This window comes from Ornithorhynchus anatinus, chromosome 7 (genome assembly GCF_004115215.2).
Source record: "Ornithorhynchus anatinus isolate Pmale09 chromosome 7, mOrnAna1.pri.v4, whole genome shotgun sequence".
NCBI classification, from domain to species: Eukaryota; Metazoa; Chordata; class Mammalia; order Monotremata; family Ornithorhynchidae; genus Ornithorhynchus; species Ornithorhynchus anatinus.
Genome location: NC_041734.1, coordinates 41,207,835 through 41,352,013, shown reverse-complemented (window position 1 = coordinate 41,352,013; position 144,179 = coordinate 41,207,835). Strand labels below are relative to the sequence as shown.

At 45.6% G+C, this 144,179-nt stretch overlaps 2 protein-coding genes across 5 annotated transcripts; both read right to left on the bottom strand.

Annotated features, from left to right (window-relative positions):
- Positions 1-21,270: 21,270 nt before the first annotated feature.
- LOC100075874 (PTTG1 interacting protein) lies at positions 21,271-52,086 on the bottom strand. 3 transcript variants are annotated; one of them, XM_029069202.2, is made up of 7 exons: positions 51,876-52,084; positions 40,704-40,756; positions 35,915-36,023; positions 30,955-31,060; positions 30,773-30,838; positions 27,991-28,037; positions 21,271-23,817 (listed from the first exon to the last, which is right to left on the bottom strand). In XM_029069202.2, exons 1-7 carry the CDS (start codon positions 52,006-52,008, stop codon positions 23,771-23,773), a joined length of 561 nt encoding a protein of 186 aa, XP_028925035.1. In that variant the 5' UTR covers positions 52,009-52,084; the 3' UTR covers positions 21,271-23,770. The 3 variants fall into 3 exon arrangements, with proteins under 3 accessions (XP_028925035.1, XP_028925036.1, XP_039768469.1); XM_029069203.2 differs by lacking the exon at positions 21,271-23,817 and adding an exon at positions 25,865-26,153 and having other exon boundaries at positions 51,876-52,086; XM_039912535.1 differs by lacking the exon at positions 21,271-23,817 and adding an exon at positions 25,865-26,094 and having other exon boundaries at positions 51,876-52,086.
- Positions 52,087-68,914: 16,828 nt separating this feature from the next.
- ITGB2 (integrin subunit beta 2) lies at positions 68,915-138,198 on the bottom strand. 2 transcript variants are annotated; one of them, XM_029069108.2, is made up of 16 exons: positions 138,001-138,198; positions 110,741-110,801; positions 103,545-103,633; positions 101,941-102,124; positions 99,038-99,208; positions 94,448-94,689; positions 92,505-92,660; positions 90,202-90,297; positions 84,937-85,026; positions 84,000-84,140; positions 82,768-82,955; positions 81,715-81,959; positions 79,497-79,716; positions 76,871-77,073; positions 72,642-72,808; positions 68,915-69,094 (listed from the first exon to the last, which is right to left on the bottom strand). In XM_029069108.2, exons 2-16 carry the CDS (start codon positions 110,796-110,798, stop codon positions 69,032-69,034), a joined length of 2,313 nt encoding a protein of 770 aa, XP_028924941.1. In that variant the 5' UTR covers positions 110,799-110,801; positions 138,001-138,198; the 3' UTR covers positions 68,915-69,031. The 2 variants fall into 2 exon arrangements, with proteins under 2 accessions (XP_028924941.1, XP_028924942.1); XM_029069109.2 differs by lacking the exon at positions 138,001-138,198 and adding an exon at positions 124,744-125,093.
- Between the last annotated feature and the right edge of the window lie 5,981 nt (positions 138,199-144,179).

The window sequence follows — 144,179 nt, the reverse complement described above, 5'->3', positions numbered from 1 at the left end:
ACACGTACACTCCCAGGAAAGCCAAATAAAACAGGGCCAGGAGGAAGAGACTGCCTGATTTTTGTTAGGCCAACCGCCTGCTTTCTTTTTTATCCCTTCTTTCTGCATCATTACGGACTTACGTCCATGTGCTCTAAGCACTTTGATACTCATCCCACCCTCTAAGCACTTTTGTACACGTCCTTGTCTTCTGTGGCTTCCCCCTACCTGTAATTTACTCTAGCATCTGCCTCCCTCTCTAGATTGTACAATCCGTGCGGGCAGGGCTCTGCCTACTCCTTTGCACTCTCCCAAATACTTCGTCCTGTGCTCTGCGCACAGCAAGGTTCAATAAATACCACTGGTCGATCGGCGTGCTGTGTTCAATTTTTTTTTTAAATGATATTTGTTAAGCGTTTACCGTGCGCCAGGCAGCGTACGAAGCACCGGGGTAGATACAAACTGAGCAGATGGAACAAAGCCTGTGTCCCCCATGGGGCTCAGTCTCAATCTCCATTTTACAGATGAGGTAACTGAGGCACAGAAAAGCCACGTGCCCTGCCCAAGGTCACCCAGCAGACAAGTGGCAGAGCCAGGATTAGACCCCCAGGCCCTTCTGCCTCGCAGGCCTGTGCTCTATCCACTAGGCCATGGTGCCATCTGAAACGTCCCCTCTGCTGCTCTGAGACCTCTGGAGCCTCCCAGCTTGGAAAGATTGTTTTATTTCTCCAAATGTTACCCCGGGATCATCCGCTGCAGCACCGTGCTAAGCGCTGGGGTAACTATACGCTAGGAAGGTTGGACGTTATCCCTGTCCCACACGGGGCTCCCAGTCTACGAGGGAGTATGAGTTAATCCGCATTAATCGGGAAACTGAGGCCCAGAGAAGTTAAAGGATCGGCCCGAGGTCACACAGCAGACAAAGCGGCAGAGCTGGGAATAGAAACTAGATCCCCTGACTCCCAGGTTCTTGCTCTTTGCCCAGGAAAATACAGGTAGGTCAATAGGTAGGGTTCCCTCCAGCCCAAACAGCACTGACCGGCAGTCGTTATGTTGTTTATTGTTATATTCTCCCGGGCGCTTAGTACAATGCTCTGCACACAGTTCAGTGCTCAACAAATATGATCGCCTGACTCTTGATGATGATGATGGTATTTGTTAAGTACTTACCATGTGCCAGGCACTCTATTAAGCGGAGATAAATTGGGTGGGACACGGTCCCTGTCGCACAAGGGACTCACAGTCTCAATCCCCATTTTACAGAGGAGTTAACTGAGGCACAGAGAAGTGAAGTGACTTGCCCAAGGTCACACAGCAGACGAGTGGGGAATCCAGGGTTAGAACCCAGGACCTTCTGACTCCCGGGCCCGTGCTCTATTCACTATGCCATACTGCTCCATTCATTCATTCATTCATTCATTCAATCGTTTGTAGTGAGCGCTTACTGTGTGCAGAGCACTGTACTAAGCGCTTGGAAAGTACAATTCGGCAACCGATAGAGACAGTCCCTACCCAACAACGGGTTCACGGACTCTTTTCCACCTGGTGGGTCCTGAATCTTAAAACAAGGTGACGGGTTGGCGGTGAAAAGCTACCAAAAATCCCATCTCCTCTAAGACTTCCCTTCCCTGACCGAGCCCTCATTTCCCCTCTACGTCCCCTAAGCGCTTGGCTGAGTACCCCTTAAGCACTTTAATACTCACCCCAGCCCACAGCACTTAGGTGCCGGTTCTAGAGAAGCAGCGTGGCTCATTGGAAAGAGCCCGGGCTTGGGAGCCAGAGGTCATGGGTTCAAATCCCGGCTCTGCCACCTGTCAGCTGTGTGACTGTGGGCAAGTCACTTTACTTCTGTGTGCCTCAGTTCCCTCAACTCACACAATGGGGATGAAGACTGTGACCCTCATGGGGGACCACTTGATGACCCTGTATCTACCCCAGCGCTTAGAACAGTGCTCTGCACATAGTAAGCGCTTAACAAATACCAACATTATTATTTCCCCCTATTTGTAATTGATTCGAATGTCTGTTTCCCCCTCTAGACCGTAAGCTCCTTTGGACAGGGATCACGCTTATCAACTCTACGGTACTGTCCTTCCCCAAGCCCCTTAGTTCAGTGCTCTGCACATAGTAAGCGCTCAATAAATACCATTGATTGACTGATTTATTTGCATTCACGCTCTTAGAGTTCTTTGACGACAGGCCTGCAAACGTCTCGCTTGCCCTTCTTCTGCATTATCTCATAAAAATGTCAGTAAGCACCGAAAGCTTGAAGAAATATTGCAGTAGGCCTGCAAATTTCAGTTTTAATCTTTATTTAACGTTTTATTCCTTTCAGACCCTGAGCTTTTGAACCGATACTAATTTACATAGTTTTGTCACTAAATGACAGCTTTCTCAGTGAATGTCATCAGGCAATTACCACGATCGAATCTATCGCTCCCTAACCTGATCATGTCGCCAGGGGAAGGGGAAGTTAGAATAGTCTGCCCCGAGGGAGCCAGCGCGCCTGTCTTTCAGCTTTCACTTCAAGGTGAAATTGCCACTGCGGAAAAGGTTTCCACGCTAAATCGGAGTGTTCCAAAAATGTGCAGCAGAAGGTAGGGTGGGCAGAGATTTCGGGATTTCCAGGTGACCCAGCAGACAAGGGGTGGAGTGAGGATTAGAACCCAGGTCCTTCGGACTGCCAGGCCCGTGCTTCAGCCTGGCGTACAGAAAGAGAATAGAGCCCGGGCCCGGGAGTCGGAAGGTCACGGGTTCTATTTCTGGCCTCGCCACCTGTTCGCTGTGTGGCCTCGGGCAAGTCGCTTCACTGCTCTGTGGCTCGGTTCCCTCATCTGTAAAATAGGGATGAAGACTGTGAGCCCCACGTGGGACGGGGACCGCGTCCAACCCGATTTGCTCCTACCTCATACAGAGTCTGGCACTTAGCGCTTAACAAATACCACAATTCTTATGATTATCCACCAGGCCCCACTGCTTCTCACCGCGTGGAGGCCCGCCAGCTGTTTGCGGCCCTCCTCCGCGGCTCCCCAGCGGGCAGGGCAGAGTTGGCTCTTCTCAGAAGCCCCTGGGGGGCAGTTAATCATTCATTCATTCATCTATTCATTCATTCAATAGTATGCATTTACCTCAGACTCATTCATTCATTCCATCGCATTTATTGAGCACTTACTATGTGCAGAGCGCTGTATTAAGCGCTTGGAATGTACAAATCGGTAACAGAGAGAGACAATCCCTGCCCTCTGATGGGCTTACGGTCTAATCGGGGGAGACGGACAGACGAGAACAATAGCAATAAGTAGAATCAAGGGGATGAACATCTCATTAACAAAATAAATAGGGTAATGAAAATATATACAGTCGAGCGGACGAGTACGGTGCTGAGAGGAGGGGAAGGGAGAGGGGGAGGAGCAGAGGGAAAGGGGGGAAAAGAGGGCTTAGCTGAGGAAAGTGGGGGGGGGGTAGAGGGGGAGCAGAGGGAAAAGGGGAAGCTGAGTCTGGGAAGGCCTCTCGGAGGAGGTGAGCTCTCAGTAGGGTTTTGAAGAGGGGAAGAGAATGAGTTTGGCGGAGGTGAGGAGGGAGGGCGGTCCGGGACCGCGGGAGGACGTGGGCCGGGGGTCGACGGCGGGATAGGTGAGAACGGGGGACGGTGAGGAGGTGGGCGGCGGAAGAGCGGAGCGTGCGGGGTGGCCGGTGGAAAGAGAGAAGGGAGGAGAGGTAGGAGGAGGCGAGGTGATGGACAGCCTTGAAGCCGAGAGTGAGATTGGCTACACGCCTCTAAGGGCCGGGGTTTGGCGCAAGGAGACGGGGAAGAAAGCTGCTAGAGGGCTGAGGGGGCCTGGAAACGCTTACGCCTCCCACACTCAGATTTGCCCTTTTTATTCACCCCACCCTCAGCACTCACGGGACTGTGTTCAATTTGAGAAGCAGCAACGCACAGTGGATAGAGCCCGGGCTTGGGAGTCAGAGGTCATCGGTTCGAATCCCACCTCTGCCCCTTGTCAGCAGTGTGACTGTGGGCAGGTCACTTCAGTTCTCTGGGCCTCAGTTCGGTCATCTGTAAAATGGGGATGAAGACTGGGAGCCCCACGTGGGACAACCTGATCACTTCGTATCCCCCCCAGCGCTTAGAACACATAGTAAGTGCTTAACAAATGCCATTTTTATTATTATTAGATCTGTAATTTTTTCTACTCTCTGTGTCCCCAGGCAGACTGTAAACTTTGTGCCAAACAATCTCAGTTGACAGCTTAAACTCCTCTCCTCCATGTCGGCCAACCCAGACCCCAGCTGAACCTGGGATCTTCATGGGTCCTAGCAGAGGCTTTCCGGAAACTAAAGCAGCGTGACCTAGTGGAAAGAGTGAAGGCCTGGAAGTCAGAGGACCCGGGTTTGAATCCTGCCTCTGCCACTGGTCTACTGGGTGACCTCGGGCAAGTCACTTCAATTTTCTGGGCCTCAGTTCCCTCATAAGCAGCGTGGCTCAGTGGAAAGAGCACGGGCTTGGGAGTCAGAGGTCGTGAGTTCGAATCCCAGCTCCGCCAGCTGTCAGCTGTGTGACTGTGAGCAAGTCACTTAACTTCTCTGTGCCTCAGTTACCTCATCTGTAAAATGGGGATTAACTGTGAGCCTCACGTGGGACAACCTGATTATCCTGTATCTCCCCCAGCGCTTAGAACAGTGCTCGGCACATAGTAAGCGCTTAACAAATACCAACGTTATCATTATTACTATTATTAAAATTGGGATTAGGACAGTCAGCCCCATGTGGGACAGGGACTGTGTCCAACCCAATTTGCTTGTATTCCCCCCAGCGCTCAGTACAGTGCCTGGAACACAGAAAGCGCTTAACAAATACCACAGTTGTTACTGTTGTTATTGACAGGGAACGTGTCCAAACGAATTAACTTGTATTCATTCATTCAATCGTATTTTTTGAGTGCTTACTGGGTGCAAAGCATTGTACTAAGCTCTTGGGGGAGTACAATATAACAATAAACAGACACATTCCCTGACCACGGCTAGTTTTCAGTCTAGAGGGGGAGACAGACATTATTATAAAGTATTATTCTATTATAAAGTAATAAAGTATCGAAAGACCTATTTCTCCCTCACGTGGCTTCTCCCTCACAAAATAAACCACTTCAGCGGACGGAATACGATCCTGCTGCCTTCTCTGTGTTCGTGTAGTCAACCTCAGCCAGGAGGCAGGGAAAAGAAAAGTCATATCACCCATCCACTCACGTGCACAGAGACGCCCTGGGTTCAGCAGTTTGAGCTTATAACAGCGATCGACTGTCTTGGCAATTGCGCGTTGACAGCCTTTGGAGGAAGGGACAAAAACAGCCTTGATATAAATGAAATCTAGAAACCTCTACTTCCTTAGCGCTTAGTACAGTGTCTGGCACACGGTAAGTGCTTAACAAGTACCATTAAAAAAAAGATCGGTCAACCGGCTCTTGGCCCCTTCGAGACTCAGCTTCAGTTAGGAAGGGGGAGAGAGACTACTGCTGCTTATCCCATATCGGGAATTTGGAGATTCCCCCAGGGAGCCAAGGAGCCTGGGAAGTCTTGTTAACACTGTATCATGGCAGCCTCTGTTGGGAATTGCTTCCCACCATGGTGATTCCTCCAATGCTCCTACCACTGTTCTGCTTTTGTTTCCAATACCCCTTTCTGTCCTGTACTGTCTCACTTTTTTTTTAAATGGTATTTGTTAATCACCAGACACTCAACCCCACTTTTCCTCAGATCCCCCTCCCTTCCGTGTCAACTTGACTCGCTCCCTTTGCTCTTCCCCCGGCCACCTCACAGCACTTACGTATATGTACATATCTACAATTCTATTCATTTATATTGATGCCTGTTTACTTAGTTTGATATGTATATATATACATCTCTGTCAATATTGATGCCTGTTCACTTACTTTGATGTCTGTCTCCCCACCTCTAGACCGTAAGCCTGGTTTGGGCAGGGATTCTTCGTTCCTGAATTGTACTTTCCAAGTGCTTAGTACAGTGCTCTGCACACAGTCAGTGCTCAATAAATAGGATTGAATGAATGAATGCACTAAGCGCTGGGGTAGATACGCGCTAATAAGGTTGGACACAGTCTATGTCCCTCATGGGGCTCAGTGCCTTAATCCCCGTTTTACAGTTGAGGTAACAGAAGTATATGGAAGTGACTTGCCCAAGGTCACAAAGCAGGCAAGTGGTGGAGCTGTCTGCTGTGTGATCTTGGGCAAATCATTTAACTTCCCCAGGCCTCAATTACCTCACCTGTAAAATGGAGACTGAGACTGTGACCCCCACGTGAGACATGGACTGGGTTCAACCTGATTAAGCTGTAACTATCCCAGGGCTTAGTACAGTGTCTGACACGTAGTAAACGCTTGACAAATACCATTAAAAAAAAGGGGGGGGGCGTGTTACAAAAAAGGATAAGGAGGACATGGTGCCCAGCTCTCAAAAGACTCACGATTTAAAAGGGTGGTTGGCAACGGACACCCGAGGAGAGCTTGGAAAGATAAAAGCCTCAAAAACGTGGCAAAGTAAAAGGTTTAGACGTTGAGGCCGAAGAAGCCGTTTTCAGATTTTTGGATCGCTCAGGCAAGACCGGCCAGAGTCCCGTCATCCCGATGGCCACGACCCCGGCCTTTCCGGTGTTCTAACATATTTTAGGGCAACCCTCTGCTGCTTTAGAAAGACAAGGCCAGGCCCCGCCGGGGGCTGAGCGGGACACTACAGGTGGCCTGGGGGTCGAGGCTTGACTGCTGGCCCACGACCATGAAGAGACCTGGCAGGGGGCCGCTTCGGTCTCTTCTCATCTCCATCTGGCCCCACCAGATGGGTCCCTCCGAGTGGGGAGGATGGGCCAGGACAGGGTGGTTTTGCCCTGTGCAGGAGACTCCTGCTCCGCGGGCCACGCTCCATTAATTCAATCCAAGGCCCGGAGGGCGGCTGGAGCAATGGAGGGCCAGTGGGCCTCCCCAGGCCGGAGCCCGCCCCTCTCCCCTCCCCAAGCTATGCCTCCCGGCCTGCGTTCCTCTCCTTGGCACAAGCTGGGGCAAACGTTTTTAGCCCGCCACTAGTCACGGCAGAGGTAGGGGTAGAGAAGCAGCGTGGCCTGGTGGATAGAGTCCAGGCTCGGGAGTCAACTGGGGCTCCGCCACTTGTCTGCGGTGTGACCTCGGGTGAGTCACTTCATTTCTCTGTGCCTCGGTTACCTCATCTACAAGATGGGGATTAGGACTGTGACTTCCCACTATGGGACCTGGACTGGGTCCAACCGGATTGGGTTGTATCTACTCCAGTGCTTAGAACGGTACCCGGCACACAGGAAGCATTTAACAGATATCATTTTTTTTAAAAAAAAAAAAGGTAAAGGGAGACAGTGGTGCTCCTGGGGTGGCCATGATAGTCTCTCCTGACAGGTATGGGGGATCCCTGAGGGAAAAGGACTCCCTTGAGAACCAAAGGAGATTTTATCCCCACTTGGTTAAAGCGACGCTCTTTTTCACCACTTCTTCCAGCTCGGCATTTCCTGGATTCACCCCTTTCTCGCCGCACAAGTCGCTACCATCCTGGCCTCCTCTCTGATCTCCCCGTCTTCCCCCATCTAGTCTCTACTACATCCTGCTACATCGATCATCTTCCTGAAGCATGGCCTAGCCCATATCTCTCCCCTCCCCAAATCCCTCCTCTGGCTTCCTCTGTCTCTTAGGATAAAGGCCAACACTCACTCACAATCCGTTTTAAGGCTCTCAACCATCTCCCGCTCTCTTCGCCCGCTAGCCTCCCTGTCTTTGTTCTTCCCAAGCCAACCTACTCCCTCGCTCCCGACTCTCCTGCCTCCGGCCCCTCGCTCGTATCGCTCCCCCAGTTTGGAGCTCCTTTCTGCAATGCACGGACCGACCGCAGCTCTCCCCAGATCCCTCCTAAAATCTCAACTCCTCCACAAAGCTTTCCCCCATTATTTCCCCAGCACCCTGAGCTTTTCCCAACATCTGAGCCATGTCATCAGCATGGCCCAGTGGATAGAGCACGGGCCTGGGAGTCAGAAGGACCTGGGTTCTCATCCCGGCTCCTGACTTGTCTGCTGGTGACATTGGGCAAGTTACTTAACTTCCATGAGTCTCAGGTACCTCATCTGTAAAATGGGAATTGAAACTCTGAACCCCATGTGGGATATGGAATATGTGTAACTTGATTAGTCTGTACCTACCCCAGCGGTTAATTCATAATAATGTTGGTATTTGTTAGGTGCTTCCTATGTGCAGAGCACTGTTCTAAGCGCTGGGGGAGATACAAGGTAATCAGGTTGTCCCACGTGAGGTTCAGTTAATTCCCATTTTACAGATGAGGTAACTGAGGCACAGAGAAGTGAAGTGACTTGCCCACAGTCACACAGCTGACAAGTGGCAGAGCCAGGATTCGAACCCAGGACCTCTGACTCCCAAGCCCGGGCTCTTTCCACTGAGCCACGCTGCTTCTCACGCTGCTTCACGCCGCCAGTTCAGTGCCTGGCACCTAGTAAATACCTAACATATAACATTTAAAACCCCCTTAAAGAGCCCCCTGAAAACTTGTGGTCAAACAGCTTTAGAAAGTAATCTTTTTTCTTTGAAACAGCAGAAGTTTGTGGTTCTTCGTACATCTTTTCGGTTTCCCAGGGCAACAGCAAATGGACTGTTAGAGTTCATTTTTACATCAATGTGCAGCTGTGAGGCTGGTTGCCATGGCGGTAGGGATTCGCGGAGAAGAGAGGTGCCGATCCCGGCTCACTCGGAGATTCGACGGGGCATCGACCTTACAGCGCGGTGTAAGTACACGGAGGCAACGCCCAGGAAAGAGTTAAGAAAGATTCTAGAGAAGGAAGGTAATAGGGAATCAAGGTTACAGATATTCCCTCAGTCCTCCTTACACCTTTTCTAAAATCCCATTCTCTTTCCTCACATATTCACTCTTTTACTATATGCCCACTCCTCCTGGTGCTGCTTCGTGACCCCTGTTCATTCATGCCCTCATATCCCTGTTCAGGAGAAGCAGCGTGGCTTAGTGGAAAGAGCCGGGGCTTGGGAATCAGAGGTCATGGGTTCTAATTCCGGCTCCACCACTTGTCAGCTGTGTGACTCTGGGCAAGTCACTTCACTTCTCTGCGCCTCAGTTCCCTCATCTGTAAAATGGGGATTAAGACCGTGGGCCCCACCTGGGACAACCTGACTACCTTGTTTCTACCCCAGCGCTTAGAACACTGCCTGGCACAGAGTAAGCGCTTAAATACCATCATCGTTATTATTATCAGCGCTTATCTTCTAGTCAGGTGACAAGAATATCACGATCCTAATTTACGACAACCCACCAATCTGATGGGTTGATTATTGGGTCTGTGATCTTTCATAATCGCTCCACCCCCCAACCCCGCAACGCTTATGTTCGTATCTTTCAATTATATACTAAAAATTCTTTCTTTATATTAATGTCTGTCTCCCCTCTTTCTCCCCAAGACTGTAAGTTTATTACGGACCGGGAACACGTCCACTTATTCTGTTGTAGAGTACTCTCACAACTGCTTAGTATAGTGTCCTGCTCATAGTAAGCACTCAATACCACTGATTGATCGGTTGATTATTCTAACTGAACAAGGTGGGCTCAGGATCGACCAACTTCACCACCTCCACCAACTCACCTGCTTCAAGTCGTTGTACAAACCCAACGACCCCCTCTGATACTATTAGTCTGATTAGACTGTGAGCCCGTCATGGGACAGGGATTGTGTCTATTGCCGAGTTGTCCATTCCAAGTGCTTAGTACAGTGCTCTGCACATAGTAAGCGCTCAATAAATACTATTGAATGAATGAATAGAACTCATGTTCTTCCTTATGATGATGAGATGGTATTTGTTAAGCGCTTACTATGTGTCAAACACTGTTCTAAGTGCTGGGCCGGATCCAAGCTAATGAGGTTGGGCCATATGGGGCTCACGGCCCTTATCCCCGTTTTCCAGATGAGGTAACTGAGGCACAGAGAAGTGGAGTGACTTGCCCAAGGTCACACAGCAGACGAGTGGCGGAGCCGGAATTAGAACCCACGACCACTGACTCCCAAGCCCGTGCTCTTGCCACTGGGCCATGCTGCTTCTCTGCCACACAAATGCACACAGCCTCACAGTTGTACCACCGGGCACACAGCGTGGCATAATGATGTCCCCGAACATTTCGTGGTAGTCCGTTCGAGTCTATCCAAACCTAGACCAATTATCTGTTGGGGGAGTCGGGGGGGGAGCCCTGCAAGCTTGCTCCACGGCTTTCGCTTTCCCTTCCCCGGCCCCTGTGAACAGAGGTGCCGCCTCTGAGCCATTCAATAGTATTCACTGAGCGCTTACTATGTGCAGAGCACTGTACTGAGCACTTGGAATGTACAATTCGGCAACAGATAGAGACAATCCCTGCCCAGGGACGGGCTCACGGTCTCATCGGGGGAGGCGGACAGACAAAAACAATAGCAATAAATAGAATCGAGGGGACGTACATCTCATTAACAAAATAAATTGGGTAATAAAAATATATACAAATGAGCGGACGAGGACAGTGCTGAGGGGAAGGGAAGGGAGAGGGGAAGGAGCAGAGGGAAAGGTAGGGGGAAGCCATAGTACTAGGTGGCAGAAGCTGGGCTGGATTAAAGCCCCCCATGTTGTCTTCAGGCTAGGCATTTTGCTGGACTCTAATAATAATAATAATACTATTTAAGTGCTTACTATGTGCCAGGCACTGTTCTAAGCACTGGGGTAGCTACAAGATAATTGGGTTGGACACATAGGACTCACGGTCTAAATCCCCATTTCACAGATGACATGCCCAAGGTCACAAAGCAAAGTGGCAGAGCCGGGATTAGAACCCAAGTCCTTCTGACTCCCAGGCCCAGTTTCTATCCACTTAGAGAAGCAGCGTGGCTCAGTGGAAAGAGCCCGGGCTTGGGAGTCAGAGGTAATGGGTTTGAATCCCGGCTCCGCCACTTATCAGCTGTGTGACTGTGGGCAAGTCACTTCACTTTTCTGTGCCTCAGTTACCTCATCTTGTCAAATGGGGATTAAGACTGTGAGCCTCACGTGGGACAACCTGATTACCCTGTAACTCCCCCAGTGTTTAGAACAGTGCTCTGCACATAGTAAAAGCTTAACAAATACCAACATTATTATTATTAGGCCACGCTATCGTTCTGCAAATGACGTCTTTGCACTCTCTCTCTCCCCCTCCTGCTCCATCCCCAAGTTCATTCATTCATTTGATCGTATTTACTGAACGCTTACTGTGCGCAGAGCACTGTACTAAGCTCTTGGGAGGGTACAATATAAGAAAGACACACATTCCTTGCCCTCAACCAGCCTACAGTCTCGAGGGGGAGACACACGAATAATGTTGGTATTTGTCAAGCGCTTACTCTGTGCAGAGCACTGTTCTAAACGCTGGGGTAGATGCAGGGTAACCAGGTTGTCCCACGTGAGGCTCACAGTCTTCATCCCCATTTTACAGATGAGGGAACTGAGGGACAGAGAAGTGAAGTGACTTGCCCACAGTCACACAGCTGATAAGGGGCAGAGTCGGGATACGAACCCATGACCTCTGACTCCCAAGCCCGGGCTCTTTCCACTACTATAAATTACAGAGATGTAAATAAGCGTTGTAGGGCTGGGACGGGGAATGTCCAAGGAGCATTTCTGAGCGGGGGGCTCAGAAAGGGACCCCTTACCACTTCCCCAGCTTTGCTGCCCTTTGCTCTTCCCTTTCCACTGAGATAAGCCTCTTTCTCCATGGTAGAAGAAGGGGAAGTGGAAGGGGACTAGGTATCTTTGCGAGGGTGGAGCTGTAAGTCGTCGTTCTCCCCTCTTCCTCCCCTCCCCACTGTGCCCGCCCGTTCACTGCCCGCATCGGCCTGGGGACGTGGCGGGGCCACTTAAGAAGTAAGGAAGACACTCGATCGACTGCCCACGGGGTGCCGTGCATCGCACTAAGCGCTTAGGAAAATACAACCGAAGAATGAGGCCCGCTCCGTGTCAAGAAGGAGCTTCCGGGGAGGCGAGAGCAAGAAGGAGGTGGACGGCAAGCTGCAGCTGGGGAGGAGAGGAGGGAAAGAGGTTGTCTCTGTCTCTGCACTTCCCCATCTGGCTCCGAGGAGCCAGGGAAGCCAAACAGTGGCCAGCGCACCAATTCTCCATCTCCCTCCTCTTCCATCTTCGAGTTCACTGGATTCCCTCATTGGGAACAGAATTGAGAGCAGCGGGGAGGGACGGGAGGAGAGAAAAACAGTCGGGCCGCAGCCCAGGAGGGAAAAATCCCAGAGTGCCGTGAAGGAGGAACGAAGAGAAAGCAGAGGCGGCGGTCCACGGGCCTACTAGTCTGTCTTGCCTAAGCACTAAGGAAGACGGAGTTGGTGCTGGAGCCAAGGGGTGAAAGTGAGCAGGCGCTGCCCCTTCCCCCTCGAGAAGCAGCGTGGTATTTATCGAGCGCTTACTATGAGCAGAGATCTTGGACTAAACACACATAGTGGAGACCAGGATGGATAGACTAGACTGAAATGAAATCTTTCCTTTAGTGCCCAAAGTGCTGGGGAGCCCCAGTGAGGGCTTGGAAATGAATGGAGATTTTAAAGACCGTCTAAGAGGTCCCTTCAGCCTCTTCGAGACACGGCAGTTCCATGCAGAGAGACCCGGGGTGGAACGTGGGAATTAGTGAGTCACGGCGGTTGAGAAAAGCCGTGCTTAAGATTTATGAAACTCTGGGGAAGGGAGTGCCTTTTAGAATGGACGGCGAGCCTTTTCAGAGAAAAGAAACAGACTGAGAGCCACGACATGGTCAAACCGAAGGAACCGAAAGGGTGAGGAGGGGAAGGGAAAAACGAGGATGTGCAGAGTCGTATTCCAAACCCGATTTCGAGTGAAGATTCGGAGCAATTCAGGAAGGATCCGGCTCCTATGGCGATAAACGGGGTTATTCTGACACCTTCATGACATCAGCAACGCGATGTGGCAACGAGCAGAAGGTAGAGATGACCAACTTCAGGGCACACTTCCCTAGCTAGCTCGTTTGCTTCACCCCTCTCAGGCCGACAACATATACTCTGGGCTTCGTTCTCACCTCTCTCCCCGCCAACCCCCTCGGCGGCAGCACGGTGCAGGTGGAAGTTGGCAGAGGCAAGGACACATCAGGCCACGGTGGAGCGTGGGAGGGTAGAGACGGAAACACGCACCGTAGTTGCCCTACGCACGACAGTGCTTTGGCGGTAAAATAACGTCGGTGGGGAGGAGCTTCTGAGTCTTCGCAGGCTCTCGAGTCCAAGGCTCGGGATTTAAGCCCTTTGAGCCCCTGCACTAATCTGGCCCTGCCGCTTACACCCACCCATGGCCCTAACGGACACTCATTTACCCACCCGTGGCCCTAACGGACACTCATTTATTTTAGTGCCTGCCCCTCTCCACTAGACTGTAAGCTCCTTGAGAGGGGGATCCAGGTCTCTGTCTACTGTATCTTTCTCAGTGCTTGGTATTCATTCTATCATTCACTTGTATTTATTAAGCGCTTACTATGTGCAGAGCACTGGACTAGGCACTTGGGAAAGTACAACAATACATAGTGACACTCCCTGCCCGCAGTGAGCTCACCGCCTGCCACTTGTCAGCTGTGTGACTGTGGACAAGTCACTTGACTTCTCTGTGCCTCAGTTACCTCATCTGTAAAATGGGGATTCAGACCGTGAGCCTCACGTGGGACTACGTATCTACCCCAGTGCTTAAAACAGTGCTCTGCACATAGTAAACGCTTAACAAATACCAATATTATTATTATTAGAGGTGGAGTGAGGCAGACACCAATACAAATAAACAAAATTACATAGTACAGTGCTCTGTACAAAGTGCTCAATAAATATTACGGATTAATCGATCGAATCAAAACAAAAATATGGAAATCGAATCCCTGTAACCAGTGTCCGTAAAGTCCCAGAGAGGCAAAGCTGAAGTTTATGCTGAACGACTTAGAACCTAGGAGGTTGACTCTATCCCCTAGTACAAAAGGAAACTCGACTTCAAAAAAACAAATGTGGAGCGCACTATTCGGACCTGCCATCAAAAGCAACAGTTTGGCTTTCTTTGGTGCCTCTCCAGATGAATCCACCCTTCTGTAGGGCCCTCAGAGCCCCGGAGTTCTTCACAGCTCTGTTCCTCTCTGATGTGTCGATTTGGAAAATAATTTGTTTTTAAACAGACTGTCATATTTTCCAAATATGTGGCACTTCACAGTTTCTAGTATGGCACTTACCACATTCCTGTGAAGTAGACTGTGTACAAAACGCAGTCCCCATTTTGAAGAAACAGAAAAGTAACTCGCAGAAAGGCCCCCAGCGAGTCCACGGATAGTCTGCACCAGAACTCACATCTCCCGGCACCGTCAACATCATAAATCCCACTGGTGAGGAAATGACTGAAAAGTGTGGAGTTGAGAATGACACTTCAGTTTGCCGGCATCTTGGGCAGGGATGGTGCGGTTATCCACTGAGATGGGAAAGTTAGGAGGAATGAGCTTAGGAGGGAAATGAGAAGTCAACTTTAGTTGCCGAATTGTACATTCCAAGCGCTTAGTACAGTGCTCTGCACATAGTAAGCGCTCAATAAATACTATTGAATGAATGAACATATGTTGAGCTCGAGGTGACAGTGCGTCGACCACACGGAGATATCCTAGAGGCAAGAAGAAATCCACAGTTGGAGAATTAGGAGAGAGGTCAGGGCTATGGAGGTGGATTCGGGCATCGAGTGTATAAAGGTGCACATCTGCCTAGAGGCCACGCGAGCAGGTAAGCTCTCCAGGAGAGTGAGTTTAAGTGATAAGAGTAGGGGATCCAGGACAGAGCTTACAGTTCAGGGGTGAGAAGAGGGAAAAGTTAATGAAACCGAAAAGGTGGAAACTGAGAAATTGAGAAGCAGCGTGCCTATCGGTTAAAGAACAGGCCTGGGAGTCGGAAGGACCTGGTTTCTAATCCCAGTTCTGCTATTTGCCTGCTGTGTGACCTTGAGCGAGTCACTTAACTTCTCTCTGTTTCAGCTGCCTCATCTGTACTTCATCTGGATTAAGACTGTGAGTACCATGTGGACCTGATAAGCTCGTATCTATCTGAGCACATGCTACAGTGCCTGAATACCATAAAAAAAAAACAAAAGGCATGGCTGGGGACATAGGAAGAGAAACAGGCAAGTACCATGTCAAGGAATCCGAGAACTGACTTTGAATAAGTCAGTTCACTTCTCTGTGCCACAGTTACCTCATCTGTAAAATGGGGATTAAGACTGTGAGTCCAGTCCAATGTGGGACAGGAACTGTGTCCAACCCAATCCGACTGTATTCACCCCAGCATTTAGTACAGTGCCTGGCACACAGTAAGCGTTTAACAAATACCACTATTATCATTATTACCTACCAGTCACCCAAAGAGGAGAGACAAAGGGTGTAGTATCTCTTAGACTGGAAGCTTGAGGGCAGAGGACGTGCATCATGCTACTATTGTGCTTTCCCAAGAGCTTAGTACAGTGCTGAACTCAGGATGGGCTCAATCAGTGCCATGATCTGACTGGAACACAGAGTTAGAGGAAAAGAAATCACCTGAGAGAACACCAAGAAAAAAACAGAGGGAAAAAGAAAGCGAGCAAAACCAAGAAATTCAGTCTATTTCTTGGGCAGAGACCGAGTATTGAATTTTTGCTAGTACATCAGAGAAATCCTTGACAACATAGGAGGTGGAAGTGATTGAGAGGGTGTGGGAAACAGAACGTTCCGAAGGCTTTTGTAAGCTTTCTTTCCCCAGAAACCAGATCAAACAGCAAAGCTTTTCCCTCGAATCAAGGAAGCCCACCCAGCTGTATCTTTGTTCCTTCCATTTATTTATTTCCTGAGTTGGGGTTAGCAGAGCAAGGAAGTTTTTGTGAAATATTTTACCAAATGTAAACAGCCTTCAACTTGCAATAGCGTGGTCTGAAAGAGTGAGCGGTCCACACAGGGACCCTCTAGGGTCTGGCTGAGCAGAACGGTTTGCCTGCAATAATCTTCGCTCTGGCTCGATTTCAGCTATCTTCCGGTGGTTCCTTATCAAAGCAGTTTCCCTCTGGGTCTTAAGCTGTACCAGAGGCTGCCTTCCGCCTCAGAGGACTTGATCTCTTTATTGCTTAGTTTGAGAGCACCGGTTTGAGCCCACAGAACATTTCAATTTCTCCTTCTCCAAGTGATGAGGAACAAATATTGACTACATACATGGATAAACAAAGATTAAATGTTTACTACAAGGAGATGAGAGAAATGACATATTTAAACAGTGTGGGATAAGGGAATTCACTACCCTCTTCCAAAGAGTCAGAAAAGGCATTCTAGAGGTGGCGGGCCCACAGCAACTGCTTAAACATTTTTTTTTTTAGAAAAGGGCTTACCAGATGCATAGGGTGAAGTAGGCATCCCAAGACCATTTAGAATTTCAGAACTCACGCCTTTGTGACCTGTTCATCTATTTCAAACGCACGTTTTCTCCCCTCTGCTTATTATTTGACTTTTAGTGTCTTTCCTCACACAATCCATCATCTTCATTGAGTCCTTACTGTGCGCAGAACACTGTACTAAGTGCTTGGGAGAATACAACATATCCGAGTTGGCAGGTACGTCCCCTGCCCACAATGGGCTTACAGTCTAGAGATGGACCCTGGTCCAATCTGCGTATATTAACGCCCAAAGGATCCCAAGCTCCACGTTGGCCTAATCAATAGTATCTATTAAGCAGTTACTATGTGCAGAACACTATACCACACATTTGGGAGAGTACAGTAGAATCTGTAGACATGATCTCTGCCCTCAAGGATCTTACAACCTAGCAGGGGAGATGAGACACTAAAATAAATTTAATAATAATAATAATAATGTTGGTATTTGTTAAGCGCTTACTATGTGCCGAGCACTGTTCTAAGCGCTGGGGTAGACATAGGGGAATCAGGTTGTCCCACGTGGGGCTCACAATCTTAATCCCCATTTTACAGATGAGGGAACTGAGGCCCAGAGAAGTTAAGTGACTTGCCCACAGTCACACAGCCGACAAGTGGCAGAGCTGGGATTCGAACTCATGAGCCCTGACTCCAAAGCCCGTGCTCTTTCCACTGAGCCACGCTGCTTCTCCTATTTCAGGTAGGTGGAACAAAGAGAGCGTAACGATAAGTGCAAAAGTGCAATGGGTCGGGGGAGGCCGGAGGAAACAAGGGGTACCCCCGTGCTTAAATGATGTGGAAGTGTGGAGGTGGCACTGGCTTGGAAATGGGGGCTGAGATAAGAGATTAATCAGAGAAAGCCTCCTGAAGCTGAGGGATTTCAGCAGGGCCGTTCAAGATAAGGAAAGCAGTGGCCCGCCAGATGTGAAAGAGGGAGTTCCAGGGAAAGGGGGGTGAGGAAGATGTTAGTTTGTGAGCAACAAAGATTACAAGTTGGGGTGTGTGGAGAAGAGCGAGGATAAGTAGGTGAGAGACAACCCATTTGACTGCCTTAAAGCCAGTTACCAAGAGTTGCCCTCTATGCGGAGGAATGAAGAATCATTGGAAGCTTTTGAGGGGCGATGTGCCAGAACTGTGTTTTAGGCAGCAGAGTGAACTGTGGACTGGAGAAGAGAAAGGCTGAAGGCAGGAAGGTCTGTGAGGAAGGTCTGATGCAGTAGTTGAGTTGGGATATGCTGGGTGCTTGGACCAGCATGGTAGAAGTTTGGATGAAGCAGAAGGAGCAGATTCTGGAGATAGTATGGAGGAAGAACGGACAGGATTTGGTAACATGACATATGTGGGGGGAAGGGGGAGGAAGAGAAATAGAGAAAGAAGGAGAGAGGTTGGGGGGAGGTCAAGGATAATGTCAAAGCAATGAGAAAGTGGGAGGATGGTGATGTTACCGGTGATGGGAAAATTAGGGGGATGAGAGGATCTGGGAAAGATGATGAAGAAATTCACTTTTGGACATGTTGAGCTTGACCTACCAGATGGGGGAAAGTCTCGTGGTACATAACCTGGAGAAAGGAGCTGCAAAATTGCAGAGGGGAGTGGTCAGGGATAGTGAGATAGATATGAAAGTCGTCTGCAACGGGGTGGCACTTGAAGCCACAGGAGCTTAAATTAAGAAGAGGAACCAGAACTGAGCTTCTGAGGGACACCGGCAGTTAGGGAGTGGGAGGCAGAACAGGAGCCAGCAAAGAGACTGAGAAGGATTGGCCAGAGAATCCTTACAGGAGGAGAGAACCTTTTTCCTCTCCAGTCCATAGAGAGAACTAGGGGAGGACAGTGTCAGAAAAACCAAGGTTAGATGGTATTTATAGGAGAGGCTTTACCTGCATTCAAACCGGCTGCCTAACACGTTTTAACTAAAGTTAATAAATTAGAAATCCACTTCGATACCAATTCCTCCCTGTTGATTCAAAGACAAAGTAATAATAATAATAACTGTGGTATTCGTTAAGCATTTACTTTGTGCCCAGCACTGTACTAAGCTCTGGGATGGGTACAAGCAAATCAGGTTGGACACAGTCCCTGTCCCTCCTGGTGCTCACAGTCTTAATCTCCATTTTGCAGATGAGGTAACTGAGGCACAGAATACCTCGCCTTTGTTCATAGGTTTTAGAATTGACTTGTACTGAATCTCCCTAGGCTGACCTTTATCCTTCAGAGGGATAAAGGATTCATTCATTCATGTTGATTGAGTGCTTACTGAGCACAAAGCACTGTACTACGCGCAGAATTGGCCAGCATTTAAAATCCTCATATATCAAACCAATTACCAGCCCTGATTAACCTGTCCCACTTAGGGAACCAATTACCATCCCTGATTAACCTGTCCCACTTAGGGACAACCTGATTGGACTGTAAGTCCGTCACTGGGCAGGGATTGTCCCTATCTGTTGCCGAATTGTATATTCCAAGTGCTTAGTACAGTGCTCTGCACATAGTAAGCGCCCAATAAATACTATTGAATGAATGAATTAGCAAATACCGTTTTTTTAAAAAAAGCCTTCCGGGATTTGAAGATGTTTTGAAGATGGAGTGCTGTGGCTTGGCGTTTTTGAAGGGGAAGGGGTGTTTCCAGGCAAGCAACAAGGACTTAGAGACAAGAGTCAAGAGTGAGGTACAGTGAGAAGGTTGGCAGAAGCAAAGTATCAGTGTTAGTACTAATAGTATTGATTAAGCCCCTCCCGTATAAGCACTGGGAAAAAATACCCAGTGAGAATTAAACAAGGTCACCGGCCTCCCGGCATTCACCAGCTAAGAATAAGAATGTGGAAAAGGGGATCGAGGATAGGAAAGATAAAATAAGAACGGCATAAAAGAGCGGAAAAGTGAGTCATAAGTACAACAGCTATAAAGAGAGCCACAGGGAAATGTGGCTCGAAGGGCAGGGCTTTGGGGTCCTCAGGACGCAGGTACAAGCCACAGCTGCAGTCACAAAACCACAGCCTTCCCAACAGTCTAAAGGTCACAGGAAGCCCCACGACACTGTGGGTAAACCTCCCGGCCATCGAGTTGGATAATAATGATAATAATAATAATGTTGATATTTGTTAAGCGCTTACTATGTGTCAAGCACCGTTCTAAGCGCTGGGGTAGATAGAAGGTAATCAGGTTGTCCCACATAGGGCTCACAGTTTTCATCCCCATTTTCCAGATGAGGTAACTGAGGCACAGAGAAGGTAAGTGACTTGCCCAAGGTCATACTGCTGACAAGTGGTGGATCTGGGATTAATAATAATAATAATAATAATAATGATTATGGTATTTGTTAAGCACTTAACTATGTGCCAAGCACAGTACTAAGTGCTGGGGTGGATACAAGCACCGGGTTGGACAGAGTCCCTGTTCCACGTGGGGCTCACAGTCTTAATCCCCATTTTACAGATAAGGGAACTGAGGCTCAGAGAAGTTAAGTGACTTGCCCAAAGTCACACAGCTGACAAGCGGCGGATCTGGGATTAAAACCCATGACCTCTGACTCCCGAGCCCAGGTTCTTTCCACTGCTTCTAGTAGATAGAACACGGACCTGGGAGTCAGAAGGACCTGGATTCTACTACTGACTCTGCCATGGGTCTGGTGTGTGACTTTGGGCATGTCACTTCACTTCTCTGAGTGTCAGTTACCTCACTGTAAAATGGGGATTAAGACTGTGAGTCCCATGCGAGATGGGAACTGTGTCTGACAACCTGATTAGCGTGTATCTATCCCAGTGCTTAGAACAGTGCTAAACATATAGTAAGCATTTAATACCATTATTATTATTATAATATATATTATTATAATATTATTGTAATAATAATAGTATTCTTGGATGGGCTCAGATTGGGGACAGACTGGTGATACTCACATCCAAATGCATTCATCTTGTCTGCTTTGATCCGGAATCACTGCCTTTATTTCAGGACTTCTCTTTCGCTGAATCTTGGATAGACGAAGATTCCAGATGGATCTCTTAATGGAAAATTATTTTCAAAAATACACCTAGCCTAGAAGAGTCAAGGCCAGAGATTTCTTGCTTTGGAACTTCAGTGTGAATTACAGAAGCTTGAATAAATAGGGGTACAATGCCTTTCGGGTCTGATATCAGTCCTACGAATTGGAGAATTCAGGAGGGAGCGGACATGGATTTGCAGATCCACAAGAGGCTACATCTCAGATGTTTGACCCAGCACAATACACTGCCAACCAGAAGTCTTAATGTTGGTATTTAAGCGCTTATTATGTGCCGAGCACTGTTCTAGGCGCTGGGGTAGATACAGGGTAATCAGGTTGTCCCACGTGAGGCTCACAGTGAATCCCCATGTTACAGATGAGGGAACTGAGGCTCAGAGAAGTGAAGTGACTTGCCCACAGTCACACAGCTGACAAGTGGCAGAGCTGGGATTCGAACCCGTGACCTCTTACTCTCAAGCCCGGGCTCTTTCCACTGAGCCACGCTGCTTCAAAGCCATCACAACCTCGGGTCTAAATCTGGCACTGTGAGCAGAAGCAGCCAGGCTAATTATGATAAAATCTAACTATTCCGATGGCATACAGGGAGACAAATGGTCTCAGAGGATGAATTATAAATTGCTTCTAACACCTCTTGCATTCTGGTGTACTTTCTAAATATCTGAATTTGGAGAAATCTTAAGTTCAGAAGGCCACAAAGATACTTGTATTTTAAGTACACTGCTCTCAAAATTAACATTTCATGAATATTAAAAGAAAAAAAAAACTAAGCAATAATTATGTGCAATACATTTATTGACCCTGTTTATTTGGAGTTAGGAACATCTAAAGATTCACGTATTTGGCTAATTTTGCTTGTGACTGCAATGAAGAGGTGCTGTTAGTACAGCAGCAAAAATAACATATCACCAAAAAAGGAACAAAGTATTAAAGTTGATTCCACACACAAAAAGTATAATAAAAACATGATGTTAACCACTATGTTATTTTGTAGATTTAAATTCATTCTAATATTAGCATATTTATTAAATTCATAACTGAGCTTCTGCCTATAAAATTGATGAGTTCATTAGAATATTGGATATTTCTTATAAAACAGAAAACAAAGTTTGTATATTGCACTAAACTACTTTTAGACTGCATCCCATAATACTACTTCAAACTATAGTTTGAAGTAATTAGAACTTAGAACTGAGTGAGGGAAAGAGGATTCAAGACCGACAACATGACATTTTCATATCAGCGATATTTCAGTGTCCAAAGGGTAATTCACAGTAAAGGCATAATATATATTTAAAAAGGTTTTCCTTGGAGTGAAAAAACTGTATTTCAACATTATCAAAAAGTCTTTGAGTCACGCTGGGAATAGCAACTGACTTCATCTGGTGCTTAAGCAAGGTTTCCCAAAATGGGATTTGGAGTATAACCTGGAATACTATCTTTTCTTCATGCATCTTTCCCCAAACCTAAAGAGAGTTTCAACAATTCAGAAAAAAATGTCTCCTTCACAGTACCTATTTCCCAAATCCTTTCAAGAACCATAGGAGATTCTGTGGTGGGGACAGTAGTGAGAAAGAGAAGGTCAGTGAGTGAGCCAGAGAGACCAAGAGAAAAGAGAAACCCAAAGTCCTCTAACACTGCTGATATTTTTGCTTATTGTAGTTTCTAAAATATTTTAGCACACCAGAAGTACGCAAACTGTGACAGTAGGCAGGATGAATCAAAACTTCAATATATAAGGCACGTTACCTGAAGACCCAGCGATTATAGCGGATACATTTCTGCATAGACACTTCGCCGTTAATGCATCAATGTGCTGCAGTTAAAAAAAAAACCCCAAAGATTTTCGTTTTACTTTGTTGAGCAGGATGATTTTCACTGCTTCAGCTAAATTGGTAAAAAAGAGAACCGGAGACGGCCATTCGCTTCAACCAAGCCTGAAAAGGCTCTTCGGTGGCTATCTACTGGACAGCCATCTAGCCGGTGGGAGCTGGAGATAGAAGGAAAAACTTAGGCCACAGAGTCTTGCACAGACAGCCAGCTCACCTCCAGTCTGAGGCTCCGGGAGTTTGGATCTATCAGCTCTCAGGGTTGGCAGAAAGGAGTACATCTGCCTGAAATGCCTCAGGGTGCCTCCTTCACGCTCAGAGGAATCCTAAGAAGCTGTGTTTTCACAAGGAAGGGGATTATCACCTGAGGCATACATAAAAGCCAGCGCTCCTAGTCGGTTGCCTCCAGCTGAGACAACGCAGTTGCCTTCTTGAGTCTATCACTGGACTACTTCAGGAAGAGCAAAATGCATTCGTGTTGGTTTTGCTTTTTTTTTACAGAAAGTACAGGCTTTCTAATTGCTGGTGTCATCCAAACAGGCTTAAAAAATGAGGCACTCTTTACAGTCTACTTATCCTGGTGAATGGTAGGATTAAAAAGAGCCAAGCACTTGCAAGAAATATACGTTTAGCTATACTCAACCTTAGAAATGGATTTATCATTACATTTAAGTACTTAATTCTGTCATATTATACAATCAAGTTCTGAAAAATGGAAATTTATGTTCCTTATTCAGTGAAAAAATGAAACCAGAAGTGGTCGCAACTCCAACCAAGAACAGGACAAACCAATTCTAACGAAATAAATGTCGCCTTTACCAGGCCTAAGAGCATATGTCCGTTGATTTCGATGCTCAGGGTCTTCAACTCTTACTAGGAAAATACTGAAAAGTGACTTTTATCAGAGCTTTAAGAAGCCTGTCAATGCAAGGGGCAGGAGACAGGAGGAAAGACAAACAGCGTGGAGTATAAGAGTAGTAAAAGAAAGGAGTGAGAGAAGACCTAAATAGGGCTACTAAATTAGGGGGAAGAATAGTGAAAAGAGACCTTTGCCTATTCACATTTGGGAGAGATAAGGAGTAAAGGTAGAAAAAATGAGGACAGAAACCTAATTTAAAGAAAGGTTTTTAAGAAGTAGGCAGCCTAGCCCTACCTTGGATCCTTGAGAAGTTTTACTAAAAATTTCAAGGCAAGGGAGGGTTTATATTGTTTAGAATCAGTTTCACTGGTTGGAGCAGCTCATTGGGATTTAGCTGGACTCAGCTTTGGGAGGGTGGAAAAAGCTTTTCATTGAAGGTGCCTGACTGATGCTGTAGCAGTGGAAGGCTATTGTGGCACCTGAGTAATGTTCTGTACTTTGATTACAGAATTGTTAATCCATTGATTAGGACAGCTCCATTTCTCAAGAGGAGATTGGGACTTCTTGAAGTTCCAGAGGGTTTTTTTTTTTAGTTGTTTTCAAATTTGGCATAAGGGTTTTCTTCTTTAAACAAGCCTGAAAGTAGAATAAGTTCTAATTAGAATTCAATCAAAGGAGACAATTAAAGAAGACACACGCAGCAGGTTTTTTTTTACAAGGAAACCAAAAAGTTCTGATTTCATATTTAAGAGTGTATGACCCTTCATTTTTATACATGATGCTGAGAGATAATTGGCTGTTTTAAGGTCTTAAATGTTGGTAAATATAGCTGTTTCTTTGTCAAGAAAAACATCATGTAAGCTTTACTTTGATTAAAATTAAGGTGACTATCAGAAAAGCAAAATCAAGACTTACCTGGAAACCTAAATTTATATCAATAAACTCTAGGGCTAAAGTACAAAACCATATCCGTCTTTTTAATTTTCACATAATTGCTGATTTGTATCACAACTTCAATATTCAAATTTAAAAAATATTATATTTCTAGTTATTCAAGCCACAAAGGAAAATTTCCTATAGGTGACAAAATGAAGTCTACAGAACTCAACCAATAAGCTCAGTATTCTTCTCCTTGAAGAGTAAGGATATGTATTTTGAAAAAATATATTGTACATCAATTATGCATTATAGCATTTCAATGGAAATTAAGATTCATCCATTAAATGAAAGAGACTCAGAAGGATGACCAATAATAAGCAAATACAACGGATTCCTAATATACTTAACCTTTACAGCTCCATTCGTTGTTCAGCCAAAGAGGGAGAAACCACAAGCAAAAGGCTTCGTGGGATTTAAACCAAAGGTCAGTTTCCTGGTATCCTATCAACGCACTTTCTGAAGGCATGAGCTACCATATTTGTAAAGTTTATGCATAAACTAAGATTTTCCAGTTCACAGCTAAAAATGAAGGTTAGTGAGACTACGTGGGAAATAGCTTAAAGACAAAAAAAATATTAACAGGCTTCAAAAATCAAAGGATTGGAGTAGCTAATTCAAGTTCTGTTGTTCTTTTGTTGGTCTAAAAGATGGATCCAATCTTTAGACCTCTGGTTTCTAACATTTCCTTTGACTTTCTCCCCAATTAGTGTTCACAGTCCTTTACTGGTGTAGCAAATTTAGAACAGGATGGGACTTAAAATAGGGCCTGTTTATAGGCAACAACACGTTCTAATTCTCTAATGCAATGAGTTGACTATAAAAAGACTCCCCTTTCCAATGCAACCAAAATTCTATTCTTCAATTCAAGTTTCTCAGAGTCCGAAGGCTTTATTTTCCTTGACAATTATAAAAACCACTTAATTTACTGATCCATCAACATTTCCGACATAAAACACTCTGGTTAAAACTGCCAAAGGAAAAAAAATGCAAGAAATACACACATGGTTATATTTTTGCTCTTTGTGTTGCTGATCAAAACCTCTGTGTCCATTGGGGTTTACCTTTCACCTGTATTTATAAATCTAGTCTTAATTTTCCACCTAGAAACTACACTGAACTGGTTGGGTTTGAGAGGGTAGAATGGGATCATTAGGGTTTCAATCTATTCTTCATCGATTCTACAAGCAGGAGTATCTGGAGGGTCCCTGGAAGTCGCAGGCTGAATCTGAATCCCTCCCCAGGCTCACAGAAAGTAAACCATCCCCCGAGAGGGCAGTGAAACCAACTAGATGCCCCCGGTACTATGGATAAACCTGACAGCTGAATCTGGATTCTCCAGCATCACTGCCCCAACTGTAGGTGCCTGATTCCACCTTGGCTTCAGACCTGTAGCAAGGCAACAGGTCGTTAGCCTCTGCTCCATCCAAACACTAGAGAAAATGGGAAATTTCAGGTTTTTCTCCTTTCAGCTCCATTCGCCATTTTCTCCCCAGCTTTCCCGTGGCCAAGTATAAATTTGAGTTAATGGACGTACTTAAAATCAGAAGACTTTTAGCATGGCAGGTTTGGGAATTATTAGTGAATCCTGTGAATCACACACCTGAGGTGTACATTCACACACACACACACACATTGGACAGGTTAAGAAAGTAGGGAAAAAAGCTATAAAGTTTCAGCTGGTAGAAAGAAATACTGAAGCCTAGAGGAGCAGAAAGGAAGAAAGGAACGCAAGGACAACAAAAGGTCTTGTTTCATAGAAAGTTTTAATGCCAAGATGTTTACAACACAAGAATATACAACACCCGGAGGAAATCGAGGCAGTAGTGAGCAAACGAATCAAGGGTTGTAAGAACAGATTGGTCATCTCAACCTTAAGAGCAAGAGAGGACAGCTTAGCAGCCTGAGCAGCATCTGTGGAATATCTACACTCCCTGGACCACAGGTTCCAGTCCTGGCAGGGTCAACTTCATCCATCTGAGGCAGATAAATGGAGTAGTGAGCAAACAACTGTGGGAGGGACTTTCAGAAGAGACCTTTAAAAAAGGGGGAAGAGAAGTAACGATATAGGGCTGCTACGCAGAGCTCACCAAAGCCGCACAGTTGTAGGGCTTCTACAGCTCTAGGCGGCTCAAATGTTGGAAGAATACTACTCTGAAAAAACACACTAAAGTAGCCTGTCACCAGCTTCTGAGGTGTGCCAACTTGTATTTCCAACATTTCCCCAAATCCTCAGAACGGGCTCTAGACTGTGAGCCCCTTGGGGGAAGGGATGGTCTCTATTTATTGCTGAACTGTACTTTCCAAGCACTTACTACAGTGCTCTGCACACAGTAAGCACTCAATATACACGATTGAATGAATGGAAAGAGAATGTGGAACCATCTGAGATCATCTGGTCGCATGCCATTCAACTGATTTCAGTTACCGTCGGCAGTGCTCAACAGAGTCTTTCCTCCAGCAAAATACCCACAGGAAACTTTACGAGAAGTACGCTATGTAAGCATATCGTCCAAAAAGGGAGCTGGAAATCAATTTTTGCATTTTCTATCGGCTGACCAACTGGAGTTTACTGGAATTAGAATTATAAATTGTACTGCGTACTCCATGATACTCATAAGTGAAATCGTATAAGGGGAAGAATATATACTGTGACACTGTCACCGAACTGTACTTTCCAAGCGCTTACTACAGTGCTCTGCAAAACAGTAAGCGCTCAATGAAAAAGATTGAATGAATAAATTTTAGGAATACTAAAATGCTAATGAACTTAATATTCCTTATTTGCCATAATAAAAATGAAGAGTGCCCCTCCTCCCACAGGGAATGACAATGCTTTTTAATTTGAAATACTGAAAAGTCTTTGGAGCAAAAATACTCAGTTTTGTAACGGAAGAATCTATATGTATCAGCAAGACTAATTATTACATAAAAATTCCTCAAATAATTTCCATCTTCCTTACCTCATCTGTAAAATGGGAATTAAGACTGTGAGCTTCATGTGGGACAACCTGATTACTCTGTATCTACCCCAGCGCATAGAACAGTGCTCGGCACATAGCGCTTTACAAATACCAATATTATTATTTAAAATGTCCTTGTTTTTGGAATGAAATAAAATACAATTTTCTTCATCATATCATACTCAATTTGGCATTTTCAAGAATGTTCTATTTTATGGTTGCAAAAACTGCGCAATGGATATATGCGCTGAAGGCAAGAAATGAAGAAACAGGACAGCCCAGCCTCTAGTTTATGTGACTTCTCAGAAAGACAGCACAGCTTGAAATATTTACAAGGCAGCAGCGACAACTGATAGAAGCAGAGAAAGACACACGCACACAGGGACAATCAAGCTGAACATGTTGGGGTTGCAAGGAAGAAGGCAGCTATGTTTTAAAAAAAAAGTTATGTTACAATAGAAAAGCCAACACCATTTTACGATGACAGTGAAAATGCTGAAAGAAGCATGGCTAGGAAGCTGAATGGATCATTTATGATTTTGAACTTCCACAGGCAACAATTGTCTGAGAAAACAATTCTTATGCCTCAGACTGCAAGACTTCCTAAAGGGTGGAAAGATTTGAAATATATTCCTCTTGTCTTGTGCTGTCGAGTCGTTTCCTACCCACAGCGACTCCATGGACACATCTTAGTCCTCTATAAATGGTTAGAATGTACTGATGGGGAATGGGTACAGAATTTGCCACAATGTCTGTCAAAGTCTCTACTATTCCCACTGAACAGTCCACGGAGAGGGAACTACCATTACCCAAATAGTGCATTCAAGACTAGATTTAAAACAACACAACTGACTGAAATAGTGAGCCTCAAAAATCAATTGAAAAGATAAGAGTGTATAATTTATTTTACCATATTTTTTTCTGATTTCCTCATGTCTAGTCTTCATTTCTGCCCTCCTGAAAAACAAATACAGTAAGTTTAACAAAACTGTTATTTCCTAGATTTTAAACAGATACAGTTTCATGATATTATTTAGGCCTGGCTTTTCCCTTCTAAATAAGCAAAAGGAAAACTACACTGGCAGGTTTCAAAGTCAAAAGTTAATTTTCATATTCTCCATCAAAGACTTCTGTTAAAATCTGAGGCCATCACTCTTGCATTTCTACAAATCAGAAACAATGTGCTCTGAAAGGGGTATTCCAGTCAAGCTTCCAATGAGTTGCTAACAGTATAGCATCTTCGGTGAAAGGACCAGTGTAGCTGAAAATCTCCTTGTGAAGACCTTTGTGCGTTTTAAAGAAAAACAGCTGGTCTCTTCGGGGAGTGAAATTCGATCTTGCCAAGATGTACTAAAATATAGTGACTTCCTTACCTACGCGGTATCACTCGAACATAAAACCTACATAACTCCGATTGTCTGATACCAGTTTCGGTGGCACCTATCTTCACTATCCGGTGGAATATCAGTTGCTCTTTCGACTGATGCTGAAATGTTATACTCGACTCTCCCAAGCGATTAGTACAGTGCTCTGAACACAGCACTCAATGAAAATGATTGGCTGACTGATTGAAATGATTTCTCCAAGAACCTTTCTTTTCCGAGGTTCCTAAAAACAGACACTATCCAGATGGATTTGCCTAAACTGTCAACTCAGGCCTCGGCAACCCCAGGACATGTGCCAGAAAGTTGCTCCCTGGCTAACGCTAAGCCGCCCCAGCTGACACTGCCAGTCTCCGGTCAAAACTGGGCACCAATATCTTGCGAACAAACTACCATTGTTACAGACCACCCTGCGGCCTAGTGGCACGAGCACGGGCGTGGGAGTCAGAGGACGTGGGTTCTAATTCCGGCTCCGCCACTGGTCTGCTGTGTGGCCTTGGGTAAGTCACTTCAGTTCTCTGTGCCTCAGTTACTTCATCTGTCAAAGGATAAAGCCTGTGAGCCCCATGTGGGACACGGACTATGTCCAACCTGATTACCTTGTATTTACCCCAGCAGTTAGAACAGTGTTTGGGACATAATTAACAAATACTATAATTCTTCTTCTTCTGGGTAGGGGTTCTGGGGATCTCCCCGTCGCTCTCTGATCATCCCAACACTACTTGGGCAGCAATGCTACCTCAAGGGGCCTAAGACCACACCATGGAACTCAGGAACGGTGACACAAATTGTGAAATGGTGACGATGAAATTGTGGTGTTACTCTGCTCTCCACCCTGCTGTTCTTTCCCAGGTCCCCGCGTAAGGATTAGTGTCCCTAACGCTTTTCAGTGCCGAAGCCTAATCTACCCCCTAGTTTTGAATGGAGACGCAAAATATGAATTTACTACGACCCTCTCTGAGATCTGAAGTAGTTGATACTTTAAATGAATATCCATCTCAGCTCCTAGTGCACAGAGGGTCTTATGAAATACTCAGTAAACATTTTAAATAGTAATCTTTGGCAGAGAAGCAAAGGACAGTCTGAACAACTATAATCCCAGAACACACCGAGCACAAAGCCAGAGCAGAACAGAGTGTCTGCATGGTCCCATCCTAGTACAGTGCTCTGTACACAGGAAGCACTCAATAAATATGATTGATTGATCCAGTGCTGCCAATGGACAAGATTAGAAAATATAAAACCGGCAAACACAAATTTCGTGGTAACGTCCTGATTTTTTTTTCAAATCTGATTTTTCACTTTCTCTTCTGTGAGGAAATGCTATATATCATTCATACTGCATTTTACATTCCCCAAGTTGGATCTTTTTACACTTAGAAACTTGAGAAAAAAAGAGGAAAGTACACGTCTTTCAATAACTTATGGTACAACCTTAATGCACTAGGGTAATTTGTTAACTTACCAAGATACAGAAACTCAGCATGCCTCTTTCTATAACTAGGTAGAAGTGATTCCAGATCTACAAAAAACACCTGGCCAACTCTCCTCCACTCACCAAAGGCCACAGAAGGGCCAATATCCAGTGCATGTGAGATGGAAAAGGAGAGAGAAAACCAAAGGTGCCACTGAGGACAAAAGGGGATACATCTCTCCCGACAACCAGAAGGTCAGTGGTGTGTAAAGCACGGAATGTCAGTACACCTTGGACGAAATCAGTGAGCTCTGGATGATGCTGATGAATCTTCAGATTATTGAGCATTTACTATGCGCAGAGCACTGTACTAAGTGCTTAGGAGAGTACACTATAACAGAGTTGGTAGACCCATTCCCTGCCCACAGTGTTGACATGGTATTTTTCCCTTCGCTGTGCGCATGTCGTTCACCACTTCTCAAAATCAGCGTGGCTCAGTGGAGAGAGCCTGGGCTTTGGAGTCAGAGGTCATGGGTTCGAATCCCAGCTCTGCCACTTGTCAGCTGTGTGACTGTGGGCAAGTCACTTAACTTCTCTGTGCCTCAGTTACCTCATCTGTAAAATGGGGATTAAGACTGTGAGCCCCACATGGGACAACCTGATCCCCCTGTGTCTACCCCAGCGCTTAGAACAGTGCTCTGCACGTAGTAAGCGCTTAACAAATACCAATATTATTATTATTATTAAAACCAGTCAGCATCTACAGTGTTCGGCAAAATATTCCCATATTCTATTGGACTCATTTGCATTACCTTTTCATCACCTTACAAGGCCTTGCACATTTTCACCTAAAGGAGGAGTAATGAATTCTTGAAAAAGTGAATGTATTTTCTCACCTTTCCTCTTGCCGTACTTTTCTCTGATCTCTCTCTCTAGCAGCTTTCTCTTCATCTTTATCTGGCCTAAAAGATAGCATAAGATGTGTTACACCAACATTTTAATTCAACAGGCAGTTAGCAAAATCCAGTCCGATCCTTCCCAGATTAAATCGACCCAACTATCAACCTAAGATACTTGCTTTTTGCTCTTCTTTTTCCTGCAGCAGCAACAGCAGCAGACAAACACGCCGATGAGAAGAGACCCGCCTACCACAGACATCGTAATAATCAAAGCTTCAAAGTTTACTGGAAAATGAAGAGGGGGGAAAAGGTTAAGTTTTTTGGTTTTATCCTATTTTATTTCATTTATTTTTATCTTATTTTATCTTACTGCCTTTTTTTTTACTTAGGCAATAATACTACCGGTAATAATATCTTTCTAGAATGAATATAAATGTCACTGATAATATGAAAGTGAATTAATTTTAAAATGTCTAGAGTCTCTGATAAACTCGGTTCTTCCATAGTGCATGTCTTCACTACATTTTGGAATAGAATGCTATTAGGTAATTAAGAACTGTTCTTCTGGCAATGCTCCTTAAGTACGATAGATTGAGATACAGTGTGAAATGTCTGTGTGCATGCCTGGGGAGCCAGTGAAGGTGTGTAAATTTTAACACACATTTTTCTAAACGTGACGTGGTAAACTGACAACCGAATGGACTTTTAAAATCCATGGAACACTTGTTTGGTGAAAATTCCAGACTACTGGAATCAGAGTTATCCCCAAACCAACTCCCTAGGGGCTCAAACTGTGAGAAGCATACCAATACACAGAATACAGATTGGCACGATGAAAAGTAGAAATGATTAAAAATGTTACAATCGAATGACGCCAGCCTTCTAATAACTAATTCAAAATTTTGGACAAGCCCTCACCTTCTCTCTCTAGGAAACTGTTTTTTTTTTTCCCCTCGTAGTCCAATGGAAAGAGTATAGGCCTGGGAGTCAGAGGACCTGAGTTCCAATCCTGGCTCCGCCACTTGCTTGCTGTGAGCTTGAGCGAGACACTTCAATAATCTGGGCCTGTTTTCTCACTTGTAAAATGAGGGTGCAAAACCTGTTCACCCTCTTCCTCAGACGGTGAGCCCCAGGCAGGACAGGGGCCATGTTCCAGCTGATTATCTTATATTTACCTTAGTGCTTAGTACCATACTTTGCACAGAGTAAGTGCTTAACAAATGCCATAATTATTATTATTTTAGGGAAGAAAGATCAAAGTTTCTAAGACCAACCAAAGAAATCTCCATCTGATTCCTACTCATGGGTCAGAGAGAGTTAATATAAAAATCAGCTTTGAGAAATGAAAATAAAATTACTGTTATTACATTAAACCTATTTCTGGAAAGCAGAAATTAAAAAAAGGCTATGCCCATAACATGTTTCAAGCTTTCAAAACCAGAAACAAAAGCATTTGCGTTCATGATGACCTGAAGTGCTATGTTACAAAGACTACATTGACATGGAGCAAAGCAGAATTTCCTTTTATTAATCTGAAATTTACCAGCTGTCACGAGCTATCGCTTTCTCATGTTATGAGCCCTGGAAACCAGTCTCTGTAACTACTTCTAACTCACCTGCCTGCGCTCCTTTTGGTCATCTAAAAAATTTGCCTTCAGTCTTTAGTCAGTCAGCCAATCCTATTTATTGAGTGCTCACTGTGTACAGAGCACTGTACTAAGCACTTGGGAGAGTACAAGAAAACAACAGACACATTCCTTGCCCACAACAAATTCACAGTCTAGAGGATATCCTTAATTATCTCTTTAACAAGATGAAGGTGTGGAGTGGCTGAAGCAGAAAGGGATTGTGAGTTTGAAAACATGTGTTGTTGTTTACGGTATTTCTTAAGCACTTACTAATGTGCCAGGCACTGTTCTAAGCGCTTGGGTCGATACAAGTTAATCAGGTTGGTCAGTCCCTGTCCCGCATAATAATAATAATAACTGTGGTATTTGTTAAGCGTCCACCATGTGCCAAATTTGAAAGAGCTGATGAGACAGGAAGTGAGGAAGGAGTCCCTCTAATAATAATAATAATAATGACAGTATTTGTTAAGTGCTTATTTTGTGCCAAGCACTGCTCTAAGCGCTGGGGTAGGTAATAATAATAATGTTGGTATTTGTTAAGCGCTTACTATGTATGGAGCACTGTTCTAATCGCTGGGGTAGATACAGGGTAATCAGGTTGTCCCACATGGGGCTCACAGTCTTAATCCCCATTTTACAGATGAGGGAACTGAGGCCCAGAGAAGTGAAGTGACTCTCCCAAAGTCACACAGCTGCCAAGTGGCGGAGCTAGGATTAGAACCCGCGACCTCTGACTCCCAAGCCCGGGCTTTTTCCACCGAGCCCCGCCGCTTCTCTAAGCTCCATCCATTTCAAACAGAAGCTATCCCCTGAGGAAGGTGGGTAAGGGGTGCTGAAGATGGGGACAAGGAGATCCGGAGTGAAAAAGCCACTTCAGAGCAACTGAAACCCAAGCAAGGATTTGCTCCGTGAGAGCCACCGGGCTCTGCCCCTTCTTTTTCCTCACTGCACTGGGCAAAGGTTTTCCTGGTGCAGTTGGGATTTTGAGTACAGAGACAGGAGAGGGGCCTCTGCTTCTCCTATAGGAAAGAGAAGCAGGAGGGAAGGAGTGAAGGACTGAAACAATTCCCCTCAGTCCCTCACCCACAAGGTTGTGCTTGAGAGGCAGGCCCTGGAGCAATTTTGGCCCATCAAGAGAAAGGGAGCCAGTTGTTACTGTGCGTTTGTCTTTCCTCTTGTTGTACTGTACTCTCCCGGCTCTTGCCATCTGTCTGCTGCGTGACCTTGGGCAAGTCACTTAACTTCTCTGTGCCTCAGCTCCCTCATCTGTGAAATGGGGATTGAGACTGTAAGCCCCACATGGGACAGGTACAGTGCTCTGCACATAGTAAGCGCTCAATAAATACTATTGAATGAATATCAGGGTTTGTGTCCAACCCGATCTGCTTGTATCCCCCCCCAATGCTTAAGACAGTGCTGACACATAGTAAGAGATTAACAAATATCATAATTAAGTGCTCTTTACAGTGCTCTGCAAAAAGGGAGTGCTCAATAAATGCCACTGATTTGCTTCCCTTGATTCATCTGTTACTATTTTTCTCTGAAAGTCAGGTCTTATTCCCCCTGCCCTAGCTTATATTGTCATTGACAGTTCTTCTGATTTTCTGCAGCATTCACTTCACCCATTTGTCCTTCACGTCACTCTCCAACCCATAAATCTATCCACTCTACCACTCTCATCCTAGCACTCCTCCTGAATTTCATCTACTACAAGGGGTCCCCAACTGCAACATTCAAGACTCCCCTCCCCACCCCCCGCACCATTTCCTTTCATTACTTTCTCCTCCCATTTTCTGAAAGGGAAATTAAATGGCATACACTGGAATTTGAAATGAAATTTTCCAATTTTAGAGAGGGAAAATTCATAGATTTAATAACTATTTCCTTAGTCACAGATTAAGGAGATACACAAAAGCATGGAGTAGAAAACTACCTGAAAAAATATGGAGAATGTAAAAAAAGGCATTGGCTTTTCAAATACCTAGAAGTCTAGGTCGCTGAAAATACAGAGGTTATTCACAGAATCGTACCTTTGGAATGGACCCCCACATGCCATTTAAACACATTTCCTATCTATTTCAGTGGATAAATAACTCAAAGAAGAATCAGTTCTTAATAGCATGTTCTGCAAACAGTAAGCACTCAATAATGAAGATTGATAGATTGATTGATGTTCTTAGTTCTGCTAAACAGTATGTCCAGAGAGCTAAGAATTAAAAACTTGTTTCCTCACACATGTAGATCAGTGAGCTCCCAAACAGCTTAATATAAGGCACTAAATGGCTTGTGATGATGGACTTTCAACTGATGGTTTAAGAGATTAGTTTAACCAACAAATACTGTCAAAAAGCAGATTTTCATCCAGTTTCGGCCAACTGGAACACACCCAAATCATAAGTACCCCAAATGAAATTTCAAAGTACACCAGATGAGAATATTGGGGGAATAGGGACAAGTAGTGGTATTCTACGTCTTTTCACATATATAAAATAAACTAAACAGAGAAGGAAATTTTACCACCAAAATACTTATTTAGGCCTATACTACCAGATAACAAGATGTTCGCTGGCATTCTACCAATATATGCTGGGAACCAGCATGGTGAAGTGGATAGAGCATGGGCCTGGGACGCAGAAGATCTTGAGTTCTAATCCTGGCCCTGCCACATGTCTGCTGTGTGACTTTGGGAAGTCACTTAACTTCTTTGTGCCTCAGTTCCCTCATCTGATTGAGACTGTGAACCCCACATGGCACAGGGACTGTGTCCAACCTGATTTGCTTGTATCCACCCCAGTGCTTAGTACAGTGCCTGGCACACACTAAGCACTTAAATACCAAAATTACTATTATCATTATTATTACACCTCCTACTTAAACTCTGAGTTCTCTATGGGAACTGATTATCTTCTATCTGCCCCAGAACTTAGTACGGTGCCTGATGCATAGTAAGCGCTTAATACCATAATGAATAACCCCTAGGCTTACACAGGAGACGCCAACTGTATAGGTCATAGAGAATTTACTGAATCCTTATTAAGAAATCCAGAAGACTATTAAGAACCATTAAGATCCATCAGGGAGCAGTGTGGCCTATTGGAAAGAGTAAAGGCCTGGGAGTCAGAGGCCCTGGGTTCTTAACCCAACTTTGTTCACTGGCTGTGTGATATTCACATAACATCTCTTTGCCTCAGTTTGCTTATCTGTAAAATGGCGATATTACAGATGAGCCAAGTGGGGATTCTCACTCTTAGTAAGACTGCGAGGGCCAAATGGGATAAGGAGTTATGTCTGACCTGATTATCTGATCCACTGGAGCGATTAGTACAGTGCTTGGCACACAGAAAGTGCTTCATAAACACCACCGTCATTTCTTATGGAAGCACAGTAACTTATGGAAACACAGTAAAAGGCATGGGAAGATAATTCACTCACATATACAATTTGAGAAAGCACTGACATAAGATTTTCCACAAATTACTGGTGTGGCAAGCGGTCTAAATAAATTACTTACCCCAGCAAACACCCCAGCGTGCGGAACTCAGCTTACAAATAGAACCTGGTGGTAATATTTTTTTAAGCGGATACTCCAGGCACGCATTGTTAGAATTGCACCAAAGACACTGAAAGACATAATATATGAGAAATGAAAATAGATACAAACACTGAAAATAAAAGTATCAGAGCATCTATGTATAAATACATGCCACACCGACCACACTGGTAATAAAAACTGATTACCTCCAGTGACCCAGAAAAATACAAAATGCACGGTTTTTTCTTGAGATTTCTATTCATGGTATTTATGTGTTATGGGCTGAGAAACAAGTCTTTGTTAGCTTTAAAGAAAGATATGGCTTCTGTTCATCAGAAAGACCTATCCTAGATCTCATAATAGCAAGAAGCCCTGCATTGGGTTCAGTACAGTACTTTGCACACAGTAAGTGCTCAAAAAATAAATTTTTTTTGCTTTTTAGACAACAGAAACACTCTACATCTGTCTACCCAGGCTACTATAGAAAGTGCATTTTCTCCTCTGAACTTGCAGTGTTGGCAATGAACCACAGAATATGGTGAAACTAAGCAGTCTTAAAAAAGAAACAACTTCCTCTTTTTTAACACTTGGGAAGTTTTTAAGTAAGGGGTTGTTTGTATGAGTAACACCAAAGGAATTTATTGTGATTGAGGGAGTTCCCTTAACACTAAATTATAGGGGGATAAGATTGATTACTACACAACTTGATGATATGGAAAGACATTTTTAAAATTCCATGCAAATACAAATGTTTGTTACAATAATGCACAATTTTGAGGCATATATTGTTTAGCCAAAGCTAAGTTAGAGTTTCTACTATTTACTCGATCTTCTTTTTAATGAATGAAATGATAAAGCACAGTTTTGAAATTGAAAAGAATTTAGATATTTAGGAGGGTTTTCTGTGCCATTAGATATGGTTTTAAAATTTTCATACTACAGCCAGTTTTACATTTAAAAAAATCACTCACCCTTTTTAAAGTCATAGCTGGCCCTAAACTTAGATTGTTCGCTTTTGTATGGGCTGGGGCCATACCTTTTATTTTCACTGCCTGCTCCCAAGTGCTTAGAACAGAGCACTAAATGAATGAAATGAAATACTCATGAAATGCCCTCTGCGAAAAATAACTCTGGCTGATAAGTCAGCTAGCTAAATAATGCACAAGGCTTGGAAACCCAATTGCATTTGGGTAATGATCTGGGGCAATGGTAAGAAAACACAAAAGTCTCCATTTTGAATCGACTAAGGCCAATACCTTTGTAATTGACAAGACCTGACAAAACATGCATATATAGCGTAATCCTGCCACACCTTGTGTTGGCTTTCAGAACCATGTTTAACATTCCCGAGTGGAAATAATATGAAGACACAAACCTACCCTGCCTTGCTGATGTTATAAAAATAACCTAATGACAGTATTAGGAGGAGAGAGATAAAAGTTATGATTGAGTGAATGAAAAATTTTATATTTTTAAAAGCAATTTTATGACATTTTTATGTCTTTTAAAGTGTTTTTCTTGTAGCCAAATTCATTCAGGAGAAGCTACCCTTTTTTTTGACTCGTCACCGCCACAATTTTCTGTTCTCTTTCATTCATTCATTCATATTTATTGAGTGCTTACTGTGTGCTAAGCACTTGGAGAGTACAATATAACAATAAACAGTGACATTCCCAGTCCACAAGGAGCTTGCAGCCTAGAGGGGGAGACAGACATTAATATAAATTACAGTTATGTAAGTGCAGTGGGGCTGGGAGAGGTGATGAATAAAGGGAGCAGGAGGGAGAGGGAGAAGAGGAAACAGGGGCTTAGTCAGGGAAGGCCTCTTAGAGGAGAGGTGTCTTCATTAAGGCTTTGAAGGAAGGGAGAGTAACTCTCTGATGGAAAAGGAGGGAGGGCGTTCCAGGCCAGAAGAAGGACGAGGGTGAGAAGTTGGTGGCAAGATAGACGAGATGGAGGTACATTGAGAAGATAGCATTGGAAAAGCGAGTGTGCGAGCTGTGCTGTAGTAGGACATTAGCAAGGTGAGGTAGGAGGGGGCAAGGTGTTCGACGGCTTTAAAGCCAACGGGACGTGAGTTTTTGTTTGATGCGGAGGTGGGTGGACAACCGCTGGAGTTTCTTAAGGAGGAGGGTGACATGTCCCGAACGTTTCTGTAGAAAAATGATCTGGGCAGCAGAGTGAAGTATGGACTGGAGTGGGGAGAGACTGGAGAGGCTGGGAGGTCAGCAAGGAGACTGACCCAGTAATCAAGGCGGAGAAGCGGTACATTCTCTCTCAAATGTACCTATCTTTAGCTTTTCTGTTTCACTATTTTACAGTGTGTTTGTTCTCAGGGCTGTGACTAGGTAATGAGGCTTAGGAGTCATCAATTACAGTGAATCTTAATCAGATTTGAGGGAGATGTGTCGTTAAAAAAGCATCACCTTTCAAAAGTGAAAAGTAGAACACTACAACAAAAATCTGTCTACTTAGGATAACTCTTTTTTAAAGTAACATTCAAATGCAACTCTAGGCTTCCACACTGCTCTGCTAATTCTCCCTACTGGACTATTCTTCGGGAGGTATTTTGCAATACTTGGATGGCTGACAAATAACAAGGGCTCTGAAGCCAACAAAAAAGGTTTTACTAGATCTTCCTTGGAGGGAAGGAAGCGTAAAGACTAAAAGAAGCAAGGACCATCTATCTCCTGTGTATTCCTGATTGATGTGGCTCTGCATTATTCTGGCCAATCTGCTCTCCGTCATCTTCATTTTCTGCCTAGAAGCCAGAGATTCTAGACAAACCCGTGACAAGATATACTTCCATTACCACACTGTGGTATCCAGATGGACCCTTCGTGGTGGAAGAACATTCCCTAATTATGTCATCGCATTTTATCCAAAATGCCATAGTGAAAGCACATGATTAGGAGAACTGCTGATACCTCAATTTTTTTTATTTTTAAAGGGGAGTTGTGGGGGACAGACCGACATTCTTCCCACTTTGAGAGCCCTCATTCCCCCTTCTCCTCCTTCCTTCCTTCTGTGATGTGTAGGTAGTTGAATCTGACAAGTGAGGAGGCGGGGGGGGGGCGGGGGGGGGGTGGTCCAGAATATATGCGAGATGGCTTGAGAAGCAGCGTGGCTTAGTGGAAAGAGCACGGGCTGGGGAGTCAGGGGTCGTGGGTTCTAATCCCGGCAGGGTCACTGGTCAGCTGCGTGACTTTGGGCAAGTCACAACTTCTCTGTGCCTCAGTTACCTCATCTGAAAAATGGGGATTGAGGCTGTGAGCCCCAAGAAGGACAACCTGATTACCTTGTATCTACCTTAGGGCTTAGAAAAGTGCTCGGCACAGAGTAAGCACTTAATGAATGCCATTATTATTATTCTTATTATTCTTCTTCCTATTATTACACGATAGAATATGTAATCCCCAACATATAAAAGAGAATGATCCTTTTTCAGAAGAGGAGATGCTATTCAGTCAAAGGAAAACTTTATTATCATCAATGAAGAGAAGGAGAAAATACCTAATCAGATTAAAGGCACAAAGATGAATATTTTAGGGAATGGCCTCGTTAATTGTAGCTAGTGCCTTTTGGAAATACTGAGCAACTTTTTTTTTTTTAAACACAATGAATGCCAAATAGCAAGACATCAGACAGACATTTCCTTGCTTCAATTTTTCCAACAATGGGCAGTGAAGTTAAAGGCTCACACATTCATAAGACTGAGTACCTGGCTTGAAAATGCATTGTTTTAAGTAGTAAATCACTCAGGAAGTTTGAACAATTAACCAAGCACTGATTACTAGAAAGGATATTAGCAGGAACTAAAGGTTCACGCTATTTCTTCCTTGGGCAGTTACCATTACAAATTGAAGCCTCTTTCTCCATCATCTGGGACATAAATACAAAATTGAGCCATAGGTTTTCACTTTGGAGTATACTAGTTATTTAGTCATAATAGTTCCCCGCAAAAAAAAACTGAGAAGTGAGTCTCTAACGGGAAAAGATGCTTTACCAAAATACATTATAATAAAACCCTCAGAATATGTCAAACACAAATACACTCCAGTCTCCTACAATATGCGTTCACTACACCTTTTGGCTACAAACTCGGTTAGGGGATTAAAGCCTTTCCTTTTGTAAATGTGCATCGATTTTTGAAGAAATGCTAGTGTGCATGCATGGCGTGTCAGTCAAAGAATAGATTCTAAAAAACAACAACGCAGGGCTTTTTTTTTTTTTTAAAGCATGGCATTTGTCAGGAACATAATCTCCAAGCTGAAAACCTGAGTGCAATGCTATAGCTCATACTGCACCTATGAGTAACTTTCTTCTGAAAACTGTTCTGATTTTCAGCATAACTCATTGTGGATTCACTGTATTCAGACAAGTAGGGTGAATTTAAAGGTTCTTTAATGAGCCATCATTAAAGCTCTGATGGCTACTACCAAGAAAAATGTAAAAAGAAGAGTAGAGTTTAAGTGTACTAGCTCATGGAAATGGGAATTAATTGTTTGAGGGAAAGGCTTACAGTAAAAATATACATATCAACCCCAAACTCAAAAGGAACATCTATGTTGTCTATGAATGCCTGGCCCTAATCCCTCTACATTGTAAGCTTGCTGTGGGTACGGAATGTGTCATTTATTGTTGTAGTGTACTCTCCCAGGCACTCAGTGCAGTGCTCTGCACACGGTAAGCGCTCAATAAATACAACCGAATGAATGAACAATTTTAAGGGCCCCAGGGTCACGTGTGGGATTCAGATGTTACTTACGGAGACATTCTTCAGGCACACCTCACAGCTCTTGTTTGTGTTTTGAGAACACGCTATGAAAAAACAGGAGAAATAAATCAGAATCATTCATATATATATAGCATTTAGTTTGAAATACTAAGGCATGCAAAGGAGTATTATGAATCTTTCATTCTAGCAAATTGGTTCTCAAACAGTATTCTGCTGCAGAGTCATCTCTGCCTCCTCATTTTGATAGGATAGTCACATTTTTAAAAAAGTAGGGCTAAAGGCAAAGAACTGGAAGTAACCCATAAAACATTTGAGTATTTCTTTTTAAATGAATTAATCGGCATTCTGTTCATGCTTCTGTGTCTCTAACCTCGTTGGGGGCAGGGTACGAGTCTACCAATTCCATCATATTGTACTCTCCCAAGCGCTCAGTCAAGGGCTCTGCATGCAATGGGCGCTCAATAAACACCATTGTTTGATTGATTGTGGCCTTATAGAAATACTCCAACTGCTAATATATGCCTACTCAACTTCCAATACAATCCCCATTCCTTTTCTTCAGCACCGTTCCAACTCTTATTTTTATAGAAAATCTTTCCCAATTAGTCAATTACTGTGCTATTCAGTTTCTTCTCTCTACTGATGAAAGGGACCTACAGGCTAATTAGGTAACTAATGGAATAGTCACTTTACAACTAGAGGGTAAACATTCATTTTCAAAGACTCTACCAATAAACAAAAAAGGGTAATTCAAATCACATTAAATACAATCTTTATAATAATAATAATAATAATGTTGGTATTTGTTAAGCACTTACTATGTGCAGAGCACTGTTCTAAGCGCTGGGGGAGATACAGGGTCATCGGGTTGTCCCACGTGAGGCTCACAGTTAATCCCCATTTTACAGATGAGGTAACTGAGGCACAGAGAAGTTAAGTGACTTGCCCACAGTCACACAGCTGACAAGTGGCAGAGCTGGGATTTGAACCCACGACCTCTGACTCCCAAGTCCGGGCTCTTTCCACTGAGCCACGCTGCTTCTCTAAAAATGGTATTTGTTCAGCGCTTAATATGTTCCAAGCATTGTTCTAAGTACTGGGATAGATACAAGGTAATCAGGTTGTCCCATGTGGGGCTCACAGTCTTAATCCCCATTTCACAGATGAGGGAACTGAGGCACAGAGAAGTTAAGTGACTTGCCCAAAGTCACACAGCTGACAAGTAGCGAAGCGGGAATTAGAACCCACAACCTCTGACTCCCAAGCCCATGCTCTTTCCAATAAGCCATGCTGTTTCGTACCTGCTTTAATGCACAAGGTTAATTACATTTATGCAGTCACTAGCCAGATGTATCTTCGGCTATAGATGGAGAAAAGTGAGAAACAGGGGGTAGGTGTCCGAAAGTTACAGATAAGCAAGAGAAACAAGGAACCTCTTTTATCTCTTGAAACTAGGCACTGGTTAAATCAATCTATTAATATTTACCCGTTTACAACATTTAAAGTAGTATTGGAACTCATATTGACCTAAGTTCCTCTTTCAACAATAGGCCACATACAAGCAATTTAGGAGAAGAATACTAACAGTGTGGCATTTTGCCTGTTCACCTTAGACTGCAAGCCCCATGTGGGAAAGGAACTTGTATCTGCCCCAGAACTTGGTAGAGTGTGTGGCACATAGTAAGCCCTTAAAAACACCATTATTATCATTATTATTATTATTAGGAGACATTTTCACTACCTATCTGTCCCTAATAATAATAATTACGGTATTTCTTAAGCGCTTACCATACTGGGGTGGATACACACAAATCGATTTGGACACAGTCCCTGTCCTACGTGGGACTCACAGTCCCAATCCCCATTTTACAGATGAGGTAACTGAAGAATAGAGAAGTGAAATGACTGGCCCAAGGTCACACAGCAGACAAGTGGCAGAGCCCGAATTAGAACCCATGACCTTCTTACTCCCAGGGCCGTGCTCGATCTCGTACGCTTGGTCCCTGACCCTGAATCAGTACATTTTAGATTCTGTGAAACTTTCCCCAATCTACCCTCCACTTAAGGGGCTCCAATTGCTCCATATCTTGTCAACAGCCGCTGGGAATGGGAGTAAATATTTAGAGAGGCAATCATTTCCGATATTCCGACATGGGGGTGGGGGGGGGGGGAGGGCGCAGAAACGTGTCAGTCTGATGATCGTGGTATTTGTTAAGCGCTTACTATGTGCCAGGCACTGTACTAAGCCCTGGGGTAGATACAAGGAAATTGGGTTGGATTCAGTTCCTGTCCCACATGGGGCACACAATCTTAATCCCCATTTTACAGATGAGGTCACTGAGGCCAAGAGAAGCTAAGTGACTTGTCCAAGGTCACGCAGCAGACAAGTGGTGGAGCCGGGATTAGAACTCAGGTCCTTCTGACTCATAGGCCCGTGCTCTATCTAGTCTGATAAATGAACCTGACAGAAAAAAAAGAGCAAAGTCCACGTCTGAGGCATTGGCATGGACGTCTGTCCTACTTTACATACCACTAAATACCTTATATGGTATACCTTATGGATACCTTATACATATCTTACAGATTAGAGACCACCCACCGTTTTCCAACTGAAGCTGATTCAGTCACTTGGTGAGTTATCTTCTAAAAAAGCCCAACCAGGAGGGGTTTTTGACATAGCTTCATATTTAGTATTCATTTTTGTGTTCTTCTGACTCATTCATTCAATCGTATTTACTGAGCGTTTACTTTGTGCAGAGCACTGTACTAAGCGCTTGGAAAGTACAATTCGGCAACAAATGGAGACAATCCCTCCCCAGTGGGCTCACAGTCTAGAAGCTCGTGATCAGAGACTGTGGTTTCTGATGTCCTTCTTTATGAATCCCCATTTTTTCGTTTTAGCTTGAGGCATATAAATCCCAGCTATCTCCGTCTACCAGACAGTCACCTGGCAGATGGCTCCCACATCTAATAACTAGCCAGCACGACTCTTTCCCCTTTTGTTCAGTCCTACGTCAAACACTGGGATCACAACTTTCCTGTGTGGACAATTTGTCATGTCGGGAGGAGGAAGATTGAGACCGACTTTTTCATTCTCCTTTCGACGTCTTTCCCAGATAATGTATTTGTCATTAGAGAGAGAAAGAGCAGGTGATTTTTTTTTTTGTATGACATCCTTAAATGATTACAACCCCAAATGAGTCATTGCACTAGAGCTATTAAATTTCCAATTCTGCACTTACATACCATGTAACAAATGACAAAGTCAGGAGTACTTCCTTAGTAATCTACATCCAGAACAGCAAGAAGCTACATGTTTTTCTCAAAATCAAACATTGACTACTACAACTAAAATGCTCGTGCCATTTTCTAAAATAAAATGTTCCTTTCCGGTTTCCTCTTCCTCCCTTCCACGGATTAGAAAACATAATTCCCTTTTGTCTTTCTTCAAAAATAAGGAACACTGCCACCCTTTATTCACGGCTTTCTCCCCACCCCCTCCTAAAAATGATAAACCCGGAGTAGATTTTTCGATCGTGGGAAGTCATTACATCTAATCTTATCATGAGACTTCGATTTAGCATGGGATCTCTGACATAAAGCACCTCTGTATTTCTTACGAGCGAGTTTTCCCATTGCTGCTCATTCAAATCTTTTGATTTTCAAAATCCCATGACTTTCAGGTGTTCCGATTTTCCTCTTTTAACCACACCAGTGATACAGTTTTGAAAGAACTCACTCAGCGGGAAAGCAAAAGCAAGCAGACGATTAGATTTTCTGATGAAATCAGTTTTCCCTTTAACATAATGTAAGCGTTAAATCTTTTGAAAACTCTCTCTTGTTGATCTAGAAGCTACTTTTGCAGAAAAAGTAAAAATGGCGTGGACAACATGTAAATTCAGAGGACGCTGAATCTTATAACAAAAATGAGAGAAAGGGAGGGAAAAACTAACATGACCAAGAAGAAGTTTGGCTACAATCGATCATATTTACTGAGTGCTGTGTGCAGAGCACTGTACTAAGCACTTGGGAGAGAATGATAATACAGAATTGGTAGAAGTATTCCCTGACCACCATGAGCTTACGGTCTAGCGGACAGGTCACGACACTAAAGTAGTACAGAAGACAGGCTCACACACAAACTCTTTGTAGCCTTGAGGTGTGAAATTACTTCTCTATATACTATAGAGAAGCGGCGTGGCTCAGTGGAAAGAGCCCGGGCTTGGGAGTCAGAGGTCATGGGTTCGAATCCCGGCTCTGCCACTTGTCAGCTGGGTGACTGTGGGCAAGTCACTTCACTTCTCTGGGCCTCAGATACCTCATCTGTAAAATGGGGATAAAGACCGTGAGCCTCACGTGGGACAACCTGATTACCCTGCATCTCCCCCAGCGCTTAGAACAGTGCTCTGCACATAATAAGCACTTAACAAAAAGCAACATTATTATTTGGAGTAGATCTAGGCTTTCTCCTTAGCTCGGGAGCTCCAAAAGCTAAAAAAAACAAAGCTCTGGTCTTAACTCAGTTAACAGAACACTATAATAATTCCATCAGGAATTCATTCATTCATTCAATAGTATTTATTGAGTGCTTACTATGTGCACAGCACTGTACTAAGCGCTTGGAATGTACAATTCGGCAACAGATAGAGACAATCCCTGCCCAATGACGGGCTCACAGTCTAATCGGGGGAGACAGATGGCAGAGCAAAACAGAACGAAACAAAAACAAGACAACATTATCACGATGAATAGAATCAAGGGGATGTACACCTCATTAACAAAAGAAATAGGGTAATAAAAAATATATACAAATGAGCAAACATTTATAACATATATATATTTAAATATAAATCTTATATAGATTCCTTATATACATAAGGAATCTAATCCACGGTTCTAACTTTTTTCATTATTTTTTAAAAACGGCATTGGTAAAGTCCTTATTATGTACCGGGCACTGACCTAAGCGCTGGAGTAGATATAAATTATTCGGGTTGCACACAGTCCCCGTCACACATAGGGTCTACAGTCTGATCCCCATTTTACAGATGAGGGAACTGAGGCCCGGAGAAGTGAAGTGACTTGGCCGACATCACACAGCAGACAAGTGGCGGGGCCAGGATTAGAACCCAGGTCCTTCTGACTCCCAGGCCCGTGCTTTATCCACTAGGCCATGCTGCTCCTCCTGCCTTGCTGCCTCTCCTCTAATTGAAGCAGTCGGCAAACAACAATGGGAAATCTCAATGCGGTTTTGGATATTTTTAGTGATAATCCCAGGCCACGAGAACAATGTTCTCCTGCAGGGATCGGAATTCTAAAAACACTGTCTAGCATCCTCCCATCCCTGAGAGACTCTGGCATTACCAAGTCAATGAACAGAAGAACCTGCCTAGGATATACTTTAAATCCTCGGGGTCAAGTAGCCCAGTCAGGAAAGGCAGGTGGGTTTTGGGGAGGAAATATTCCTTTAAAACGTTTTGGCTACGTTTCTACGTGAGGCATCACGTAGAACTGGCGTGGCCTAGTGGAAAGAGTGTGGCCCTGAGAGCCCGAGAACCTGGATTCTAATCCCCTCCGCCACTTGTCTCCGTTACTTGTCTGCTGTGTGACCTTGGGCAAGTCACTTCACCTCTCTGTGCTTCAGTTTCCTCACCTGCAAAATGGAGAATCAATACCTGTTCTACCTGCTACTTAGACTCTGAGCCCAATGTGGGAGCTGATTATCCTTTGTCTACTCAGAGCTTAGGACAGAGCTTGGCCCACAGTATTAATTATTGCCATTATTATTATTCCTTGCATAGGCCCACACACGGCGATGTTTAATAAATAAGGGCTTATTTGCTTTCCACATCCTTTTTTATTTCTGTCTTGTTCTAATACAACACGTTTAGAACAAGATTGTTTACCTTTCAAATTATCTAGGTCACTGCTTGAAGTCATGGTCCTTAATCATTAAGAGATAAGTTGAAGGTGATTAGGTAACTATGCTTCCCATAAGGGAGAGGCTAGACAAATATTGTTGGCGTTGCTGAGTAAACAACTCTATATATTTTATTGAAAGGCTAAGGGCAGTGTGTCCCAACGATGGGTCCCTTCTGTAGAGACACAGTAGTTATGTGACACATTATCCTTAGCCTTTCCAGTCAAAAATTTGCTACATCCCTCTAATTACCGTTTCAGTTTTCCATTCTGGGTGCATTGCTATTTTCTCTCCTACGGGTTACAGCTTCCAAAGGTAAGGGTGCACTTAGAGTGAATGCCGAAGAAGCAAAAAGATTAAAAAGCACTCTAAGTCTTTAACGAAAACGTGTCTGGAGAATCAGAAAAGACTAGCAAACCCCCACTGTCCCCCACAAAAGAGAGTTCTGCCACTCTCTTATACACAGTTCCTTCACCCAGAAATTTTGCAGTCGCTGCCTTCAGTTAATTTAAGATTTGGGGTTTGGTTAAATTTAGCACATCTAACCTCTTGGGCACAACAATGTCCAAAGATCCACAATCTCTATTTCACAATTCACTTCATTCATCTCCACGGACAAAGGAATAAATCCTACGAATCAATTTTCAACTTCTCTCCGACAACCAACACGAGCAAATGGCAATAAGGGAATTGTGTTTGAATGCTGAATGAGTCACTTCGGAATGTATTTCTTAGGTCTGGAGGATGTAGGAGTTACACCTGCTGATTTCCCGAACAATTAAATGAGAGGTGCGGAATGATTCACTGTTGGTCCTCAAATACCACTGATTGACAACCTTTAAAAAAATAGCATGTGTTAAGCACTTACTACATGCCCGGCACCGTACTCTAATAATAATGATGGCATCTGTTAAGCGCTTATTATGTGTCAAGCACTGTGCTAAGCGCTGGAGGAGATATAAGGTTTTCAGGTTGTCCCAAGTGAGGCTCAGTCTTCATCCCCGTTTTACAGATGAGGTAACTGAGGCACAGAGAAGTTAAGTGACTTGTCCAAAGTCACCCAGCTGACAAATGGCGGGGCCGGGATTGGAACTCACAACCTCTGACTCCCAAGCACGTGCTCTTTCCAAAAAGCCACGCTGCTCTCGCTCTATTGGACAGAAGCTAATCAAGTTGGACACCAGTTCATGGCCCCTGTGGGGCTCCCAGTATTAAATCACATTTTAAAGATGAGGTAACAGGCACAGATAGATAAAGAGATTTGCCCCAGATCACACAGCAGACAAGCGGACAGGCGGGGGAGTCGGCATTAGAACCCAGGTCCTCTGACTCCCAGGCCCGTGCTCTTTCCACTGGGCCACGCTGCTTCCTTTTGAGAAAGACGCTACGTAAAACTAAGGATCTAACTTAAGCTTTCACCCACTGAATTCTCCTTCTGGGTTATAACATAAAATCTCGGGTTGTTTTAATAACAAACCTGAAATTCCTCTGGACTTCTCTGCTAGGATAGCAAGCAACAGTGACAGGGAAGGAAGAAATGGAGTGGTGATGGAACTAAAAGATGAAACGAAGTTGGCAAATCGCCAGAAACAAGGACGGCTTCACCTTTGGCAAGAATAGCGAGCCCGCTAACAACCATCTCACAAGGCATTATTAAAGTAATGCATTTCAAAAGGCCAATAAAATAAAATTTTATTGTGGCTTCAGTACGGTTTTTAATCGATAACGTATATTGAGCACTTTCTCGGCGCAGGACACCGTACTAAATACTCGGGTGAGTACACTAGAATGTCAGTCCTTGCTCTCAAAGATCTCACAAACTAAAGGTTGAAGAAAAGGAAAAAATAACTGCGCTTTCCTGCATCAGTTTTAGCCTGTTTTACAAAGTTTTAACAAAGTGCACCTCCGAAGATGAAACCTTAAACGGAGCTCTAGCTAAATAGGGAACTCTACACCTAGCTTTTGTTTCCTAAACCCTGGCAATTCTTCCTTTTCTATTTATGCTCTGCGAATGATTTCATTTGTGCAAGAGTCATTCTTGTGCAACAAAAACTACTTGGTTCAGCCACCTACCACTTCCATTCAACTTCCTTTTCAATCGCTCATCTCTTCGCTAGGTCTAAATCTTAGTTTTCTGTCCAAAGGGGCAGAAGGGCTGGATGCCTATGTTTTCTCCCAGATTACATGCATAAAAGGAAAAAAAAAAACACCGGCAAAAGAGAAATCTGTTCCCGATCTACTCCCCGCCCATTTGTGAATCTCTTGGTAACTGGAGAGAGGAAATAATGAGTAAGTACGCTATTGCAAAGAGGGCTCACTGGTTTGAGAGGCCAGGCTGGGGTGATAACGATATTAATAATAATAATAATAATGATGGCATTTAAGCGCTTTTGCTACATGTCAAGCACCATTCTAAGGGCTGGGGTGGATACAAGCTAATCAGGTTGGGCACGGTTCACGTTTCACGTCCCACGGGGGTTCATGGTTTTAATGCCCATTTTACAGATGAGGGCACTGAAGCCCAGAGAATAAGAGTAGTAATGATGGCATTTGTTAAGTGCTTAGTATGTGCCAAGCACTGTACTAAGCGCTGGGGTGGATGCGAGCAAATCACGTTGGACAAAGTCCCAGTCCCACATGGGGGTCACAGTCTTAATGCCCATTTTGCAGATGAGGGAACTGGGGTCCAGAGAGGCGAAGTGACCGGCCCAAGGTCACACAGCGGGCGGGTGGAGGAGCCGGAATTAGAACCCAGGGCCTTCTTTCATTCATTCATTCATTCAATAGTATTTATTGAGCGCTTACTATGTGCAGAGCACTGTACTAAGCGCTTGGTATGAACAAGTCGGCAACAGATAGAGACAGTCCCTGCCGTTTGACGGGCTTACGGTCTGATCGGGGGAGATGGACAGACAAGAACGATGGCAGTAAATAGAGTCAAGGGGAAGAACATCTCGTAAAAACAATGGCAACTAAATAGAATCGAGGCGATGTACAATTCATTAGCAAAATAAATAGGGTAATGGAAATATATACAGTCGAGCGGACGAGTACAGTGCTGTGGGGATGGGAAGGGAGAGGTGGAGGAGCAGAGGGAAAAGGGGAAAAAGAGGGTTTAGCTGCGTCTTGAGTCCCAGGCTCAATCCACTACACCGTGCTGCTTCAGAGAAGTGAAGTGACTGGCTCAAGGTCATACAGCAGACAGGTGGCGGAGCCAGGATGCTGGTTCTCCAGGTCTCAGAGAGGGAGGGAGGTGGGTGTGTGCGTATGTGTGTGTTTTCTCAGATGTCTGTGACTGGCGTCCTTTAAAGAGGCAACAGCTGGCCTGCAACAAGTGCTAGGCCACGGGAGGCCGTCAGACAGTTGGCCGCTCTCCCAAGTCTGGAATGGCTCTGTCCCAATCGATGGATCGCTGGATCGATCAATAAGTCAGTCAGTTTTCGATGGATCGCTGGATCGATCAATCAGTCAGTCAGTCAGGGAATGGGCTGTCGGTAGGAAAAAAGGGAGGAAAGGCGGGGGGGAAGGTGGGTGCCCGTGGAGATTGATGGCTGACTCCTTGTTTGGTTTTGTTGTCTGTCTCCCCCTTTTAGACTGCGAGCCCGTTGTTGGGCAGGGATGGTCTCTCTCTATTGCTGAATTGTCCTCTCCCAAGCGCTTAGTACAGGGTTCTGCACCCAGGAAGCGCTCGATACATACGATTGAATGAACGAAGGAAGCGGAGCGGTGGGCACCGGGCCCTGCCGGGCTGGGAAGGGAAGGAAAAGGTCTCGGACCCTGGACCCTGGACCCCGGACTGGGAGTTGGGGGCGGGGGCAGGGGGGTGTCTCTCGGGCTTGGGGGGGTGGTGGGGGATGGGGGGATGGAGGGATAGGGGATTGGCGCATGAGGACAGGGGGATGGGGCAGAGGGGACGGGGGGATGGGGGGCAGGGCCACGGGAGCACGGGTGGACAGAGGGGACAGAGGGACAGGAGGATGGGGGATGGGGCAGAAGGGCTTGGGGGGCAGAGGGGACAGGGGGATGGGGGCAAGAGCACGGGTGGACAGAGGGGACAGAGGGCCAGGGGGCAGGAGGACGAGGGGATGGGGCAGAGGGGCTTGGGGGGACAGAGGGGACAGGGGGTGAGGGGCAGGAGCACGGGAGCACGGGTGGACAGAGGCAAGGGGGGACAGAGGGGACAGGGGCACGGGGGATGGGGAGCAGGGGGATGGGGCAGGGGCACGGGGGGATGGGGGACAGAGGAGACAGGGGCACGGGGGGGGGACGAGGGGATGGGGCACGGGGAGATGGGGGACAGAGGGGACGGGGGCACGGGAGGATGGGGGGATGGGAGGACAAGGGCATGGGATGATGGGGGCAGGGGCGTGGGGGGGCAGAGGGAACAAGGGAACAGAGGGGGCAGAGGATGTGGGGACAGAGGGGATGGGGGGCAAAGGGGACAGGGAGATTGGGGACAGAGGGGATGGGGGACAGAGGGATGGGGTGTAGAGGGAACAGGGGGATGGGGGACAGAGGGGATGGGGGACAGAGGGGATGGGGGACAGAGGGGACATGGGGATGGGGAACAGAGGGGATGGAGGACAGAGGGGATGGGGGACAGAGGGAATGGGGGACAGAGGGAATGGGGGACAGAGGGGACGGGGGATGGGGGACAGAGGGGACGGGGGACAGAGGGGACGGGGGACAGAGGGGACGGGGGACAGAGGGGACGGGGGACAGAGGGGACATGGGGATGGGGGACAGAGGGGATGGGGGACGGGGGCATGGGGGACAGAGGGGACGGGGGACAAAGGGGACGGGGGATGGGGGACAGAGGGGATGGGGGACAGAGGGGGTGGGGGACAGAGGGGACGGGGGATGGGGGACAGAGGAGATGGGGGACAGAGGAGATGGGGGACAGAGGAGATGGGGGACAGAGGGGATGGGGGACAGAGGGGATGGGGGACAGAGGGGATGGGGGGACGGGGGACAGAGAGGACATGGGGATGGGGGACAGAGGGGACGGGGGACAGAGGGGATGGGGGGACGGGGGACAGAGGAGATGGGGGACAGAGGGGACGGGGGACAGAGGGGACGGGGGACAGAGGGGACGGGGGATGGGGGACAGAGGAATGGGGGACAAAGGGGATGGGGGATGGGGGACAGGAGGATGGGGTGCAGAGCGAACAGGGGGATGGGGGCCAGAGGGGGCAGGGGCGGCGGGGGCCAGAGGGAAGAGGGTCCCGGGGTTCCCGGAGGACAGCGTGGAGGAGGCAGGTGGGTGGGGGCTGGGGTCTGACCTGCATGCGGGGACTCCTGGGCGCGGGCGGGGAGCAGCAGCAGCAGCAGCAGCAGGACCGGCGACAGCAGCAGCAGCAGGGCCGGCGGCAGCGGGACCAGCCCCCGCTTCATCCTCCTCCCGCCGCCCTCCATGGCCGCCGCTCCGGCCGGGCCCGACACGCCCCGACAGTCGCGACGGTCGCGATAGAACCCGACGGCCCCGACAGCCCCCGCCGGCCGCCGCCCAGAGCCCGGCCCGGGCCCGCGCATGCGCACCCCCGCCCTCCCACACAGCGACCCCTACGGGCCAGGGAGCGGGAGGACACCCCGGGGACGCGCCCCCCTCCCCGCCGGCGTGCTGGTGCCCGGAACGCTGCGGGCGCGCTCCCCGGCCTCGGGGCCCCGCCGGGCTCGCGGGGGCGCGCCGGCCTGGGCCTGTCCTTGCACCCTATTTATTGAGCGCTGACTGGGTGCAGAGCGCTGGACTGAATGCTCGGAAGGGACAGTGGGGTCACAGAGAGAGACCAGCCCTGCCCCACGAAGGGGGCCGGATAATACTAATACTTTATAGTGTTTATTGAGCGTTTACTATGTGCAGAGCACCGGACTAAGCGCTTGGAAGGGACAGTGGGGCCACAGAGAGACACCAGCCCTGCCCCATGAAGGGGGCCGGTTAATGCTAATAGTCAGTAGTGTTTATTGAACCCTTACTGTGTGCAGAGCGCTGGACTAAGCGCTTGGAAGGGACAGTTGGGCAACAGAGAGAGACCACCCTGCCCAGTGACAGGGGCCGGTTAATACTAATATTCAGTAGTGTTTATTGAACCCTTACTCTGTGAAGAGCCCTGGTCTAAGCGCTTGGAAGGAACATTTGGGCCACAGAGAGACCAGTCCTGCCCCATGACAGAGGCCGCTTAACACTGATATTCAATAGTATTTATTCAGCATTTACTCTGTGCAGAGCCCTGGACTAAGCGCTCGGAAGGGACAATTGGGCAACCGAGAGAGACCAGCCCCGCCCCATGACGGGGGCCAGTTAACACTGATATTCCGTAGTATTTATTGGGAGCTTACTATGTGCAGCGCACTGGACTAAGCGCTTGGAAGGGACAGTTGGACAACAGAGAGTCACCAGCCCTGCCCAGTGACAGGGGCCGGTTAATACTAATAGTCAATAGTGTTTATTGAACCCTTACTCTGTGCAGAGCGCTGGACTAAGCGCTTGGAAGGGACATTTGGGCCACAGAGAGACCAGTCCTGCCCCATGACGGAGGTCGCTTAACACTGATATTTAATAGTATTTATTGAGCATTTACTCTGTGCAGAGCCCTGGACTAAGTCCTTGAAAGGTGAAATTGGGCCACAGAGAGAGCCCAGCCCTGCACCATGACGGGGACTGGTTAACACTGGTATTCAATTGGGCAACAGAGAGAGAGAATCCCTGCTTATTAATGGGGGCCAATTAACACCAATATTCAATAGTATTTATTGAGCCCTTACTATGTGCAGAGCCCTGGACTAAGCGCTTGGAAAGTACACATGGGCAACAGAGAGAGACAACCCCTGCCCAGTGACGGGGGCCGGTTAATACTGATATTCAATAGTGTTTATTGAGCCCTTACTATGTGCAGAGCCCTGGACTAAGCGCTTGGAAGGGGCAATTGGGCAACAGAGAGAGACCAGCCCTGCCCAATGATGGGGACCAATTATTACTAATATTCAATAGTGTTTATTGAGCCCCTACTATGTGCAGAGCCCTGGACTAAGCGCTTGGAAGGGGCAGTTGGGCAACAGAGAGAGACCAGCCCTGCCCCATGACGGGGGCCAGTCAACACTAATATTCAACAATATTTATTGAGCGCTTACTATTTGCAGAGCCCTGTACTAAGCACTTGGAAGGTACAAATGGGCAACAGATAGAGACAGTCCCTGCCCCAGGATGGGGACCAGTTAATACTGATATTCAATAGTGTTTATTGAGCCATTACTATGTGCAGAGCCCTGGACTAAGTGCTTGGAAGGTACAGTTGGACAACAGAGAGAGACCAGCCCTGCCCAGTGATGGGCTCTCAGTCTAAACAAGGGAGACAGACAGCAAAGCAAAAGAGAAGAAGACAAAAACAATACAACATCATCAAGATAAATAGAATCAAGGAGGTGTACACCTCATTAACAAAATAAATAGGGTAATAGATAATATATACAGATGAGCACAGTGCTGAGGGGAGGGGAAGGGGGAAGAGCAGAGGGGGAGGTCGGGGAATGGGGTGGGAGAGCAGAGGGAAAGGGGGGCTCAGTCTGGGAAGGCCTCCTGGAGGCGGTGAGCTAATACTCAGCATCATCATCACTGCAGTATTGGTGAAACACTGACCGATGTGCCAGGCACATTATCGTGCCTGTGAGAGCACGGTATAGCAGAATTAGCAGACATTTCCCCTGCCCTTATCAAGCTAAGAGTCGAGAGGGAAACCTCCCTAAACACTACGAAGGCCCCCACTTCTCCCTAATTCTGTTACATTCTGAGTTCCACTTGCTTATCATCATAGCTACATTTCTCCGCTCAACTCGTCCTCGGTGGCATTTATTAAGCCCCAGAGGAATGCAGGGAACTCACTGCGGCACTTGGGAGTGTACGAAAGAAATAAAAGATGTGCTTCCTGACCTTGAAGTGTGTTTAATCAACTGGGAAGGAAGAGGATGATCACATATTAGGTAAAAGAGTAAGACACTAGATTTACAAAATTGAGGGTACTAAGCTCTTACTAGGATGCCTAGCACCATGGTAGGCCCTGGGATAGATCAATGAATCGCTGGAATTTATGGAGTGCTTTACTATATGCAGAGCACTGTACTAAGCCCTTGGGAAAGTTGAATAATAATTATGGTATTTGTTAAGCGTTCAACTGTGTGCCAGGCACTGTACTAAGCGCTGGGGTGGTTACAAGCAGATTGGCTTGGACACGGTCCCTGTCCCACGTGAGGCTCACAGTCTCAATCCCCATTTTACAGATGAGGTAACTGAGGCCCAGAGAAGTTAAAAGACTTGCCCAAAGCCACACAGCTGACAAGTGGCGGAGCTGGATTAGAACCCGTGACCTCTGACACCCAAGACCGGGCTAGTTCCATTGAGCCACAATGCTTCTCTATGAATGAAGTTGGTGGACCTGATCCCTGCCCAAAATGACCTTAGAGAAGCAGCGTGGCTTAACGGCTAGAGTACGGGTCTGGGAGTCGGAAGGACCTGGGTTCTAATCCCCACTCAGCCGCTGGCCTGCTGTGGGACCTTGGGCAAGTCACTTAACTTCTCTGTGCCTCAGTTCCTTCATCTGCAAAATGGGGATTCACATCTGTTCTTCCTCCTACTTACACTGTGAGCCCCTTGTGGGAGTGGATTATCTTGTATCTAACCCAGCACTTAGTACAGTGCTTGACATATAATAAGCACTTAAATATTATTATTGTTATTATTAAAGGGAGTAAAAACCAAACTGGACTTTCTCTTTTGGCATGAGTTCCCCACTTTTCCTCATCTCCCACTCCTTTCCGCATCACCCTGACTTGCTCTCCCAGGCCCCAAAGCATTTATGTAGATATCTGTAATTTTATTTATTTGTCCATTAAGCGCTTAATAAATACGATTGAAGGAATGAATGAAACACTGAAGTATAAGAAGAGCCCAAGTTAGTAATAAAATGAGGTTTGGATTTTTTTCAAGTTTCACAGAGTGCTGTGATGTCTTGTCATGTGAAGTCGACTACTGCCTATTAGTTGTATCGAAATAGGCTTTCCAACTGCCAAACGACCTAATCGTCCTCGTAGTCTTTGCGGTTGCCAGAGAAGAGTCACATCAGTGACTTTACCAAGTGAAAGCACAATAAACACCGCAGTGAATTTCTAGGTACAGATGTTCCTCACGGCCTTTGGAGAGGCGGAGAGGATTCCACAGTGACTTGGGGGATGAGGTGGGTTAATTATGTCTCCCTGGGGGATGTCTGTTCATTGTTCTCCCCCTTTTGTGTATTTTCCTCCTTCAATTCTTCCTAGCTGGTGACATAGTCAACACATCACAGATCCCAACTGCATATTTAGCACTTCCTTCCTTAGACCTTTCTCTGAATACCATCGACTTTTTCTGTAAACGACCCAGACTGAATGAATATTTCAAGTTTTACTCCATCTACATCAGTCTTGCATAGTATGAGACATTGCTAAAATTTAAATATGTCAGTTTCGCCTCCTACTAGTGCATTTATTTGGTAATTAATCCCCCCCAACCCCCACGAAAAATCTACCAGGTTGTCAGACTTGGAAACATCCTGCTAACTTCTCTAGTGGGCTGATCTAATTTAATCCTTTTGCTGTTGTATAAAGCTCAGAAGCTTTTTGATTTTCAGGATGAGTCTGAAATTTACCCAGCTCCTTACTGGCTTTTCTATTTCTCATTCTTCACAAGCTTACTCATTGGCTAAATTTGGAGGAGAAAATTCATCTTTTCACCTAAGTCCGCATGGGATAAACTAATTCTTCATTCCTTAATTAGCTGTGGTAGCACAGATCGCCTCATTCAGAGGAACAAGTTTTGTCTTGAAGGTGAGGCTGAAAGACTGAATGTTAAACTGCAATATCCTTTCCAAACTGCATATGTGAAGTTGTCTTCTGCGGTGTTTTGTGTTGTAGCGCCCAGTATCATTTTCAGTTTGGGAAAAACTTTCTTCTTGTAGCTTTGGTACTGAGAGTCATCCCGTTCCTGAGGTGGACAGCCCCAGCAGGAACCCTGAAAAACAAGCTGTCAGCATGTACGGTGTGGAAGAAAACTTGACGGACTCTACGTTGTGTTCAAAGTGTGTGGCAGAGACAAGTTTATTACTACTAGCGCTTCTCCTAGAAGAGAAGCAACGTGGCTCAGTGGAATGAGCCCGGGCTTGGGAGTCAGAGGTCATGAGTTCGAATCCGGGCTCTGCCACTTGTCAGCTGTGTGACTGTGGGCAAGTCACTTAACTTCTCTGTGCCTCCGTTCCCTCATCTGGAAAATGGGGATTAACTGTGAGCCTCACGTGGGACAATCTGATGACCCTGTATCTACCCCAGCGCTTGCAACAGTGCTCGGCACATAGTAAGCGCTTAACAAATACCCACATTATTATTATCCTCCTAGTACTAGTAGGGAGTGATGGTTGACAGGCTGTTTCCTCTGCTAATCAAAGCCAGCTCAGCTTCGAGCAATACTGAGTTTCTTCACGTAGAGTTGGTTCAGCATCCAAGTTTCACAGGTGATCCTAGAGCACGAGTCGTTGTGTATACCTTAATACAAACGGCGGTAAACTCTACTTGGGGTAATCATCAGGCCCTGCCTGGTTCTCTCCGTTACTAGGATCTGGTGGGCAAACACTATCGATAAGCTGAATTGTACTTTCCAAGCGTTTAGTACAGTGCTCTGCACACAGTAAACGCTCAATAAATACGATTGAATGACAAGCAGGTTAGAAATTCTGACCTGGCTTCTATCTGTCTCAAGACCTTGACGAACCAAACTTCCCGATACACATATAGACAGATACCTTGATGGGATAGAACAAAGGAGAGAAAAGCCTACGCGATGTTCCCGCTTCGAGTAAATGGCAGCTTGGCCCGACAAGAAGGACCTTTGGCCTAAGGATCCATCACGTTCCATCCCTCGGGAATTCTACCACTCCTAGAGACTCTATTCACCCCAGTTACTCTTGTTCACTTAAACCAGGAGGTTAGGAGAGAATCAAACAGGTCTAGAAACAAAACAGCTCAGAGGGAACGATTGGATGAGAGGAGGCTGAAGCCAGGCCTAGACCACTGTGCTTCCACGGCAACAAAGACCCCAGCAGTTATCAAAGCAACTGCCCACCCGATTATGGCATTACGGAATTGACACTACATACCGGTCACTTGGGCTTCAAATGGACCCTGCATGTAAAAATCTTTTGTACGCATTTTGCAATGTGCGGCACGTCTACCCACCTACTTGCTCGTTGCCCCAGCGAGAACCCGACTGAATTAGTAATAGTATTTATTGAGCAACCCCGTGGCAGATTGCACTGTATTAGGTGTTTGGGAAATATAGAATAAAGAAGTGACACATTCTTCAGCCCACAGGGGGCTTATACTCTAAATGGGTGAGACAAACAGAAAAATATTTCCTACGGGGGCGGGGGGGAAGGGGCGTGTCGCTCTGCGGAAACCACTAACACTAGGTCCAATTTCTTTGGGCAGATTCTTAGTCCTGAAGTCTTAGGACTAAAGTTGTTTGATCACTACTTGATGGTAGACTCCATCCGTTCTAAGATAGCCGATAAGGAATTTTGCCAGACCACTGTTGTCCTCAGACTGAAAACTGGGAGAATTTCTTCCTTTAGGTCACCGAGATTTGCTAGTACCTGCTAGATCCAGCAGGATTTGAACCCGAGATGAGAGCTAGCATAACCGTGAGGGGCTCTAATATTTTCTGTCACATCAACTAGGTAATCTTAGTTCTTATGAATGTTCCCAAGTACAGGTTTTTTTTAATGGAATGTGTTAAATGCTTACTATGTGTCAAACATTATTCTAAGCGCTGGGGTAGTTGCACGTTAATTAGGTCAGACACAGTCCCTGTCCATCATGAGGCTCACAGGCTAAGTATGAGGTAGATTCCCAGCGCTTAGTACAGTGCTCTGCACACAGTAAGCGCTCAATAAATACAATTGAATGAATGAATAAATGAACGAATGAGGGAGAACAGGTATTTAATCCTCATTTTACAGTTAAGGAAACTGAAGCACGGAGAAGTTAAGTGATTTGTCCGAGGTCACGCAATTGGCAGAGCCTGGATTAGAACCCAGGTCCAGTGATTCCCAGGCCTGGGCTCATTCCACTAGGTGATGTTGCTTCCCAGTTCCAGTTACCTACGGGTATTAATTGTAACTTGTCTTCATCTATGTCACGATCCTATGGTGGTATTGCAGTTGAAGATTTTCTAACTGGCTTCTGAGTTCCTTGCAGCACTGTGCAGGTAGAGCAGGAATTTTCCATCAGGCTACTTGCCAGACATTTAGATTCCGTGGGTTTTGTCTTGTCTTACACCGTCTAGTCATTTCCGACCCAGGGCGACACCACAGACACATCTCCCCCAGAATGTCCAGCTCTCCATCTGCAATCGTCCCGTTAGTAGATCCAGAGATTTTTCTTGGTAAAAATACGGAAGTGATTTACCATTGCCTCCTTCTGCACAGTAAAAATGAGTCTCCACCCTTGACTCTCTCCCGTGCCGCTGCTGCCCAGCACGAGTGGGTTTTGACTTGTAATAGATTGCCTTCTAACCTCTAGCCACTGCTCAAGCTAGGAATGGAATGGGAAGGCCTCTGCTTGACACTCCTTCCCCTAGTCGAGAATGGTAGACGACTGGAAATTCTCCAGGTATGACCCTGAAAGGAAGCGGATCTACTTTTTCAGTTGCTCGTTCAATCTGCCTGAGCTCTGCATGGCTAAATTGGCCTGATCAGAAAGCTGTGCAACTCTGCTTTCCCAGCAACTGAGAAAACAATATGGGCTGCCTACATGTGAAGTTTTTTTTTGTTTAAAGTGAAGAGAGGAAAGAAATATCTTACCATGAGCGGGTGGTGCACTTGATTTGGTCTTCCACTGATACCGAGAAGCTGCTCTAAGCCTCGCAAACGCTCACTAACAGCACATCTGACTACCAGAGTGAGGCATGCAGCCTTTTGTCGGCTGAAGAGAAAATCTGAAACACTTCTTTAGATTCAGAAATTAGTGGGCCCTTCCTGATCAAAAACAATCAATTAATCATATGAATTGAGCGCTTCCTGTGTGCCGAGCACTTAAGCTCTTGGGAGAACAAAATGTAATGGAGGTGGTAGATACTTTCCTCGCCTACAGCGAGCTTACAGTCTAGAGGGGGAGACAGACATTAATATAAATAAATGATAGATGTGAATATGTGGGGAGGCGCTGAGGGTGCAGAATCCAAGTGCATGGGAGAAGAGGAAATAAGGGCCTGAATCGGGGAAAGCCTCTTGGAGGAGGTATAAGCCGATCTTGAGTGTGGCATGAGTGTGGGCGGTTCAGAAGGACGGGCACTTGCTTCCTCTTCGAACGAGGGTTAAGTATTTAAACTAGTAAGGCAAATATAGTGTGCCAGAGGGAACCAGTTGTACCTGAAATCAATGTCAACTGGGGAGTTTGGAAGGTGGGTGAAAGGGCAAAGAAAATAAGAAAATGGGGTTTAGCACGTGGGATTCGCCTTCTTGGCATAAATTGGCAGGAGTTTGGGATCCACCCCAAGACTGGCCCCTCCCTTTCACTCCAGCCTTCTTCCGTCACCATATTAAGAAACCCCACTGGTCTTATCATCCCTATCTTTAAATTATATATTCTAAATGATTGATTTCCATTAATGTCTGTCTCCCCTTCTAGAATGTAAGCTCACTGTGGGCAGGAAATATGTCTGTCGACTCTGTTGTACTCTTCCAAGCAGTTATTACACTGCTTATTACAGTGAGCGCTCAATAAAGACCATTGATTAATAAGCAAAATGATTCCTGGGAATCATCACCTCCACCCTAAGCCCCAGAACACCCCAACAAAGACACTAGCAGTGGGCCTGGCCCTTTAGTCATTTAAGCTTTGAAGATTTTCTAGGATAATTAGCAGGATCATGGACATTAAAAACATGGTAGATAATAAGAAAATGTGAAAATGTTGAAGTCCAAGACAGCATGTTTGCAGATTCTCTCTCCAAAGACCGTGCTGTTGTTTATATTTTAACAAAAGAAATGTCTCCAAAAGATATCTTTTTGATGAACTGTTTCCAAGTTTCTTCAACAGCTGGACCTTTTATTTTATTTCCTTTTTTTTTTTTTTTTTGGTCACAGGTCACCTTTGATGATCAGGGGTCCTTATTTTGTGGTTGTTCGAATGAGTAACTCAACAAAGTAATCCATCAGTCACTGGTATCTGTTGAGTGCTTAGTGGGTACAGAGCACTGGATGAAGCACTCGGGAGAGTAAATGCAACAGAGTTGATGGACATGTTCCCTGCCACAAGGAGCTTTCAGTCTAGTAAGGAAGGCAGACATTACAACACATAATAAGTTACGGATATGTATATAAGTGCTGAGGGGCTGAGAGTCCGTGAATATCAAGTGGTTATAGGATACAGGCCCAAATTCATAGGTGACACAGAAGGAAGAGGGAGGCGAGGAAGAGAGTGGTGGTGTGGAGAATATGGAGGGGGAGGGAATTCCAGGCTAGAGGGAGGATGTGGGCAAAAGATCAGCAGTGAGATAAACAAGATCGGGGCACAGTGAGCAAGCCGGTGCTAGAGTAGCGAAATGGGTGAGCCGGACTGTAGCAGATCAGTGAGGAAAGGTAGGAGGGGGTAAGGTGATTGACTGCTCTAAAGCCGATGGTGAGGAGTTTGCTTATGTATATGTGGATAGGCCTGGACGTTCTTGAGGATGGGGGAGAAGTGGACTGAACATTGTTTTTTTTTAGAAAAATCATCTGGGCAGCAGAATGAAGTATGGGCTGGAGTGGGAAGAGACAGGAGGCAGGGAAGTTAGCGAGGAGGCAGATGCAATGATCATCTGTAATAGTAATAAGTGCTTAGATCAGCATAGTAGCAATTTGGCTGGAGAGGAAAGGGTGGATTTTAGTGATTTTTTTAAGGTCCAACCGACAGGATTTGGTGACAGATCGAATTTATGGGTTGAATGAGAGAGATTAGTCGAGGATAATGACACAAGTCCGGCCCAGCTTTTATTGATGTTGTAACTCAAACCTTATAAATGCACATTTTAAAAATTTACACATTCCAGAATAATAGAAACTGTCTTATTAGTAATAATAGTTATGGTATTTATTAAACATTTATTAAGTGCTAAGCTCAGGGTTGATACAATCCAATCAGATCAGAACTAGTCCTTCCTCAAAATGGGACTCACAGTCTTAAGCGGGAGAAAAAACAGGTATCCTCCCGCCGTCCCCCACCTTTTTTTTTTCTTCAGGTGAGGAAACTGAGATACAGAGAAGTTGTCCAGGATCACACAGCAGGAAAGTGGTGGAGCTGGGATTAGAACCCAAGTTTCCTGACTACCAGGCTCATGATTCTCCACTTTTCATACCAGAAATTCTGTTATATTTCAGAACAGTGATCAAACTGTCCCATTCTTGAAGAACAATATTTACTGCAAGTTACAGAAGTACTAATTACTTTTCCCCTTTCCATAGTGTGAAATGTCCCAGTTCCTTGTCCTCAAATTATATACTTAATTTCATCCTTTTAAAAAGTCTGTTTATATTTATCTCTGTGCTCTTTATTTTCTTACAGTCAAAAACGATGAAAAAATCAAACTCTTTCAATTTTAATCCATAACCCCTTTTAGCCATTTTGGCATGGAAGAGACAATTGGTTAACTTGCACAGTGCCATGGACATCCGGGTCTTTCAATAGCATTAGATGATCGTCCTTGAGGAGGATAAGGGTTTAAATTTTATAGAAATATTATCAGTAACTAAGGTGAACATAAGTGAGGTCTGTACCATTTATTTCAATCTTGCTGAAGTTTAAACTTGAAATCTTTTGCCCTGTTTTCCCCTTTCACCCTTTAGACTGTCAGCTCATTCTAGGCAGGGGACATGTCTACCAACTCTGTTATATTGTACTCTCCCAAGCACTGCACACAGTAAGCGCTCAATAAATATGATTGATTTAAAGTTTACTTTTATCATTTTCATTCATTCATCCATTCCAGGAGACCTTTTGTAAGGTCCAATAAGAACAATGTCACTTAGAACTGCTCTCATTTGAATCCTACTTTGAATTGCAACTGGAGAGCAATGAAGAACAATTTTCAGTAGAGTGAACAATACACTCACATCTAAGGGACCGGCATTTAATGACAATTAATTCTAAATCATGATTATTTCTTACTCTAGGAATGTTGAGTTTCCAGTCGCAGTACCTTCGTTTTCTTAAAATTTCAAAGTGCTTATACACTCTGGAGCAAGTCTTATGAAATGAACTTCTAGATCTATCTGAGTTGCCTCTGCATTTTGTGAGTCACCTATTAGGCCAAAGTCTGTCTGTAAATGCATCCAGGTCTCTTTGGACATATAATTGCTTCAGCGAGGCATTGAGAAACCAAATAAAAGTGGTTCTGCCTGCCTAACTTCTCTTGGCAGTCAATTAGCTGGTCATTCATTCATGCAATCATATTTATTGAGTCCTTACTGTGTGTAGAGCACTGTCCTGGGCAGTCTTTCAGCCCAGAAAGGAAATATTGATGATCAAGTTCTCAATGTTCACAGATGACTTCAGGTGAGGAAATCAGCATCTAACGCTGCACCTCCGAGTGCTTAAAAAGTTCAGAGAAGTTTCAATTTCCTCAATATAAGAGCTTTGCAGAGCCCACTGAAATCTCTCCAGGTGATAAAGATGCCAAGCACTGTTCTAAGCGTTAGGGTAGATACCAGTTAATCAAGTTGGACGCAGTCCCTGTTCCACATTGGGCTCACATTTATGTAGGAGGTCTTGAATCCCCATTCTGCAGATGAGAAAACTAAAGCACAGAGAAGTGAAGTGACTTGCCCAAGGACACACAGCAGACAAGTGGTGGAGTCGGGATTTAAACCTGGGTCTTCTGACTCCCAAGTCTGTGCTGTTTCCACTAGGCCACTTCTCCAGTTATTATTCTGTTAGATATCTACTGTGTATGCAAAACACTGGGCTAAACGCAGCAGAAGACTAAAGTCAGGATAAATGTGACTCGGTCCTGGCTTTGAAAGATGGGTGATGGGTTCATGAGGAGAGATTTATTATCTAATGGCAAAATGACACAAGACAATAACCAACGCGATGAGATCCCAAACCACCGTGACTGTAGGAGCCATTTTCAGACCTCGCACTGCTCAAGGCGGCAGCGGAGAATTCACCGGTCCCATTAGGGTTTGGAAATGCCTGCTTCTGTCACCTTTTCAGCTCCAGCCTGCTTGGGGGAGGCAGGTTGGGACCCCGGGGAATAGTGGGATTGGGAGGGCTGAGCCCCTGTGCTGCTCATCAGTCGCTTCCCCTCCTCTCACTTTGGTTCAGGACCTCTCTCGAACACAGCTGGCTGGAGATTTGCAACCATCTTAGATCGAAATTCAAAGATCAGAGGGAACCTTTTTATACATAGAATTTTCCTACATCTCAATCGACCCTTATTCTTTGATCTCCTAAATCCAATTACAGTCCGGCAGAGGAAGGAGGGTTTTCTACATGCTGCTTCGTGCCAAAGAGACTCTTTTCTCTTTTAAATATGCATTTATAGATGTCGCCACTACTTAAAAGGAATGAAAGGTGAGTAGTTTACATAACTCACTTTTTAAACCACTTTATTGAAAAGGCATTTAGAACTTTCAATCAGTGGTAGACTCTGCCTCATTCAGAAGGACTACAGGATTTGAACGAGTGTCTGGTTTATTTGCTAAATTAAATTATCACATGGAATCATTAAGACCTTCCCCCAAATTCACGCTGGAGCAGGAAGTATCTGGTTGGCTCGTTTATAGGAAACAGGTCACATGGCAAATAGTTTAATACTCCATTTCACTTGGGATGGGCTGGTCCATCAACAACCAAAACTGCACAGGCAAAAAGCAGCGGCATTTTGTGACCTCCCAAGATGGGCATCACAGTTTTCTCTGGGCAATGAGCAGCTATGTTTTTATTGCATTTTATAGAGCATATCATTTATTTGTATCTTTTTTGCATTTTGAATATCTTACTTGTGCTGATACATCTCGTTCCTATCGGAAGACACCAAAGACAGTGAAATTCACTCAGCGCAGTTGGTCTTACAAAGATCAACGCGAGACTCACAATCTGGCCACCTTGTGCTGACAAAGCTGTCCCTCGTTGGGTTGGCATGTTAGTATTTGCAGCACTTGGTCGTGTTTATTCTCTTGCCTCCTTGTCTCTCCTTTCTTATGGAGCTTTTGTTAGAAAAGAGCCACCCTTTTTTTGATGGCAGTGTGCCTTGCAATAGGCTCAGTTTTCAGCTTCGGCGTATTGTCCGTGGCTATGTTTTACTGTGTCTTTAAGATGTTTCTTCTGCAGCATTTTAAACAAGATAAGTAAACCCCATGTTTGAAAGGTAACAGCTTCAGAGAGCTCTTTCTGGCTGAGATTGCATTCTTGAGCCAAAAGCTTTGATTAGTCCGAGGGTCTTCTCAAGGGAAAACTCCTTTCTGACCTCTGGTGCAGATAAGTCAACTGAAGGCCATCTTTTCATAAGTGCAAAAGCAGTTCTTCTAAATGCTGTTTTTTCGCAGCATCATTCATTTGTCCAGGATTTTGTTTTTACAAAAGGAAGGGCCTGCATTCTCTCAATGCTGCAGGTGTTCAGCAGTGTGATTTCTTTTTTTTTATGACCAGAGTCTCAGGGTTAGTTTATACCGTGTCCAGAATAAGCACATCTCTTTTGCCTGTCTGGAGACTTCCCCACAATGGATGCTGCTGGAATCTTCCTCCATTCATGCGCAGATCAAAAAAGAATATTTCTGCTGGGGCTTTCAGCTCAGAAAATACTACTTGCCTTCCCTCTAGCCCCCCCCACCCCCACTCCACCAGACCCAGACTTTGCTATTGTCATAAAAAGATATAAGTTGTACAAAGATCGAAGGATTCTCTAATGATTCTATTCATACAAGTTCAAAAAATGTAAACAATTTCCCATTAAAGAAATTGTGCTGAGGCCAAACCCACTCGATGGGTAATATAGATATCTACAGGACAACCGAGAATCCAGAAAAGTGATACAACCTGCATAATGAAAAAAATGTGACATTGCTGCATCATGCATGAATACAAACAATAAATATAAAAGGTATTTACAAGATCATAGGGATATCCTGAAGTTTCAAAACACATAGAAAATTAACGTATTACTTTTAACATCTCAACGTATTACTCTTTACATCTTAAAACATAAATCTCTCCTAGAACTATACATCAGAAAGAACAGAGAAGAACAAATTATTGAACAGGCATCATTAACTCCAGCCACAGTGGGGAATGTCGGGTACAGTAAGGATTGCTGGGTAGGTTAAGAAGGGCTTACAATCTAGGTTGGTAGTTTGATACTCAGAATCCTTCAGGGTCCCTCCTGCCCCCAACACACAAAACAGAGAGGGGACAAAAGGGACTGTGGGGTAGTAGGAACGGTGAGGTGGGGACAACTCAGGAAAGAGCTCAAGTTCCAGGCAAACTGACCTGGAATACTTCCTTTTTTCTTTTTTTTTAACGGTATTTGTTAAGTGCTGACTACACGCCAGACACTGTACTAAGCACGGGGGTGGATACAAGCAAATCAGGATGGGGCTCCCGGTCTTCACCTGCATTTTACAGATGAGGTAACTGAGTCCCAGAGAAGTGAAGCGACTTGCTGAAGGTCCTACAGCAGATAGAAGAGCCGGGATTAGAACCCAGCTCTTTCTGACTCCCGGGCCTGTGCTCTAGCCACCGGGCCACACTGCTCCTCCTCTGGCAAACAGGCCAGAATGACCAACTCCTGACCCAAGACAGTAGAAGACCAGGTAGTGTCCACCCAACAACTGCTCAGCAAGTAGCAAAGGGCACGGAGGGAATGGGGGAAAGGGAAGACGGGGGAGCAGGAGGAGATGGGGGACGGGCGAAGATGGGGGTCAAGAGAAGACGGTGCTGAGGCTGAACAGGAGTAGGGAGGGAATCGAGCAGGAGGTCTACACAAGCTGGGGAGGCGGTGGGAGAAAATGCTCTTGGGAACTTTTTTCTTCACCTGGTTGCTTAGAGGCCCAGGTTTTAAACACATAAAAGGAATGAATCATGGTGGAGAAGTAATTTTTGTTCTCAATTATCACAATTTCTACTGCGACTACTACTATTAACTATTCTGAAGCCTTGCCAGTTCTATATGAGCCAAGTCTTCACTCTGACCTCAAAAGACCTTTGGCTCGTGTAAGACGTCTAGAGCTGAGGGATACTTATGTGCAACTTTGGGTGAAAAGCAGAGACAGTGAGATAGCTAATACTAAATCAAAGCTGGCTAAATCCTCGTAAGGATTGATCATTTGTTCTACTCTATACATCATTTATTACCTAGGAAGTGGGTGTATGGATCGGGTTCTCAAAAATGGAATATGCAATAGCCAACCTACAATAGAGTACAATAGCCAAGCTAAATTGAATGAGATATTTTTCAGAGCAAACGATCTCTAATTAACAAAAGCACTAATGCCTAGGATGGTACCTTACATATAACAATAACGGTGGTAAAGTCAATTCACTTCTCTGGTCTGTAAAATGGGGATTTAATCCCTGTTCTCCCTTTCCTCGAGACTGTGAGCCCCATGTGAGACAGGGACTGTGTCCAACCTGATTAACTGTATCTACCCCAACGCTTAGTACACAGTGTCTAACGAATACTTTTAATATTATTACTATATACCCAACACCGTTAAAAGTTCTGAGGTAGATAAAAGATAATCAGGTCACACAAGTCACACTTAGTCTCTATCCCACTTAGGGCTAAGTGAGAGGGAGAAGAGGGATTGATTTTTCATTTTGTAGATGGGGAACCCGAGCCCCAGAAAAGTGAGGAGACTTGCCCAAGGTCATACCACAGGCAAGTGGCAGAGCAGGGATTAGAATTTAGGTCCTTTGACTCCCATCTCTGCCTACCATTCAGCACTACTGTTAGAATGAACTACTTTAATGTTCATAAATGGAAGTAAATAACAACGTAATATATTCCCTTTTGTATTAACATAGCACCAAATCACATGAAACTTCCAGGAGAATCCCTCAGAATTGCTGAGCAAACTGAGTCAAGCTTGAGTCCTGTAACAAACAAAACACCCAGCTTTCTTCTCCCTTCAGTAATGGAAAGCAAGCAGTTTTTCCATGGGAGACAGAGTTAATTGCTTGAGGGTGTAACAGATTCACATCTAGCTCTCATGGAGCACAATGGTGAAGATCCTGCATTTGTCCTATTTTCTCTCTGACCTTTCCCTCTGCCTAGGCCTGTTTGACCATTTTGGGGGGAGCTGATGGGCTGACCGCCTCCAGGTTTGGCTACTGGATTCACTCAAGTCAAGCGCGATAGTTTGATCGGTTAGTCGATTTACTAAAAGCCAAGCCTAGTGATTTGATTGACTCAAATAACTTGGCTATATGATTGACTCAGTAACTTGGGTTCCTGACTGTCTCAAATTGAGTAGCCAAGCTCGTTCTCAGTCAAGCATATTACAACACGGTAAAACCACAACTTTGAACCAATCAAGCCCCTGGCCCTCCTTATAACCTTATCAATGGAGGCCCAGGATTAAATAGAAAGTGCCCCAGGGACTCACTGTTTTCTATCCTAAAGTATTTCTCCTTTTGTATTGTTCTGATCATTATGAATGCTGTACTAATGGTTTATAAAGAAGCTCTGTATCGCTTGAAGTTGAGCTGACCTCGACTAGCAGGGAAGCTGCTCAACGCCTCTCCCTTCTAGTGCCAGATGAAGCACTAATAGTAATAAAACGTCTCTGACATACCTTTTTCTGAACACAGTGCCGTCTGTAAAGTTTTTCTTCCACACTCCTTTACTCCTTCATGGGCCTAGCTTCCACCAGCTTCCCATGAGCTCTACGCTAACATTCGGGTTGAGCAAACTTGAAGCTGGGGTTTTGGAAAATGGTTTTAGATTTTTTTTTAAGAAAGAAACAATCAGGAGAGGGGTATTCGGGACAGGAAACACACATATTGGTATATACTTAAACAGCCAAGTATCTGATATCTAAAATAGGAAAGGAGAACGGAGGGAAGAGACAACTCCTGAAACATGTGGATTTTTAGCTAGGATAAGACTATGAGACTGATCAAAGATTCAGGTGAAAGAGAAACGGATGTTTGCGGAAACCCAGAGTTTCTATCCAGTACAGATATGTGGCCGCTTTCTCAAATCCTCATTTCCAGAACTAACCAGAATCATTAACGGGGAGAAACAGATGGAGATTCAAGTCAGACGGTAAGAACAGGCCTGGTCTGTTTTTAGGGAGTGTGAAATTAATGGGTCAGGGTCAGAATTTTGGGTGGTGCAGAAGATGATCTTATTTCTCCTCAGTTCTTCATCCCGCCGTTTCATTTAATTCTCGGTAAACCTGGGATTCATAACAGTGGTAGTTGCGCTCTTGAAAAGGGGATTATCCTAGGAAGAAATGGAGTATGTGTATTGTCAGAGAAGAAAACATTTTTCAGAAAGAGAGGTCAGTCAATCAATCAATCATACCAGGGATTGAGATTGCGAGCCCTTTGTGGGACAGGGACTGTGTCCAACCTGATTAATAATAATAATAAATAATGTTGGTATTTGTTAAGCGCTTATTATGTGCAGAGCAGATACAGAGTCATCAGGTTGTCCCACGTGAGGCTCACAGTTAATCCCCATTTTACAGATGAGGTAACTGAGGCACAGATAAGTGAAGTGACTTGCCCACAGTCACACAGCTGACAAGCGGCAGAGCCGGGAGTCAAACCCATGACCTCAGACTCCGAAGCCCAGGCTCTTTCCACTGATTCACGCTGCTTCTCTTGTATCCACCCCAGTGCCTGGCACATATTAAGTGCTTAACAAGTGTCACAATTATTATCTCGCCCCCCCACACCCAAAGCCAAATGGTAAGCCAGTTATGGGCAAGGATTTTCTCTCTATATTGCTGAATTGTACTTTCCAAGCGCTTACTGCAGTGCTCTGCACACAGTAAGCACTCAATAAATACGTTTGGATGAATGAATTGATTAGTGCTTACTGTGTATTAAGCGCTTTCTAGTCTATTGTTTTATTGTAGCTGGGGAATATGTCTACCAACTCTGTTGTACTGTACTCTCCTAAGCGCTTGATACAGTCCTTTGCTGATTCATAATGTTTTTCTGTCAGGGAGAGAACTTAGGTGATGGTACAGGCTCAGATCTGGGGCTTTCACTATTGGCAGAGAATGGCTGATGAACTATTCAAGCCCTGTTGGAGATGGAAGTGAACCTAGGACTAAAAACAAAAGTAGGAAGCTTATTCTACCCCCTTCTGAGAACTCTGTTTCCCAGAATTCATTCAATTGTATTTACTGAGTGCTCACTATGTGCAGAGCACTGAACTAAGCACTTGGATGTCTTGGGAGGGTGGAATGTATTGGAAGTCAATCAACAAACTGAGTTGAGCTTTGAATTTCAGAAGAGGAGGGGCTTCTGTTTATTCAGCCCTCTGGATTGTTCAGCAGCAAATATCAAATGTAGAACCATAAGTACTAATTGTCAGATCCAAGGAAGACTGTATATTTAAAAAACTCTGTATGCTTGTGAACTCTTCTTCCAGAATAAGAATATGAAAGCAAAGACACGTGGTATATGCTGAGAGCAATGATCCGTCCAAACCAGCATGCTTTCTCAAGTAGTAACAAAAAGGAATGCTTTGTTTTTTTATGGTATTTGTTAAGTGCTTACTCTGTGCCAGGCGCTGTACTAATTGCCGGGGAAAATACAAGCTAATCAGCCATGTGGGGCTCACAGTTTTTCTTCCCATTTTACAGATGAAATGACTGAGGCACAGAGAAGTTAAGTGACTTGCCCAAAGTCATACAGCAGACAAGCGACAGAGACAGAATTAGCACTCATGCCCTTCCGAGTCCCAGGCCCATGCCCTATCCACTAGGCACACTGCTCCTCAGCTTGGAGGTCATTATCTAACTGATGGTTTAAAGATATGCCTTGTAGCAGCTCAGATTTTTCATCCCATATCCTAACTGAATAATGGTTAGTCTTTCTAGCTGCTGTTCCCTGGTAATTCAAGAAAAAAACCCCTCACTTTTGCCAGAAATACGGCATTTTCTATGGTGGCATATTGAAATATATACCTATACTAGCCTTCCAGCTCTTTTTGGACCAGGTTGGAAAAGTGGTGTTCCACAAATAGATGTATCACAACTTTGGTCATTGAAATTATTATTTTTGGCCTGGATTTCTCAGATAATTGTCACTTAGTAAAACTGGCCTTAAGAGGCAGAGGAAAGGAATAAATTAGATTAAGGCCTGGGATTATTTGCTCTTCAGAACAAGGCTTTTGCTATCTTCTACTTTCTTCAAATCATAAACAAGGGTAATTTGGACCTTTGTGGTTTAATTACAGGGTCTGGCTGTTCGCTGGAATAGTAGGAAAATCCCGGTGGGCTAGTACTTGTGGGACATGTTGACCACATCTGGCTATGTGCTTTCCTAGAGCAAGTAAAAAGTCATTCAGCGACAGGTACCGCTGCATGTTAGAGGATGGAAATCTAAGATCTTCCACTCCTTGAACCCCCTTAACACCTCAATCATCCAACTGTATTTACTGAGCGCTTACTATGTGCAGAGCTCTGTCCTAAGCCCTTGGGAGAGTGCAGTAAAACAGAGTTAGATGACATATTCCCTGTTCCCTATCAAAAAAGATTCTAGCCAGAGGAGCCAAGGTCTCCAGTTTGGAGTGAATCCTTTTTTGGCCCCTTAATATCTGGATTTGTTCCCAACCTTAATTAAGATACTAAGAGAAGCAGCATGCCTAGAGGATAGAGCCTGGCCCTCGGAGTCAGAAGGACCTGAGTTCTAATCCAGGCTCTGCCACTAGTCTGCTGTGTGATCTTGGAAAGTCACTTAACTTCTCTGTGCCTCAGTTACCTCATCTGTAAAATGGAGATTGAGGCTGTGAGCCCCATGTGGGACAGGGACTGTGTCCAACCTGATTTGCTTGTATCTACCTCAGCGCTTAGTACAGTGCCTGGCACATAGTAAGCACTTAACAAATATCACAATTATTATTATTATTATAAAAAAACAAGGAACCATCAAGACTATGAGTTCCAAAACTTATGAAGTTCTCATTTATGTCACGAGCTAAATTTAGACGGTTCGTCCATTACGTAGGTGGTCAGACCTCATGAACAGAAGAGCCACAGACCCAAAGGATGGTGGAGCCGACCAGAGCAGAGCAGAGCAGTGGTTAGCAAGCCTTCCCTTGAAGGTGAGAAGGAGAGGCAGCAGCGATGATGAATAAGAGAGGCCCAAACCCTATACCCTTCTCTGGACTCAACCCCCCAGAACGTATGTACACATCTGTAATTTATTTATTAATTTATCCATATTAATCTGTCTCCCCCTCTAGACTGCAAGCTTGGTATGGGCAAGGAATGTGCTTGTTTATTGTTTTTCTATACTCTCCCAAGTTCTTAGTACAGTAAGCGCTCAATAAATATGATTGAATGAAAAAACAAACATTCATGTCTGCCTCCCCCTCAAAACTATAAGCTCGTTTTGGGCAAGGAACGTGTCTACCGACTCTGTTGTGTTGTACTCTCCCAGTCGCCTATAGAGTGCTTGGCACAAAGTAAGCACTCAATAAATATGACCGGTTGATTGATTGATTGACCGAAGTGGGTGAGAACAGTCCACTGCGGGGGTGAGAAGCGAGCCAAAGTGTATGTTTCCCACTAGACGCCCAGCAAGGGAAGACGAGCCTCCACAAGTGGCTTGTGAGCCGCACTGTGGTTTCCCTGGACGTAAGGAAACTAACTCCCAGGACAGTTTCGGAAATACGCCCTAACACCAGAGTTCAATTTCTCTGTGAGACCCAGAAATCGGAACAAGCACCCAGCGGAAACTTCTCTCTCGGTCGACGCTCAGCATCCTACCCCACCCTCCCTTCCCAAAGCAAAAAAGGAAGGATCACTTACAGTGTTCCACTGGGACTTCAACTTCTCCTTCTCAAATCTTTTGTACTCCCGGAGGTCATTAAAGTGGGTCACTGCTTTCCAGATGGCAAGCAACAACAAGCCGATCAATACCACTCCGGCCACCGTGCCACCCACAATAGTACCAATGTTTGGCCCCGCGATGCATTCTGAGGATCAGAAACAGAAATATCCCGAATCTTCCCGAACACAGATCCAGCTAGCTAGTTTTTCAGCAGCATGACTTAATGGATTGAGCTTGGGCCCTAGAGTCCGAAGGACCTGGGTTCTAATCCCTGCTCTGCCACATATCTGAAGTGAGGCTCTGAGCAAATCACTTAGCTTCTCTGGGTCTCTTCTGTAAAATGGGGATTAAGAGTGTAAGCCCCATGTAGGACAGGGACCGTGTCCAATCCGATTAATCTATATCTACCCCAGAGCTTAGAATGGGGCTTGGCACATAGTAAGCCCTTACCGAGTATCATGATTACCATAATTATTACTATTAAATGCTCGTGGAAGTTCATTTTTCAGTCATGCTGGCACACACGCGTAAAAGAGCACCATTTCAGACAGAAAGGACAGAGAGAAGAGTGATATTAGTAGCCTACAAGCTAGGGGAGAAGACAGATATTAAAATAAATACAGGTAGGGGAAGAAGAGAGTATAAGGATATGTACATAAGTGCTATGAGAGTCGGGTACCGATCCCAGTGTATAGGTAAGGCAGTAGAGAGGGAAAATAGGGCCAGGAGGTGAGAGGTTAGCACTTACAACAGTGCTCTGCACACAGTAAGCGCTTAATAAGCACGAATGAACGAATGAATAGGTGAGGCATAGAGAGGGAGGTTAGGGTGAGAAGAGAAGTTAGTCACAGGTCACACAAAGGGGCAAAAGAATAAGAAGAGTGAGGCAGGGTGACAAAGACAAACCACTCAAGAAACATCAGCTGCACTGTATTTGGAGATCTGAATTTCCCATATAATTTGCTCGTTCAGCTCCAGTCATTATACCTTTTCTCTTCTATTCCAGAAAATAAAATAATGAGTCCCATTTTTTTTAATTTCAGAGGGATCCTAGTGAAGATTAAACTGAATCTGTAAAATCTTTAAAATTCCTTGGAAATAAACAATACAGGTGCCAACATTTTGAGCTCTGTGGGGAAAACTAGTGACGAGGGCAGCTTCAAGGGGTGGAACAATTAGTCCCACGCTTGGTGACCTTCCCAGAATAACCCAAATAATTACACTCAGGGCCAGAGACTTTTAATTATCATTATTATTTTTATGGTTTTTGTTAAGTGCTTACAGTGTGCCAGGCCCTGTACTAAGCGCTGGGGTAGATACAGGAGAATCCAGCTGGATATAATCCGTGTCCCACATGTGGCTCACAGACTTAATCCCCATTTTACAGTTGAGGTAACTGGCACAGAGAAGATAAGTGACTCACCCACGGTCACACAGCAAACAAGAGCCAGAGCTGGGATTATAGCTCAGGTCCCAGAGTCTCTTGACTCCAACACCAATGAGTGTTCTAATCAATCCATCAGTGGTATTTATTGAGTTCTTATTGGATACAGAACCCTGCAATAAATAACAATAATAACAATAATAATAGTGGTATTTGGCAAGCGTTTAGTTTGTGCCAAGCATTGTAAGGCAGATGCAAGATAATCAGGTCAGACACAGTACTAAGCACCTTGGAAAGTACAAGACAGTAGAGGAGGTAGACATGATCACTGCCCTCAAAGAACTGGTAATAATAACAGTAATAATAATTGTGGTATTTGTTAAGTGCTTACTATGTGCCAGGCACTGTACTAAGCACTGGGGTAGATACAGGTAATCAGGTTAGATACAGTCCCTGTCCTATATGGGGCTCACAGTCTTCATCCCCATTTTACAGGTGAGGGAAGTGAGGCACAGAGAAGTTAAATTACTTGCCCAAGGTCACAGAGCAGACATGTGGCAGAACTGGGATTAGAACCCATGGCCTCTGACTTCCAGGCCTGTGCTCTTTAGGGGAGACAGACATTCAAATTCATTCATTCAATAGCATTTATTGAACGCTTACTATGTGCAGAACACTGTACTAAGCACTTGGAATGTACAATTCGGCAACAGATAGAGACAATCCCTGCCCAGTGATGGGCTTACAGTCTAAACGGGGGAGACAGCAAAGCAAAACAGAACAAAACAAAAACGACAGCATCATCAAGATAAATAAAATCAAGGAGATATACACCTCATTAACAAAATAAATAGGGTGATAAAATAATATATACAAATGAGCACAGTGCTGAGGGGAGGGGAAAGGGGAGAAGCAGAGGGAAAGGGGGATTCAGTCTGGGAAGACCTCTTGGAGGAGGTGAGCTCTCAGTAGGGCTTTGAAGAGGGGAAGAGAGTTAGTTTGGCGGAGGTGAGGAGGGAGGGCATTCCGGCACAGCGGTAGGACGTGGGCCAGGGGTCGACGGGGGACAGTGAGGAGGTGAGTGGCAGAGGAGAGGAGTGTACGGGGTAGACAGTAGAAAGAGAGAAGGGAGGTGAGGTAGGAGGGGACAAGGGGATGGAGAGTTTTGAAGCCCAGAGTGAGGAGTTTTTGTTTCATGTGAGGGTTGATAGGCAACCGCTGGAGGGTTTTGAGGAGGGGAGTGACATGCCCAGAGCGTTTCTGTAGGAAGATGATCCGGGCAGCGGAATGAAGAATAGACTGGAGTGGGGAGAGACAGGAGGAAGGGACATCAAAGAGGAGGCTGACACAATAATTCAGTTGGGATATGATGAGATCTTGTACCAGTACGGTAGCAGTTTGGGAGGAGAAGAAAGGGAAGATCTTGGCGATACTGTGCAGGTGAGACTGGCAGGCGTTGGTGATGGATTGGATGTGTGGGGTGAATGAGAGAGCTGAGTTAAGGACGACACCAAGGTTGCGGGCCCGTGAGACGGGAGGGATGGTCGTGCCGTCCACGGTGACGGGGAAGACGGGGAGAGGACAGAGTTTGTGAGGGAAGATGAGGAGCTCAGTTTTGGACATGTTGAGTTTTAGGTGGCGGGCAGACATCTAGGTGGAGACATCCTGGAGACAGGAGGAGATACGAGCCTGGAGGGAGGGGGAGAGAATGGGGAGGAGATGTAGATTTTGGTGTCATCTGCGTAGAGATGATAGTTGAAGCCGTGGGAGCGAATGAGTTCACCAAGGGAGTGAGTATAGATGGAGAAAAGAAGAGAGCCAAGAACTGACTCTTGAGGAACCCTAACAGTTAGAGGATGGGAGGGGGAGGAGGTGCCCGCGAAGGAGACCGAGAATGACCGGCCGGAGAGATAAGAGGAGAACCGGGAGAGGACGGAGTCCGTGAAGCCAAGGTGAGATAAGGTGTGGAGGAGAAGGGGATGGTAGACAGTGTCAAAGGCAGCTGAGAGGTCGAGGAGGATTAGGATAGAGTAGGAACCATTGGATTTGGCAAGAAGGAGGTCATGGGTGACTTTTGAGAGAGCAGTCTCGGTGGAGTGGAGGGGACAGATTCAAATAAATTACAGAGAGGGGAAACTGCAGAGTATGAGGCTATGTACATTCATTCATTCATTCAGTTGTTTTTATTGAAAATTTACTGTGTGCAGAGCACTGTAGTAAGCCCTTGGGAAAGTCAGTGTAACAATAAATAGACACTTTCCCTCCCCCAACAGGCTTACAGTCTGGGGTGGGGGCAGGGGGGAGACAGACATTAATATACATAAATAAATTACAGATATATATATATAAGTACTGTGGGGCTGGGGCAGGTATCAAAGTCCTTGAAAGGTACAGACCCAAGTGCAGAAAGAATGCAGAAGGGAGGGTGAATAATTTTTTTCTAAAAGAGAAACCCATCTCCTGCCTGACAAAATATGAAAACATAAGGAAACTAATAATATTTTATCTACCCCAGTGCTTAGTACAGTGCCTGGCAGGTAATAAGCTATTAATAAATACTATTAAAAAATAGTGTCTCTCTAATTCCCTCCAGTCAGTGCTTCTTTACCTTAACTGTGTCCTCAGTTCTTTTCCTTGGGCAGTGGCTACCAGCTTCTCCTTCCTCTACATCTAAATCCTTCCCATTCCCACTTTAATTCTGGTGCTCAGCCCACTTGGTGGAAACTCCAGGCAGCAGGATCCTTGCAAGCATCTTGACAGAGTTTGGAAGTCCACAGGAGCGACCAGAGGAATAATGCGTCCAAGGAAATCCAAATATCTTACCTCGTTTTTCGTCTACTTGAATGTGGTATACTTCTCCATCCATTAGCTTCATGGTATAGTTCAACCAGCAGTTTTCTGAGTCTTTTTCTCTGCATGACTTGCCTTTTTGAATATTTTCAGATAAAAGTTGGATATTGGAACACGCCTTGGAGCAGTTCTTTTGAAATGGTCCTTTTTCAAATTTCAGGCATTCTGCACAAGAGCTGGAAGAAAGTATTCTGTGAGTCTGTCTGTGTGTGTTTGTGTGGTAATACAAAGCTCCAAACAGTGTTTCCTGGCACAAAACTGGGAGGCAGTTGCCCCAAGATGTGCACAATTAGGGAGAGAAGGCACTGCTGGAGAAGGGGCTCTGTAAGTAGCTGCGTGGCATAATGGATAGAAAATGGGCCTGGGAGTCCGAAGGTCATGGATTCTAATCCCTGCTCTGCCACTTTTCTGCTGTGTGACCTTGGGGAATTCACTTTTCTGTACCTCAGAGAGTCAAGAAAAGCGAAATGACTTGCCCAAGATCACCCAGGAGACCTGTGGCAGAGCAGGGATTAGAACCCAGATCCTTTGGACTTCCAGGTTCATGCTCTTTCCACTGGACTTCACTGCATATATTATCTCTAAGTGAGAATTTAAAACCATCATCTTTCTTGTTAAGATCACCGTGGGCAGGGAACATGTCTGCTTGTCTCTGTTGTATTGTGTTGGGTATTTTTGGTATCTGTGAAGCATTTACTGGGTGACAGGCACATACATACTAAGCGCTGAGATAGATTCAACATAATCAGGTTGGGAACAATCCATGTCCCACATGGGGCTCACGGTTTTAACCTCCATTTTACAGATGAGGGAACTGAGGCACAGAGAAGTTGCTTGCTCTAGATCACACAACAGACAAATGGTAGAGCTGAGATTAGGACCCAGGTGCATCTAACTCCCAGGCCTGGGCTCCATCCACCAGGCCTTGCTGCTTCTCTACTCTCCCAAGTGCTTAGTACAGTGCTCTGTGCATAATAAGCACTCAATAAATACCACTGAGTGATCAAATCTTGACTGATTTTTGAACGAAGGATGATATAGAAATACTCCAGATGTGGAGTCTATATATATAGATTACAGTCTCTATATATAGTCTATATAGTAGATACATATATATAGTATAAGCAAAGTGTTCAAATTTTCAATGTTTGGTGACTTGAGCTACATAGATTTCCCCAGACATTTCAAGATGACTCCCAGTTTTCACTGAGGTCTTGCATTTTCAGAAGTCCCTTCATCTATTTCCCGTTGTGAAAAATCTATCGAAATGTGTGCATAACATAGCTTACTTCCACATATGGGCTAAAAAAAACACTTAAAAATGCCGAATAATAATAAATAAAACCCTTTCCGGTCTGTTCCATTTTTCCAGAAGAGAACAGGCCCGTATGTTCTCAAGGCATATGTTCTCAGGACCTAACTCCTGGGTGCTGGTTCCGTATTTGGGGTGCAGTAGACTACATGAATCCCAGCTCTGCCACTTGTCAGCTGTGTGACTATGGGCAAGTCACTCAACTTCTCTGTGCCTCAGTTACCTCATCTGTAAAATGGGGATTAACTGTGAGCCTCACATGGGACAACCCGATTACCCTGTATCTACCCCAGCACTTAGAACAGTGCTCTGCACATAGTAAGCGCTTAACAAATACCAACATTATTACTATTAATATTATTACTTAGACTTTGAAGCCCATGCAGGACAGAGACTTTGTCCAACCTAATTAACTTGTATCTACCCAGCACTTAAAACAGTGTTGGACACAGAGTAAGCGCTTAGCAAATACCATAAAAAATGGGCAGGATGTATTCTGGTGCTGTAGAGGCAGTCACTGGTTCCAGCTTAGGTTCCTCATCTGTAGCTTCAGGATTTTGCCTCTTTTTTTGTCACTACTGATGCTCGAGGTGTTTGGCTGTGGGTTGTAATGTATGAAAATGAACTCTAGAAATTAGACATTCCTTTAAGTATCTGCTTTCCAGAGAGGCGCACAAGTACCTAGTGGAATAGTGCTCAATTTCTTTCTTTTCTTTTCTTGTCCTTTTTCCCTTTCTCTCTCTCCGTCCTCTTCCTTATTCCCCCTGTTTCCACCTCTCTCTCTCTCTCTGCATATATGTGCATATATGTATTTTTTATACACATACACTGTAGATACCAATGTACTATAGACACGTCTGTCTACCCAGCAATGTGTTGGTAAAATAATTACTAGAGCTAATGTGTACCTTGAGGAAAGCCCCGATTCAAAATATATATTCCATGGGCTCCTAATCCTTCTGGAAAGTCCAAAATCCCTGAAGAAGAGATCAGAAATAATAGCCGAGGCCACAGCACCAGAAGGAAACCTCTGTGAGGTATTAAGCATCTGTTTGGTTGACCCAGAATAAAGTCTGACTTTCTATGGGTGGATGTAGGCTCTTGAGCGATTTGTTAATCTCTTTCAAATGTGTCCTTCTGTCTCTCAATTTTCTTGCCTCTATATTCGGTCTTTCTAAACTCTCGTTAGAACGATGCGGAAGAAAGGGAAGTTAAGCTGGCTGAGCATTACCTCAGGCAATTCTCAGTGTTTCTGACCTAATGTCAAGGTTTTTCATTCATACTTACATGTATTTGGCACAAGGGGAAGGACATCCGTGGCATTCTTCGCAAAATGGCGCCCTATAACCCGGATTACAATTGCAGATATTACATATGCATTTGCCCCGGCCACTGCACTCGCTTCCTCTACTATTCAGACAGCCTTCTATCGATTTCTTGCAATGGCAAGCACTCCCTTCATAGTCTGGATTGCATTTGCATTGTCCACAGTCACAGCGTCCTCTTTCTGGAAAGAAAAAAGATTCTTTTACAACCAGTCGGCATTAAATGGGTCTGTTGAGTCCTTAAAAAGAGCCTAGAACCGGGGTCTAGTCCAGCGATGTGGAACAGTGGAAGTCGAGGAGGAAGGAGCTGAGGCAAAAGCAGGAATCAGAGTAGGGATGGCACGATTGTGTTAGCAGCAGCAGAAGAGAAAATGTGATCTAGTGGAAAAAGCACAGTCCTGAGAGTCAGAGGACTTGGGTTCTGAGCCCTGTGGAGCCCCATGTGGGACATAGACTGAGACCAACCTGATTTTCTTGTTTCTACCCCCGTGCTTGGCATACAGTATGCCCTTTAACAAATACCATAAAAAAAAGAAGATGGCCAGAGAAAGCTGGTGCAAGAAAACTGGGGAGAGGAGAGGCAGAGTGAGCATGCCTGATATGCTTAAGATCGTGAAAATTAAGCCTGTAGAACCCTCTCCTATGAATCGACACCTTACTGTGGCAGGAGAGTTTGCATACGCTGACAAATCTTAGCGTTATGCCAGTACAGTGCTCTGCACACAGTAAACGCTCCGTAAATACGATTGGATATAGGGCTTCCGGAATGGAAAGGTCTAAGCCGAAACGTCGAAGTTGATTCACCTGTGCTAGGCAGCAGTGGCGTGGGAAAGAGTCAAAGGCGGACGATCGAGTGATCAAAACACTGATCAAAGACAACAGCAGAGACTCAGGTTTTTACTGCACGGAAGAAGGCCATGGTGAAGCGCTTCCGACTCTTTACCGAGAAAACTCTATGGTTACACGTCCCAGAACGGCTTTATGACAGAAGATGGGATGTTCTGAAGAGGATTTGTCCATGAAGCCACCCTGGGTCGGAAACGACTCGACGGCATTTGAAGAACAGAGTCCTAAATGACTCGTTTGCTTCCTTAGCCTTGAGGTCACCAGTGGTAATCTGGTCTGAATGGATTTGTCCCCCAAACCAGAGTCTCCACTGATTATACAGTTGGTCTGGTCACTCTCTTCCGCGTCTCCCTGATTTGCTCCCTTTATTCATCCCAACTCCCAGTCCCACAGCACTTATGAACATATCTGTAATTTATCTATTTCTATTAATGTCTGTCTCCCCCTCTAGACTCTAAGCCCGCTGTGGGCAGGGAATGTGTCTGTTTATTGTACTCTCCCAAGTGCTTAGTCCAGAGAAGAAGCATGGCTTAGTAGAGAAGCAGCGTGGCTTAGTGGAAAGAACCCAGTCTGGGAAGTCAGGGATCTTGGGTTCCAATCCCGGCTCCGCCACTTGTCAGCTGTTTGATTTTGGGCAAGTCACTTCACTTCTCTATGCCTCAGTTAACTCATCTAGAAAACGAGGATTAATGATAATAATAATTATGGTATTTGTTAAGCGCTTACTATGCGCAGATCACTGTTCTAAGCGCTGGGGTAGATACAGGATTATCAGATTGTCCCGCGTGGAGCTCACATTTTTTAATCCCCATTTTTTACAGATGAGGTAACTGAGGCACAGAGGAGTTAAGTGACCTGCCCAAGGTCACATAGCAGACAAGTGGCGGAGCCGGGATTAGAACCCACGCCTCTGACCCCCAAGCCCGTGCTCTTTCCACTAAGCCACGCTGCTTATCCAAGACTGTGAGCCCCATGTGGGACAACTTGATAGCCTTGTATCTCCCCCAGCACTTAGAACAGTGCTTGGCACATAGTAAGCGCTTAACAGATACCATCAATATTATTATTACAGTGCTCTGAATACATTAAGCACTCAATACAATTGAATAAAATGCATTTTAGGTCAGTTAAATTCGGGCCATCTAACGGCCCCGCCAAGGATGATATCCCAAACCCCAAGACACGGGAACACCCGGAGGAGGACCCAAGCAGTTAGTACAGTGCTCTGCACACAGTAAGCGCTCACCAACACCACTGATTGATTGATCGACCCATCGACCTCCACTTTGCCAGCCTCCCACTTCTGCAACCCTTACTGTAAGATGGCTTCCTACCTTCTCCCCCGCAGACCTTCATGTCATAACGTTCGCAGTTGACGTTGTCACACTCGCAAAAAGTTCCATAGATCTGCTTGTTGGGGGTGTCACTGGTGTGGCAGATGCACTGCCCACAGACACAGTCTCCAAGTCCCGAGCAGGTGACCGAGTTGTTGTCCTTCTTGCAGCTCACTTCCAGGTCCTGGCTGCTCTTGCCCTTGGTTTCACACTCGCAGTTTTTTCCAACAAAGCCTGGATCACATCTGGAAGGAGAGGCAGAGTCGAGATTATTGTTATCAAATGCCGTCGGGTCGTTTCCAATTCATACCGACTCTATGGATATAGTTTCTCCAGAACGTCCGGTCCTCTGCCATAATCCGTAAGCTTGCCAACGGTCCTTCCGTTATCGTCGTTACGGTTTCTATCTGGCTAGCTGCCCGTCTGCCTCTTCCGCATTTTCCCTGGATTTCTCCTAGCATTAGTGTCTTCTCCAGGGAATCAGTCCTCCGGATGATGTGTCCAAAATATGCTAATCTAAGTCGAGTCATTTGGCCTTCCAAAGACCACACTGGCTTAATTTGCTCCAAAATCCATTTGTTGGTTTTTCGGGTAGTCCATGTCATTTGAAAAAGCCTTCTCCAACATCACATTTCAAAAAAAATCGAAAGGAGAACAAACAAAATTAATGCGAATGTAGTCACAGTTAGGGCCAGGGGAGGGATTCTTGTATATCCTAGGGCCTTGCCCTTGGAGAAAGAGTAGAGTCACTCTAATGCGGCTCAACTACTATCCACTTCCACAGGATCGTTTCAATCTAAATCGCTCTTAAATCTACTGTTATTTTCTGACATGGTCCAGAAAGAATAATCCCCTCAGACTTCAGTTGGGCTTTGGAGATTTGATTTTTCCATTGGAATTCTGGTCAAAAAGGAATATTTCCCCTGGAAAAATCTTCTCGACAATATCTCGGGCCCTAGAGGTGCAGCTCTAGAGAATGAATTCTGCACAGGAGTGGTCGAATTGTCACCGGCAGTCCTGGGACCTCTCCCCTCTCTCCTAACGCACGGTTACCTGCAGATCCCACACTCTACGTTGCCTTTGTTGTTGCAGTGCTTCCTGTCGCTTTTCGATTCATCACATGGACAGGTGCACTGGGACTCTACTTTCACCGTCAAGGTGTCGGTGAAGCCCAGCGGTCGGATGACGAAAGACTGATTTTTGACGCACTCTGTGGCTACGACCTTCACTTGGAATGTAATCTGTAAAGGAATGTGGTCAGCGGAGATTGAAACAGAGACACATCATGTTACTGACAAAACCTAGAAAGACTAATCCAAATCACAGGTAGAAGTGATCGCAGGTAGAAGTGACTTGAATTTAGGACTGCTTTCACACATATTACCCTCTCCCTACCCACGAAAACTATTTTATAGGGTTTAAGAACCCCATGTGGGACAGGGACTGTGTCCACCCCGATTTGCTTATATCCACCCCAGTGCTTAGTACAGTGCCTGGCACCCATTAAGTGCTTAACAATTACCACAATGATTATTATTATTAGTACTATAATTCATTCATTTAATAGTATTTATTGAGTTCTTACTATGTGCAGAGCACTGTACTAAGCGCTGGGAATGTACAAATCAGTAACAGATACAGTCCCTGCCCTTTGACGGGCTTACAGTCTAATCTACTATAATATATATATATAATTATAATATATACATAATAATAATACTCTATTAGTACTATTATTAGTACTAGTACTAATTATTATTAGTATTAGTATTAGTATTAGTATTATTAGTATTAGTACTAGTACTAATAATAATAATCTGCACTGAGTTTTAAATTTATAAAAGAGCCATACCCATTTGTGCCAGTGTGATTAGGTTTTTAAACTGGCTGATGGATTATTTTTGGTGTTTACTGAGAACTCTAGAAGGGAAAGAGTGTGATCTAGTGGATAGACCACAGGCCTGGGAGTCAGAAGAGCTTAAGTCCTAATCCCAGCTCCACAACTTGTCTGTTGTGTGACCTAGGGCAAGTCACTTTACTTCTCTGTGCCTCAGTTACCTCATCTGTAAAACGGGGATAAGGACTGTGAGCCACATGTGGGACAGGGACTGTGTCAACCTGATTAGCTTGTTATTTACCGAAGTGCTCAGTAAAGTGCCCGGCACATAGAAAAAACACACAAATACTATAAAGAATAAAAGTTTAAGATAATGCCTGGACTCTTGGTCCTTTAGAGAATGGTGCTAAAACATTATTTTAAAAAAAGAAAGCTAGCGTGTCCTTACCTCTTCATTGATTTTGACATTGTCACAATCTCCTTTAGGTTGATCCCTTTTCATATCGCTGTTTTTGCAGAAGGAGTCATAGGTGACTTTCAGTGTGTCTGGAAGGGTGCTGTGATCCAGAAAGACTCGAGAGGATAATCTCTGAAGGCAGATGATTAGGGTCATCATCATTTTCTCACTCTTCTAGATCCTGTTACTCACAAGTCCCAGAGGGATCACCTCCCCTTCTGCTAAAAGCCCTCCTACAAGTCCAGTGGCCACAAGGACAGTCCGACCCCTAAGCCCTCATCCCCCTAGGGAGCACAACTCCACTTCACCTTTCAGCCCTCCGTCAGTCTTCCATATTTGGTCTAACCAGACTCCTGCAGCCAAGATCGAGCTATCATGGTTATCATTTTAATCATCATTATTAGTGCCGATAACTCAAGCAGGCTCCCTGACCCCTCTAGATTATATGCTCGTTGTGGGCCGGGAATATGTCTGTTATATTGTTATATTATACTCTCCCGAACACTTAGTACAGTGCTCTGTGCCCAGTAAGCGCTGAATAAATACGAGTGACTGGCTGACTCAGAGTCTAAAAATGATGGGGATGGAAGGGCAGATTGGCAACAGATGCACAAGAAAGAAATAAGGCCTCTGCCCACTTTACCTCTCAATGTCCTCGCAGGAGCTTGAGTTCAAGAGGGCAGTTTGCACAGGAGCTAAGTAGTTTTTATTTCCAATTCCCGTGCCTGTCTGGGTACTTGTAATTCGATTTTTAAGATGAAATAGAATTGTTTCTCTACAGGAAGGAGAGTTAACCTGACCCAAACATTTTAGCATTCATTCTGGCAATATGTAAGACCTCTCAGGTTTATCTTCTGATTCCTCCGCCTCATGAGGTAGTGTCAGTAAGATGCAGACAGCAGAGTCAGAATTTGGATGTAAGACTTACGTTGTATGCATCTTTAATGAGTTGGACCACATTGCTGGAATCATCTGACAGTTCCCCGACAGCAGATTTTGGAATGATTTCTGTGAGCTTCTGTCAATGAAGAAAAGGGAATAATAGTATTGTTGAATAACCATCTAAGCACAGCTTGTCCCCATTTTTTTGGCCCTCTCTCTTGGCCATATTAATAATAATAATTACGGTATTTGTTAAGCGCTATGTGCCAGGCCCTGTAAGAATAATAATGTTGGTATTTGTTAAGCGCTTATTATGTGCAGAGCACTGTTCTAAACGCTGAGGGAGATACAGGGTCATCAGGTTGTCCCACGTGAAGCTCACAGTTAATCCCCATTTTACAGATGAGGTCACTGAGGCCCAGAGAAGTTAAGTGACTTACCCACAGTCACACAGCTGACAAGTGGCAGAGCTGGGAGTCGAACCCATGACTTCTGACTCCGAAGCCCAAGCTCTTTCCACTGAGCCATGCTGCTGCTGTACTTAGCACTGGGGTGGATACATGTAAATTATGCCAATAGAGTCCCTGTCCTACCTGGGGCTCACAGTCTCAATCTCCATTTTACAGATGAGGTAACTGAGGTACAGAGAAGGAAAGCGATTTGCCCAAGGTCACACAGCAGAGCAGAGCCCGAATTAGAACCCAGATCCTTCTGACTCCCAGGCCCGTGCTCTGTCCACTACCAAGGGGAGGGCCATGAGAAAAAGACTCCTTCTTATCTAGCGTGGTAGTGAGGACTGTAGAATTTGATGACCCGCTTTCAAACCAGATTTGAACTCAGTTTACCCCATATCTATTTAATGCTATTGAAATTCAGATGATTTAGAGTTGCTCTCACGTGACCCCTGAAGTACAGAACCGGGACTCACTCTATAATTAGATTGTCCTCTTCCAAGTGCTTAGTACAGTGCTTTGCACTCAGTAAGTGCTCAAAAAGTGCAAGTGATTGATTACCCAGTGAAAGCAGTCTAGATGACCTATTCTATTGGAAGAACTCTTACCTAAAGTCTGAATTGCTTAGAATAAAAATGACCGAGGGCCAGCATTCAGAGAGCTTGTGTCAAAAGCATCATCTTTTTTTTTAAATGTTATTTGTTAACCGCTTAGGTTGTGTCAAACACTGTTCTAAACCCTGGGGTTGATACAAGTTAATTAGGTTGGATACAGTTCCTGCCTGCATGGGGCTCACAGTCTAAGTAATAATAATAATTATGGTGTTTGTTAAGTGCTTACTATGTGCCAAACACTCTTCCAAGTGCTGGGGTAGATACAAGGTAATCGGGTTGTCCTACGAGGGGCTCACCTCTTCTGTAAAATCCCCATTTTACAGAAGAGGTAACTGAGTCACAGAGAAGTTAAGTGACTTGCCCAAAGTCACACAGCTGATCAGTGGCGGAGTCGGAGTTAGAACCCCTGACTTCTGACTCCCACGCCCGTGTTCTTCTCCACTAAGCCACGCTGCTTCTCAGTAGGAGGGAGAACAGGAGAATTGAGGCACAGAGTAATAATAATGTTGGTATTTGTTAAGCGCTTACTATGTGCCGAGCACTGTTCTAAGCGCTGGGGTAGACATAGGGGAATCAGGTTGTCCCACGTGGGGCTCACAGTCTTAATCCCCATTTTACAGATGAGGTCACTGAGGCACCGAGAAGTTAAGTGACTTGCCCAAAGTCACACAGCTGACAAGTGGCCGAACCGGGATTCGAACCCATGACCTCTGACTCCAAAGCCCGTGCTCTTCCCACTGAGCCACGCTGCTTTTTTAAGTGACTAGTACAGGGTCACACAGCAAGCGATTGGCAGAGCCAGGATTAGAACCGAGGTCTTCTGACTCTTAGGCCCAAGTTCTTTCCACTAGGCCGTCGTCCTTCTCATAGTAGAAATGTTGCTAGGCTCCTTAACTAGATTTCATTGCTTGGGAAATCTACTATGTAAGCTTTCTGTGGGCAGGGATGGTGTCTAACAAGTCTATTGCATTGTATTTTTCCCAAGTACTTCATACAGTGCTCTGCCCACAAGAAGTGCTCAATAAATATCATTGGTGGAAAGTTCATTTGCTCGATAGGTTAGACTACGTAGGCCTCTCTGGGCCTCAGCTTCTTCCTTTTTCACATGAATAAATCCAATACCAGCTTCCCTTGGAGACTTTGGGGAAGAGCGAGTTGTTTATTGAAGAACTTGGCACCCCCGATTTAAGGTTTTTATATCATCGGTGGTATTTCTTGAACATTTGCTTTGTGCAGAACTCTGTACTGAGCACTTGGGAGAGTACACTACCTCAGAATTGGCAGACACATTCCCTTCCCACAGTGAGTTTACCATCTAGAGGGGGGACAGACATTACTAGGAATAATTTATAATTTGAAGATATGTACAAAAGTGCTAAGGGGGTGAGGGTGGGGCAAATATAAGATAAGGCTGCAGATTCAAGTGAACAGACGACGTGAAAGGGAGAGGGAGCCGGGGAAAAGAAGGCTTAATCGGGGATTGCCTTTCGTAAGTAAGGCAGACTAAGTTAGATCGTAGTCTTAAAACTGCTCTCCTAGAAAGCTCCACTAAAAATATGGGGCACATTTACTTGTTTTCATTTTGAAATGCTCGCAATTTTCACGCTTCCCGTCATAGCACGGCTGCTAGGCAGTAGAGGGCACTGTGGGGATGTAATGAATCAAGTCTAAACAATACAGAAAAAAAGGAAATTTTTACTCTAGATTGCCTGTTTTTAATTCTTTTGAGGAAGATTTTGATAATGGTGGTGATATGCCATCCACTAACTTAATAAAACCTTAAAACTTTGCTCTCTTTTGGCTACCAGAGAAAGGTTTTTTTTTATTACTATTGTTTCATTTACTCTGAACAGGGCCTGATCTGATTGTGGAGAAGGAAGTTGTCTGGGGAAAGAGTATTAACTCTCGCAAGCCATTAGAGGCAATTTAACAAATTTTTGTACCTCTTTTAGCACTCTCAGTAGAACCTCAGTAACCAGAAAGACTCAATACCCGTCAAAGCAACAAGTTATTCACTTCTCAATACTGGAATCGGTTCTGCCATTTAGAGCTAGTTACGGTGTTATTTGGACTCCACAGTCTCTGAAGAAAATCCAGTCCCCATGAGCATCAACCATTCTCAGGATAAATATTCAAAAGAATAGCAAAGGGAAACATCAAAATTCATGCCGGATAATTTGCTTTTTCATGTTGGGGTTGATGCCCTTGTCAGAAGGCCAGGAATAAAACGTCCACGGGCAAAATTAAATTTAAGTTCTTACAGATGAGTGGAGCTGTTGTATATTACTATCCATTCACTAGCGATCCAAACTACAGTGATATTCCCAGGACATGATAGTTTAGTAAAAAAAACTATACAATAAAAGTTAAGTTCCCCAAATTATGCACATTTATTATAAAGATGTTGTTCCTGTTGGTGAGAGGTGGGGGAAGGGGAGTATTCGGTCAGTCAGTCGTTTTTATAGAGTGCTTACTCTGTGCAAAGTCCTGCACTAAGATCTTGGGAGAGTAATTTGGGGAAGCGGCATGGCCTAGTGGGAAGAGCCTGGGCCTGAGAGTCATAGAACCTGGGTTCTAATCATGATTCCGCCACTCGTCTGCTGTGTGACCTTGAGCAAGTCACTTCACTTCTCTGGGCCTCAGTTTCCTCCTCTGTAAAATGAGGATTAAGACTGTGAGCCTCACGTGGGACAAGGACTGTGTCCAACTGGACTGTGTCCAACTTGATTATCTTGTATCTACCCCAGCACTTAGTACTGTGCCTGGCACGTTGTAAGCACTTAATAAATACGACATTTCTCATTATTATTACACTACAGTAGAGTTGGTAGACAGGTCCCCTGGCCACAGTGAACTTGCAGTCTGGAGGGGATGACCAGCATCTCTCGCGAAACCATGAGGAGGAGCGTGTTGCCCTGCCCGAGACCACCCGAGGCAGCGGAGGGAAGCAGCATGGCCCAGTGGATAGAGCCCGGGCCTAGGAGTCAGAAGGTCATGGGTTCTAATCCCAGCTCCACCACTTGTCTGCTTCCACCACTTGTCTGCTGTGTGGCCTGGGGCAAGTCACTTCACTTCTCTGTGCCTCAGTTGCCTCAACTGTAAAATGAGTATCGAGATTGTGAACTTCATGTGGGACAGGTACCGTGTCCAACCCTATTTGCTTGTATCCACCCCAGCGCTTAGTACAGTGCCTGACACATAGTAAGTGCTTAACAATACCGCAGGTATTTTTATTACTATCCTTCACTGGAGCAACGGGAAGTCAGTGGGAGTGGGGGCTCCCCCATCCCACCAACATCACAGGTCCGTTCGTTGGCAGGTTGATGGTGGGTTCCAAAGTGAGAGGCGGTGGTAGGCCACCGCCACCTTCAGCACTTATGTACATATCCCTAATTTATTCATATTAATTTCGGCCTCCTCCTTCTAAACTGTGAGGTCCTTGTGGGCAGGAAATCAACTCTGTTGCACTGTACTCTCCCAAGAGCTTAGTACAGTGCTCTGCACACAGTAAGCACTCATTAAATTGACTGAAAATCTTATGGCCATGTGATACACCGGTGCCTATTTTTCTTCTTCTTGATATAATGAGGTTCCACAGTAGGCTGTATTGTTCTATTTAGCTTCCATTCGTGAGAAAACAAACTGTCAGAGAATCAAAATTAACTTGCATTTCTGGTCCCCTGCCTCAAAACCTTACTGAAGACACAGCTTCTCCAAGAGGCCTTCCCTGATTGAGCCTTCATTTCCTCTTCTCCCCCTCCCTTCTTTAACACCCTTATCCCTGGATTTGCGCCCTTTTTCACCCCTTCCTCAGCCCCACAGCACTTATGTACTTATCCATAATTTATTTATTCTTATTAATGTCTGTCCCCCTTCTCTAGACTGTAAATTCCTTGCGGGTGGGTAATGTGACTACCAACTCTGCTATATTGTACTCTCCCAAGAGCTAAGTACAACACACTACACATAGTAAGCGTTCAATAAATATGACTGATTGATTGATTCATAGGTGGGACTGAATTTACATATTCTTTGAAGCTTCACCCATCTAGTTTAGGGTTACAGCCCCGAGGAACGCATATAGGCTGGTTAAGCAGCATATGTTGCTATCTGAACCTAGGGTTTGAAGAAAAGAGCCCCGCAGGCCTTCAATCTTTGTTCAACTGAGTTGTGAAAAGTGGGATGCAATTTATGTCAGTAAGCGCTCAGTAAATACAACTGAATAAGTGTTCAAACTCTACTTACCTCATATATTTTAACCATTTTTTTGGTAACAGCAAAAATAGGCTGGATATTATTTTCCGCCAGCTTCTGTGCCAGTTGGCCAACCGATGGATAGTCCTGTACAAACGGAAAGAGCCATAATCAATCAGCTTTTGGTTTTAGACTCGGCCCCGGCCTGCTCCCGGATGACCGCAATTAAACCCCAAACCCCAAATAGGGTGATGATGCGGATACCTTCAGAAATTTCACCGGGGTAAGCTAGCAGTTCCTGTGATTTTGGCCCGGGGTGCCCAGGAAAGGAAGAGCAGAAACTCAAAAAGAGCCTTGGTTCGGTAGTAATTAGTCTGTTTGAACTGAGGCTTCCCTAGAGATGAACTAAATAGACAATGCAATGAACTATTTACACAAGGGGTGTCTAGTTGGAAGTTGCTCCACTTCTTCCTTTCAAGTTCTGTTTTTACCCAGACTGATGGCTCTGAATAAGAAAACGCTGGAAAAACTCTGCAGCGACCTGCCTGGAAACCAGATAAAAACACCTCTGTCCAAACAAAAAGTCTTGGAGCAGAGCCAGCTGAAGGGGGATATGGTGTCTGTTGGTGATGATGATGATGATGATGATACTTGTAAAGCACTTATTTTATGCCTCGCACAGTTCTTAGTGCTGGAGTAGATACAAGATAATCAGGTTGGACACAGTCCTTGGACTCATAGTCTAAGTGGGAAGAAGTAGAAGTTTGTCCCTATTGTACAGATAGGGTAACTGAGGCCCAGAGAGGTTTAGTGACTTACCCAAAGTCACCCAGCGGCATGGCTTTTAGTGGTTAGAACATGGGCCTTGGAGTCAAAAGGACCTGGGTTCTAATCCCGGCTCTGCCACGTATCTGCCATGTGACCTTGGGCAAGTCATTTTACTTCTCTGGGCCTCAGGTACCTCATCTGTAAAATGGGGATTAAGATTGTGAGCCCCAGGTGGGACAGGGACTGAATTCAACCCAATTAACCTTCTATCTACCCCAGTGCTTAAGACTGTGCCTAGCACATAGTAAGCACTTTACAAATAACACAGTCGTTATTATTATTACAGCTGACATGTGGTGGAGCGGGGATTAGAACCCAGGTCCTCTGACTCCCAGGCTTATGCTCTTTCCACTAGGCCACGCTGTTTGTCTGGAGCTTAACAAATACCACTGTTATGATTATTATTATTATTCTTATTATTATAGTAATTGTCACCCTGTGGTTTAGAATGGTGTTGTGGACATTTGAAAGAAGAGTCCAACACTATGCTTTCTATCTCCCCTTTCACCATATTCTGGCCTCTTGTTCATGCGCCTTAGCCCTACTTATGGGCTAGGAAGTAGAAAGGAGAATTAATGCCAAGAGGAGGAGCACTATGGCCTAGTAGAAAGAGCATGGGCCTGGATTCTAATTTTGTCTCTGCCACTTTTTTTTATGGTATTTGGTAAGTGCTTACTGTGTTCTAGGCACTGTACTAAACTTTGGGGAAGATAAAGATTGTATTTGGTCCATATCTAACATGCGACTCACAGTCTTAATCTCTAAGTGATGATGTAACTGGGACCCAGAGAAGTTAAGTGACTTTCCCAAGGTCACACAGCAGACAAGTGGCAGAGGCAGGATTAGAACCCAGGATCACCTGATTCCCAGGGCCGTGATCTATCCACCAGGCCATGCTGTTTCCCTTTGCCTGCTATGTGTTCTCGGGAGAGTCACTGAACTTCTCTGTGCCTCAATTTCTTCATGGGAAAAATGGGTATTCAATACTTGATTTCCCACCTACTTAGACAGTGAGCCCCAGGAGGGACAGGGACTATGACCAACCCGCGTACCTTGTATCTACCCCAGCACTCAGAACAGTGCTTGACACATTGTAAGCGCTTAACAACTACCATGAAAAAAAGAAAAGAGGAGGACTGCAGAGTCCCAAAATAATGAAAGTGGGTCCCTAGGCAGCGAATTTGCTAGAGTACTAGGTAGTCAGTCACTTGGGGATATGGGAGAACTGGACTCACAGTCAAAATCAACTGGCAGACTCTACCGTCACTCACCAAACGCCTTTCCTTGCCTCTTGGTAGCTAAATGATGAACAGCACTTCTCCCATAGAGGCTCTTTGGTTTAGAATTAAAAAAAAAAAAAGATAGTGGTTCCCCTACATTTTCCTCCTAGAGAGGTTTTTGTTGAGTACCTGAAATATGTTGCAAGGGGGAATCTAAACTTTCTTTCATGGGCCCCAAAGAGGTGTCTGGTTTTTATAGAATGAGAGGTAACCGCTGCCAAGAATCTTGCAGGCTGGGATACTTACAAATTCATTGCTGCTTTTGTAGAGGTTGTTCTCCAGATGGCACTGACCATCGTTGGGGGTCAGGATGGCTCCGAGTTTCCCATCTCCGGCAAAGTGGAAGCCGTCATCTGTGGTGTACACCAGCAAACGGGTGACGTTGCGCCAGCCAATTTCATTCTGAAACGACATTAACCAGCCAGTCAAGACTAAATTTGTGGTTTTACCACTTCCCTCCACCCCCCTAACCCAGAGAACATTTACTAAGCAGGCGGAGACCAGAGTGGTAGCTGTCTAAGAGAACAATCATCTCCTGGTTATTCTGGGAACTAGAGAAGCAGCCATGGCGAAGTGGAGAGAACATGGGACTGGAAGTCAGGAGGTCAGGGGTTCTAATCCTGGATCCCGGCTCCGTCGCTTGTCTGCTGTGTGATGTTGGGCAAGTCACTTCACTTCTCTGTGCCTCGGTTACCTCATCTGTGAAAGGGGGATCGAGACAGCGAGCCCCACATGGGACAGGAACTGGGTCTGGCCCAATTAGCTTCTATCCACCCCAGCACTTAATGCAGTGCCTGGTACACAGTAAGCGCTTACCAAATATAACTACTATTATTATCCGGTTCGCAAAATCATTTAATGATGACTGTGGGATATGCGTAGACCTGTAAAGTTCAGAACCTGTAGGCTTTATTCACCCTCTTGAGCTGGTGCTCTAAATTCACTGCCAGGGGTCAAAGCTTGGGTACACCCTAAATGGGTTAACACCGAGGAAGTTACCAGTTGCCACTACGCAAGTGACTTTATCACCATAATGAAGTGCTGGCTCTGCTAACCTTCCTCTGCCCACATCCCTTCTTCATGGAGATTCAGGCCCAGGGACCCATATATATATATATATATATATATATATATATATATATGTGTGTGTGTGTGTACACACTCAAAAGGGGTGTGATCTTTTTGTGGCCACAGTGTAGATACATATATATATATACACTGTGGCCACAAATAGATTCACACCCCTTGCATGAGTTTGTGGAGGTGGGGGGGTGTGTGTATGAGTGAGACGGAGAGAGAGATTATTTTCTCTTTGCCTCCCAAACATCTGCCATGGATCCCAGAGCCTGTTTCATATGTTTCATCCCAGAGCATGTTCCATATGCCTGTTTCCTCTGCCCTGGAAGGAAGCGATGGAGAGAAAGGGAGACGCTCAAGCTTAGTGTATCTGTCAGTTTTGTCCCCAAAGCCGAAATTTCCCCAATTTTCTTCGCAATTCCTTCCTCTTCCTTCTCACCCTTCACTTATTTCTTCAGCCGGCATCCTGGGGCCTAAGGGCCCGAGGATTCATTTTTCTATTGTTAATGAGCATAGTAGGGATCCTTAAGGAGAAGCCGAGCATCCCAGAGGCAAAGCTACCGTGCCACCGGCTCAGAAGCCCTGTCGGAGTTTGTGTGCTTCCTGCAGAACTGAAATAATAATAAGATTAATAATAATGATGGTATTTGTTAAGTACTTACTATGTGCCAGGCATTGCATTAAGCCCTGAGGTGGATACAAGCAAATTGGGTTGGACACAATCCCTGTCCCACAGGGGCTTAAGGTCTTAATTACTATTTTAGATGAGGTCACTGAGGCACAGAGAAGTGACATTCATTCATTCAGACATATTGATTAAGCGCTCACCGTGTGCACAGTACTAAATGCTTGGGAGAGTACAATATAACACTAAACGAATCCATTCCCTGCCCACCACGAGCTGACAGTCTAGAGTAGGGGAGACAGACATCAATACAAATAAATTACAGATATATACAGAAGTGCTGTGGGGCTGGGAGGGGGGAAGTGACTTGTTCAAGGTCACACAGCAGATCAGTGGCGGAGCGGGACTAGAACCCAGGTCCTTCTGACTCCCGGGCCCGTGTTCTATCCACTAGGCCATGCTGCCTCCCAACAGAAAACTGTCTTACCGCACACACTGCAACCTGCATCATCGCATCGAGTCCACCCTCGGGGGCATCCAGGTTTCCGGATATGAACTCTTTCTCGACCTCATTTTTAAACTGCTCTGAATTACCGGTGAGTTTCAGGACGTGCTTAAAGGCAAAAGGAGGCTGGCACTTGCTTTCCTTGTTTGGACATGGATTCTTCAGTTTCTCCGGGTGGGTATTGACAAAGGGGAGCACGGTCTTATCCACAAAGGCGCCAAACCCTGATGGAGAAGGAACAAAATGTGGGGAAGTCAAATGCGGGCTTTGTAGGTGCCCCTAAGGAGCTAATAGGAGCAGCATGACCTAATGGCAAGAGCACGGACTTGGGAGTCAGAGGTCGTGAGTTCTAATCCCGGTTTTGCCACTTGGCTGCTCTGTGACCTTGGGCAAGTCACTTAACTTCTCTGTGCCTCAGTGACCTCATCTGTAAAATGGGGATTGAGACTGTGAACCCCACGTGGGACAATCTGATTACCTTGTATTTACCCCAACACTTAGAACAGTGCTTGGCACATAGTAAGCGCTTAAATACCATAATTATTATCACTATTATTATCGATAGAGGGTGGCAGAAGCGGGATGGCCCATTTGTTCCATGGTTAACTACCGAACCAATAAAATTCTTTGAATATGGATAATAATAATAATAATCATTGTATTTATTAAGCGCTTACTATGTGCCAAGTACTGTTCTAAGCGTTGGGGTAGATAGAAGCTAAACAGGTTGTCCCACTCGGGGCTCACACACAAGGTGCTGTGGGGCTGAGGGTGGGATAAATCAAGTGCCCGAAGGGGACAGATCTAAATGCAAAGGAATAATAACTGGAGTATTCGCTAAGTGCTTATTGTGTGCCAGGCACAGTACTAAGAGCTGGGATGGATACAACTAAATAGGGTTGGATACAGTTCTTGTCCCCCGTGGGACTCACAGTCTCAATCCCCATTTACAGATGAGGTAACTGAGTCACAGAAAAGTGAAGTGACTCACCCACAGTCATGTAGCAGACAAGTGGTGGAGTCAGGATTAGAACCCATGACTTTGCCACTCCCGGGCCCATGCCCTAACCACTGCACCATCCAATCCAAAATACGTATCATTGCCTGGCAAGATCTGGGGATCACCCAAAAGGTTAGGGTCCTAGCAGATGCCCAGCGATACGGATATTATTTTTCTGGGACCTCTTTAAGAGCGCAGATATTATCCTTTTCTTAGACTGTGACTTTCCTCATTTTCTTGCATATAGAAATATTTCCAAAAGGGCTGAAGTAAACTTCTGAAAGACATCGGAGTTTCGATCTAAGAACTATGCAGTGTGGCAGTTTTCTTTCTACTCTTCCAAGTGCTTGGGAGAGGTTTCTGCTTGCCGTAAACGCTCAATAAGTGTCATTGGTTGACCCCAAGTCAACCAAGTAGGAAATGACCCCAAGAGGTAATAAATATGATTCAGTTCCCTGCCTCAACACAGATAAATGTCTAAATTATCCAAACTTTGAGATCATTTGTGAAAAGCTAGCTTTTCCTGGAGAGGCAGAAATCTTGCATTACCTAACTAGGGTATTTTAAAACTACTGAGAAGAAACAATAGCCTGTGATAGTGAAATATTTCTGAGTTAGAATAAAAGAAATGGAAATTGGTGAGCTACTGACTTTAGGATTCTGATTCATTTTTCGACAGAAGTGTTCAGAACATGTCACCGCTCATCCCCCCCACCCAAAAAAATCTCCAGTGGTTGCCTAACCACCTCCGTATCAAACGAAAACATCTCACCATTGACTTAAAAGCACTACATGACCCGCCCTCTCTTACCTCATCTCGCTTCTCGTGTACAACCCAGCCTGCATCCTTTGCTCCTCTGGTTCTAACCTTCTCACTGCGTCTCGATTTCTCCTGTCTTGCTGCTAACCTCTGGCCCTCATCCTGCTGCTGGTCTGGAACGCCCTCCCTCCTCAAATCCTTCTTCTGTGTCTCTCTGACTTGCTCTTCCCTCTCCTCACGGCCCCAGCAGCACATGTATATATCTGTAATTTTATTTGTGTAGATGTCAATTTATTCATGCTGATGTCTGTCTCCCCTTCTCTAGACTGTGAGCAGGCATTGCCACTTACTGTTGTATTGGACTTTCCCAAGTCCTTAGTACAGTGCTCTGCACACACTAAGCACTTTGTAAATACGAATGAACAAATGAATGAATTTTTGTTGCCACGTTTTTGAAAGGGTACGGAGTCACTGTAAAGGGGCGAGAAAAGAGCAACCAAAATAATCAAAGAACGTAAGAAATGCCATTATCGAGTTAGTCCCTGGGTCCATTAATTCTAGTATGTTGGCAACAAGATGCTTGTGGGGAACTATATGACGGTTGCCCTCCTAGATATCCATTCTGATGTTTCGGAATGGACTACTGAACATCCCTTTATTCATCCGTTCATTCAATCGTATTTATTGAGCACTTATTTCGTGCAGAGCACTGTTCTAAGCCCTTGGAAAGTACAGTACAGCAAATAAAGAGCGACATTTCCCTGCCCCCCGGGCTTACAGAAATCGGTTCGTGAATTTGACCAAAACCTCTTGAACCTGATAGATAATTTCTGCCTACACAATTCCTATGGTTATAAATTCCACACGCTTACCACCCGCTGGTCTAAAATGGAATGGAAAATAATTGTCATGTGGAAAGGTTAAATGAGTTAGAATTATTTACCACAAAGACTCACCAACACAACAAAGAATAATCACTCTGTATGCAGGATGTCAACCCCACGTCGGCCTTTCCGGACACCCTCCGACCCACACACAGACTTCATCGTAAAAAGTGGCATCTTCAAATGCAAAGGGCAACTATATAACCAGTTTTCCAAGAAAGCAAAGGAGAAATTCTCCACTAAACTTCACACTACGGAAGATCTGTTTTATGGAACTGTCCATGCCCAAAACTCTTTTCTGACAACACATTGTGTTCAATCCAGGTAGGAACAGGTTGTTGTAAAAAGTATTTCATAATTCCCTAACATCGTTCTTTCCCAACTGTTTAATGGAAAAAAAAAACACGTTCCAGGGCAACTGACTAGATGTAGTGTAGCCTGGACAAGAGGTAGCTAAGAGGTGACTTCATAATGACCTTTGAATACACCAAGAATGCGATTAAGAAAGGGATCAGTTCTCCATTTTCACAGAGGAATGAAGAGAGGAAGTATTCCTACCTTGGGGGAGAAGAGTTTAGTTAGAAATAGGGAAGAATTGCTTTACACTAAAAGCTATCAAATATTGAAACAGGGTATTGAGGGGAATTCTGGAGTCTCCATCCCTGAAGCTCTTTAAAAACAGGATTGACAATCTTCTGCCTTTGATTAGTTACAAAGTCACCTGGATGTGACGGGGACTTGTATCTCATAATGGTAGGTTTTTTTTTTAAGCCCTTACTATGTGCCAGGCACTAAGCGCTGGGGTAGATTCAAGGTAATGGGGTCGGCCTTGCCCGGATGATCTTTCAAAGTCCCTTCCAGGTCAGTCAGTCTATGAAATGGACAAAAGCAGGGGCTGTTTACTGACAGATAGGCCAGAAAAGAGTGATTTTCAGTCGGAGCCTACGGCTTTTTCGAAAAGCGGCAGTACTTACTGAGCACCTACCATGCAGAGAGCACTATACTGCCGGCTTGCTTTTGTTTTTCACAGTTACTAAAGAGAAGGAACTTTCGATTTCCATAAAGCAACAAGCTGGGCTTTTTACTGGCATTTCCCAGCTTCTCTTTTCATGATGCGTGAGTGATTGACAATGTCAGATGTATTCTTTATGCTTTTTTAAAAAAGGAATTTGTTTACATCTCTATTTCTTTCATATTTGCGATGGTGCTAGACTTTTAAAGGCAACTACAATTTTAGGGCTTACTACCAAATAAAAACTGCATGGCACAGAAATAGCGGATGCTTGATTTTGCATACTCTCTTTGTTTTATATTTGAAAATGACATTTTGGGTTATTTTTAAAGAAGATCAGATTCATCAATGCATATAAGTGAAGAGTTTAACCCAGTGCACCTTTATAGATGGTAAGCATTTTCTGGGCAGAGATTTGGCTTTCTACACCCTCTAAACCCTATAGCACAAAGTGCATGCTGTGCCAAGCATATTGGGCACTGTGTGACCTTGGGCAAGTCACTTCATTTTTCTGTGCCTCAGTTCCCTCTGCTGTAATAAAATGGGGATTAAGGGTGTGAGCCCCATGCGGGACAGAGGCTGCATCCAACCTGATTAGCTTGTCTGCCCCAGTACTTAGAACAGTGCCAAACTACACAATGGGCACGGTCAAAATTCACAAATATAGCCTGAAAGGCAATCCAAGTGACAATACGGTTGCTTCAGGCTGAATCCGGGGTCTAACGCTTAGGTTGGCCTTTATCACCCGTGGGAGAACAATCACTCTTGTGACACTCTTGTGACAATCACTCTTTCACATCCACTGGAAAAGAGGGAGGAGGAGAGAAGGGAGAGAGGACCCACCTACTCATTTAGCAGTAAGCCCGGCACTCGAGAAAAGAAAAAGATTCCATTTCGCCACAGGAACCCCACCTACCGATCTGACCCGACTCGGTGATTTCCTTCAAGGCTTTCAGCAGATCAGCTCCGAGCCGCTTCACGTTTTGCAGATCATCAGACATGGAGTAGGAAAGGTCCATCAGATAGTACAGATCTATTGGATAACCTTTGGCCCTTTTAAATGTGACATTGAATGCAGCTGCCTGACCTGCCGTCAGAAGGGAAAAAAAGAAATGGGGTGATGGAGGTTGGGGGGAGAAATTAGAGTGATGAGCATATAAAGTTTAGTGAGCAACTTAGAAATCGATAACAAGTCAGTGGTCCTTGATAAAACTGTCACCGCCCCTTCTAAGCTAGCAATGTCGGCCCATCCGGCTTCTCCATCTTCTGACGACAACTCGGAAGATTCCAACTCTCTTTCCAGACCTTTGGTTGCCCCTGAGTTATAAACAATTCCACAGGAGCAGGTACTGTGTTATAGCAACGTGGTTATGAATCATTAGACCTGCCATTTGTTTTGTTGTGGCTCCTTGAGAGCAGGAAACCCGTCTACCAACCTTGTTGTGTTGGATCTCCCAAGTGCTTACTATAAGCACTCAATAAATATCATTTATTGATGGATCGATTGTCAGTCTTGTGTTCTACCAGAAAGCAGCATGGCCTAGTGGAAATAGCCGAGGCTTGGGAGTGAGAGAGCCTGCGTTCTGATCCTGGCTCTGCCGTTTGTCCGCTGTGTGATCTTGGGCAAGTCACTTCGCTTCTCAGTGCCTCAGTTCAGCTATCTTCAAAATGGAGATTTAATACCTGTTCTCCCTCCTACTTACTCTGTGAGCCCCGTGTGGGACAAGGACTGTGCCCAACCTGAGTATCTCAATCTCCTCCAGAGCTTAGTACAGTGTCTGGCACACAGTAAGCACTTAACAAATACTATAACTATTGTTAGTATTATTATAATTATTTCTATTCAGTAGAGAACTAGTTATATCTTGAGGTCTCTCCCACCCTAGGAACCCTCCTTTCACCCAGTTAAAAGGATGTTCAGTTCCCAAGGGATCATCCGATGAGCTCTAGAAATTCAGAAAGAATCCAACCACTGCAAGAGGGCCTTAAAAGATCTGATCTCTTTGAGGACCATCCTCTCAGTTGCTTAAAAACCCTTTCTTTTCCCATCCATCTCCAAGGCACCTTCGGGTTTCTGCTATCAGCCTCCCTGTCCCCATCTTGAAATCCCCTCTCCTTCAGGACAACCAATCAATTCATCAGAAGCAGCTAGAGAAGCAGCGTGACTCAGTGGAAACAGCCCGGGCTTGGGAGTCAGGGGTCGTGGGTTCTAATCCTGGCTCTTCCACGTATCAGTTGTGACTCTGGGCAAGTCACTTAACTTTTCTATACCTCAGTTACCTCATCTGTAAAACCTGATTACCTTGTATTTATCCCAGCGCTTAGTACAATGCCTGGCATATAATAAGTGCTTACCAAATTCCATTATTATTATTGATAGTCATTACTTATTATTATTGCCATTATTTATTTAGTGCTTACTGTGCGTACCACTTGGGAGAATACAATATTCTCTGCCCACTGTATTAAGTGCTTGGAGAGTACACTAAAACAGAGTTTGGTAGACATGTTCCCTGTCCACAAGGAGCTCTAAGCACTGACACAGACCGTGAGCCCTCGCTGTGGTACGGGGACTGCTTCCAGCCTGATTCAGCTCGTACTGGGCAGGGACTGTCACCGTTTATTGTTGTATTGTACTTTCCCAAGCACTTAGTACAGTGCTCTGCACAGAGTAAGGGCTCAGTCCGTACGATTGAATGAATGAATCTACCCCAGCATTTAGAACAGTGCTCGACACATAGTAAGCGCTTCCAGATGCCATAATCATCATTATCGAGAGAGGTGAAAGCCATCTCCCCGTACCCGAAAGCATGAGACACCACAGCCCAGAAACCTCTAACTAGATATTAACCTCCACCATTAATGGCGCTTAAGACCTCACCTACCTCCCCCTCTTCCCTCTGTGCAACGCCACCACAACTGCTAAAGGTTGTATGTTTTCCCCTGGAGCATCACTTCCCCCTCCCAGGGTTACTGCCATTACATGCGTGTTCAGAACATGGAAACACACCTGTAGAACACTTTCCCTTTGGCTGTGAAATCGAAAATGACAGGACCCTCTGACATACCAGATTGATAAAGCAGGGGGTTGTAAAACAACTCTGAAGAATTAGCGCCGCTGAAACGGGGCTGAGAAAAAATACAGTCAAGAATCACTTTGCTTCTTTGATGTCTGTCCGTTTGTCTTCACAGGTGCCTGGTGCTCACCCCAGACGCTAACCACCCGTGAATTTTACACTTAGCAGCTGGAGGAGGCCTCGGAAACCCTAAAGACGTACTCAACGGCTTTCAGATTTGTCCCCACAAAATAGATTGCAGTCTTGATTTTCCCAGCTTAAAGGTCATGGGCCTGTCGAGGGGGAATGTGGCTTTTTCCTTGGGAAGGGGCCTGGCGGGATCAGGAAGTTTGTTGCTTTTGGTACTCTCCCAGGAGTTTAGGGCAGTGGTCTGCACATAATAAGCACTCAATAAATACCATTGATTGATCGATTAGTCATCTGACTCTCTGGCCAGGCAGGTCCCTCGATGAGGGCTGGACTGGCTCCAGAAGCATTTCTGGGAAACTCCAGTGTGGATGTCCAAGAGGCTTCTCTCCTGGTTGCCAACTGGCTCCAAACAGCATCTTGTTTCTCCGAACAAGTTAAAAGCTGCTCAGAAACACAAGCAACCCAGTGACCCACCGGCCTAATGCCCCGGTATTCTCTAGGTAGCCGAGGTGTCCAGTCTGCCCATTCCTCAGTCCACCCAGCAAAGAATTTGGCGTTCCTTGGAGGAAGTGCTTGAAAGGCAGAAAGGTCCTGTTATTCTTTCCAACTCTACCTGGTCGCAACTGGAGCCTCATTTTTTGCGGAGTCAGTTGCTTCTGATTGTTGAGCATCTCTCTCTCCTCGGGAATGGCAACGCTGTTCGGGTTCATGATGTTACCTTCCTCACATCCTCTCAGGATGAGCTGCTCTTTGGTGTCGCAGCGAATTGAGTCTGGCTCTCCTCTTTTGGTAAAATTCTGGGGTGTGACATCAAGGAGGGAAGAGAGGAATACAGAGATCACATTACAGGACAGATTGTAAGTTCCAGAGTGGGTAGGGATCACCCCACTCTTACACTCTCCCTAGGGCTTAGTATGGTGCTTGGCACCCAGAGCATCGATTGGGCTCAAAAATACCGTCGATAGAGCGTGCCTGAATGTTTTAGAGCACCTCTTGGCTCAGTTTTTATGGCCAAGAAAGCTGGATGAAGTAGAGGCAGTGTTGGGATTTGGAGTTCAGAAGTGCAAGAAAAGGCGATGAGAATCCGTTTAGCCCTCTCAACCTACTGAAACGTATTTATAGACCTTTAGTGGCAGTCATCTACCCTCTCCTGATTGGGCTGTTCAAACCTGTTTTCAAAAGGCTTCCAGCCACCAGAGCTTTTGCTTTCCTCCCCGTGCAGCTCTTGCTATCAGACCAGAGAGCTAGAAGCAGGAGGTGGCAGGGAGAGGGCATAGTTTGCCGGGAGGGAGGGGAAAACAGACCATCCCTTCTCCACCTGGGGACCTTGATTCCAAGAGGATCCTTTCTTAAAAATTATCTCTATCTCCTGTCCTTAAAAATGATCCTTCTCTCCTGACCTGACAAAGTCCGTTTGGGGCAAAGCCTGTCGTTTATATAGGGGAAGGGCTCTATGGGCGTGCTTTAGATTTGGGTTTGATTTCCTCACCACTGAGATCTATATCTCTAGAGTTTTTGCACTTTATACTACTCTAGAAATGAACAAGAAAATGGTCTTCTAGAATGCGACTAGCTGTGGGAAAATCATTCATGCTTTTGCATGCTACTTCTTTTAGTTTCGATTAGGGGAGCAAAACGGACCTAGTCGCTATTTGCCCACCGGAAGACTTTTTTCATGGCTTTGTTAACATCCTCCTTTCATTGATCTCCACTTGAAACCATCGATCGTGCCTGAAATTCCCAATTATTCCATTTCCTGCTTTGGCTTTGGATCCTTAGGACTGAGGCTTGTCCGGTTCACACGTCCACCACCCTAGTGGGGAAACTATTTCCCAATCATCCGAGCATGAGGCATCCACGCTAACGTCAGCTTTTCGGGCGGGGATCACGCTTGATACTTGGGAAGTGGTCTGTGGGTCCGTGGCCCCCACGGGTCTTAGGTGGAAGGAACTAGGCCAAAGTTGTGTCCAGTCCTTTGGCTAATGTAACCTGAGTATCCGCAGAGGGCAATCGTTAGGTTGCTGGGGTCTTGAATGAATGATTGGAGGTGAAAAGGCACAGACTGTCTTTTTATGCGCAACTGCTCTCCAAATGGGGTTAAAGGGGGAAAAGAAACATTGAGAAAGGAAAAATGAGAGAAAAGGAGGTCATGAACCCAGGAAGGAATCACAGTTTCAAAAAATACCAAAACACAAAGAAAAATAAAGTCCATCATACCGGTTTCTTACACCAGGCACAGCCGGGCCCTGACTGGATGCAATCTTGGCAGCTGTTGACTTTATACTTGGTGCATTCTTGGGAAAGAACTGAAAGAAACGAGAGGAAGTGCAAACTGAGACTGCTGTGAACACTACTACTACTAATGATAACTGTGGTATTTGTTAAGCGCTTACTATGTGTCAAGCACTGTACTAAGCACTGGGGGAGATACAAAGTAATCAGGTTGGACACAGTCCCTGTCTCTCATGGTGCTCACCATCTTAATCCCCATTTTTACAGAGGAGGTAACCGAGGCACAGAAAAGTGAAGTGACTTGCCCCAGGTTACGCAGCAGACAGGTGGCCCAACTGGGATTAGAACTCATAGACTGTGAACCCGTTGTTGGGTAGGGATTGTCTCTGTTGCCAAAGTGTATTTTCCAAGCGCTTAGTACAGTGCTCCGCACACGGTAAGCGTTCAATAAATACAAATGAATGAATGAATGTCCGCTGACTCCCAGGCCCGTGCTCTCTCCACTCCGCCATACTGCTTCTCTACATCTCCAGGCTCTGCCTAGGGGGAAGGCGGTCCCCTCCTCCCCAATCATCCTGGTGCCCTCACGCTCTCCCACTGTCTGCATTGGGAAAGAAGTAATAATAATACTAATTGTGGTATCTGTTAAGCACTTACTATGTTCCAGACACTGCACTAAGCACTGGGGTGGATATCAGCGAACCGGGTTGCTCACCTTCCCTGTCCCATGTGGGGCTCACAGTCTCAATCCTCATTTTCCAAAAGAGGTAACTGAGGCCCAGAGAAGCGACGTGATTCGCCCAAGATTACACAGCATACACGTGGAGGAACCGGGATTAGAACCCATGACCAACTGACTCCCAGGTCCGTGCTCTATCCATTCCTCCCCTTGGATCCAATCAGTTGATCAATAGAATTTATGGAGTGCTTACTCTGTGCAGAGCACTGAACTAAGCGCTTTGGAGAGTACAATACAACAGAATTGGTAGACATGTTCCTTGTCCACAATGAGCTTAGATTCCTCAGGGGAAGACAAACATTATAAACATTATAAATAGATCAATTGTGGATGTATGCTACTTGTTAAGCGCCGAGCACTGTTAAGTGCTGGGGAAGATATGAGTTAATCAGGTTGGACCCAGCCTCTGATTTACATGGGGCTCACATTCTCAATAGGAGGGAGGAAGATTTAATCACCATTTTACAGGTGAGGTAACTGAAGATGATTATGGTATTTGTTAAGCGCTTACTATGTGCCAAGCACTGTTCTAAGCACTGGGGTAGATACAAGGTCATCAGGTTGTCCCTCGTGGGGCTCACAGTCTTCATGGCACAGAGGAGTTAAGTGACGTGCCCAAGGTCACGTAGCCGGCCCATGACAGAACGGGAATTAGAACCCATGTCCTCTGACTCCCGGACTCGTGCATTTTCCACGAGGCCATGTTGCTTCCTGTTCCTCTTAAGCGGTTGATATTCACCCCACCCCCGGACCCACAGCGCTTTGGCATATCTCATACTCTCCCATTCCGCTATCAGCAATTATTTTCATATCTACACTGTGAATTTCTTGTGGGCAGGGGCTCTGCCTACCGACTCTACTATATTTTCTCTCCCAAGCACCTAGTACAGTGCTCAGCACCCTCGAAGCGCTCAACAAATACCTTGACTGTACAAGCCGAGCGCTCTTGTCTAAGTGCAGAATTCAGACATTCGTAGGCCCGCTTTTCTGTTTTTCAAAAGGAGTATCGCCCAAGGGGTCAGTTCTTTCCTCCCTAAACAAATCTCCAGCAATTAACTCACTGGACATAGACTATTGTGAAGCCTTTAGATTTCCAAACCAGCCCAGTTCTTCCCATTCTGGGGAGAAGGAGCGAGGCGCTAATGCTTAGATAGAGGATAGAGCCCTCCTCCCGTTGTCCAGATGACCTCGGGACGGATACACAACCTTGGCCGTACCTGAGGTTTGGGGAGGGAGCCCAGAAACCTCCGGGATTCTCTTGCCGACCAATAAGTCCCCAAAACAGGGCCTTCCTTCCCAACCCCCGGGGCCTGGGTTTTAATCTTGGCTCTGCCAATTGCTCTGTCAATTCCTTGCTGGGTGACCTTGAGCAAGTCACTTAACAATAACAATAATTGTGGTGTTTGTTAAGTGCTTACTATGCGCCAGACACTGTACTAAGGGGTCGGGTGACCTTGAGCAAATCACATAATGACAATAATAATAACTGTGGTATTTGTTAAGTGCTTACAATGCTCCAGACACTGTATTAAGCGCTGGGGTGGATACAAGCAAATCAGGTTGGACACAGTCCCTGTCCCGCATGGGTCTGACAGTCTCAATCCCCGTTTTACAGATGAGGTAATGGAGGCACAGAGAAGTGAAGTGACTTGCCCAAGGGCACACACAGATAGGTGGCAGGGCCAGGATTTGAACCCATGACCTTCTGACTCCCAAGCCCGTGCTCCGTCCACTACGCCACGCAATTCACTTCTCTGTGCCTCAGTTTCCTCAGCTGAAAAGTGGGGATCCAATACTTGTTCACCCCCCTATTTAAGACTGTGATCCCCTCTGTGGGGCAGGGACTGCGTCCGAACTAGTTAACCTGTACCTACTCAGCCCTTAGAATAGTGTTTGACACATAGTAAGCGCTTAAGAGGTACCATAAAACAGACAAACGGCCGCATGGACAACTGTCTTTCCAAGTGCCATCAGGTGGCGCCCAGAAGAAAGTGTGGCTTTGGGAAATGACGGTTAAAAAATGTGATATTTGTCAAACGCTTACTACGAGGCAAGCGCTCAACTGAGCTCAGGAGTAGATACAAATATAAGCGGACCGGATCAAGTCCCAGGCCCGCATGGAGCTAACAGTCTAAGGAGTAGAGAGAGAACAGATGAGAAGAATGAGTCTCCTCTAGGATGTAAGCTCATTGTGAGCACGGAATGTTTCTACCAACTTTACTCTCCCAAGCACTTAGTACAGTGCTCTGCACCCAATAACTGTCTCTTCTCTCCCAGCAGTATCTCTAGAGGAGATCTTCTGCCGTCTCTCAAAATCCACACCCTCTCCATCTCTGCATCCAACCCCCTTCCTATGCACCTTATCAAAACAACTGCCCTCTCCCTTCTTCCCTCCCTAACAGCCATCTTCAACTGTTCACTCTCCAGTGGCTTCTTCCCCACTGCTTTCAAACAAGCCCACGTCTCCCCTATCCTAAAAAATCCCTCCCTTTACCCCACGGCTCACTCCAGTTATCACTCCATCACCCTCCTATCATTTCTTTCTAAACCCACCGCTTGAGCGAGTTGTCTAAATCCGCCGTCTCCAATTCCGCTCCTCTATTTCTCCCCTTGACCCTCTCCAATCTGGCTTCCATCCCCTTAACTCCACAGAAACCACCCTCTCAAAGGTCACCAATGATCTCCTTCTGGCCAAATTCAGTGGCCTCTATTCCATCCTAATCCTCCTTGACCTTGCAGCTGCCTTTGACCATCCCCTTCTCCTGGAAACACCGTCCAACCTCAGCTTCACTGACACTGTCCTTTCCTCATTCTCCTATATCTCTGGCCGCTCATTCTCCATCTCTTCTGTGGACTCCTCCTCTGCCTCCCACCCCTTAACTGTTGGGGTCCCTCAAGTTTCAGTTCCGGGTTCCCCTTCTATTCTCCCTCTACACCCACTCCCTTGGAATACTTATTTGCTCCTATGGCTTCAACTATCACCTCTATGCAGGTGATAGCTAATCGACATCCCCAGCCCTGATCTCTCTCCTCTGCAGTCTTGCAATTCTGCTTGCCTTAAAGGCATCTCTCCTTGGATGTCCTCCCATCACCTCAGATTGAATATGTCTAAAAGAGAATTTCTTATCTTCCCAGCCAAACCCTGTCTTCCCCCTAACTTTCCCATCACTGTAGATAGCACCACCATCCTTTCTTTTTCACAAGCCTGTAACCCTGGCATTATCCTTAATTCCTCCCCGTCATTCGATCCAAATACTCAATCCATCACTAAATACGGTCAGTTCCACCTTCACCACATCACTAAAATTCACCCTTTCCCCTCCATCCAAACTCTTACCGTGTTAGTCCAAGCACTTATCCTATCCCCTTGATTACTGTATCAGCCTCCTTGCTGACCTCCCTGCCTCCCGTCTCTCCCCACTCCGGTCCATACTTCCCTATGCTGCCTGGATCATTTTTCTACAAAAACATTCAGGCCATGTTTCCCCACCCCTCAAGGAACTCCAGTGGTTGCCCATCCTCCTCCGCTTTGAAAAATAATTCCCCACCATTGGTTTCAAAGTACTCAATCATCTCATCCCCCTCCTACCGCACCTCCTTACTCTCCTACGCACAGACTTTGCTCATCTAATGTTAAATCTCTTACTGTACCTATCGCCCAAATCCTGCCTCTGGCCTGGAATGCCCTCCCTCCTCAAATCTGACAATTACTCTCTCCCTCTTCAAAGACTTATTGAAAGCACAACTCCTCCAAGCCAAGAGGCCTTCCCTAAGCTGTCCTTTCCTCTTCGTCCTCTTCCTTCTGCTTCGCCCTGACTTGCTCTCTTCATTCATCCTCCCCTCCCAGCCCCCACTGCACTTATTTACACACCTGCAGTTCATTTCTTTCTATTAATGTCCGTCTCCCCCTCTAGACTGTAAGCTCGATGTGGGCAGGGAATGTGTCGTTTACTCATATTGTACTCTCTCAAGGGCTTAGTACAGTGCTCTACACATAGTAAGTGCTCAATAAACACAATCGAATGGATGAATACGCACTCTATAAATACGACCGATTGACTGAGGCACAGAGAAGTTAAGTGAGTCGTCCAAGGTCCCACAGCGGGCAAGTGGCAGAGCTGGGATTAGAACCCAGGTCTCCTGACTCCCAGGCCTGGGCTGCTGGGATTAGAACCCAGGTCTCCTGACTCCCAGGCCTGGGCTCTTCCTGCTGGGTCGTGATGCTTCTCAGTCATCGAGTAGCTGTGGATCACCTCCCCAGCTACAATGAGGGTGAGGAACAGAGGATACGTGAGCTCGCTGCTTAGGAAAAGGAGGCGCTACGCTCCCAAAGATGAAGGGAAAAATGGGGAAGGATTTGGGGGCCAAGCTTAAATCCACAGTGGCGAGTGACATGGAGAGATACTCTTGTTTTGTAAACTAAACTCCTTACGGCCAGGGATTACGTCTACCGACTCCGTTGTTTTGTCCTTCCCCAAGTTCTTGGTAGAGTGCTCTGCAGAGAGGAAGTACTCCATAAATACCCCTGATTGGTAAAGATACTGGCACGCTAGGAAGCAGTGGGAGAAGTGGATGTGGACGACAAAAGCAGGATAAGAGCTAATCTCTAGAAGCAGTAGAGTGAATACATTCAGTTCCGCCAAAGCACGTGTTTTCACGGTGCACTTTAGCTAGGATTTTGTTAGGGAATTAAGGAGCGTTCGTCCGACTGTGTTTGGCTCTTTGGGCACGGAGGATGTCAGAGGGAGCAGCTGATAGACACATGCAGGCTCGCGGTATCAGAACAGCGGCGCGGCTCAGTGGAAAGAGCCCGGGCTTGGGAGTCAGAGGTCATGGGTTCGAATCCCGGCTCGGCCACTTGGCAGCTGTGTGACTGTGGGCAAGTCACTTCACTTCTCTGGGCCTCAGTTCCCTCATCTGTAAAATGGGGATTAACCCTGAGCCTCACCTGGGACAACCTGATTACCCTGTATCTCCCCCAGCGCTTAGAACGGGGCTCTGCACATAGTAAGCGCTTAACAAATACCAACATTATTATTATTATTATTGCTACCACAGCAAGGCCTAGTGGATAGAGCAGGGACCTGGGAGTCAGAGGGACCTGGGTTCTAATCCCCGCTCCGCCTGTTATCTACTGTGTGTCCTTGGGCAGCGTGGCTCAATGGAAAGAACACGGGCTTGGGAGTCAGAGGTCATGGGTTTGAATCCCGGATCTGCCCCTTGTCAGCTGTGTGACTGTGGGCAAGTCACGTCACTTCTCTGGGCCTCAGTTACTTCACCTGTAAAATGGGAATGAAGACTGTGAGCCTCACGTGGGACAACCTGATCACCTTGTATCTATCCCAGCACTTAGAACAGCGCTCTGCACATAGTAAGCGCTTAACAAATACCAACATTATTATTATTATTTCTCGATGCCTCATTTACCTCATCTGTAAAATGGGGATTAAGGTTGTGAGATCCATGTCTCTTCTGCGTCACCTGGACTTACTCCCTTTGCTCATCCACCCCCTCCCAGCCCCACAACACTTACGTATATTTCTGTAATTGTATTAATTTTATCTGTATTGATGTCTATCTCCCTCCCTAGACCGTGAGCTCATTGTGGGCATGGAATGTCTGTTTGTTGTTGTACTTTCCCAAGCACTTAGTATAGTGGTCTGCACACTGTAAGCACTTAATAAATGCAATCGAATGAATGATACGAACTGATTAGTTTGAATTTACCCCAGTGCTTAGTATAGTGCCTGGCATGTAGTAAGTACTTTACAAACACCATTTTAAAAAAAAGATTTTCTTAATGCGGGATTCTGTAAAAACCCAACTGCTGTGTTACTGGAGAACTTGGTGCATCTAAAAAACTCAAATACAGATGCAAAAATGCCTATTCTTTTTTTTTATGAATGGTATTGTCAAGCGCTTACTGGGTGTCAAGCACCATGCTAAGCACTGGGGTAAATACTAGTTAATTTCAGACAGTTTTTTGACAATCGTGATCTGCTTTCTCTTCTTGGGACTTAGGGCAAGACTGTAAGCCCGTCCTCCAGACTGTGAGCTCATCCTCTAGATGTAAGCTCGTTGTGGGCAGAGAACGTGTCCGTTTATTGTTGCACCGTATTCTCCCAAGGGCTTAGTGAGGTGCTCTGCACAGAGTAAGCGCTCAATAAATACAATTGAATGAATTAAGATCAGTCTACTGCTCCTCAAACACACCTGTGGGATTTCTGAATTTTCTCCTTCTGCTCTTTCAAACTCTAGTCACTTCCCCCCAGAACACACACACAGACACACACATACACAAAGCAGCAAGCCCTTAACAAATGCATTAGAAGAACAATGACAAAAACACCATCTTTTTCCTGATCCACACGGTTCATCTGGGAGGAGTGTGTCACACCCAACCCGATACACAATCCGGGGCAGGAACCCAGGACACACTCACCCGACATCAGGGTCAGCAGCGTCAGCAAGGCCAGGGACAGCAAGTTGTTGCGAATCATTTTCTGCAAGACGGAGAAAATGAGAATGAACGTGTAGCTTGCACCCGGTGGACGGGGCGGAGAGTGCCTAAACACTTTGACCTTTGCTCTTTCCTGCTTGACTACTCACTTGGACACCCCAGAACTGGGGTGGGGGATGAGAGAGAGAGAGAGAGAGAGAGAGAGAGAGAAACGTGTTCTTAGCACTCGAGTCAATTCCTGGGACCTGAAAATTCATCTGTTGTTCAGTGGAAGGCTCTTTCATCAAGGAATCATCATGGAGCACCGGCTGGGAGTCAGAGGATGTGGGTTCTACTGCTGCTTTGCCTCTTTCTGTCTGCAGTGTGACCTTGGGTAAGTCATTTAACTTCTCTGTGTCTCATTGACTTCATCTGTTAAATGGGGATTAAGACTACGAGCCCCAGGGGGGACAGAGTCTGTGTCCAACCTGATTAGCTGGTATCTACTCCAGCTCTTAGAACAGTGCTTGGCACAGACTTCTTCTTGCTATTATTATCATAACCATCATTATGATTAAAGGCACCAGGAACTTTTTTTCTTGTATTTTTTAAATGCTTACTATGTTACAGACACCGAACTAAGCACTGGGATAGATACAAGCTAATCAGGTTGGACACTGTCTCTGTCCCCCATGGAGGTCACAGTCTTAATCTCCATTTTACATATGAGGTAACTCGGGTCCAGAGAAGTTAAGTGAGTTGCCCAGGGGCACACAGAAGACATGTGGCAGAGCAGAGATTAGAACCCAGCTCCATCTACCTCCAGGCCCATGCTGTATCCACTAGACCGCACTGTTACATATCCAGAATTTATGCATTTATATTAAAATCTGCCTCTCCCTCCAGACTGTGAACTCCTTGTGGGCGGGGAACGTCTACCAATTTTGTTATACTGTATTCTCCCAACCGCTTAGTACAGTGCTCTGCACACAGTAAGCACTCAATAAATATCACTGATTGATTTATCAAGAGCAGGTGAGGAGGGCTGGTTCCCTTAACAAAGCGGTCAGCTCATCTCTGCCTCTGCTGGGACATTAACCTAAGGAAGTGTAGCAAGAGGGATTTAGGGTAGAGCTTAGGGAGAATTTCCTGAGATGAGGGCTGCTAAACCCAGAAAAGAATCGCCAAATGAAGTAAAGCTGAGGAAGCGGAATCTCTTGGGATCATTAAAATAGTAGACTTCCCCCCAAGAGATACATCAGTTGACTTGTTCTTATTTTTACTTTGAAAGGTCAGATAAGCCAAACCAAATTGAGCGGTATGAGCATGCTCTGGGACCGTGGGTGTTCTGTGGTAGAAACCTAGCCTGATTTCAGTTAAAGGTAAAAATACAGCAGACCTATAGAGAGGGCCAGCAAAGTCAGCAGAGGAGGAGGAGGATTTTCACTCAAAATGGCAGTCATTCCATTTAAAGCTAGGACGGTCCACTAATGGAGCCCAACCCAGGGATGCAAGTGAGGCAGAACTGCCCAGAATAAGCAGCAGAACGGCCTAGTAGAAAGAGCCGAGGCCTGGGAGTCAGAGGACTTGAGTTCTATTCCTAGCTCTGACACCTGTCTGCTGCGCGACCTCGGGTGAGTCATTTCTCTTCCTTGTGTATCCGTTTCCTCAATTGTAAAACGGACAAAGATTGTGAGCCCCATGTGGGAAAGGGACTGGGTCCAATTACCCAGGGTATCTACCCCAGCACTTAGAGCGGTGCTTGGCACCTAGCAAGTGCTTAAAAATACCATTTAAAAAATAAAAACCCAAGCAAACACTGCCCTGTTAAAGCAATAACAACCAGAGTGGCCATTCTGGCATGGCCTAGTAGATAGAGCACGGGCCTGGGAGTCAGAAGGTCATGAGTTCTAATCCAGCTCTACCACTTGCTTGCTGAGTGACCTTGGGCAAGTCACTTCACTTCTCTGTGCCTCAGTAACCTCATCTGTAAAATGGGGGTTGCGACTGTGAGCTCACATGGGACAAGGGCTTGTGTCCATCCCGATTTTCTGGTATCCACCTCAGTGCTTAGTACAGTGCCTGGCATATAGTAAGCACTAACAAATACCATAATAATTATCGTTATTTTGAAGCAGGCAGTTCTAGGTCAGACATAGTAAAATAATAATAATTGCAGTATTTAAGTGTTTACTATGAGCCAGGCACTGTTCTAAACGCTGGAGTGGATACCAGCAAATTGAGTTGGACATAGACCCTGTCCTACGTGGGGCTCACGATCTTCGTCCCCATTTTGCAGGTGAGGTAACTGAGGCACAGAGAAGTCAAGTGACTTGCTCAAGGGCACGCAGCAGACAAGTGCTGGCTCCGAGATTATAACTCATTACCTTCTGACTCCCAGGTCTGTTCTCTATCCACGATGCCTTGCCAGAATGATCACTCTGGGTGTTATTGCTTTAGTAGGGCAGTGTGTGTTTTTTCTGGCTTGTCTTTCTCGCGCCTTCATTCATCATTCAATCGTATTTACCGAGCGCTTACCGGGTGCAAAACATCGTACTAAGCACACGGAAAAGTAATAATAGACTCACTCCCGAGCTCACAGCCTTCTTTACGGATGAGCGGAGAGATACTGGAAATACCCGTGAGTAAAGCTGCTCTTTACTCCTGTTATCCCACTACCAACAGAGGATCTGCATCTGTGGACGGTCTTCACGGCCAAACCTCATTACGCTAACTTCACAGATCAAGCAAGATTAGGGAGGAAAAAGGGGAAAAAGAGAAATAGTGAGACAGAGGCAGAGTGAGCAAATCAACCCCAATCACCTTCTGATTGAAGGCAAGAAATTAATCTCATCATCATCGCTGAGGGTAGGGAATGTGACTACCAACTCTGTTATACTCTGTTAGTACTCTCCCGCGCGCCTAACACCATGTTCTCCACACGGTAAGCACTCAATAAACACCTTTGACTGAATGCCTGATCAGCAGTGGCATCAGTACTATTTCATGGCGCAGTGGAAAGAGCACGGGCTTTGGAGTCAGGGCTCATGAGTTCGAATCCCAGCTCTGCTACTTGTCAGCTGTGTGACTGTGGGCAAGTCACTTAACTTCTCTGTGCCTCAGTTCCCTCATCTGTAAAATGGGGATTAAGACTGTGAGCCCCGCGTGGGTCAACCTGATTCCCCTGTGTTTACCCCAGCGCTTAGAACAGTGCTCTGCACATAGTAAGCGCTTAACAAATATTAACATTATTTTTGGAGAAGCAGCGTGGCTCAGTGGAAAGAGCATGGGCTTTGGAGTCAGGGCTCATGAGTTCGAATCCCAGCTCTGCCACTTGTCGGCTGTTTGACTGTGGGCAAGTCACTTAACTTCTCTGTGCCTCAGTTCCCTCATCTGTAAAATGGGGATGAAGACTGTGAGCCCCACGTGGGACAACCTGATTCCCCTGTGTCTACCCCAGCGCTTAGAACAGTGCTCGGCACATAGTAAGCGCTTAACAAATACCAACATTATTATTATTATTATTACTATTTGCAGCGCACCGAACTAAGAATTTGGAAGAGCACGATGGAAGGGAAATAGCCTCTTTCCTCAAGGAGCTTACAAAATAGCGAGAGGACAAGGAGACACCATTTTACTGATCGTGAGAGTAGGAATGAAGAGCCAATTGATAATGGCAGCAGAGCATCTAAATAAATGGATGAATAAATATGATCGAGGAGCGTGTGGGGGTATTACTATGTATGAGTGTTAGGGATGGTTGCATATGCAGAAGTTCTAAGGGTGATTATTGGGTTGACATGATCCAAAGTAGCGGAAATTGGCTGGGGAAGGATTTCGGAAGGGAGTGGGAAATGGACAGACCTGTGGCCTGGCAGACTAAAAGGCGGGCGGGGCTCTAGGCAGGGAGAAGGAGGCAAGCAAAGGATTTAGATGTGGAAGAGTGGAGAGGAAAGAACATTAAGGTGACCATAGGAAGAACTAAGAGCGTGAGCTGGGGGATAGGGGGTAGGGAGAGCGGAAAGGTTAGGAAAGAGAGGATGGGAAGCCTTAAAGGAAATGGTTGGGAGTTTCCGTGTTACATTCATTCAATTGTATTGATTGAGCATTTACTGTGTGCACAAAGAACTCTGCACTAGGCGCTTGGGAGAGCGTAGTACAACAATAAGGAGACATTCCTGCCCACATTGAGCTTACAGTCTAGAGGAGGAGACAGGCAATAACAATATATTATATTATATATTATAATATACATAATGTTATACTGAGGGAAATAGTTAAACACTGGAGGTTTTTGAGCAATGGAGAAGCCCTACAATTACATTCCAAGGGCTTAGTACAGTGCTCTGCACATAGTAAGCGCTCAATAAATACTATTGAATGAATGAATGAATACAATGTTTTAGAAAGATGATCTGGGCAGGAGAGTGGAGTGTTGACTGAAGTGGGGAGAGGTTGGAGTCGGGAAGACTACGGAGGAGATTGTTTCCATGGTGTAATCGGGAGATGACAAGAGGTAAAACTCTTGGAAAGGCATAGCCTCTTGGAAAGAGTTTGGGTCTGGGAGTCAGAGGTCCTGGGTTCTAATTGCTTGCTTGCGTGACCTTGGGCAAGTCACTCAAAGTCTCTATGCCTGTTTCCTCTACTGTAAAATGGAGATTAAATACCTGTTCTCCCTCCTACTTAGGCTGTGAACCCCATGTGGAACAGGGACTGTGTCCAACCTGATTGATTTATCTACCCCAGAGCTTAGAACAGTGCTTGGCATATAACAACTGCTGGATAAATATCACAATGATATTATTATTATGAATACAGCTTAATACAGTGCTTTGCACGTAGTAAGCGCTCAGTAAACATGATTGAATGAATGAATGTAACAAAGCTTCCCAAATACAGTTTTCCAATGGTACATCAACATGGAAAAAATTTATAAGAAATTTAACACAACCCTCCAGTGTGGGTCCCTTCCACTCTAAAGAGGTTTGGTACAACGTGGAGAACAGGCTCTCAAGACAAGAAGGCTCATGCCCTCTTTGCACCCTGAAGGTTTCTAACCAAAGACCAGAGGCATCATTTCACAAATCGTCCTTCCTTCTTCCAAGTTTGAGGATGACATCAATTCCCCACCTTCCCTAGCCTCAATTCTTTTTCCCAGGAGATTCGGTTAGCTCCTCACCTCTCTCTTTAGAATTAGCCAAAAATGAAACCTCCTTCCCGTAGAAAGAAGATTAATCTCAAAGGGAAAAGTGCTGGCTGTGTAATCTGGATTAAATTTGGATCATTTTTCCAAAAAACAACCCCAAAACATTCAGTCCAAGTTTTCCCATGCCTCAGGCACTTCTAGTAGTTGGCCACCCACTTCCCCATCAAACAGAAAATCCTTACAATGGGCTTTAAAGCACTCAATCAACTTGCCCTTCTATGTCTACCAACTCTTATGTGTTGTCCTCTCCCAAGAGCTTAATACAGTGCTCTGCACACAGTAAGAGCTTAATAAATACCATGGATGGGTTGATTAAAACTACCTCTCTGTTAGGCACAACCATGTCTCCACATTTACCTCCCCAAGCAACCTGCTCTCCTTCCTACTTATATTTTGAGCCCAATGAGGGACAGAGGTTGCTTCCCACCTATCTAGTATGTCTCCCAGGGCTTAGTACAAAGTTTGGCACAGAGTAAACGCTTAACAAATAGCACCATCTTCTTCTTCCTCTAGAGTAATTTTGATCAGGACTCTTTCAACTTCCCAGGTACTTTTAAGGGTTCCCAACTGCTTTGTGAAGCAAGCTGAAACTCTTTCTCACAGGCTTATTCATACCGTTACAGTTTAACAATTTGGTTACCACTTCTCTTTCCGCTGCCTTCCCCGGCTCATGACTCACCTGCCACTCAGAGGTCATTGCCTCAATCATCCCCTAACCCAGCCCGAGACCCCCTTCCCTTCTCTAATCCAGGCCCTTTTCCTGGAACAGAGTTGTCTTTTCTATTTGAAGAAACATCACTGACGGTGAGATTCTCCTCTGAGTTGATGTGTGCAGCTGAAAACGCCAAAATGAAATCCACTGTCCTGACTACACCGGGTCCACAAATAAGGCTTCTCTTATTGCCTTATTATGTTTAATATTGGCAGCCCCTGGAGTTTTTTTGTTGTTTTTCCTTTTGTCCCCTTACCTCTCATTCCTTAGGAGGCTTTTACTCAAAGAGAACCACTCCGGTGACGGTAAGGAGCCACGCAGGTCGATCGACTCCCATTTTTTAGCTGGGCTGTAGCACTGTCTGAGGGCTTGTTTTACTTTGTCCTTAAAATGTCTCCCCCACCCTCCTTGCTTTCCGTTACTCATTTTCCATTGTTTGCGTATCCGGCTATGGCTCATTTTTCCTTTAAATGGTATTTGTTAAGGGCTTACTCTGGAACATGCACCGTTCCAAGCACTGGAGTAGATATGAGTTAATCAGGCTGGATGCAGTCTCTGTCGCACATGGGGCTCACAGTCTAAGTAGGAGGGAGAACAGTGATTGAACTCCATTTTGCAGTTGAGGAAACTGAGGCGCAGAGCAGTTAAGTGATTTGCCCAAGGTTAAACAGCAGGCAATCGGTGGAGTCAGAATTATAACCCAGGTCTTCTGGTTCCCAGGCCAGTGGTTTATCCACTAGTAGGCCAGGCTTCTTCCCTCACGCTGTTCACGTGTCCCACCCAAGGTAGCTGTGTAAAGATGACCACAATAAATATTGATTGATTGACTGATGACCATAGTTTTGATGCTGGAAGACCTACATCCCAGAACGTCATTGCTCCTGATATTATCTTGCCCTTGGATTTCTTTTTTAATGGCTTTTTTTATGGTATTTGTTAAGGGCTTATTATGTGTCAAGCAATTTCCTAAACACAGGGGTAGATACAAGTTAAGCAGGTTGGACATCACAGACTAAATAGGAGGGAGAACAGGTTCTGAATCCTCATTTTATAGTTGAGTAAACTGAGGCACAGAGAACTCAAGTGACTTGCCCATAATCACACAGCAGTCAACTGGCAGCGCCAGGATTAGAATCCAGGCCCGTGCTTTTAAATGATCTCGACGGAACTGCTTAAAGAGTCAGATGTGGAGCCTGTGTGGGATCCTTGATCTGCCCATAATAAAGAAGTTTGGACAACACTACAGCTCTGCAGACCTCTAGTTCAGTCAGGAACCTGATGCCACACTGCCACCTTCCCTCTTTTGTTTTTTCCTGATATTTGTTGAACGTTTACTACGTGCCAGGTACTGTACTTAGCACTGGGGTAGAGCTAAGCTAATCAGGTTGGACACAGTCCCTGTCCCACATGGGACTCACAGTCTTAATGCCTATTTTACAGATGAGGTAACCGAGGGCCGAAGAAGTGAAGTGACCTGCCCAAGGTCACCCCGCGGACAAGTGGAGGAGTCGGGATTAGAACCCAGGTCCTTCTGACTCCCAGGTCTGGGATCTATCCACTAAGCTACGCTGGTCTGGCGGTTAGACAGTCCACCAAAGGATCTGTCAGCCCTCCTGATTCGGTTGTCTTCTCTCGCCTATCGGCGCATCGACCGTGAGCGAGCTGCCTCGGTAACAGAATTACATCACAGTTTTTCGTTCTGTGTTGCTGATCTGAATTTTGGGTTGGGTCGATGACTTTCCTGCTGCAGGTCGCTGCATTTCCTCAGTTTCCTTTAGGCTTTTCATCAGCCCGTGACTCCGGGTTGATTCGATCAACTTAATGAAGGCTGAAGTATTCACCCCTTAGACACGCCTCTATTTCCCCGAAACTGTAGTGCTCTCTCTCATCCATCCATCAATCAGTCATATTTCTTGAGTGCTTCCTGTTTGCAGAGCATTGTACTAAGCGCTTGGGAGAGAGAATACAATACAGAAGAAGATTCACACACTCTTTCTGTGTGAGGAGTAAAGAGATCTCTCTCCAATTCAGATTGGCTGAATCGCCCCAGATTTTGGGTCAGGAACTGTGTCAATCTACACTTCGCAAGCTGTGTGGAAACTGGCCTGTGACCGATTCTACCCACACTTAACCACTCCACGAGGGAGTTCTGGGAAGACACAGAGAGCTTCAAAAGTCTTCTCTCAGCGATTCAGCTTCCTCCCTCGCTCCGTCTGCTCAGGGGGCCCTGGGTCGGGAGAGGTTCAGCGTGAGAAGATATGCAAAACAAAGCACCCTCAGATGCCTTTCCCCTTGACTTCTGATATTTTTTTTTCTTTTTCACTGAAAAGTAAAGCAGCAGTGTGGTTTCCTCCCATCTCTTATGCTCTGTTAAGCGAGTAAGAAGTAATTTAAGTTGCAAACATCTTTAGAAAAGGCCAGGTGCTGCACATGTTTTCCCTCCTTGTGTTGGCATTAGAAACATTTCGTAGAGTCAGCCGAGTGCTGTGAAAGGCCAGGGCCATTCCAGCCTCCACCAGGGAAAGCGGAAACATGACCAACATTGACACCAAATTAAAACTGTCCCAGAAGACACTTCCCAACGGTTCATGTGGAAATTAAAAAATGAATCCAGAGCTTTGAATTTCCTTGACAACGTGGCAGTAATACGGTATCGGGCCTCAAACCGAACGATGTCTACAAAGCCATAAAGCTGTCCGGCATTTCTCTATGGTTGTGAGAGCGGGATCCTCCCTGGAATGGAACTCCTGCTTCGTAGTGGAGAGAGAACGGGCATGGGAGTCAGAAGGAGGTGGGTTCTAATCCCAGCTCTGCCACTTGTCTGCTGTGTGACCCTGGGCAGGTCACTTCACTTCTCTGGGCCTCAGTTACCTCATCTACAAAATGGAGATTAAGACGGCGAGACCCATGTGGGACAGGGACTATGTCCAACCCGATTTTCTTGTATCGACCCCAGCACTAAGTTCAGTGCCTGGCCCATAGCAATTAATAAATACCACCGTTATTATTATTACCATTATTATGGATTCCTCCCTCACCCCCAGAGAGAGGGCGGAAGGTTTTGGTTCCAGGGTCCGGCCCTGTCCTGACTAGATCGTCAAGGAGGTGGTTTGAAGAGTCAAATTACTGGGCTGGCAGGCAGTTCTGCCCCTGAAATGCCCTCCTGGGGCCGTGAGAACCTTGCTCGCCTGGCACCTCTGAACACCGAAACCTGACAGGGTGGGAAGGAGAGAGGCGGCGGGGAACGGCAAGGAGTTTCCTGATTGCTCTAGCCCGGCAGCACATTGTCGGCAGGGAATGTGTCTACCAACTCTGTTGCACTGTACACTCTCAAGTGCAGTGCTCTGCACAAGAAGAAGGGCTCAATAAATACCACTGATTCATTGAATGAACGGGTGGAGAAGGAAGGGGTAAGTTTAGGGGACCTTAGGTGACTTTCCCTCACTCTGCCTGCAACTCAAATCTGGACAGCACCACATCTAGTTCCTTAGCTGGTCCACCAGCATCACGATGAGCTAACTCAAAGTGAAACGGCAAGCAGGGAGCCCCGCTGCTTGAAGCAGCGTTGCCTACGGGATATAGCATGGGGCTGAGAGTCAGAAAGACCTGGGTTCTAATCCCAGCTCCTCCACTTGTCTGCCGTGTGACCTCGGGCAAGTCGCTTAACTTCTCTGGGCCTCAGTTACCTCAGCTGTCAAATGGGGATTTAGACTGTGAGCCCTATATGGGACAGGGAATGTGCCCAACCTCTTCAGCTTGTACCTATCCCAGAGCTTGGAACAGGGTCTGACACGTAGTAAGCGCTTAATGCCATTAAAAAAAACCCCAAATACCGCAATTATCAATTATTATAATTCCAGGTGGGGTTATGTGCACAGAATGAATGACGATAGGCTACTACTTGGGTAGATGTTGGTGAAAGCGAGGGGACAGGGGATATGCTTTTAAGAATTCACTGAAGCATATGGCATGACATTCATTCATTCATTCATTCAGTTCGTGCAATCGTATTTACTAAGCGCTTGCTGTGCGCAAGGCACTGTACTAAGCGCTTGGAAAGTACAATTCGGCAACAGATAGAGACAATCCCTACCCAATAAAGGGCTGAATGTTGGGTAACGGTGAGGTTAGCCCAAACAATGTGGAAAAGTACAGTCAAGGAAGGAGGGACTCTTTTTTGGAAGAGAGGTCTCCAGAGGATCATGGAGCTAGAGAGCAAAATTAAAAACAGTAGCAGGTGCTCAAAACAGTGAACCGGTCAACAAAACAGGACCTAGTCTTTGTATTGCGTATATGTGGTAGGGACTGTGAAGTCACACATCGACGCTTTCGACCCCACCCACATCCTTAGGGAAATTTCACCAAAAAAAGGTGTCATTTTATATCACGAACATTAACTATCGCATGCTATGAGGCAGTCGCTCAAATCTCCCCTTTTCACGGCCCAGAGAGATCCATGTTGTGTATAGGGTTTTAAAGGTATTCATGACACTACAGTCTCGCAAATCAATCTCTCAATCTTACCGTGTGCAGAGCACCGTACTAAGTGCTTGGGAGAGTACAGTATCACAGAGTTGATAGACACGTTCCCCGCCCACAACCAGCTTACAATCGAGACGGGGAAAGGTCCTTGCTATGGTCACGTCAGCTGTAAATGGGAAAAAAATACTTTACGTGTTGTTTGCAACGTGTGGCACGTCCCAACAGAAACAATCCTGGCAAGGACAAGAGAGCGTAAGTAAAGCTGTGCGACCCTGGGCAAGTCACTTAACATCTCTGTGCCTCAGTTACTTCATGTGTAGAATAAAGATTAAGACTGTGAGCCCCATGTGGGCATGAGCTGTGTCCAGCTTGCGTCTACCCCAGTGTTTAGTAGGGTGCCTGGCACATATTAAGTGCTTAACAAATACCATTAGGGAAAAAAAAAAGCAGTCGTTCACAGGGACCTGGGTGGGTGGGGAAGGAAGAAGCCCACTGGCTCTGAAACAAGGTGGGTGAGGTGAAGTTACGGCTTTCCCTGGAGAAACACTGTACGTGTCGGTGGACTGCCACAAAATGCCCCATAGGGCGTCACCCTATCGCACCTGAAATTAGAACAGATGAGGAAGGCCTATATTTCTCGGGAAGCAGCGTGGACTAGCGGAAAGAGCAGGGGCCCGCGAGCCAGAGGACCTGGCTACTAATGCTGGCTCTGCCACTTGCCTGCGGTGTGACCCTTGGGCAAGCCACTCAGCTTCTCTGTGCCTCAGGGTTCTCAACTGCAAAATGGGGATTCAATCCCTGTGGGACAGGGACTGTATCTGGCCTGATTAACTTGCATCTTGGAGAAGCAACGTGGCGTAGTTGATAGAGCGTGGTCCTGAGAGTCAGGAGGTCATGGGTTCTAATTCCAACTCTGCCACTTGCCTGCTGTGAGCCTACTAGACTGTGAGCCCTTTGTGGGCAGGAATTGTCTCTATTTGTTGCTGAACTGTACTTCCCAAGTGCTTAGTACAGAGCTCTGCACACAGTAAGCGCTCAATAAATATAATTGAATGAATCAATGCTGTGTGACCTTGGACAAGTCATTTCACTTCTCTGTGCCTGCTACCTCATCTGTAAAATGAGGATTGAGACTGTGAGCCCCACATGGGACGGGGACTGTGTTCAACTCGATTTTCTTGTATCCACCCCAGAGCTTCGTGAAGCACATAGTAAGTGCTTAACAAAATCCATAATGATTATTATTATGTACCCCAGCACTTAAAGCAGTTCTTGACACATAATAAGCACTTAACAAACTCCATTAAAAAAACCCCCAAAACTGCACCCCCTCGCTTTGCTAGGGTCTTCCAGATGAATCATATTCTAGATTTTGGTTCATTTCTGGTGGGGGAAATACTTTCTTTCCCCGCTCCCAGTGTAGGATTTTCCCATTAATTCTCTACCCGTTGCAGGTCACCACATACCAAAAGCAACCTACTCCCCAGATGAAACCTTCACTGCCATCTCATGATCTCAGAACGAAGAGATCATGTTTATATGGGTTAAAAGCACAATCCTTTGCAAATACCCCGAAAAGCCGGGCAGATCCCGCTTACTGCTTAATCATTAAGATTGTTAGTCTTAATGATGGTGGGACATGGACTGTGTCCAACCTGATTAGCTTGTATCTACCCCAGTGCTTATTAAAGTGCTTTTTACATAGTAAGGGCTCAACAAATACCATAAGAGACCTAGCTTTTGACCTCCAGAAAGGGGGAGTGGAAGGTTGTTTTGTTTTTTTAAGCAATTCATCCCAGCTCCCTGAATAAGTCGTAAATTCAGGTGGTGGGAATAGGCCCCAGACCTGCGGAGTGTTGCCACGTTGTGGGCAGGAAATGTCACTGATAATTGTTGTATTGTACTTTTCCAAGCGTTTAGTACAGTACAGTATGTACAGTTGAGCTCTGTATATAGTAAGTGCTCAATAAATACGATCGAATGAATGAAAGGGGTCTACACGGGCTCCAGCACAGCATCTACAGGATCAACAGTTCCCATTCGAGAGACTAGTGGTCCAATCAATCAATCAATCAATTGTATTTACTGAGCACTTACCATGAGCAGATAACTGTACTAAACACTTGGAAGAGTGCAATATAAAAGAGTTGGCAAAGGTGTCCCCTGCCCACGAGTTTTCAATCTAGAGCTTTGCACATAGTAAGCGCATAAATACCATCATTATTGTGATTATTATCATCTAGAGGGGGAGATGATATTATTTTAAATAATTCATGAGTTAAATTGCAGATAGAATTTAATTGCAGATAGAATTTTCCCCCTCCCCACCAACCCCAGCATAGTTTTTGCCCGCCCCAGGGAGTTACGGAGGTGGGAAACCCTGAAATGCATTTCTGCAGTCAGAGCAGTGTGGGGATGCTAGAATATCCACAGCAAACCCATGTGTCGAAGCAGAGGTGGAAGCCTCCCTTTCGGCTTGCGCAGCCCAATTCTTCCCACTCATGACCGTGGTCTGTCTCCCCATTAGAGGGTAAGGGTTCTGTGGGCAGGGTGACAGCTCACATCTTTAATCTCTAATTCCCAAGCGCTTAGTTTGGCATATCACACCAAGTAGCTGCTTGATAAGAACTACTGTTACCCACAACTGCGAAGTGAGAACAATACCGCGTCCTACTATGGCAACATTGAGACTATCTTACAAGCCTGCCATCCTCCCCTTTCTCACCCCTCTCCCCCACAAATTTTTCTCCACTCTAAAGTCCCTATCTTCTTTCCTTCTTGAAATAATAGTAAAAAAAAAAAAGTATTTACTTGAGGGACGCAATCATCGCCAAGGGTTCCCAACCCTACCTCAGCTGATCCTTCCCCCTCCACAAGATGCTCTGCGTTTTATTTTAAAGTGAATCCAGAGGTTAATGAACAGATCTCTAATCTTATATTGCTTCTTTCCCTTAATAATAATAATGTTGGTATTTGTTAAACGCTTACTATGTGCAGAGCACCGTTCTAAGCGCTGGGGGAGATACAGGGTCATCAGGTTGTCCCACGTGAGGCTCACAGTTAATCCCCATTTTACAGATGAGGGAACTGAGGCACAGAGAAGTTAAGTGACTTGCCTACAGTCCCACAGCTGACAGGTGGCAGAGCCGGGATTCGAACCCATGACCTCTGACTCCCAAGCCCGGGCTCTTTCCCCTGAGCCACGCTGCTTCTCACGCTTCTTCCCTTCTGAAATACTATTTTTTAAAAAAATATTTACTTGAGGGAAGTTATCATCGCCAAGGGTTCCCAACCCTACCTCAGCTGATCCTTCCCCCTCCACAAGATGCTCTGCGTCTTATTTTAAAGTGAATCCAGAGGTTAATGAACAGACCTCTAATCTTAAATTCCTTCCCCCCCATCCTGCTACCAAGATGATCTCTGAGAATAATCCTTCCACCGGTAGGATAATTGCAGTCCGTCGAACCTCGCTACTCTGTTCCCCCTAGACTGTAAATTCGTTGTGGGCAGGGAGTGTATATCGCCTTATGGTATTCTCGCAACCGCTTAGTAGAGTGCTCTGCACACAGTGAGCACTCGAATGTGACCCACTGACTGACCTCTTACCTGTCGGCTCCTTCCTCCGTGATCCTTCCTCCTGGGTAACGCGGTCCTCCACGACCAGGATCTCCCTTCTTCCAAAGACCCTGAGTTACCTCACTCTCTAAGCTTCATTCTTAATTCCTAGCTTGCGGCAATCAGGCTCCTTCTTCCTGGTTGGTTCCTGGTTACTTCATTCCCATACTCGAACACACAACAAGTCGTTGCAGTTGTCATATGCCTAGCGGGTAGACTGTTGACGTTTCTTCTCAGCTCTCCCTTGGGTGGACTGTCAATGGTTCTCTTCCTGCCCTTGACGTCACTGCCAATGTTTATATCTGAGGTACTTGTGTATATCTGAGGTAATTTTTTCTTCAGGGGGCCATGGATCCCACTGCTAGCCGAAAGATCGGATTTTTCCTCAGTTGGAGAATATTGCCATTACAATATTTTTTGCTCCTTTTAAATAAAATTGGATTGTTAAGCGCTTACTAGGTGTCAAGGACTGTTCTGAATGCTAAAGTTAATCAGGCCGGATGCAGTCCCTGTCCTCACGTGGGGCTCTGCCGATCAGTCGATCGTATTTATTCAGCACTGTGTGCTGAGCATTCTATTAAGCGCTTGGGAGAATATAATACAACAAACTAAAAGTTTGTAGACACATTCTCTGCCCACAACGAACTTAGAGCCTAGAGGATTCGCAGTGTAAGTAGGAGGGAGAGCAGGTATTGAATCCCCATGTTGTAGGTGAGGGAACTGAGGCACAGAGAAGTGAAGTGACTTGCCGAAGGTCACACAGCAGGCAGAGCCGAGAATAGAACCCAGGTCCTCTGGCCCCCAAGTCCAGGCTGTTTCCTACAGTCAGGCAGCCGTGCTTTATCCAACTGTCAAGCACAGTTCCAAGTGCTGGAGTAGATGCAAGCTAATCAGGTTGGACGCAGTCCCTGTCCCACATGGAGCTCACACTCTTAATCCCCATTTTACAGACGAGGTAACTGATGGACTGATTGCCTTCGCTCCTCCCAAACCAACCTTCTAGCCGTATAGAGAAGCAGCGTGGCTCAGTGGAAAGAGCCCGGGCTTGGGAGTCAGAGGTCATGAGTTCGAATCCCAGCTCTGCCACTTGTCGGCTGTGTGACTGTGGGCAAGTCACTTAACTTCTCTGTGCCTCAGTTCCCTCATCTGTAAAATGGGGATTAAGACTGTGAGCCCCACGTGGGACAACCTGATTCCCCTATGTCTACCCCAGCGCTTAGAACAGTGCTCGGCGCATAGTAAGCGCTTAACAAATACCAACATTATCTCGCTCTCGACTCTCCGGCCTCCGTCGCCCACTCACGCGATGCCCCCGTCCTGGAGCCTGCTCCCTTCTGTCCCTAAATCAGACAGGACCACGGCTCTCCTAAAATCCCACCTGTACCAACAATTCCCCTCTCAATTCCCCAGCATCCTGAGCCAATCAGTCGATCGTATTTATTGAACGTTTACTGCTTCCGGCGCACCATACTAAGTGTTGTGGAGGGTACAGCACAACAATATAACAGACCCGTTCCCTGCCCACGACAAACTTGCAGTCTAGAGGGGGAGAGAGACAATAAATGAATTACGGATACGTCTATAATTGCTAGGGAAGTGGGGGTGGGGGAGTGGGGGGTGAATAAAGGGAACAAGTCAGGGTGTGGGAGAAGAGGAAACAAGGGCTTAGTCAGGGAAGGCCAACATTTACATACTTACTTACACTCACTTAATCACTCATATTTACATGCATATTAAATGCATGCTGCAGAGAAGCAGCGTGGCTCAGTGGAAAGAGCACGGGCTGTAGAGTCAGAGATCATGGGTTCGAATCCCAGCTCTGCCACTTGTCCGCTGTGTGACTTTGGGCAAGTCACTTAACTTCTCTGTGCCTCAGTTACCTCATCTGTAAAATGGGGATTAAAACTGTGAGCCCCAAGTGGGACAACCTGATTCCCTTGTGTCTACCCCAAATTACCGATTTTGACCACTCTGGTAAATTCTTTTACGTTTGTCTCCCTTCTTTAGAGTGAAAGCTTCTGGTGGACAGGGAATGTGCCATTTCTTGCTTCTGTTCTTCCCCAGAGCCTGGCGTCATGCACCGCACCCACTATGACAACTTTGCATCGTGCTTCATCTCTGCTCACCGACTTTTCGCTCTCCGTGCCCCACTGGGAAACACAACTGGCAGGAAGAAGACACTTTGTGTTATTCCCTCATGGAGAACCTTGGTGCTGAAGTCTCAGGACCGAAACCAATCAATCCGTCAGTATTGAAGGGAGAATCTATCCCCACCAACATCATCACCACCATTGTACTGTGCTTTTCAAATGAATATAAGCAGAGCGCTTTGAGAAGCAATGTAACCTAGTGGAACGAGCAGGAGCCTGGGAGAGGATCTGGGTTCAAATCTTGGCTCTGCCATTTGCTGTGTCACCTAACCTCTCTATACCTCAGTTTCCTCCCCTGTAAAAATACCTTTTCTCCCTTCTACTAAGACTGTGAGCCCTATGTAGGACGGGGACTGTGTCCATTCTGTTGTCCTAGAACTTAGTTTTGTGTTTGACACATAGTCAGCACTTAAACACCACGATTATCACGGTCATATTATTACTACTGTTGTTGAAGAGCTCTGAAGGCTGTCTTTTGGCCAAAGAGAAAAATCAAATTATTGAGCCTAGTTGATCAACTCTTGCAGTGCTAAGCCTAAATTAAGGTAAAATCAATCAACCCATCAATTAATGGTATTTATCAAGCACTTGCTGTGTGCACAGTATTGTATTAAACACATCAATCACATTTGTGAGTACTTATTGGGTGCAGAGCACTGTTCTAAGCGATTGAGAAAGTCCAATATAAAGGAGTTAGAAGACGTGTTCCCTACCCACAGTGAGTTTACAACCTAGAGGGCTTGTACTAAGTACTGTTCCTCTTCAGTCCACTCTTCAACTCTCCCATCTTTCCCACAGTATCTCAAGAGGAGATCTGCCTCTGCTCAAATTCTACCCTCTCTACCTCTACTTGAGACCCCATACCTTCTCAGCTTATCAAAGCAATTGCCCCCTTCCTTTTTCCCTCCCTGACCACCATCTTCAACCACTCACTTTCCAAGGGCTCCTTCCCCGTGCTTTCAAACACGGGAAATTTATTCCCTGTCTTAATACAAAACAAACCCTCCCTTGACTCCACAACACCCTCCACTTATCACCCCATCTCCCCCTCTCACTCCTCTCCAGCTCCTTGATTGTTTTCTCTTCTCAACCCCACAACAATCTGGCTTCTGCCCCTTCAATGCAAGGAAACAGTCCTCTTAGCTCATCAGTGATCTTCTTGCCAAATCCAGTGGTTTCTACTCCATGCTAATTCTCCACAAACCCTCCCCTGCCTTCGACACTGTGGACTATCCCCGTTATCTAATCTTGATTTTATCGCCACTAGCCTCTCTGGGTTCTCCTCCTAGATCTCTGCCCACTCATTCTCCGTTTCTTTTGCAGTCTCCTCCTGTCTCCCACACTCCAACTGTGAGGGTGCCCCAAAATTCAGTACTGGGTTCTCTTCTGTTTATTCTCTCTTTACATCCACTTCCTTGGAAACTCATTTGCTCCCACAGCTTCATCTACCATCTCTATGCAGCTGATTCTCAAATCTACATCACCAGCCCTGATCTCTCTCCCTCTCTGCAGTTTCACATTTCCTCCTGCCTTCAAGATATCTCTACTTGGATGTCCTCCCACCACTTCAAGCTGAACATGTCCAAAACAGGACTCCTTATCTTCCCACCCAAACCCTGGCCTCCCCTGGACTTTCCCATCACTGCAGAAAGCACCACCATCCTCCCTGTCTCACGAGCCCATGAACTTGGCATTATTCTCAACGCATCTCTCCCACTCATTCAATCTGTCACAAAATCCTGTTGATTCTACCTTCAAATGTGTCTAAAAATCTTCCCTTTCCTCTCCATACAAACTATTTGCACACTGTTCACAGCTTATATCCCACCCTGACTACTACATCAGCCTCTTTGCTGACCTGCTTGCCTCCTGTTTCTCCCCACTCCTCTTCTCACTTCACTCTGCTGCCCAAACTATTTCTCTGAAAGACCTTTTGGTCCAAATCTCCCCGCTCCTCTAAAACTTCCAGTTGTTGCCCATCCACTTTCAGGCCAAAGGGAGACTCTTTATCATTGGCTTTAAGCCACTTAAATCAGCTTTCCCTCCTTGAGATCTCCTACCACAACCCAAGCGGCACAACTCTATCCCTTTAATGCCAATCTACTCTCTGAATCTTAAACTCATCTATCCTACCACCGACCTCTTGCCCACACCCTCCTTCGTGTCTGGAACTCCCTCCCACTTCATACCTAACAATTCACCGCTCTCCCCACCTTCAAAACTCCCCTAAAATCACATCTACTCCAAGGTGGCCACTGGAACCAATTAATCAGAACTATCACACTACAACATAACACACAGCTCCAAACATTGGTCTTAGTTGAAAATGTTCTCATTTTAAAAGACATACTGTTCTACCTGGCCTAACACCTGAAAAATGAGGAAGGCCAGGCTATGAACAAGCCAAAGTGCCAGCCTTAGGAATAGGTGTCTTCTGGACAGAAAAATTTGCCTTCCTCAGTCACAAGGCCCTAAACCTGTGACAAAGGCACAAAGGAACGCAGAGCTGGGAATTAACTTTTGAAATGAAGATATGTGTGTGAGGAAGGGAGGGTGTGGAGGGGCAATGGATGTTGCATATTATGCATTTGAAAGGAAGGGAGATCCATTAGAAAGAAAGAATTGGATGGGTTTTGCAATCTGTGCTGATAAGGCACACACACCTGATGACAGACTCACTCTAAGAGCCTCCAGAAGGGAGAGCCTCACTACCAACGGAGACAAGAATGCTAGAATATAAATTAGAATCTAGGTTGGCAAAACCTCCCTCTGGGTCTCTTTGATCATTCCCAAGTTGTGCACAAGGATGTTTTCAGTAGGATGGACTTTTGGTGAACAAACACAAAAGTGGCAGCATGATCAGGTGGAAAGAGCACAGGCATGAGAGGTGGATGACTTGTGTTCTAATCCCAGCATTGTCGCATGTCTTCTGTATGACCGTGGGCAAGTCACTTCACTTCTCTGTGTCTCAGTTACCTCATCTATGAAATGGGGATTAAATTCTAATCCTTTCTACTTAGTTTGTGAGCCCCATGTGGAATAGGGACTGTGTCCAATCTGATTATTTTGAATCTACCCCAGTGTGCAGGCCAGTGCTTGGCAAAGACTGGAGGCAGGAGGAAATACAACGGAGGAGGCTCGGGAGGCTTCAGCTCTGGCTGCAGGTTGGCTGACAACGAGTCAGAGTAATCAGGTCTTTTGGGGGGAAATGTTGATATTAATAGAAACAACAGCATTTATTGAGCACCAACTTGGTACGGAGTATTAAGCACTAGGGAAGTACAAAATAATAATAATAATGGTATTTGTTAAGTGCTCACTTTGTCCCAGGCACTTACTAAGCCCTGGGGTGGATCCAAGCAAATCAGGTTGGACCCAGTCCTTGTCCCACTTGGGGCTCGCAGTCTTTACCCCCATTTTACAGATGAGGGAACTGGGGCGCTGAGAAGTGAAGTGACTTGCCCATGGTCACGCCGCAGAAAAGCGGCGGAGCAGGGATTAGAATCCAGATCCTTCTGACTCCTAGGCCTGTACTCGATCCACTAGGCCATATCATTTCTCGGAATACCAAAGTGAAACACTTCCTGCCCACAAGGAGCTTACAGTTTATCAGGAAAAGTGCAAGTGGCAAGGATTCCAGAATGTTCTCTCTATGGTATCTATCAACTTCCAGAAGCATCTAGCTCTACAGTTTCTAAATGCTCAGTAAGTGTGACATTTCTCCAATTCGCTAGGGCGAGGGAAGGGGAAACTTGATTTCAGCATTATTCATTCCGTTTTCGTAAGCTCCTCTAGGACAGGAATTGAAAGTAAACAGTGAGAAGAAAGCCACTAGGTGTCAACTCCCAATCCTGAAATATTCAGGTAAAAAGAGATATCTGAGATCTGTGACTACTGACATAAAAGAATGAAGGGTCTTCCAGATGTGGAGAACGTCTCTAGACTCTAAACTCCTCGTGGACAGGGAATGTATCTGTTTATTGTTTCGTTGTCCTCTCCCAAGTGCTAGCTACAGTGCTACGCACACAGTAAGCGCTCAACAGGAACGAACGAATGAATGAATTTCCTCATTTAGGGTCTGCCCACTCTATCTAATATCAGTTGTGATAGGTGTCATTTCTAATTTCCTGGGGGAAGCTACCCTGTTGTTTGTTTGTGCTTCTAAATACTTAGTACCAGTAATGGCAGTTAATCAGTAATTGACACGTGAATAATTAAACAGGGAAAGCTCTACAGATGGAAGAGGAAAAATGACCTGCACATCAGGTAACCACAGTCATAAAATGGATTCTTGCTCAAGTCTGCCCGGCCTTGAAAGCAAGATTAATGTTTCTCTGAGGAGGCCATCGCTTTGACTCCAAAAACCTGTACCGTTGCCAGAATAAGCAATCTATTAGTCAGACAGGTTTCCAAGCTGTCAGGAAGCATAGCTTTAGTTCTGCCCTCGGGATCTGAAGCAAAGGCTCAGAGCATTAAAATCTAAGCCAGGCAGCTAACTTGCTTTGCTACAAGGAAAGCAGCTTGGCCCAGTGGAAAGAGCGCGGGCCTGAGAGTCAGAGGACCTGGGTTCTAATACCGGCTCCACCGCTGCGTGACCTCGGCCCGGTTACTTAACTTCTCTGAGCCTTCGTTTCCTCCTCTGGAAAATGGGGATGAAGTAACTGGCCTCTCTTCTATTAGATTGTGAGCCCCATGGGCTCACGTGATGATCTGATATAATAATAATAATAATGATGGTATTTAAGTGCTTACTATGTGCCAAGCACTCTTCGAAGCGCTGGGGTAGATACAGGGTAATCAGGTTGTCCCACGTGGGACTCACAGTCTTAATCCCCATTTTACAGAGGAGGTAACTGAGGCACAGAGAAGTTTAGTGACTTGCCCTGAAGTCACACAGCTGACAAGCGGCTGAGCCGGAATTAGAACCCATGACCTCTGACTCCCAAGCCCGCGCTCTTGCCACTGAGCCACGCTGCTTCTTCTAATATCCACCCCAGTGCTTAGTACAGTGCTCGGCCTGTAGTGAGCATTTAAATGCCCCAGTTATAATTATTACGTGGGGAAAAAGAAATGCATTAACACCAGCCAACAAAGTCAACTAAGACATAGGAAATCATGAGCTTCAAGATCCAGCAAAGGGACAGACGGACAGCGGAACCTCTTCCTTCTACTGGAAGCCGGTGGTAATCCCCATTTGCTCCAGCCGTGACTAGAACATCTCAGGACAGGACAGCTCCACTTGGCCTCGGGCCACCGCTGACTCTGAGGCCATTCCACGTTTCTGGATCATCTCTGGATGAGTGCTTAGACGGCGTTCCGCATGCAGTAAATTTAATTAATGTACATTAATGCCTGTCTCCCCCTCTAGACTGTGAGCTCGCTGTGGGCCGGGAATGTGTCTGTTGTTGCACTGTCCTCTCCCTAGTGTTTAGTACAGTGCTTTGCATACGGTAAGTGCTCAATAAATATGATTGAATGAATGAAGCGCTCTATAAATGGGAATGACTGACTGACTGAATGCTGGTACTGCCCTCGGAAGGAGAAGGTTTGACAGGTGTGGAGCCTCCACCCCGCTCCCTGAATCGGAGTCACAACCTGAAGCGCTTCCCTTTACTTGTTTGAGCTGTATTCCGCAGATCTGTGAAACTGGGATTCGTTCATTCATTCAATAGTATTTATCGAGCGCTTACTATGTGCAGAGCACTGTACTAAGCGCTTGGAATGTACAAGTCGGCAACAGATAGAGACAGTCCCTGCCCTTTGACGGGCTCACGGTCTAATCGGGGGAGAGGGGCAGACGAGAACAATGGCAATAAATAGAGTCGAGGGGAAGAACATCTCATAAAAACAATGGCAACTAAATAGAATCAGGGTGACGTACATCTCATTAAACAAAATAAACAAAATAAATAGGGTGATAAAGATATATACAGTTGAGCGGACAAGTACAGTGCTGAGGGGGTGGGACAGGAGAGGGAAAGGGGGGAGAAGAGGGTTTACCTGTGGAGAGGTGAAGGGGGGGTAGAGGGAGCAGAGGGAAACAGGGGGGATCTCAGTCTGGGAAGGCCTCTCGGAGGAGGTGAGCTTTAAGTAGGGATTTGAAGAGGGGAAGAAAATTAGATTGTTGGAGGTGAGGAGGGAGGGCCTTCCGGGACCGCGGGAGGACGTGGCCCGGGGGTCGACGCCGGGATAGGCGAGACCGAGGGACGGCGAGGAGGTGGGCGGCGGAGGAGCGGAGCGTGCGGGGTGGGCGGTAGAAAGAGAGAAGGTCGGTGAGGTAGGAAGGGTCAAGGTGATGGAGAGCCTCGAAGCCTAGAGTGAGGAGTTTCTGTTTGGAGCGGAGGTCGATAGGCAACCACTGGAGGTGTTTAAGAAGGGGAGTGACAGGCCCAGATTGTTTCTGCGGGAAGATGAGCCGGGCAGCAGAGTGAAGAGTAGACCGGAGCGGGGCGAGAGAGGAGGAAGGGAGATCAGAGAGAAGGCCGACACGGTAGTCTAGCCGGGATATGACGAGAGCCCGTAGCGGTAAGGTAGCCCTCCGGGTGGAGAGGAAAGGGCGGATCTTGGCGATATCGTAGAGGTGAGACCGGCAGGTCTCGGTAACGGATCGGATGCGTGGGGTGAACGAGAGAGACGAGTCAAAGATGACACCGAGGTCGCGGGCCCGAGAGACGGGAAGGATGGTCGTACCGTCCACGGTGATAGGGAAGTCTGGGAGACGACTGGGCTTGGGAGGGAAGAGGAGGAGCTCAGTCTTGCTCATGTTAAGTTTTAGGTGGCGGGCAGAATACCTGGAGTATCTGTTAAGCAAGTAGAACAGTGCTCGGCACATAGTAAGCGCTTAACAAATACCAACATTATTATTAAGTACTATGTGCCAAGCATGGGGTAAGATAACAATGCAGTCTGGTCTGACGCAGCAGTCTCCGTCTCACGTGGGACTCACAGTCCAAGCAGGGGAGACAAGTGTTGAATTCCCATTTTACAAATGAGGGAACTGAGTCACAGAGAAGTGAAGTGACTTGACCAAGGACACACAGCAGGTAAATGGTGGAGCTGGGATTAGAATCCAGGGTCCCTGAATCCCAGCTTGGTGATCTTTAATAATAATGATAATAATAATGTTGGTATATGTTAAGTGCTTACTATGTGCAGAGCACTGTTCTAAGTGCTGGGGGAGATACAGGGTAATCAGGTTGTCCCACGTGAGGCTCATAGTCTTAATCCCCATTTTACAGATGAGGTAACTGAGGCACAGAGAAGTGAAGCGACTTGCCCACAGTCACACAGCTGACGAGTGGCAGAGCCGAGATTCGAAGCCATGACCTCTGACTCCCAAGCCCGGGCTCTTTCCACTAGGCCATGTGGTTTATGCATAACAGTGCCTGCTATGGTAGTGGATTGGAAATTCAGGATACACTGGGCTTAATAATAATAATAATAATAGTGGTGTTTGTTGAGTGCTTACTACGGCGCTAGATGCTGTACTGATCGCTGGGATAGATACAAGATAACTGGGTTGGACACAGTCCCTGACCCTGTCTTAATCCCCATTTTACAGATGAGGAAACTGAGGCACAGAGAAATGAAGTGACTCGTCCAAGGTCACACAGCCAAGTGGTGGAGCCGGGATTAGACCCCAGAACCTTCTGACTCCCAGCGTGCTCTATCCACTGGGCTATGCCGCTTCTAGGTTTTAAGCACTTGGAGAGCTACAGAAAGAGGACTAGTATGAGGTATTATTAAGCACTCTCTTTCCTAAACCAGAAAAAAGCAATTTATCTTCCGATGGCTATCCTTTCTTCGGCTTTACCCAAGAGCTAGTATTCATCGCTGAAGCATCTTATCTTTTCAATGTAAACAGGAAGACTGTTTTGCAGACGTGATGCATCTAGAAGTTCGGCTAACACTGGAGAATGATGGTCCCAACTTTCATCGATGAGAATTCCGGCAGGTCCAGCTATGTTGCCTCCAAAATATTTCGGGTATCCTAGTGAATGTGGGGAGGGGAGCCTTGAACAGCCTTTCCTTTGACTCTGGTCTCAGATAAAATCCTCTCTCTCTCTCCCAATTCAGTCTTCTATCCACCTATCAAGCTCTTTACAACTCGATTTAGCACATTTGGTGACTTTGAACTCAAAAAGTTGCCCAACTGCAGCTTGATATGTGCTAGAATTCACCGTAAATAGGAAGACGGGCAATTCCTGTAAGCTTCACTTACCTGAGTGGAAAGCAGATTATCCAAACTGTTTAGGACAAAACCTAATCCAAATCGTTGATAATTAAGATCGGCAAACAAAAGGGCCACTTCAGAGGAGAACTTATCAAATTTAGCGATTCTCTGAACCACCCCAATTTGGAGGGCACTGAAAGTTTAGATAACCAATGCTTTTTTTTTAAAAAAAAAAAAAAAAAAGCACACCCCTGAAAGCAAGCCCATACAAAACTCACTCTGGAGTTTAAAATAAGGCATTTCACCAAAGAAGCATTCTGTAAAATTAGAAAAATGTGAAACGCAGAATCACTATTGATAGACTTTGTATCAGGAACAGCGTGAAATGGCAGTCAGGGGACCTGGGTTCTAATTCTGGCTCCACCACTTGTCTGCTGAGTGACCTTAGGCAAATCACTTAACTTCTCTCTGTCTAAATTACCTCATATGTTAAATGGTGATTAAGTCTATGAGTGCTATATGGGAGAGAGACTGTGTCTAACTTGATTATCTTGTATCTACTCTAGTGCTTAGGCCTGGCACACAAGTGCTTAACAAATGCCAATTAAAAAAAGTCAGCAGGGTGCCCCACTCTTTGAAATCACTTAGTGGCTCAGTGCTAATCCAAAAGTTAAATCTCATGAAGTTCCCAGCCTCTCTATGATTTTGATGTATTCGCTTGATTCATTCGTATTTATTAAGCACTTACTGTGTGCAAAGCATTGTACTAAGCGGTTGGGAGAGTACAATATAACAATAAAAAGATATATTCCCCACCCAAAATGAGCCAGAAAATGTGTTTTTTCCTTACTCCCTCTAGGATGGTACCTCAGCAAGTTATTAGAAGTACTAGTCTGTAAGGTCCTTGTGGGTAGGGAACATGTCTACCAACTCTGTTATATTGTATTTTCCCAAGCACTTAGTACAGTGCTCCGCACACAGTAAGTGCTCAGTAAATGCCACTGATTGTGTTTGTTTTACATGAAGACATATGATATACGATATGGTTGATAAAAAATATCCTCATGCTTCCCCCCAGTGCTACCCACCTTTCAGAATAAAAATAACTTTGTTTTCAGGTCGTTATAGGCACTTTTTGATCCATAAATCCATGAATCCAGCTTGGCCTAGTGGATACAACCCAGGCCGGTCAGTCAGAAGGTACTGGCTTGTAGTCCCAACTTGGCAACTTGTCTGCTGTGTGATCTTGGGCAAGTCACTTAATTTCTCTGTGCCTCAGTTACCCCATGAATAAAATGGGGATTAAGACTGCGAATCCCACGTGGGACAGGAACTGTGTCCAACCCGATTACCTTGTACCTACCCCAGCACTTAGAACAGTGCCTGGAACATAGTAGGCATTTAATAAATACCATAAATACCATAAATAAAATAGATGAATATCAAAGCTTTTTGGAAAAAAAAGAATGCCTATCATCACATGGTAGGCAAATATTACGAATTAGCAGATGAGAAAACTGAGATCTCGAAAGATCAGACTCATGGAGTAAGTCAGTGGAAGAACCTAGATTCTTAAGATATCCTTTAGAGTCCTTTCCTTCTGGATGAGGTGCTTGGGGTGGTCAGGAGGTTTTCCTAAATACTTAGTGATTTAGCCAGATTTTACTTCCACACCAGAAAGGATTGAAGTGGTAGGGTGTGGATCAATCAATCAGTGGTATTTACTGAGCACTTACTCTTAAGCACTGTACTAAGCACTGGGGAGAGTACAATACAGCAGAGATGGCAGAAACTTTCCTACCCATAATGAGCTTGACGCCTAGAGGGGGAGACAGAAATCTTTCAGACGGTTGAAAAACATCTCTCAGCAGAAGTGGGGCCCCAGCGTGAAGCTGATCACACAAAGCCCACCCAGGGAAGGGCAACTGGCCACCCGAATGTGGACACGCCAATCTGATCTCCGTTATCCTAACAGCAAAACGGTGGGGCGCCTTCCCCGTCACCCACAGAACCTTAGGACAGCAGAGAACTACATTTCTCATCCCCCCTGCCATGAGTTTTCAGAAATGCCAAGTCGATGCCAGATATTCATACCCTACACTAGGAATGGCGAGGACTCAGGGTGCTCCATCCAGTGGAAATTCGATTCCAACGAACTTATGAAGCTCATAATTAATCAGATCACACCCCCTATCAGCAGCAGCCTCTTTACATCGAAAGACAGCATTTTACTACTCCACCCGGGCAAGTTACTTGAAGAAAAAGGCTTGACTCAGACAGAAACTCACCTGGCTCGTCTATGCCAGGGAGAAGGGGTGAGAACATCAACCTATTTGAGGGGAAATCGTTAGTGCCTGAGGATACAAAAGGGACATACAATCAGGCCGCTTTGAGAGTGACCTACTGCTCGTTTTGAGGGGCTGTAAATGCTCCTTGGAAAGCAATAACCTGTTTTGTGTCTGTTAAGCTCCAGCAGATGAAGGCTTGGAGGCTTTCCTCTCTCTGTGTATCGGGTTTTCGTTAAAGCACCTGGGTCTACAGAAGGTTAAAGTGCTTTTTGCTCAACACCTGTGATTACGGTCTGTGATATTCAGATGAGTTCTGTAAAGTTTCTTCCCATACGATTAGTTACAGCCACCAGAAACCCCAAGCCAGTCCCTTCTATCCATGTTCAAGAAGTGAAAGAAATAAAAAACAGCACAGGTGCAACAACACAAAAAGCCACCTCACTCAGAGGAGATTTCCACTCTATCAAACAGGGATGAGACCAAAGTTAAAATGACAGTTGGTTTTCAATCATTTTTTCTTCTGTATTAACCCAATATATCATTGCCCGGGGCACTTCAGCTGAGGCAATGTAAATTTTCTTTTCAAACTGAACTAGGAGACACTAGAAAACAAAGTAAGAACATGCGGAACACTTACCTGAAGTTATTTACTTGCCTCCTTAGGACTGAATTTCAATTCCAAATACCTAAATCTGCAGAAACAAATCCTCTGCCATTTCTGGCGGGGGAGAAAGAAACATAGCAAATCACTCAAACGTTGGTTGGAGTTGTGTGTTTGAGCAAGAGGAAGTGCAGCAAAAAGTAGAGGAAGAGGAGTGATCGAAACGCAGAAGTTTATATGCCTAACCCAGGCTTGCAGTGAATTAAGAAACTATGGAAAAGGTAATGGGGAAGATCCACAGTGGAGGAAGATGGCTGGGATCGAATTGAATATCTTTAGATCATTAAAGAAGGATCCGAGCAGATTGCGCTTGGTATTTAATGGAGACTGCAGTTCTAACATCGTTTCCAACACACTGAAAGAGAATTGGGAATATTTTTGGATCACAGTTGAGCGGAACCCCGTTAGCGTTGATATTGGGAAATGGGGTAAGTGGAGACGAGGTAGCAGGACTTGTGCTGGCTCCTGATTAGCCTGCACATTGGGGTTGACTTCTCTCCCCATTTGGCCACGGGTCTGCCCTGGACTGTGGAACAGCAGCATTTATGTACTTACCTGTAAATTATGTATTATAAATGATGTGTTGATATCACCTTCTGTCTCCCCCTCTGGATTGTAAACTCTCTGTGGGCAGGGAATGTGTCTACCAACTCTGTTGTATTGGACTCTCTCCAGGACTTAGCACAGTGCTCTGCATACAGTGTGCTCAATAAATACCACTGATTGATTGCCTGATTGAGTGTTATGAGGCTGAACCCACCAAGAGCTTCCGAGTAATTGAGAGGAATGCGGTGATGTTAGAATGCCTGGGGAGGGCTCAGAAGCAGGATTAGATTGTAAATTATTTGAGGGCAGAGATCTATCGATTCTATTGTATTGTACTCTCCCAAGTGCTTATTACAGTGCTCTGCACATAGTAAATGCCCTTTGTTGGGCAGGGATTGTCTCTATCTGTTGCCGAATTGTACATTCCAAGTGCTTAGTACAGCGCTCTGCACACAGTAAGCGCTCAATAAATATGATTGAATGAACACTCAATAAATGCCAGTGATCGATTGGCAGGGTATCTCTACTAGAAATTGTGGCCCTGGGCATGACATGTTGACAAACAATAATCAATTGTAAATATTTTCATGACAGGAGAAGGAACACAAGAGCGGGATTCAGGAGACCTAGATTCTAGTCCTGGCTCTGCCTCTTGCCTGGGCAAGTTTCCTAATTTCTCTGTTCCTCAGTTTCCTCTCCCATAAAATGGTGATAAAACACTGTGCTCCCTTTATCTTAGACTGTGAGCTCTAGGTGGGACAGGGACAGTGTCCAATCTGGTTATCTCATGTCTATCCCGGTGCTTGGCACATAGTAAGCACTCAATAAATACCATCATTATTATATTTCTTGAGCACTCGCTGAGAGCAGAGTACTAAGTATTTGGGAGAGTACCTCATAATGAGTCACATCCCCTGTCCAGTGGGACAGGAAATAATAAATAATAAAGAAATTATCGATACGTCCTTAAGTGCTGTGGGGTTGAGGCGTGATTATCAAGTGCTTAAAGGATACGGTCCAGTCGGGGAAGGCCTCTTGGGAGGACATGGGATTTTATTAAGCCTTTGAAGGTGGGGAGGGTCTGTAGGATATGGAGGAAAAGGGAGTTCCAGGTGAGAGGGAGATTTTGGGTGAGGGGTCAGAGACAAGACTGAGGTACAGTGATTAAGTTGGTGGTAGAGAAGTGATTTGTGCAGACTGAGTTATAGTAGGAAATAAGCAAGGTAAGGTGTGTGTGTGTTTTGGAGTGGCGGCGCTGGGGTTGTGGGGGAGGAGAGGCCGGGGTTTTGATCTGATTGAAGGCTTTAAAACCGAAGATAAGGAGTTTCTGTTTGCCGAGGAGGTGGATGGGCAATCACCGGAGGTCCGGAGTAGGAAGACGTGGGCTGGATTTTTACTAGAAAAATGATCCGAGCAGCGTAGCGACGTAGGAACTGGAGTGAGGAGAGACGGGAGGCAGGGAGGTCAGCGGGGAGGCTGATGCAGTAGTCAAGGTGGGATGTGATCTGTACTTGGATCAAAACAGTAACAGCTTTGATGGAGAGGAAAGGGTGGAGTTAAGCGAAGGTAGAGCCGTTAGGATGTGGGAGTGAGAGAGACAAATTGAGAATGATGCTAAGGTTATAATAATAATGTTGGTATTTGTTAAGTGCTTACTATGTGCAGAGCGCATACTGTTCTAAGCGCTGGGGTAGATACAGGGTAATCAGGTTGTCCCACGTGAGGCTCACAGTCTTCATCCCCATTTTACAGATGAGGTCACTGAGGCCCAGAGAAGTGAAGTGACTTGCCCACAGTCACGCAGCTGACAAGCGGCAGAGCCGGGAGTCGAACCCATGACCTCTGACTCCGAAGCCCGGGCTCTTCCACTGAGCCACGCTGCTTCTCACAGCCACGCTGCGGTGGTGAGATAGGATAGTGGTTTGTTGTTTTTTTGTAAATGATATTTGTTGAATGCTCAGTATGTGTTGGGGACTGTACTAAGTTCTGGTGTAGACACAAGCTAATCAGATTGGACGCAGTCCGTTTCCCACACGGGGACTCACGGTCTTAATCCCCATTTTACAGATGAGGTAACTGGGGCACAGAGAAGTTAAACAACTTGCCCAAGGTCACACAGCAAAAAAGAGGCGGAGTCGGGATTGGAACACATTTCCCCTAACGCCCAGAGGCCCTTGCTCTTTCCACTGTTGTCTAGAGTGACGGGAAAGACGGGGGAAGACAGAGTTCAGGTAGGAAGATGAGGAGTTCATTCATTCATTCATTCAATAGTATTTATTGAGCGCTTACTATGTGCAGAGCACTGTACTAAGCGCTTGGAATGGACAAATTGGTAACAGATAGAGACAGTCCTCGGTCTGTGACAGACTCATCGGTGGTTTTCTAAATGGGGAAGGGTTTGCTTTCTGCTATTGGAATCTCAGAGGTTTTCTATTTCGTGACCACAGACGCAATCCATTCTGCCTCCGAGGTAATACACAAATTGTGTCACCAGGCACTGGGCATAGGGGGGACTTGGGGGCAATCTCAACCCAAACCACCAGCGTAAAAACAACTCAAGTGCATAACCTACTGGCAGTAAAATGCAGATTTTTCTCCTCTTAACTCTTGGAGCCAGAGCTACCCTTGCCCGAATGTCCAGGCGCCAGAAAAGATGCACTCCTGTATTTTCAAGGACAAAATGCCAATGTGCAAGAGACACTCCTTAAATCATTTGTAGTCATGAAAACGGATTTACCAGTGGCAGCTTCATCTCTGAACAAAATAATGATGATAATTATTATTATGGTATTTAAGCGCTTACTATGTGCCAAGCACTGTTCTAAGTGCTAGGGTAGATGCAAGGTAAGTAGGTTGTCCCACGTGGGGCTCACAGTCTGCATCCCCATTTTAGAGATGAGGGAACTGAGGCACAGAGAAGTTAAGTGACTTGTCCCAAGTCACACAGCAGACAAGTGGCGGAGCCGGGATTAGAACCCACAATCTGACTCATTCATTCATTCAATAGTATTTATTGAGCGCTTACTATGTGCGGAGCACAGTACTAAGCGCTTGGAATGTACAATTCGGCAACAGATAGAGACAATCCCTGCCCAGTGACGGGCTCACAGTCTAAACGGGGGAGACAGACGGCAAAGCAAAAGAGAACGAAACACAAACAAGACAACATCATCAAGATAAATGGAATCAAGGGGATATACACCTCATTAACAAAATAAGTAGGGTAATAAATAATATATACAAATGAGAACAGTGCTGAGGGGAGGGGAAGGGGGAGGAACAGAGGGCGGGGGGGCGGGAAGGAAAGGGGAGCAGAGGGAAATGGGGACTCAGTCTGGGAAGACCTCTTGGAGTAGGTGAGCTCTTATTAGGGCTTTGAAGAGGGGAAGAGAGTTAGTTTGGTGGAGGTGAGGAGGGAGGGCATTCCGGAACAGCGGGAGAACGCGGGCCAGGGGTCGACGGCGGGGTAGGCGTGAACGGGAGACTGTGAGGAGGTGAGTGGCAGAGGAGCGGAGCGTGTGGGGTGAGCAGTAGAAAGAGAGAAGGGAGATGAGGTAGGAGGAGGCAAGGGGATGGAGAGCTTTGAAGCCAAGAGAGAGGAGTTTTTGTTTCGTGCGAAGGTGGATAGGCAACCACTGGAGGTTTTTGAGGAGGGGAGTGACATGCCCAGAGCGTTTCTGTAGGAAGATGATCCGGGCAGCGGGAATGAAGAATAGACTGGAGTGGGTAGAGACAGGAGGAAGGGACATCTGAGAGGAGGCTGACACAATAATCCATCAGGATATTATGAGAGCCTGTACCAGCACGATCGCTGTTTGGAGAGCAAAAGGCTGATCCTGGCAATACTGTAAAAGTGAGACCGGCAGGCATTGGTAACGGATTGGATATGTCGAGTGGGAGAGAGCAGAGTCAAGGACGACACCAGAGTTGAGGGCCCGTGAGACGGGAAGGTTGGTTGTGCCATCCACGGTGACGGGGAAGTCAGGGAGAAGACAGGGTTTGGTAGGGAAGATGAGAAGCTCAGTTTTGGACATGTTGAGTTTTAGGTGGCGGGCAGACAATCAGGTGGAGACGTCCTGGAGGCAGGAGGAGATACGAGGCTGGAGGGAGGAGGAGAGAACAGGGGAGAAGATGTAGATTTGGGTGTCATCTGTGCAGAGAGGATAGTTGAAGCTGTGGCTGCGAATGAGTTCACCGAGGGAGTGAGTATAGATGGAAAAAGAAGAGAGCCAAGAACTGACCCTACAGTTAGTGGATTGGGGCGGGGGGAGGGAGGAGCCCACGAAGGAAACCGAGAATGAACGGCCAGAGAGATAAGAGGAGAACCGGTAGAGGACAGAGTCCGTGAAGTCAAGTTGAGATAGAGTATGGAGGAGAAAGGGATGGTCTACAGTGTCAAAGGCAGCTGAGAGGTCGAGGAGGGTTAGGATAGAGTAGGAGCCATTGGATTTGGCAAGGAAGAGGTCATGGAGTGGAAGGGATGGAAGACAGACTGGAGGGGGTCCAGGAGAGAGTTGGAGTTGGGGAATTCAAGGCAGCGAGTGTAGACGACTCATCCTAGGAGTTTGGAAAGGAAGAGTAGGAGGGAGATAGGACGATAACTCGAAGGGGAAGTGGGGTCGAGAGAAGGTTTTTTTAGGATGGGGAAGACATGGGCATGTTTGAAGGCAGAGGGGAAGAAGCCACCGGAGAGTCAGCGGTTAAAGATAGAAGTTAAGGAGGGGAGGAGGGAAGGGGCGATAGTTTTTATAAGGTGAGTGGGAATGGGGTCCTGAAGATCAGGTGGAGGGGGTGGCACTTGTGAGGAGGGAGGAGAGGTCCTCTGAGGATACTGCAGGAAAGGATGGGAAAGTAGGGAAGAGGGTTGGGAGCTGGGGGGATGGAGAAGGAGGAGTGACTTTGGGGAGCTCAGACCTGATAGTGTTCATTTTCATAATGAAGGTGGTGGCCAGATCGTTGGAGGTGAGGGATGGGGGAGGGGGAGGAACAGGGGGCCTGAGGAGAGAGTTAAAAGTCCGGAACAATTGGCGGGGGTGATGGGCGTGGGCGTCAATGAGGGAAGAAAAGTAGTTTTGCCCGACAGAGGAGAGGGCAGAGTTAAGTCAGGACGCCCAAACCCAGGGTCTTTCCACTAAGCCACACTGCTTCAGAAGCAACTTGGACTAGAGGATGGAGCGTAGCCTTGGGAGTCAGAGCACCTGGGTTTTATTTCGACTCTGCCAATTGTTTGCTGTGAGACTTTGGGTTAGTCGCAATTTCCCTGTGCCTCAGTTTCCTCATCTAAAAGGAAGTCCTTATCTTCCCGCCCAAACCCTGTCCTTCCTCTGACTTTCTCCTCAGCGTAGATGGCGTAAGCATCCTTCCCGTCTCATAACTTTGGCATTATCCTTGACTCCTCTCTCTCATTCAACCCATATATTCAATCCATCACCAAATCCTGTCGGTTCGACCATCACAACATGGCTAAAATCCACCCTTTCTCTCCATCTAAACTGCTACGACATTAATCCAAGCACTTACTCTACCCTGCGTTGATTACTCTATCAGCCTCCTTGCTGACCTTCCCGTCTGCTGTCTCTCCTCCACTCCAGTCTTTGCTTCACTCTGCT

Excerpts from the sequence above, each read along its gene's own strand:
- ITGB2 (XM_029069108.2), bottom strand. The coding sequence starts at position 110,798 with ATGATTCGCAACAACTTGCTGTCCCTGGCCTTGCTGACGCTGCTGACC. Across the intron at positions 99,209-101,940 it reads GAGGCTCCAGTTGCGACCAG|GTCAGGCAGCTGCATTCAAT; the intron begins GTAGAGTTGGAA and ends TTCTGACGGCAG. Across the intron at positions 69,095-72,641 it reads TGAAGTCCCAGTGGAACACT|GATAATCCCCTTTTCAAGAG; the intron begins GTAAGTGATCCT and ends ATTTCTTCCTAG.
- LOC100075874 (XM_029069202.2), bottom strand. The coding sequence starts at position 52,008 with ATGGAGGGCGGCGGGAGGAGGATGAAGCGGGGGCTGGTCCCGCTGCCG. Across the intron at positions 36,024-40,703 it reads TGTGCCTGAAGAATGTCTCC|TGTCTTTGGTGCAATTCTAA; the intron begins GTAAGTAACATC and ends TATGTCTTTCAG. Across the intron at positions 28,038-30,772 it reads AAAGTACGGCAAGAGGAAAG|GAGGGCAGAAATGAAGACTA; the intron begins GTGAGAAAATAC and ends TTTGTTTTTCAG.